General features: G+C 44.1%; 1 protein-coding gene across 1 annotated transcript; it reads left to right on the forward strand.

Moving 5' to 3' along the window:
- The first annotated feature begins 1,952 nt into the window (after positions 1–1,952).
- Egf (epidermal growth factor) lies at positions 1,953–81,338 on the forward strand. Its single transcript, XM_075981353.1, has 24 exons — positions 1,953–2,511; positions 15,929–16,128; positions 18,438–18,619; positions 18,984–19,211; positions 19,907–20,109; positions 29,445–29,570; positions 32,158–32,280; positions 35,233–35,355; positions 36,299–36,424; positions 37,428–37,564; positions 40,723–40,871; positions 44,177–44,281; positions 46,484–46,707; positions 51,540–51,707; positions 52,887–53,018; positions 55,436–55,555; positions 59,738–59,854; positions 60,791–60,916; positions 65,095–65,217; positions 66,771–66,915; positions 72,312–72,479; positions 75,669–75,786; positions 78,006–78,111; positions 80,295–81,338. The coding sequence occupies exons 1-24, from the start codon at positions 2,388–2,390 to the stop codon at positions 80,531–80,533; spliced, it is 3,612 nt and encodes a 1,203-aa protein (XP_075837468.1). The 5' UTR covers positions 1,953–2,387; the 3' UTR covers positions 80,534–81,338.
- Positions 81,339–103,926: the final 22,588 nt, after the last annotated feature.

Consider the following 103,926-nt stretch of genomic DNA (forward strand, 5'->3'; position numbering starts at 1 on the left):
GAAGTATCTACTCTATCCCTATTGGTTCCTTATCTCCTAAGGTGATGTCATTGTGTTCAGCATCAATGACATTCGCTCAGGTGACACGGAACGAAGGAAACAAACACCCAAATCTTTTGTTTGTTTGTTTGTTTTTGTTTTTTCAAGACAGGGTTTCTCTGTCGCTTTGGAGCCTATCCTAGAGCTAGCTCTTTTAGAGCAGGCTGGCCTCGAACTCATAGGGATCCGCCTGCCTCTGCCTCCCGAGTGCTGGGATTAAAGGTGTGTGCCACCACCGACTGGCCACTTAAATCTTTTAAATTATGATTACTTGTTGTGTGTATTCATGGGTGCGGGTGAGGTGCTGTTTATAAGTGGAGGTCGGAGGGCAGCTTGCAGGAATCGGTCCTCTCCTTCCATGTGGGTTCCAGTCATCAAACTCAGCTCAATGGGCTTGGCAGCATTTACTTTTACCTGCTGAGCTACCTCCCCACTCCAAAAGCAAATGTTTTCTAACCAAAGATGACACGACTATTTCCAAACCCAAACAGAATGGAATTGTGGGTTATGTCCTGTTTGTGTTTCTATTAATGAGGTAATTCGGCTTCATGCTGTACTGTGTTCCAAATCCCTTTGCTCACCATTGTCGTTAATGCTGGCAACTATGTTTTGCTGAAGGGGAAGCTCACCGGCAAGGTTAGCAATGAATACTCAGGGCAGGTTATTTGTGGGACATTTATTCTTAGTCTTGAGTCTCCGTGGGTCTAGAAAGCAATGAAATATTCTATACACCCATTCACATGACTTCTTTGGCCCCTTCAGGGTCTGTTTCTCCTTATACAGGGTCAGAGCTGCCTGGAATAGGGCGGGTGGATTTCGAGAAACATGATTTAACCTTTCGACTTTGAGAAATAGAGCCCAATTAAACACGGGCCCAGGGCTTGGAGCCGGTCCTTTTTCTGTGACCGGTATACCCCAAAGCGTCTGCTGCTTTAATTGCCTTAGCTCTATTTTGACTTGAATTTGGAACCGTCCTCAGAACAACTTAAAGTCCATCCCCAGGATGAAGTCAACAGGCTCAAGTCACCATTGTTCAACAAGGCTGACGTGAAGGGCTGGCCGGAGCTGGGTGTTTTGGGGTGCTGAGTATATTCCTGAAGGAGCAATGGTTTGGTCCAAGTGGAGAGTGCAGGAGACCACTAGTGGAGAGTCAAACTATTGTTTTCTGTCACGGAGATGTGGAAAGACACCTGACTTACCTGAGGAGGAGGCACACTCGGCTCTGCGCGCTTCCAGGGTTCCCCAGCTTTTACATGGTTCCTTTGCCTTTTCTTTTCCTAACACAGCTCAGTCATAACAAGCCGCTCCTTCCCCTGCACTCCGGGTCCCTGGGGATGTTTTATTAAATCGCACGGAGAGAAAAAGTGTCTGTGTATCTCCTCACTTGGCTGCAGGGATTTCCCTTCGATATGGAAAGAGTAATCTTAGACATTCCACTCTAAAACAGACATGAAAAAAATAAGATTAAGTTGCAGGAATATGAGCGGCCGTTGACACATCCTTCAAATAATGAGCCGAAGGTGAGCTGCCCTTGGCGTGACTCACGTCAGTGATCAATTATGATAAATCTGAAATGTCAGCGGGGCTATTCACCTTTGGCTTAAAATGCGTTGCTTAAGTTTGTCTCCATCCGTCAAGATACTCAGACATAAACGGCACTCAGCAGGTCCCTCGGACCATTAGCGGCTCGCACCCCCTAATTGCTCTTTTCCCTGCCCTGCCCGGCCCTGAATATTTTTAGTGAGCAGAATATCTCCTCTCTGGCACCCTGCCCTACCTTCCTGCTTGGCAGAATTGCCCGCATTGGTGTTTGTGAAGAGGCTCCTCCGCTGGCTGGAGAGACACTAAAGGAGAGGGGTGGGGCCAGAAGTGATTTAAAAGCGGGAGGGGAGTTTCTCCGGGTTCCAAAAAGAGAAGCGCATCCCGGGAGGAATCCTATCTGCACATTTCTTTAGACTCATCCCTCGTCCCGGTGGGGCTTGGAACTTTTCACCAATTCTTTTCTTTCTCTCTGAGCCTTTGCCTGACTGTGCCTGTCACTGTGAGAAATAGAGCTCTCAGGCTCTGCAAAATTTGTCCTAAGGGTGTCAGGTATTTCTTATTGCTGTCCAAGATTTAAAAAAAAAGGGAGATAAGGAACTCTCTCCTGGAGCATTTCAGGCTGCACCCAGCGACTCTTAAGAGGTGGAGAAGGACCTGGAAGGCAGCACTGTTTAGCCAAATGAAAGATGCCCTGGGGCCGAAGGCCGACCTGGCTGGAAGTTCTGGGGGTCAGAAGCGCGAACTCTGCCTGCTCTAAGTTCTAGCAACTTAAGTCACTGCCTGTTGACCTTAGAACCACGGAGAGCATGCTGCTGTCGCTCGCCTTCCTGCCCGTAGTTTTAAAGATTAGCGTCGCCAGCGTCACAGCTCAACAGCACGGGAACTGTCAGCCAGGTCCTCCCGAGAGAAGCGAAACTTTCACTTGTGCAGGTAAGTAAACCAAGAACTGGAGCCCACCCCCTCGGGGACGGCGCCTGAGGCTTCTGTTTAGTCTACCTTGTACGTCTGTGCTTTTCCCCCCTCGGCTGTCTTTGGGTGTGTACGCTTGCTTTAGTTGTGTATTCTGAAGTGTGTGTGCGCGTGCCTCCTGGTTCAGTTTGATGCTGCCAATTATAAAATGTGATTCTCCACTGCTCTGCGCATGACTGAGTATGCCTCAGTTCAAAACCAGCTGGATATTTCTTATGATGTAAACCGCAGTCCTTATTCTAGGGAGATAGCAACGCCTAGCTGATCAGCTCTGCATTAGAAATCAGGGAAACATATGGTGGCAGTTGGTCTTGTTGGTTTGAAAAGCCTTCTTTCGGATAACTTTGTGGCAGAAAATGCCATACGCCAATTAAAGTTTTGTTTTGTTTAAAAAAAAATACAGTCTCAAGTTCAGGAGTTCAGGCTCTCGTCCTCCACCCTCCTGGCCTCTGAAGCTCTGTCACAGTTCCCAGGTTCTTAGTAACAGGTGCACTGTGACTCTGCAAAGTGCTGAGACATGACAGGGAGGAAAGGAGCCAGCCTTTTCTCGGAGAGGACACAGGGAGTTTTCTGATTGCACATTACAGCACCTAACAGTCCAGCTGAAAACATTTTCTCGCTATTTATTCTTTACTTCGAAGGTGAGTGCCTGCTGTATAGGGAGGGAGCTATTTCATTTATCCCAGTGTCCACATTGTCCTGGAAATTCTTCCCTGTCATCTCTTTTTTTTCATTTGTGTTTTGGAGCCAGTGTCTCTCTGTGTGGCTCAGACTGGCTGGGAACTCACTATGCTTCCCAAGTCTGGGATTACAGGTGTGCACCACCACGTTTGACTTATTTATTATTATCGTCTTGCCCTCTTAAGACAGGCTCTGGCTTTTAAAAACAAAGAGCGGAGCGAAGAAAACATGTTATGTTTTCAGAAAAGAGACCTCTGGAAGATAGATAACAGAGAATTATGGGAATGAAGGAGACCAGAACTGGCCCAAATTGCCAGAGTTCAGCTGCTGCTGCTTTGCTGATCTCCAAAACCTGTATCACTCAGAGAAATCACACAGAAGGAAATCAGGTGTCCCTGCTCACAGACCCAGAAGGTCACCAGGAAGCATTCCCTGCCATTGCAGTGCGGGTCTCTGGGGTTCTGAAGGCGGGAATGGTTGCTAATGACCTCTGCAGCCCCGGGACCTGGGCCGCTTCCACTGTGCATATTCTCAGGAAGTTTTTGCTTAATGAAAGAATTGCTCCTCTTAACTACCGGAGACAGAAGAGACAACTCTTGGCCACAGTTGTGTTGCATGGACTGGAATGTCACTGGGGTAGCGGGAAAATGACCAGAGTCAGGTGCCTCTACCTGCACACTTAGGGGCAGGGGTAATGGCAGGAGGTGCTCATGCAGCTAGTAGCTAGAAGAGATGAGCCCATGGGAGGCACTTAAAGCGAGGAAGAAATTGAAGAAGCAGTTCTCGGCGTGGCTCTGGATCTTCTGGAATAGTGTGTGACTCCTATGCCTTGTTCTCCTGCCCACTCCTGCCGGTGGCTCAAGAGTGCTTTGCTGAGATACTTTGCACCAAATTGACAGGATTCCCGGACAGAAACAATGACTCAGGGAGACTGTTGCACACAAGGAGAAATAGATTTTAGAAGCACACAAACTCGATATCAGGTTTGCATCACCTTTTTAATAGTTGGGTCATCTTACAAGATGGGATGTCTGTCTCTCGGGATCATTCATTGTAGGGATGGTACGGGGTAACTGGTGAAATACCCCTCCCCCAACGGCTGACCCAGTGAATGTCCTCTTGGGTTCCATGCCATGACCAGAGTGGTCAGGCCATTCCATGCTCTGGCCTATTTTGAACACTGCAGGGGCTTGGCACTGACGCCATAGAGTGTGGTCCTCTGCTTCTTTGTCCCCCATTGCTTGCAGGCCACTGTTTTAAACTCTCTGCTTCACCCTGAATCCTAGGTTAGCTGAAAACTAACTAGGTCATACCCCGTCACCCGTACATCCCAGAGGGATAGTGTTTCTTTCCCCTCTGGAAATAGATAATGGTGACATCGTCTATTTTTCCCCCCACTTAAATTCTACTTGCACTTCTTGCCTTTGGCATTGAGACTGTTCACCTACATGGGCAGCCTGACCTAGCAAGAAGAAGGCTTTGTGATCTAGCACGATCCAGGTAAAATGTCTTGAGGCTGCTGCTCACGTGAATGCCAGTCAGTGAAGCCAATAGATAGTACTACGGAACTGGGTTTGCTTTCCGTTCGCCAGGATAGAAATCAAATGTTTTCTTGGCTTTTATTTAAGCAAAAGCGGATGAAGACAGCAGCAAAAAACAACAGGGAGCAAGTGGTTTCTGAACTTTTAAATCTCTTTGCCTGGGAGGACAAATGTCAGCTGGACAGGCAATTGTTCCGGCCTGGCATCTAAACCTGTGTTATTTGTTCTTGGTAAATGGCGGTCACGGAAGAAGTTCAGAGAACTGACTTAAAGGCAGTTCACTGGGCAGTCTGCTGTGAGTGGTAGACAGTGACGTCACCGATTTCAGAGAGGGCTGAAGTTTGGTTGATTTCCCAGTCAGGTGCAAAGCAGAGCAGTTTTCAGGTCCAGATTTTGTCTGTTCCCAGCCAGCTGCAGAAACGTTTCTTCTGGCGTCTAATCAGAGAATCTGCAGCAGGCTGTTTGCGCATGCTCTGTCTGTCTTTATACACTGGAGACAGACAAGCCACCCTGCTTAGACGTCAGGCCTGCCACGTGTGAAAGGTGTGTCTCGTTTTCTTCACGGTAAAAGAAAAACTGGATGTTCCCTCTTCCTGGGATTGTTGTCAGCACTGTGTTAACGTGGCCGCGATCAGTGCTGGCTCTGTCTCAGAGGCACCCACACTGTGCTTCCTTTCAGGGAGCTCAAAGGATTACAAGAAACTTCCCAGTCTGTGAAGAAGCCTAGGGCTTGCTTTAGCTTTAGTTACTGCTTCCACCCTGAACAATTCTAAAGCTAGAGAATGCGATGGTAGGCTTGTTTAATGCTGCATTTTCTGTTACTAGAAACGGGAGCGAAAACAACAGGAACAGCACTTATGGTAATAACCTTGGTGACGTTCCTTGGGATGAGCCATCTTTGTGGTCCGTTCTCCACACCCCCCACACCCACCCCCGCCAGCCCCGGCCCACAGACTCACACTGCCATCCTGAACGTGCGTACTACTCACGTGACAGAAGCATTACTTGCGCTTAGGTGCACTAAGAACGCAGATTTCTTTGGCAGATGATATCCGGAACTGAGGTAGCTTTTCACACTGCCAAGTCCCTGTCTTCTCCAGTAGTCCCACTCGCCGCATTGGGATAAAGAGATTACTCCTAGGGAGGCCGATGAAGACAAGAGCCATTTTTGCCAGGTGTGGAAGAAGGATTTTTTAAAATAAGGAAACAAAAGGGAACTTTCCATTTCCTGACAAGCCTCGGGCTCTCTGAAAAATGCATTCTCTTATATGTCCGTGCTACTAGCTTCCCAGGGCAATTATGGGATGGTGCACGCAAACCTGTTTCCTTTAGTAGGTTTGCTCCTTAGTGTTGTTGTCTTTCAGAGCTTCCTCTCAGGAGTGAAGGTTAGGGAATGATGTGGGATTCCCCTCTGTATGCTGTGAACATTTTATTACCATTGGTTATTAAAGAAGCTTTGGTCTAGGGCAGGGCAGAATATAGCAAGGTGGGAAATCTATGCAGAGATAGAGGAGGAAAGAAGGTGGAATCAGGCAGATGTCAGGTAGCCACCCAAGAAGGAAGTAAGAGGTAGCAAACCCCGAGCCTCATGGTAAAGTATAAGATAATAGAAATGGGTTAATTCAAGATGCAAGAGTTAGTTAATAAGAAGTTTGAGCTAATATGCCAAGGAGTATGTAATCAATATTAAGCCTTAGAATGGTTATTTCATAAGTGTCTGCAGGAACTAGTGAGTGAGACCGGTGGGTGGAGAAAAATCTGTCTGGGGGACCAGTGGAACAGGGGAGCAATTGCTTTCTCGTAGCCCCACACAGACCAGACCCTTCTATTCTCATCCCGTTTTGACCCTTCCCAGCTTGGACTTTGGATTTGCAGGTCTATTTTCACTTCTGACCTTGACTTTCTGATTCTCCTAAGCAAGCAGGCCAAAGCATGCTCATGCCAGTCAGGGTTTGGGTTTCCCAAATATTTCCTAGGATGCTTCGTGTCCTGGAATTGTGTGAATATGCGGGAATTTCGGACCCAGCTTGCTCCTGCGGCAGAGATTTATAATAACCAATGATTTACTTGCAAAGCCTCAATGGTAGACAAGAGCAGGCCTTTCATGGGAAAGCACCGATTCCTAGACTCTCAACAGCCGTCTGTCTCCCTTCTCTGCGCAGGCTCTGTGGGTTGGTGCGTTCATTCCGAAGGTAGCTCTTCCTGCGGGTAGACGGTTGCTAGGATACAGAAAATCAGAAGAGCGCTGCGGCAGCTACACTGATGTTCCATGTGGTACATCAGTTGAGATGTAGTGTGTTTCATCTCCTCCACATATCAGAAGCATCTTCGTGCTGTGTTATTCTAATAAGACACACAGGAGAAGCCGCAGTCAGTTCCCTGGGAAGAGCGAATCTAGGATGTTGTCATTTTTAACATCCTTAACAGCAAAGTGTTTTTATAAATCCCTATTCTTACTGTGATCATATTAGCTGTCAACATTTCAAGTAAAATGCTTACTTAAACTATTTTTCTGTATGTTTTCAGAGCTTTGTGTACAGTCGCGGCCCAGAACTCAGTAGCCAAACTGGGACAGAGAACAATGAAATTGGAGTTGAGGAATAGGCTTGACATCTTGGAATATTTTTCTTCTTCTGTTTTGGAAATATTTTGGTCTGGGTCACGCATGGTTGCATACGCCTTTAATCTCAGTGCTCCAGAGGCAGAGGCAGGTGTATCTCTGTGAGTTCAAGACCAGTTTGGTCTACATAGTAAGACTGTCTCAAAAAACAAACAAACAAACAAACAAAAACCAGACAAATCTTTTGGTCTAAGGACACTCGTGACAAGTATCTAGATATTGGCAAGTATTTATATGTTTAGCCTTGCAATTTGAGGAACATTATTTAAAAGTAACAAAAAAGAAAAGCAATTGTATTAGTTATAAAGAAAATCCACGTCAAATTTTATATCAAAAATTTTAAAAGATTTTAAGAAATTGATTAATTTCTAGATCTTCGTTGGGATAGTGAACATTAAATGCTACTGGTGGAAGTTGTTTATTTTAGGTTATTTTAAAATCTTTTCTCTAACAGAGATTATTTTTGTTTTGTTCTTGTCCTTCCTTCCCTCCTCTCTCTCTCTCTCTCTCTCTCTCTCTCTCTCTCTCTCTCTCTCTCTCTCTCTCTCTCTCTCTCTCTCTATTTCTCCTTTATCCACAAGATTAGAGTTTCTCTGTGTAGCCCTGGCTGTCCTGGAACTGGCTCCATAGAGCCTCAGCCTCCTAGTGCTGTTAACAGAGGTCTTAATGAAATCACATTCATTTCACTATTTGAAGACCAAAGAAGCAAATGGAAGGACATATTTCATGCAGTGTAGCGGTTGAGAGTGACGATATTTATCCAGGAATTTAGCCCAAGCTTGAGCTTCTTTCCAAAACTACCTCAAGCACGGAAGCCACTGGTTTTTACAGGGCAGACATTGCAGGCAGCTAGAAATCGAAGTGATGAATGTCAAGGTCACAAGACCTTCAAAGGTCACGCAGCTGACCTCTCCTACTGCAGGCAGAGGCTGAAGTCCACACAGAGCAGCTCATGAGGGTCCTCTAATACAGTTCTGGACCCTAGGTTCATGTCCTGCAAAGTCATAACCTACATTGATAAAACATACTGTTAAAAGTCCACCCATGTAATGATTTTATTGGTTCTCCTTGCCAAAAAGTATTCTTAATTCTAATTGGATTAAGAAGAGTTTCTTGGGGGTTGGAGAGATGGCCCAGTGGTTATGAACACTGGCTGTTTCTCCAGAGGACCTGGCTTCAATTCCCAACAATCACATATCAGCTCACAACCATCTATAATAAGATCTGATGCCCTCTTCTGTCATGCAGGCATACTTGCAAATAGAGACTCAAATACATAAAATACATAAATAAATAAGTCATTTTTAGAAAGTTTCTTGGGGCTTGGGAGATGATGGCTCAGAGGGTAAAATGTGTGGCTAAAGCATCCGGAAACTGTCTTTGTATACATGTATGTGAGGGAATTATATGCATGTGTGTGTGTGTGGGCACACATGTGACATGGAACTCATGTCAAAGGATATGCTAGGATGTTGGATCTCACTTTCCACCTTGTTTCAGACACGGTCTCTTTGAAGTTCATGGCCATATATGCCAGGCTACCTAGCCTTATTGCCATTTCTCATTTCCCTATAGGAGGACAGGAAATCCAAAAGTGTACTGCTGCATCTGACTGTGTGGGGTCTGGGGACTTGAACTTGGGTCTTCCTGCTTGCCGGCAAGCACTTTACCCACTGCGTTACCTTTCTAGGCCTGGAAAAACTTTTCTAATTCTTTATGTTGATGAATCCATTTGAGTATAGTTATCATGGTCTTTAAATTAAGTTGAGCATAATTTATATTGAAAAGCAGAGAGGTTTTTTTTTTTTTTAAACTATTCACTTAAAATGAAATTTTCCTTATGGCACAGAACATTACAATAGAATCCACTGTTTCTCAAAACTGCATTTTTGGAAGAGTTTTTTCCTAGTTATCTTGATTGTGGAACTGGCCAAGAGACAGGCACGTGACTTAATGGAACAGACAGTAAAACCCAGATATGGGTTCACAGAGTCATTTGATCTTTCACCAAGGCACAAAAGCAAGTTTACGGAAAATGAATCTTTTTACTAAATTGTGCAGTGCCATTTAGACATCTAGATGTCCCCCTGCTTGGGTATCTGTAAACAACATGTTGAACCTGGATCCTAAGTGTGCGGTCTACACAAAAGTAGACTCAAAATGCATTAGAGATCTGAATTCAAGATGCAAAGCTACAAGACCTTTAGAAGGAGACACCTTGGTCCCAGGGTTAAGCAAAGACTTCTGGGAAATGATACTAAGGACAGAATTTATCGAAGAAAAATTGGTGACTTGTACTGTATCAGAATTTAAGATTCCGCTCCGCAGAAGGTGCTGACAAAACAATGGAAACGAAGTCCTGCTGAAGAAAATGCCTGCAACTGCCTATCTCAGAAGGCATCGCAAAAGTATTTTTACATAGCTCAGTGTATTCTGGTAGTAAACATACAGGAACAGCAACAAAGACAGCCAACACTAACACTGTGTATGCATGTGGGACAACTCAGATAGAACAGCATAAGGAATGGATGCAATCTACTGTATGATAAAACCTCTACAAACACCATGTAGCTGCCATCGAGAAGAAATATACGTCCTTTTTAGAAATCCAAATGTCCAGAAAATTTTAACATGTTTATTTATAATTGTTCTAAAGTCGGACTGTTGAAATGTGTTCACGGAAACATTGTGCTTGCATTAATGTTTCACATCTTGTGTTTATATTAAAAATTCACACACAAACAAAAATGGAAAAACTTCCAATACATGATTTCTGTCATCTATTTTTTCAATCACAGTCATATACTTAGGTACCTGTGACTCCAGGGAGAAAATATGTAGCATTCAGAACCACTGAAAACAAAAAATACTGAAAACAGGAAGAAGAGGGAAAATTATTATTTTGAGAATGGAATTATTATTATCATTTTGAGAATGGAATTATTATTATTTTGAGAATGGAATATTCCCCTTACTAGAGGAGTCTTTTTTAAAAATATTTATTTATTTATTATGTATACAGTGTTCTGTCTGCATGTATGCCTGTGGGCCAGAAGAGGGCACCAGATCTCATTACAGGTGGTTGTGAGCCACCATGTGGTTGCTGGGAATTGAACTAAGAACCTCTAGGAAGAACAGTCAGTGCTCTTAACCTCTGAGCTATCTCTCCAGCCCCCACTAATGGAGTCTTAAAGCACGTGCTCTGCGTTGCTAGCTGGAAATCTTTTAGCATAATTGTTACAAGTTTGCATGCATAGCGCACAGGTTGGTATCTTCAAAAAGGCCAAAAGACAGACCTCACTTGCCTCTTGTAAACCATCAATAGCTGCACTCCAGAAGTGCAGATCTGTTTTGAAGTCCTGAGCAATTTCTCACACTAGGCACTGGAAGTCCAGTGGCCTTCTGATAGCGTCTGGTTTCTGGTGCCTCAGTCCCAGGCCTGTAAGAATGGGTTTCTCCACCCCTCCAGTAGAGGGCGCACTCTTAGAGTCTCTTTTGTAGCCATTTGTTTCCTGAGTGCTTTATCGGGTTTGTGGGCAGTCTGCTTTGTAATAACTCATTCTTACTTATCCCCTTGTCCTTCAGCTGCAGCTTGGCAAATGAGATCAAAATGTATTTTTTAAAAAACTTCAATAATAACAATTTAAGAATAGGCAAAAGATTTAGACACTTAACAGAAAAGAAGCAAGGGTGGTCTGTTACCCAGGAAAAGATGATCAATGCCAGGTCAAAAAAGGAAAATTATGCAGTCAGTCCCCATTCACCTGAATAAAATGAGGACTCCCACTGGGTGGTGGTAGGAGGGTGGGTTTGTAGGACAGGATTAAGGAAGCGGGAATAAACAGCTGAGCAGCATTGCTTTACATCGTATTAAGATTTTTGTTTGATTTGGTTTGGTTTTTGAGACGGGGTTTCTCTGTGTAACAGCCCTAGCTATCCTGGAACTAGCTCTGTAGACCAGGCTGGCCTCAAACTCACAGAGATCCTCCTGCCTCTGCCTCCTGAGTGCTGGGATCAAAGGTGTGTGCCACCACTGCCTGGCTTCATTAAGACTTTTTCTTTAAGCTTTAAAATTGTGTGTGTGTGTGTGTGTGTGTGTGAGAGAGAGAGAGAGAGAGAGAGAGAGAGAGAGAGAGAGAGAGAGAGAGAGATACCTGCACAGGTGAGTGCAGGTACGCACAGGCCAGAGACAGAGTCCTCTGGAGCTGGCATTGCAAGCAGTTATAAGCCCCTAATTCTGGTGCTGGTAATCAAGTCATTAAAATAACTGGCCTATGTTGATCCATACTTGTACGAATTTAGTCTCTTTGTCTCCTGGGAAAATTCCAGAAAATAAATAAAACACAATTATTTCTTGATTTTTAAAAAATTATTTTATTTTATGTGTAAGTGTTGTGTGCATGTATATCTGTGCAACACATGTATATGATGTCCACAGAGGCCAGAAGAGGGCACTGGATCCCCAGGACTGAAGTTACAGACAGTCGTGAACTGCCATGTAGGTACTTGGGATTAAACCCAGTGACACGGGATGTCCTTCTGTGTATATGTTGCTTGTATTGATTGATGAATAAAGCTGTTTCGGCCAGTGGCTTAGCAGAGTAAAGCCAGGAGGAAAATCTGAACAGAGATATAGAAATAGAGTAGGCAGAGTCAAGGAGAAGCCCTGTAGCTGCCGGAGGAGAAAGACCTTACCAGTAAGCCACAACCACATAGCGAGACACAGATTAATAGAAATGAGTTCATTCAAGATGTAAGAGCTAGCTAAAAAATACAACTGAGACATCGACCAAACAGTGCTATAATTCATATGATTTCTGTGTGATGATTCAAGTCTGGGTGGCCGGGAAATGAACACTCGGTCTCCTCCGGGAGAGCAGTCAGTGCTGTTTACCACTGAGCTGTTTCTCCAGCCCCTATTTCCTCATTAATCCATCAATTAGCTCAAAGACTGTTTTGAATGCCTGTTATGTGCAAAGAATCAGACCATAATCTGGGACGAGGGATATTTAAATGGTGAGAATGCCCCCCTTCCAACCTGTAAACTATTTATGGAGCAACACAAATAAATGCAACCTTTTACTGATCGCATCAACAGATCAATGCATTAACAATTAGTCTGACGTGTTTGATAAATTGTTATTTCTAGAAAAGGCATGCTATGTGTCCCTGGGAAGACCGTTGGCAATAGATCTGCAGGCCTGTGTCCCATTGTGGTCCACAAGTTCGCAGCTCTAAGCTCAGGCTGCCTTTCCTCTGTGAGACGAGATGTGCCAACATTCTAGTTCTTGGTTTCCCATTAAAACAGTGGCACAAATCTACGTAGTAAAGCATGGGCTGTGCAAATGTACGACAGAAAGTTCCTGACGTGTAGACTGGAATCATTAACCAAGTGTTTTCTCATGTGTGGTTTTATTCTCCTTTCTCTAAGAACCCCGTAGGCAGGAGAAATTCCGTGAGATGTTCTGAGAGCTTTGCCAGCAAGCGTGAGAAGATGGGTGTGTGAGTGAGGCTTTTGTGCAGCTATGTCCAGAGTGCCTGCTCAGGAGAAAGATTTATTTGGGTCAGAGGCTCAGAGTTTCCCATCTGTGCTTGTTCGCGGTGTGTTTTAGGATCCACTGTGAGGCAGAGCGCCATGATAGCGGGAACATACGACAGGAGCTGCTCTCCTCCTCGCAGCTGGCAGGAAGCAGAAATGGCAGCAGAGGAAGAGGCCAGGGCTTCATAACACAACGGCGCAGCCCTACTGTCCCCCTTTCTACGGTCACTGCCCCCTAATAATGAGTTGTCCACCGAGAGTCTAACGCATTGGATCAGCTAGAGGAGGATGACCTCACTGGCTCAAGAACTGGGCTTGCAGAACTCAGCCAGGAGTATGCTTCACTTACCTCCGATGTATATTTTAACCCAAACAAGATGACAACAAAACTCATCATTACACAAAGCCGCTTGTCTTTCAGTCAGTGCCCTTTCCATGTCTTTGATGGTGTCTTGGGGATTTTATGGCTTCAGTGGTAACCAAGCATGGACCATTCCTCTCTGTGCCGAGGGCTAGTATTGACATAAAGATATCAGAAACGGCTTTGAGTTCCTTCTCTTAGACATCTATAGAGACATCAATTCAGATTCTCCTGACCTGATACTCCCTTGTTCCTCCTGCATCTCTCTTGTGTTGTATCCACTGAAATGAAGATAACGCTTTCTAGTTGAGTTAGAGCCTGCTAACCCATCATGCTCAATCCTTAGGAAAATGAAGTCACTTAATAAATTCCGTTACAGTATGAAGGCTTAACGGAATAGAACAAGGACAGCAATAAAGGTCGCAAGAATGTTGGAATTGTCCTCTTATTGTCCCCTTGCCTCAAGAGTTCCATCATTTTCTAAATGCAGGGTGATAGCATTTAGAAATGGTCAAGAAAGACTAGGAACCAGCCTCAGTCCAGGAAATGAGACCGCCATTTGATTCATTTCATAACATAAAAGACAAACCCATCCAGTAATTCACGCTGTGGTTTCCAAAGAAGGCACTGGGTTCCCACACAGATGCTGAGAGCTGGCAAGTCAAAGTGCCAGGTGGCCTTGATCTAAATAGGGAAGGACTCCAGGCACAGTGGTTAAGGCCCAGAGCAAGGTACTGCTGGGACCAGGGAGGTCTACCGCAAAGATCGTGTAAATAGAAACGCAAGGGTCCCACTGAAATTAATCCCGGATAAATAGAGACTAACTTTTGAGAGTAGATGTAGCATTTGGGTTGGTCTTACATTCAAAGGTGACTTGGGGGGCAGAAATGTTTTAGATTCTTTTGGATTTTTGGAATATTTGCACATACATACTGAGATCTGTTGGGAGCAGCATCCAAATCTCCAGGCGGACATCACTTACACATGAAGCCTGAAGGTGACATTATACAAAATTCTTCGTCTTCCTGTGTGATCAGGTATCAAGTTTTCCACTTATGATGTCATGCTGATGACCATCAGAGTTTGCAATTTTAGGGGCATTTGGAATGTTAGAATTTTAGATTAGAGAATTTCCATCTGTATTTTATGGCTACTGTAGCCTGTCTGTAACAGGGATATCAACATTTGTCTAGGGGAATGAACAAAGAATTGAATGACAGGGAAAGACAGAAGACCCTGAGAAAGGGCATAGAACAGCTTTAGACACTTGGGACAGGAGAAGCCCAAGGCTGGAGCTTCATTTAACAGACATTGTCTTGGGTGGTTTTTTTCTTTATTATTATTATTATTATTGTTACAAATTTTCACCTCCTCCCATTTCCCTCCCTTTACCCCACAGCTACCCCTCCCCCCCCTCCAGTCCAAAGAGCAGTCAGGGTTCTCTGCCCTGTGGGAAGTCCAAGGTCCTCCCTCCTCCATCCAGGTCTAGGAAGGTGAGGATCCAAACAGGCTAGGTTCCCACAAGGGCCCCGGGTCCTCCTCTTTCCTCTATTGGCCCTGTCTGGATACCCACCCCTATGCCTGCCTGCTTGCTGTTTCTCTTCACAGAGTCTCTGGCAACAAGAAGCCAATCACCTCAGGACTCCTCCCTCATTTCTCCAGAATACTCTAATTCTTCCTCACCCTCGCGATATTTCCTGACAGTTGGAAGCTAGCGTTCCAACATCTCTGCTTCCTCTTAGGAGTTCCCTCTGCTCTCCACCATATTCTAACTCATTCATTACTTGACGGAAGAAAGAACATCTATTTCCACAACAGTGTTTAGAATTGTTACGGTGTGAGTCTGAAATGTTCCCTGTAAGTTCATGCTTCGAGCGGTTGGTCTTCAAGGTCTGTAGTATTTTGGGGGGGGGGGGAGGCTGAGGAACCTTTAGAAGGCATGGCCTGGCCGGCTGCAGTAGGTAGCCAGGCTTAAGTCAGTCCCTTGTTCCTGTCATGGTCTCCGTCTTCTGGTCACTATGATATGAACATCCTCCTCCACACACTCTTGCTGCCGTGAACTGAGATGCCCTAGCCTTTCCTCCCCACCACAATTGTTCCGAGTGCTCTGAAACTGTGACCCAAAGCAAACCTATCAGGCATGTTGGTGACAGCAACACAAAGTAACAATACAATAATTTTATTCCCAGCTTATATGACTAAATTCAATATTCACACACTTTCTTTCTATGATAGAAAGCCTTACCTTGTTTCTTTTTTGTGCATAATAAGTGTACATTAGTTGAACATATATTTCTCTTTAAATAATTCATTTTTTTTCATAATTTGGCAATGCACATTTCTTATAATCCCCTTATAAAGAAGATGGCTTATAGAAATCTACAAGGACCCCTTATTCTGTATAGAGTAGTTTTTATTTAAAATACAAGACTACAAATTTAAGTTATATGCAGAATTAACTGCATACATAGTATATGTAATTAATATATGACATATAACACAATATACATAACATAATACAACATAAATAATATATGTAGGATTAACTACATAGATGAATTGTCATGGGAAGTATTTTATATGGATCAGATCAAATATCACTGAGAATCTGCAAGTTGACTTCTTTCTCCCCTTAGGTCCTGCACCCCTCCTAATTTTCTCACATGGAAGCAGTATCTCCCGGATTGACCCAGAAGGAACAAATCACCAGCAATTGGTGGTGGATGCTGGCATCCCGGCGATCATGGATTTTCATTACAAGGAGGAAAGACTCTATTGGGTGGACTTAGAGAAACAACTTTTGCAAAGAGTTTTTTTTAATGGGTCAAGACAAGAGGTAAAGTCCCATGATCACGAACAGTATGTCAGGAGTTTACACAAAAGCTGGCAAATGTGACAGACTGCATGTTTAATGTTTAGATAATTTATCTAAGGCTATACCACTCTGAGTACACCTGATCTCATGAGCTAAACAGTACTCAGAGGACAGGCTCCAAAACCACAGAGAAACCCTGTCTCGAAAAAGCAAAAAACAAAAAAACAAAAACAAAAAAACAGTACTCAGAACTTGGATGGGAAGATAAATGAAAACGCATTATGGTTCAAATGTGTGTGTTAAATAGAGGCATTTAATCTGCCCCTGTGGTTCTAAACTATTGATTAAACTGACAAATTGATGTTTGGAAGCCTCTAAAGAAGAACACGAGGAAATAAATGTAACTTTGAACACATCTGATTTTGTTCAGTCTGTCATTGTGAAGATGTTATTTGCATATTGATTTTGTACCTCAGACAGTCCCTCTATGAATATCTGACCAGAGTCTTTTTGGTTGTCACACATGAGTAAGCCAGGAGGATAAAGATGCTGCAGGCATCTGGTGGGCCCGGGGCATGGCTGTCACTCAACGTCCTCACTCTGTGGGACGGCCACACAGTGAAGCCCTGTCTAACTTCACGCCTCAATAGTGCTCAGGTCAAGATCATCTGTTTTATCTGCATGCATTTTTTCTTGTGTAGGGAAAAAAAAATTGCCTGACATTTAGGAAGAAAAAAAATGCCTTTATATTCTCAAAGTATTTGTCCTCTGGGGTAAAAAATGAAGCCAAGGACAGATAAAAAAGTGTTGTATTTCAAGTACATACAAAAGACCCTTAATCTTTTTCTTCAACTGGTAGAACCCGGCAGTGAGTCCCTGGAGGAATGCGCACTGGGGATGGATTACTGAGAGCAGGTGATTACAATAAATGCGGAACCTCCAGCATTTATTCCCAACACAAAGGGCTCATTGTTGGGAGTTTTCCTTTTTTCTTTCAAAACAAACCTCTGTCCTTTCAATTATTCCTAAGCTTCAATTAGGGGCAAATCTATTTTAGGACATCTCTAATACTGGCTAGTCTCACTTTAACAAGTTTGGCTGTTCGTATTCTCTGGCCATCTGCTAGAACAGCGTGGAAATCTGAGAATTTGGAGGCTCCCAGTCATCAAACTGGGGAAAAAACATAAGCAGTTGTGGATTTATGTCAAATCCTTAGGAAGGATTGACCTGATGCCTAAGAACTCACCGTTATCCCGGCTCCTGTGTTTAAAACAATATGAAAAAAGGAACACGTGCTGAATGCAAAAACAATTGAAATGGAGGAACTAATGTGAGCTCGCAGCAGTTGGTGAAGGGCTTGGCTGGCCAGTTCTGAGATCCAGCACGGCTTTGAGACTGTGCTGCCTCTACCGAGCCTCACACTCGGCCATGTCCTACATCACTGCACCTACTGCAAGGGTAGGGTTATGACACATCAGAACCTGTGGGCTGAAAAGCCAAGGCTTCTTTCAGCCTTCCAAGCCCCGGGAGAACTAGTTTGACTGGCCCAGGCTGGACTCACAGATGCAGACTCTTTTGTTTGGTTCTTTCAAGAAGTAAGGGAGAGCCCAAAGAGGACCCCTGCTTCTCTGGTGCCACTGAGATCTACAAGATGAATGGGAGAAGGGTGAGGCAGAAGAAAATGGGATCCCATAGCAAAGCTGCTTCTAGAGACTGTGGCTGCAGCTCAGCTGCCTGGCCTCACAGAAAACCCGGGGTGTGAGGCCCAGATGAGCATAAACTAGGTCAGGGGGGCAGACCTGTAATCCCAGCACTCAAGAAACAGAGGCAGGAGGGTCTGGAGTTCAAGGTCATCCTCCAGTACGGAAAGGGTTCCAGACTGAGCTACAGGAGATCCTGTTTCTGAAGTGGGTAGGGAATCCACTCCATGACTCTGCTCAAAGCCAATGGTAAGCTCTGCTTACCCAGAGCTTGGAAAGACCTAAAGCTGAATTTAGGTTAGGATCCCACTACCAAGTACAATCGAATAAACTGCCTGTAAGCATAAAAAAAGAATCTGTGAAGTTATTAATATATTGCAGCTGATCGGCTAATTTCAGTAGTATATAGGATAATTCATGATCCCAAAGCTGTAATACAAATGGCCTACTCACAAGGAGAGGGGTACCGTTGCTGAATCAAAACAAAAACTCGGTGGTTATTTTATCATGTAAGAGATGTGGGGAACACATTCAACGGCATACACTAAAATGACAGACTTCACATGTGCAACCATAGAGCAATTTGTTGTGAGTTATAAATATTAATAATTTTGTATTTTGGTTTTACAGACAGTGTGCCGTGTAGAGAAGAGTGTTTCTGGCATGGCCATAAACTGGATAGATGAGGAGATTCTCTGGGCAGATCAGCGGGAAGGAACCATCACCGTGACAGATATGGAAAGCAACAGTTCCCATGTTCTTCTGAGTTTCTTAAAACAGCCAGCCAGTGTAGCAGTGGATCCGATAGAGAGGTGAGAATCTGTTGTTGTTGTCATTGTTTTTAAGGAAATTGAAGTGAACTGAAATGAACTTCAAACCTCAACAAGATTCCCAAATCATAATACCGGAAAGGCAAACAGACTTCTGGACAATACAGAGATGCCATTTTCTCCAAAAAAGTGGCTGGGTTGGGACTCTGTAGACACCCTCCCTGTTTGGTGTTTTGTAAGAGCTTAGTTTTCTTTCACACTTGAAATCACAATAGGAAATGCACACACATTCTTGAACTCTCATTCAAAATGATCAACCTCTCCCTGGGCAGGCACCAGCGGCGGGAGCCCCCACTTTAGAGACTGTTCCTTCACTTATGGCTGTGCATGCTGTGTGCATCCCCAGGTTGATATTTTGGTCTTCAGAGGTGCCCGGCAGCCTTCACAGAGCAGCTCTCAGTGGGGTGGATGTGAAAACCCTGCTGGAGACACCGGAGAGGATTGCCGCGCTGACCCTGGACGGAGTTGACAAGCGGCTCTTTTGGGCTCAGGACAGCGGAGAAGGAAGACAGGCTTACATTCGTTCCTGTGATTATGATGGTGGTTCCATCCATGTTATCAAACATCAAACACAGTAGGTTTTGCTTTTGAGAGGCAGCCAAACAGTTGCCATTGGAAGCTGGTGTGATGAGTTAATTTTCCTCTTGTCAGCTACAGAGGGGTACTAGTTTGGACCAGAGTCACTAACAGGTCACTACTGAGTGACTCTGGGCAAGTTACTTAATGTCTCCGGTAGTCAGTTTTCTTTCACTGGATAGGTAATAGTACCTGTTTGTTGGTGTTATTGTGAAGATCAAGTAAATATATGCCGATAATAATTAGCAGCGTGTGTAGCATATGGTCTGCTCCCACAGTCGCTCATACGTGTCCTTCTCCGTCATTTTGCCATTTATTTGGGAAGCATTGTTTCTCGTGAAACTGGCTCTGGAGCCAGTGCAGGGAAGAAGCAAAACTTCCCCTGGTGTGGAGCTGTCAAGGCCAGCTCTCTCTTCCCTCCTTACTCCTGGTTTCTTCTCCATTTTCATCACACTTGTGTGCGACAGGAGAGGGAGTTGAAGCTAGAGATTGTATTCTCTTAGTTCTAAGAATGATGACGTAAACCAAATTTTAAACCTAAGATGTGTTTATCTAAACCAAAGTAAGAAAAGAAAGGTGATTAAAATGCAAACAAACAAACAAAAAGTTTCCAGATGGGGGGATTCAGCCTTCAAAATCTAATGAATGTGTGTTCTGCCATTAATGTCCCCTCCCCTTTCTGAATGTTTTTAGGCACAGTTTCTTTACAATGGCCCTTTATGGTGACCGTATCTTCTATTCAACATCGAAAACGAAGGCAATTTGGATAGCCAACAAATACACCGGGAAGGACGTGGTTAGAATGAACCTCAATCCATCCATTGTGCCACCTGGACAACTGAAAGTAGTGCACCCACATGTACAGCCCGGGGTAGAGGACGGTGCCCAGGGCTCTGGTGAGTCGCCAGTTATCCCAGAAGAACCTAGCATGTATTTACTTCTTACCTTCCGGTTCAAGCTAGACGCTTAGGAATTACGGTGTGATGGGGAGATAAATTTTTACTCAGCCTTCATCATTTCTCGGTTAAAACATAGTCCGGAAACAAAAGGCAAATTAAAAAAAGGAAAACACGTAGACATTAATTAGCATTCATTTCCATATATATGAAGAAGGACATACAGGGTTCCTAAGGAAATCAAGCATGGGGGTGGCTTGAATAGTTGAGTCAGTAATGTTCATTTACTTGGCTAACGTTTACTGCTTAAGATTGACTTATTTATGAACAACCATTGGATGCATGGTAGTTAAAAACCCAGACAATAAAACAAAATAAAATGGTCTGAATTGAAGCACTTGCTTGCTATGTATTAACAAAGGGGAGACAGAAGAAAGAGGAAAGCAAGGCAGGATACAATTATACCTTGCAGTGAGCTCAATGGAGGGTATGCTGAGAGGCAAGCAGGGGTGTGACGGTGCCATTTGATTGGCTGATCAAAAACAAACAAACAAATAAATAAATAGTTTATTTGAGCATGTGGCCACTTAGAGAATGTCTACAAGAAAGAACAGTAAATTTACAGAGAAGACATGACAGAAAAATACTTTAAGTCCCTACTAGTGGCCTCTGGGAGGGGGGGTGGCTAAGAAACTCAATGGCAGATGGAGGTGGGTTGGAGCTGTTAGTGTAGCCATAGGCAAAGGTGAGGGGTCAGAGAGCTTGCCTGGGCCTGTGGAGGTTTATGCCTTCAGTCCAACTATCTTAGCATTTGCGGAAAGGCGGGTGGTAGTCTGGTGGTCTCTGTTTCTCCCACCAAACTCCTTCCGTTCTACCTTGTAAGTATGTCTCAAATGTACAGTCCTCTTTGTCCCGCTCCACGTTCATCGACAGTCAGTCTGTCCTGCCTAGCCCCAAATTGTGGTCGGTCACTCGGGATCTATTTCCGTCGTCGTCGTCCATTCAAATAGCAATTCTGATTCATTCACACCCTGCTTGGAGTCTTAAAGGCTATCCTTGGTATTCAGGCTGGAACTCACCATGGATGGGCCCTGTGACATCTGTCTAAACAACTTGGGTTAGTGTCCTTGGCCTTCCTTCAGGTCCTCAGACAGCAGTGGGTAAGCAGGGCTTTAGGCTTTAACTCCGCTGGTCGTGCCCCGGGAGCATGAGTGCCAGGCACTCAGGTTGCCGTCTGACTGTTCCTTCATCTCCTGCATTTCTTTCATTCCCCACTTCACTGAATTTATGCATTCATGCATTATGAGTTTACGCATTAGCTCGCTTTCTTGTCCAGTTGCTTTCCGACTTGTTTCTGTGTGACATGCAGGTACTTCTAGCCAAATCATATCTGTCTCATTGCTGTGTATTTTTGACTACTATAAATGCGATGAATAGTCAAACATTTTTAAATAATGTAGCCAAATGAATGAATAGTTGGCTAATCAAGTCGCAGTCTCAAATTTCCGCTTCTAAGTGTAGTCTGGATTTGAATGTTTTTGCATCTCATTGCTGGAGTTTTGCTTTTTCAAAGTAAGTGTGTGTGTGTGTGTGTGTGTGTGTGTGTGTGTGTGTGTGTGTGATTATTGGACAATTCAATGTGGAATCTGCCACATAAAAGATAACCGGCACTCATAGTCAAGTAGAAGTTTTGTTTCTTATATTTATTAGCACAGATTAGCGTGTTTCATTGTGACATCTTCAGACAGGAACTTTGATCATTCTCACCTCTGTTGCCTTTTCCGGTGTAGCAGAAGAAAAGAGAGAAGAGAGAGATGGGCAGTGAGCAGGGCCCTTTTAAAGGGGAACGTAGTGAATGTGCACAGGAGGTGCTCTTAGTGGCTACAGCTGAGGACAGGGCAAGTCAAGCCAGTACAGATGCCTGAATACTAATGCATGCAGGTTCCAAAGTGCTTCATGTATGTTGTCGTACTGGTCCATTGAGCAGCACTGTGAGACAGGACAGGTGGGAAAATTGTATTATTTCATGATTCATGAACTAACGCACAGCTAGCTAGAGGCTATAGGACTGGGCTTAGTTCTTAGCTCGTGAGACATGGATTTGGGGGGAACTCCTGTCCAATACTTGAGATCATGTTCTCCCTCCCGTGAACACAGTCTCTCTCTCTCTCTAGAATCCCTCACTGTTGGCCGAGGCTTCAAGAGGGATTCAAGTAAGATCATTGAAAACATCAATTTCAGAGAAAAATCTAGGATTTACTGCAGAGCGGTCGCACACATGGCGACAAATAGAACTTGGTGGGGAAGCCAAAGCCAGTGCAGGACCAGGAAAGCCTGGTATCTGGATGCAGTTGCCCTGGGAACTGGCTGCAGCCACTGACCTAAGTGTGACCGTTATGCATACTCCACAGGCAAGTCACCCCCTTGGATTTCGAGAGCATCGCGGCACTGGTCATTATTAACTAGGTTTAAATTGTTTTTAATGCATTAGAGAACAGGGATTCTTCACCTGGGACTTGGAGGGTCCAGTGCCCTTTTTGATTTTACATGAAATATATGAAATGTGTCATCATGTCCCCCAGGGGACAAATAATCAAGGAACTCTTATCAGGTCCTCAATGTGCCAGAGCCTTTCCATTTCTCTGGAGGCTGCTGGGCTCCTTCTTCAGGTTTGCCTAATATTAGAGTTCCCCTGGGAGTTGCTCAGCACCACTGGAGTTTAGGGGACATTTAGTAGCGAAGCTACTTCAGGGAAAATTCGAGAAAATTCTTGTAACCCAGCCGGCATCATTTTTGTGTGAAACACAAGTACTTAAGGCAAATTAGAGAACCCGTGAACTTATTTCTTCTTATCAAATGACTAAGTCGTTGCCTACTAGAGCTGTGCTATAAAATTCTATTTCTTTGGAATCTAATGGGCTATTCGTGTGTGTGCTCTGGAGGGAACCTTCCAAGGTTACATGACTTTGAGATGCTAGGCTCAACAAGTTGTTTCAGTGGGCTGGTTTTCCTTAAGTGGGGAATCACATATGGTTAGATACACTGCTTCTCGCTAAGAACCATTTAGCCAGTGGCTTTTTTCCATTTAATTTCTTATGTAGCAGTCCATGACTTAAAGCTATTCTTTCTGGTGTAGACCCAATTTTGAGCTCTAGACAAATAAAAACAAAACAAAAAGACTGCTAAGCTGCACAGAGATTTTGCAGGGCAACGCTGTAGGGAAGGTTGATTTAAAACCTTTGGGATGTATACATAATACCCCGAAGGGAGCAACCCTGTGAAGACCTGTCTGAGCCCAGCAGAGATGCCCTTCAGGGAAGGAAAGCCTTTAACCTCTTCAAGGGAAATGGATGAGCTGCTGTGTGTACATTCTTTGTTCCCTCACAAAGACAGGCAACTTTAGCTATAGGGGCTTCACCCCAGGTGGGAGGAGGAAAGCGACAGCTTCTGATGACCTGGCCATCTCATGGAGAGTTTCTGAGCTCTTCCCTCGGGCTGCACTCCCTTGTTCTGTACATCCTACTAGGTCAGGGTTGTGCAACATGGAGAGCAGATGAAGAACACCTTCACCAAAGTCTTTGCTTCTGCCTTCCGAGCACTTCTACCTGGATGTCCTCGCTCCAGTCTCAAAGCAAATGACTGACCGGAGAACTCTGCCCACCTGGCTGTCCCCAGAATCGGCACTTCAGTCCCTGGAGCTTGATAAGAGGCAACATTGTTTCCAGAATATTGCATGACTGTGTCTGTAGGTGGCACTGCACGCCTCCTGTTGTACCAGTATCTGGGCATGCAGGGCCCAGCTCCCATTCTGTTCCTCGCTAACCAGCAGGTCAGAAGTGGCCAGCTTGTCCATCATCTGTAAAGTTTCCCTTCAGCCCTTTGCACGATGGCTTCAGAAGCTGTAGATAAGTGCCTATTTCCCCAGAGCCATGTTTTTAAGCTAAGAGTTCAGAGTGACATCATTCTCACTCCAATGCTCCTTACCATGTAACAGTTAGAATACTTCTGCAGAGAGGAATGTTTCCATGTCAAATATATTATTGCTCTGAAGAGAAATTATAGGAAAGGCAAATTCAAAGCTTGGTACTATCCTGTAGCATACATGCTTTCAGAATAAAAAGTTAATTTCCCAGGAGATTTCCCAAAGCATATTCATAAACTTCAGGGTTTTTTTTTTTACATTATTTTATGTGCATTGTTGTTTTGCCTGCGTGTATGTCTTGTGAAGGTGTTAAATCTCCTGGAACTGGAGCTGCAGACAATTGTGAGTGCTAGGAATTGGACCTGGGAACTCTGGAAGAGCAGTCAGTGCTCTTAGCTGCTGAGCCATCTCTCCAGCCTTTGATGTTGGTGTGTTCCTATTGGCTGTTGTTATTCTCTGGATACTCACACTGCAGAGGAGCGCATCTGAGGCTTGTCTGTGTGGGAAGCATGAGTACCAGGCTCCTCTCCCTGGGCTGATGATGCTGGTGCTGGGGGTCAGGAATGCAAGGCTGAGGCTGGCTTTAGCGAGACCACTGTGCCACGGGGGGACACAGGCAAAATGCGGTGGGAACAGTGAGAGTAGAGCCATGCACACCTTTTATTCCCCATCTTCATCCCATGGGCTGGCCAGGCATGTCATAAATGGGCAGAAAATAAGAAAGGAAGGGGCATTATAAGAGTAAGATGCTAGGTTCCCCCATAATACTGGGATTGAACATAAGAACAAGTGCATGCCAGGCAAATGCTTGACCACTGGCTACGCCCCCGGCCCCACGGCACTTCTTTCTCAACTGCTTCAAAGCCATTGGATGGTTTGCATTCTAACTCTTACAGGAATCCAGAAGGATAAAAATAGCAAGTAGCCAAATCCTGTTCTGGTGGGGAAAACAAACAAACAGAAAACACCATTTAAATTTCCAGTAGTGCAAAATGGCAATTCTTGTATTTCTTTCTTTGTGTGTCTGTTTACAGATACCCCCCCCCACTAAAAAAAAAACTATACTAGGTACTTTGGGAAGTCTTTGAAGAAGTTCAGGCAATTATTTATGAGACCTCATCAATAAGAAGGGTAATGAGTGAATCAAAACTGTAACCATAGGTTTTACAGAGATTTACACACATTGTAACATTTTAAGTACGTATGTATACACACTCCATATATACAAGATAAAAAGCATAGCCTACATTCAGAAGGCCTGAGGCTGAGTCAGTTCTCCCCTTATTTGATCTTTGACAAAATTTTTTATCTGTAAAGTGGGAAATATTATTTGTTGTAAATATTCCAATGGTTTGCTCCGAAAATTAAGTTTCATAATTTACTTTATAAAATGATAGTCTAATTTTCATTGACATGTGCTGAGAATGCCAAGTATTTAGTTATAAGAGTCATTAGGGTAAATGGCCTGAATGAAAAAGACTAGAAAAGATTTGTTGATGAGGTCAATGTTACCCAGAATTAAAACAGGGGAAAAATGTGAAGGATGGAGGGAGCAGGCAAGGGAATCCCATGGTCACTGCTTTAGAACTGGATCAGGAACAACTGTGCTTTACTGGACTGGAGGACAGTCATGGTGGCCTGAGGACTCATTGGGTAGCTACTGAAGTCACGGTGGGCTGTGGATATCGAAAGCCACCATTAGGAGCTTGCATTGACATCAAGGGTGGTTAAACCCTTTGCTGGGCTCTTCAATGGGGTGTCATCTGAAGACAGCAGCCGCATTTTGAGTGTGAACACTGGCCTATTTTGAAGCTCAAGAACAGCAGGTTAAGAAGATTAAACAAAAATATAACTCTCAATCCTGAGTTTTGCAACTTCCTGACATGACCTCTCAAATGTTTAGCATCTGAATTCAGGCCATGCAGTCAGCATCGCCATACCACAGTGATCACTTTCCCACCCATGTTCAGCACTGGGGCATGGCATATATTAATACTGAATGTCGTTTGAAGCCATCAGCAGCAGGCAGAGTAGAGCAGTCTGCCAGAGTCTCAGTTCTATCTCTAAGGTCGACTGGGAATTCAAGGGCAAACCAAACAGGGTGGCAGGTGCCATGGCCAGGTGCTAGACACACACAATATATATGACGTACTCTCAGTAAGTTATCAATTAAAAACATGGAACTAGGATACATATGCATAACTAGAATGATGGTGATGATGGTCCAGATGAATAACAGAATGGAAACACAAGGTGAGATAGACAATAGTGGGTTAAGTATAGAATTCAACATACCACCTCCAAGCTAGACAGCAATGTTCTCTTCATCATTCAGTTTGACTTTTCTATTACCATACAAGTTTGAAGTCTTTGCGGTATAAATTAGAGGAATTACTATAAACAATTAATTCTGTTTAGAATCATACAGCTGTTTCTAAAAGGAGAGAGAGAGCTGGGTGTTGGGGCTCATACCTATCATGCCAGCACTCAGGAGACTGAGTAGGAGGATGAAAAATTTGAAGTCCGGCTGGACTACACAGCAAGACCCTGTTCGGGATGGGGAAAAAAATGCCCTGGGAATGTAGGTCAGTGGTAGAGCACCTGCCTAGTGTGTACCAAGCCCTGAGTCTGATCCTTAGCACTGAAAAAATAATTTAAAATAAAAAGAGAGAGGTATTGAAGAGCATCTGTTTCAGCACTTCTTTTTTTTAATTTTTTTAAAAATATTTATTTATTACATATACAATACTCTATCTGTGTGTATGCCTGCAGGCCAGAAGAGGGCACCAGACCTTGTTACAGATGGTTGTGAGCCACCATGTGGTTGCTGGGAATTGAACTCAAGACCTTTGGAAGAGCAGACAATGCTCTTAACCTCTGAACCATCTCTCCAGCCCCTGTTTCAGCACTTCTATTTCGTGGGTCAGGAAAGGAAGGCCAGAGAGGTAAAGTGATTTTGTAGAAGACAGAACAGAGCTTGGGTCTCACGGTTCTTACCCCCTAATTAGCGCCCCTCTGAAGTCGGGAAAGTGTTGATAGGGGTATTGATGGGAAGCAGAACCCCATTTATTCTATCTTAGGGAAGTGGTGGCTTTTTCGTGTCATTAAGTCGAAGTCTCCTGTAAACGCTTCCGGGTGGCTGATGCTGTTCACTTGAAAAGTTAACAAAAGTTAAACATGCTTTATGCTTTAATTTTTTTTAAATTGAAATGATTGTGTGTTGTTTCCAATACTAAACATTTCTAGTCATATTATGTGGGGCATTTTATTTTTAACTTTGCTTTAACTCTTAATTCTCTCCTCTTCCTCCTCCTCCCCTTTCTTTTGTTCAAGGGTGAGTAGACCAGACTGGCTTTGACATTGCTATGGAGCTGAGGATGACATGCAGCTTCTGCTCCTCCCGCCTCCACCTCTTAGTGCTGAGATACAGGCGTGCGCCACTCACCTGGCTTACGCTGTGCTGGAAATCAAACCCAAGGCTTCGGACATGGCAGGCAAGCACACCGCCAACTGAACTACATCCCCAGCCCCTAACACTGCTTAAATTTTTGATAGCATAAGCAAAGCACAGAAATATGAACAATATATGTGCGTTAACTGATATAAAACCACAGAAAATAGACAAAATTTTGGGATTAATCTCCAAAAGATGAGCCAGTGCAGTTTGACATACCCAGGAGACAGGGTTGGATTTGCATTTATACTTGGCAAGACTGTGCATTTAATTCTGTCAAGACATTTGAAAAAAATAAATTAGAAATATTTAAGAAAATAAGACAGATTTCTCTGAGTTCAAGGCCAGTCTGGTCTATAGCGAGAGTTCCAGGATGGCCACGGGTTACACAGAGAAACACCACTTCAGGGGTGGGGATGGGGAGACAGATTAGCTAAAAGTAGTTAGGTACCTGCGAATAACGTAAAGTACGGTAGGTGAGAGTTTCTATACGTGTGTTTTGAATACTCTGGCATCAGAATCACTCTGGATTCTGTAATATGTAGATTCCCGGGTAGCTTTTTGTATGTCTGTCACTGATGCTGAAAAAATATGCATGGGAGGTGACCGACTTGGACTGAGATCCTGCACCAGGTCCTGAACAGACCCAACCATAATGATGTCCCACATCACCTGAGAAATCAGGAGCATGACGAATCCCCCAAGTTCAGTTTCCCCTGTAGGACACCCAGAAAGGGGAGTAACGGAAGCCAACCAACCAATCTGTTCTTTGTATTATGCCATATCCCCCTTCCTGTTCAGGCCAGCTTTTCTGTCGCACACAGCACGGCACCTCTCCATACTTAGATGAAATGCTGCTAGATATACGGATTCCAAATAAAAACCAAAGAAGTCATTTAACTAAATTCATTCAGATTTTATCTTTTGACAGTGACTAGATTTTTATTTTTTAAGATAAGGTCTTACTAGACGTGCTCTTGCCTGTCTCCGGAGATCCCATCTCCGATCTTCTTTCTTGACCTTCACCTTTTCCCACGTGTCTGTCTCCGTCTCTCTACTATTCTGGAAATTTGTACTTATGATTACTTCTGAATTTCTAAAGCACAAAAGGCATACGATTAAAATTGGTAAAATGTACGAGGGGGGCATACTGAACAAAGTTCTGAACTCTTTGAAAAGGGATACATGCTACCGGCGTTACTTCTTGACATTGGGTCCGAAACGTAAAAGTACCATGCTAGCCACCTATATTCATCATCGTGAATTTAACCTAAGCATCAATTTATGGTTAATGACCACATAACGCCAGTACTCCAGTTATTTACAACTCAAGCCAACTCTAGCTAACTCATCCCAAGCATCCGTTTCACTAAGCAGACTTTACTGTTTCCTCTGGGATATTTCATAGCACACGGAAGCTAGCGGCAGTAAAATGGAAATATTCAGGGGTAAGCCATACGCCAGTGGAAAATATTAAGTATAAAACCCTCGTCTTTAAATAATGACCATAAAACCAGCCCAGGATTAAACAGACTTGAGGTATATTTCAGCCAAGAAACGCATTCTGAAGTTTGAAGCTTTTTAAATTCTTCAAGATAAAAAGAGGCAAAGCACAGTGAAAGTGCTGAGACGGTCTCCAGCTAATTAGGACACCCTGCTGCGTCCCCAGGGACTGCTTGGGCGTGTGTGTGTGCGTGTGTGTGTGTCTGTGTGTGTGCGTGCGTGCGTGTGTGTTGTGTGTGTGCGTGCGTGCGTGTGTGTTGTGTGTGTGTGTATGTGTGTGCGTGCGTGCGTGCGTGCGTGCGTGCGTGCGTGTGTGTGTGTGTGTGTGTGTGTGTGACGCTGTCTGCCGGCTGATTGGCACCTCCGTGACGTCACTGCGAGATTAGCCCCGCCCCACGGGCCCTCTGTGAAAAAAGCACGTCCACTTGCTCTGATAGAAAGCATCTTCTGTTTTAGACTCGGAACTTTGCAAACAGAGGAGGGGACAGTGCCACTACGGCCCGTGCGAGCGAAACGGCAAGTCCCACTCGTGCGCATGCGCTGAGGGCTACACGTTAAGCCGAGACCGGAAGTACTGCGAAGGTAAAGTACGCGTGCGCCGAAGCTATGCTGTGGACAGGTGCACGGCGATCTGCCCATGAAGTCGGTGTGACTGTGACTTGCGTTAGTGGGACGGGGGTTGGGGGACTGTTTAGGTCCCCAAGGGAAACAAACTTCAGCCTTCCCTTCCTTCCTGTCTTCCTGTCTTCCTGTCTTCCTCCTTCCCTTCCTCCCTCTGTCCCTCCTTCCCTCCCTCCTTCCCTTTTTTCCTTTCCCGGAAGAGAACTTTTTCTTCTGTTTTAATAGACTTTTTAAAAATAGACTTCTGTTGCTAGATGCAGCCCGCTAGGAAGCTGCTGCTGAGGGGCTGGTAAAAGGCCAGGGTTTTCTTTTTCTAAAGATTTATTATTTTTATTCTGTGTGTGCGTGCCTGCGTGTACTTATGTGCACCCCGTTCATGCCTGGTGCCTGTGGGCGCTAGAGAGGGTGTGGGATCCTCTGGAACTAGGGCTAAGGATATGAGCCACTATGTGGGTCCTGGGAACTGAACCCAGATCTTCTGTTAGGGCAGCAAGGACTCTTAACCTCGGAGCCAACTTTTTGGTTTTAAGGCCAGAGCTTTCTGAGTGCAGTCAGTACATCTTTTGTTCGACTTTGTGCAAAGTATCAGGAAGAGCAATTTCTTTCCTAACTTTTATATATTTTCAGGAGTGATTCCATAGCTACCATCAGATTGAGAGTGCCCCTCACAATCTTCCCCACAGGGTACCCCTCACAATCTTCCCCACAGAATGCCCCTCACAATCTTCCTCACAGAGTGCCCCTCACAATCTTCCCCACAGAATGCCCCTCACAATCTTCCTCACAGAGCGCTCCTCACACATCTTCCTCACGGAGTGCTCCTCACACATCTTCCCCACAGAGTGCCCCTCACAATCTTCCCCACAGAGTACCCCTCACAATCTTCCTCACAGAGCGCTCCTCACACTTCTTCCCCAGAGTGCTCCTCACACATCTTCCTCACAGAGTGCTCCTCACACTTCTTCCCCACAGAGCGCTCCTCACACATCTTCCTCATGGAGTGCTCCTCACACTTCTTCCCCCACGGAGTGCTCCTCACACTTCTTCCCCCACGGAGTGCTCCTCACACTTCTTCCCCACGGAGTGCTCCTCACACTTCTTCCCCACGGAGTGCCCCTCACACTTCTTCCCCACGGAGTGCTCCTCACACTTCTTCCCCCACGGAGTGCTCCTCACACTTCTTCCCCCACGGAGTGCCCCTCACACTTCTTCTCCTACAGAGTGCTCCTCACACATCTTCTCCTACAGAGTGCTCCTCACACATCTTCCCCACGGAGTGCCCCTCACACTTCTTCCCCACGGAGTGCCCCTCACACTTCTTCCCCACGGAGTGCTCCTCACACTTCTTCCCCACGGAGTGCTCCTCACAATCTTCCTCACAGAGTGCTCCTCACACATCTTCCCCACGGAGTGCCCCTCACACTTCTTCCCCCACGGAGTGCTCCTCACACTTCTTCCTCACAGAGTGCTCCTCACACATCTTCCTCACAGAGTGCTCCTCACACATCTTCTCCTACAGAGTGCCCCTCACACTTCTTCTCCACGGAGTGCTCCTTACACATCTTCCTCACAGCGTGTTCCCTACACAGTGCTCCTCACATAGCTTTCCCACAAAGTGTTCCTCACACGTTCCTCACAGAGTGTTCCTTACACAGCTTCCCCAGAGTGCTCCTTACCTCTCTTCTCTGTACAAGATTCAGAGAGAATCCTGGGAGGCGGAATCTAGCTGGTTCCTTCTCTAAGCCTCCTGTTTGGGAATTCTTGATCCAACATAATGAACCATGGAGAAATAACTCTTGTCTTTTAAAAGGTGCTGTGAGCACACATTCAGAAAAATTAAATGGTTTTAGGCACATCTAGCCTATGACTGTTACAGTTCTGTGCTTATGCCAGAACTGTAGTATCCCAGAAGCAGAGGGCGACAGCTTGCACTTCAGTGAGACAGGGCTGTTGGAGAAGTGTCCCTCGTGAGGCCTGGGAAAAGACCAAAAACAGAACAGGAAGTATCCTAAACTGGCTAAGATGTTCTAATCCCAGCTTCGCAGGAGGCTGCAGCAGGATCGAAGTTCAGGACCAGCCTGGCCTTCTCAGTGTTTTCAAGGAGACCTGAGGTGGATGTTGTGGCAAGCTTGAGACTGTGGAGGCTTAGGGAGACCCTATCTCTAACTAAAAAGGAAGGCGGTGGACACGTAGTGGCTACTCAGTGACAGAGTGCTAACTTAACACATGTAGTCCTCTGGGTTTAACCCTCAGAGTCCCAAAAAGGGGACCCAAGCTTTCAGAGGACTCTGTGTTACATTGTATTAATGGGTAATCCCAGTCTAACACTCTGAGAAAGCACTCTCGAGGTCACTCTGGCACCACAGAGGTGACTTTCATGAGCTCTGAACTGACTTCTGTCAGCCTCCTGAGGATTGCAGAAGCAACTTTTTCGCAGTAAGTTGCAGTAGAAGCAAGCACGGGATGCCCTGCGCCTAGCTAATTAGGAATATCGCAGTTTCTTTTCAAGGATAACATCTGACTGTGTGTTGCTGTTGTTGTTGTGCAGATGTCAACGAATGTGCCTCTCACAACCATGGCTGCACTCTTGGGTGTGAAAACACCCCGGGATCCTACTACTGCACATGCCCTGCAGGGTTTGTTCTGCTTCCTGATGGGAAACGATGTCACGGTAAGCTACAGCAAGTCTCTATTGCAGTATTTTATCTCAGTAATGTCCCTCAGCTGGCTGTGATCTGAGTTGGTGTTCTTCAGTTAGCAGTCTGCATCGAAATGACCTGGGCACTTCATTTCATTTTGCTTTATAAAACATGGGTAGCTGAAGCTGGACATGGTGGTACACATTTGTAATCCTGGCCCTCTGAAGGCTGAGATGGGAGAATCACAAGTTCAAGACCAGCCTGAGATACACAGAAGGAGTTTGTCTTAAAAACCAACAACCACATGTATAACTAGGCTCTAATACAGGCCTATTAAAAATATAAACCAAAAAACCCTTTAGGGTCAGGGAAATAAAACTATATAAATAAACAAACATTTTATCTATACTATCGAATATTTACTGTGTCTCTAAAAGAGAGGCATGTCATAAACAGTCAGGATACATTCTTACACCTAAAGACTGACAATCGTCCCTGTCTTAGTTAGGGTTTCTGTTGCTGTGAAGAGACCGTGACTACAGCGACTAGAATAAAGGGAAACATTTAACTGGGGCTGGCTTACAGTTTTATGGTTTAGTCCATTATCATCATGGCGGGACATGGCAGCACGCAGACAGACACGGTGCTGGAGACGAGCTGAGAGTTCGACATCTTGATCCGCAGGCAGCAGAAGCAACTGCACCACTCTGAGTGTAGCTTGAGCACAGGAGACCTCAAAGTCCACTGCACAGTAGCACTCTTCTTCCAAAAAGTCCACCGCACAGTAGCACTCTTCTTCCAAAAAGTCCACTGCACAGTAGCACTCTTCTTCCAAAAAGTCCACTGCACAGTAGCACTCTTCTTCCAAAAAGTCCACTGCACAGTAGCACTCTTCTTCCAAAAAGTCCACTGCACAGTAGCACTCTTCTTCCAAAAAGTCCACTGCACAGTAGCACTCTTCTTCCAAAAAGTCCACTGCACAGTAGCACTCTTCTTCCAAAAAGTCCACCGCACAGTAGCACTCTTCTTCCAAAAAGTCCACTGCACAGTAGCACTCTTCTTCCAAAAAGTCCACTGCACAGTAGCACTCTTCTTCCAAAAAGTCCACTGCACAGTAGCACTCTTCTTCCAAAAAGTCCACTGCACAGTAGCACTCTTCTTCCAAAAAGGCCACACCTATTCTAACAAGGCCACACTTCCTAATAGTGTCTGTCACTTCTTATGGGGGCCATTTTCTTTCAAACCATCACAATCCCCTAGTATCTGTCAGTTTCTAGATACAATCACAATACTGCTGTCATATCCTTAAAAATTGACAATAATTCTTTATAGCACCAAATATCATTTTTCTATTACCTTCTCTTATGAGATTGTATTAAAAACTAATAAAAACAAAACTTTCAAATCCACATAAGCTTGTGCTATAAAGTAGTTAATTTAAATTATCTTTTAAAAGTCTTGTACATAATGGATTTATTTAAATAAGTGTTCCAATAAAGACCGTGTGTTAACTTGATGCACCTGTCTCTTACAGATACTTATTATTCCTTGTATAGTATTCACTAAATTAACTATTTTTATTTACTCCAGGGCTTTTGCTTTGTGGCTTTTGTTAATTATATTTTTACAAAGTAGCTGAAATATTCTGCAACCTTGTAGCTATATCTATAGATTGCATTAGATTCAGCATGGACATTTCTTGGCCAGAATACATTTAAATATAATTGTGCTTCCACCAACATACAGATAATGAAATGCCCTGTTGTTTCTTTGTGTCATGAGATTGGTCAGTGATATTCGTCTGTTCTAAAGCCCCCAGTCACCTTTGAATAATTATTTCCTAGATCTATTATTTTACCGAGTTTCTAAGTAATAGTCTAGTCTTGTCATTTCTTTTTAATTATTAATTAGAATGCTTTTATAAAGAGAACTTTCGTTAACTACTTGCTTACCCAAGACAGTGTAGTCCTGCCTTCTAATCTACTCTGTTGGCTGACTAATCAACAGACGCGTGTTTGAAAAATCATGTTTCCCAGATGATGGAGAATAGGTGTGTCTGTGTTCCTCTGTGTTTATGAAACAAGACTTGTTGAAATCGATGGATAATAAATAATGAACCACTTGGAAATTACCTATGATCTTTGTATGTCTGATACTTGTTTTTGAACTATTAGCAAATATCCTGAAATATTGGCTGTAAATGGATTGTCTGTAGAGCCCCCATATGCCAATGATAGAATATACAGTTTTACTTCATTCTCAAAGTGTCTAGAAATTTTATGGTACACATTTTCAATTTACATTTTAAATGTACTGAAATAATCTTGGTGCAAGGTATAGAGTAGAGCGTGTTTGCTCAAATCACTCTGCAGTTTTTCTTTTCGGTCGTTTACATGCGCACACCTCTTTAATACTTTCTACAGCACAAATGTATATGACCTTGAAGGTTTTATTTTTATTAATTTCTTTGGTACAGTCTCATTAGAGTAGTGTAGGTTATCCTGGATCCCGGGGTTCTCCTGCCTCAGCTTCTCTGACTGGGATTACAGGATACATCATTCCCAGCTGAAGCATTTTCTGAGTCTGGTCTATCCTGTCCAGTTCTAATGCGCTGTGCCTTCCCATTCCCTTTTCCAGTGTTCTGAAGTTGCATGCTAGCCCACATAAATCCCAGCACACTCCAGACACTTACCTTCCACTTTGGTGATTGTTAAGAGCCTCTCGTTTCTCTTCCTACATTTAATTACACACAACACAGCTCTACCTTTCTACCACGTGTAATTAGTTTTATTTTCCTCAAATCCTAGCTCTTTAATTTTTTTTAGATTGATATTTTGTTTCTTGTTTTTATATTTTCAGTACTATAGCATCTCATAAATGTTAGATATTTTATCCAACTTCCTCCTTTCAGAGTGGCAACTGATTATAACAAATTCTCACACCCAATTTGAACATTAATTTTTACTTTGTCCTTTCCTAACTAGAACTTACTCCTTGCCCAAGCAACGCATCTGAATGCAGCCACGGCTGTGTTCTGACATCAGATGGTCCCCTGTGTATCTGTCCTGAAGGTTCAGTGCTTGAGACAGATGGGAAAACGTGCAGTGGTGAGTTTTTTTGCCTTTTGTTGACTTGACGATATGAATCTTCTAAAAGACACCAAATTTAACCTTATCCCCAAAGCGGACTATAATTTTCAATTGTCACATACTGAAAGACATGGATGCAGCAGATGAATATGTAAATTTGAGAGGTTTTTGAGATGGCAGCGTTGGCTTGTTTCTAGAATGTTCTTTGACATTGTTAGTCCCGGAATAGCATCCCCAGCTCCTAGCAGTGTGATGTAAACTGCCCATGTGGTCTCAGTGCTGCCAGGCTGGTGCAGAGTGCTCAGAACATTGTTGGCAACTCATCACTAACCCTCTGCTTTTTTCTTCCTAGAGGCCTAAGCACATAGAAGTCTGGGTGGAACTCCAGATTAGCAGGAGAGTTTTAAAAGTAGTTTTTTTTTTTTGTTTTTTGTTTTGGTTTTTTTTGAGACAGGGTTTCTCTGTGGTAGTTTTTAATTGTTTAAATAAAATATGCCAAAAATGAAAAAAAATATTATGTGAAATTTAGTATTATCCAAAAATAGAATTGGAAATAAAGCAAATTAAGATAGTTGAGAAGTAAAACAAAGAAACAAAAATGCAAAAGTCAAGAGGCCAAAAACATATGAGATAGAAAAATTGTATTACTCTGCAGGAAGAGTTAGGACAAATTCAAAATGCTTTTCTTTGTCTAGCCGACTGCCAGCGCATGCGTTCTTGAACTCAGTGGTGGCACACAAGGACGAGGCCCACTGGAATGTGAAGGGTTAACATCAAAATGCTGGGTTCTGGGGAAGCGGATGCTGTGACATTTTCCTCTAAACTCTGACAATTAAGTAGATGGCAGCAGCATGGATGAATAAGAAAATGGGTTTAAAGGGAAACACAGTTGTTTCTTTGGAGTACTTTCATGAAACATTGTTTTATCTTGTGTGATATAATATCACACTGGATTCTGTAGGTTGTTCATCGCCTGATAATGGTGGATGCAGTCAGATCTGTCTTCCTCGCAGCCCAGTGTCCTGGGAATGTGGTTGCTTTCCTGGGTATGACCTACAATCGGACCAAAAGACCTGTGCAGCGTCAGGTTAGTGTCGTGGTTGTTCAAAAGCCTCCCGTGAAAAAGGTCACATAAAAATAGTGTTACATTAGAAATATACAAAGTCAAATTGCTTTTGATTCTTGGTAGAAAATATGATTTAAAAAAATGTTGGAAGTGGGAAATAAATCCTGTGACTATGAATAATGTAAATAGTAATAACATAAATAAGTTTTGAAGAATATTTATGCCACTTTAACTAAGTGGGCATCCAGCCACTTAAAGAAGGGAAGGTATCTTTAGTAGATGAGGAGGCCATCATGGACATAGTCTTAAAGGGTTTTATAATTAAGAGATGTTTATAAATGTTTATAGATTGACTTGATTTTGATCTTTCTGGCAAATGTAATAAATAATTGCAACATTCAATAAGTTCTATCTTTTTCCTTTAACTTTAATGTGAAGTTTATGCTTCAACTGTTTCTTTTCACCTTCCGATATTCCATCTTTTCTGACTTTCACCACCCTTGGAAATCTTAGATTTATGCAAAATTGGTTTTGTCTGTTGTAGTTGTTTATGTTGATAATCTGAGATACTATAATTCTGATTCTGTGAAGCTTGCCCAAGTCCTACCCAATAGTCTTAATTCCACACGGTCTTGGTTAATAAAACCTAACACATCTGGAGAATGATTAGAAAGCATTATAAATTCAAGGAATTATGATCCCCTTTGAGAAGAGCACCCAGCAAGGGAAAATTAATGGACGGATTCAACATGTGTGGGTGAAAGAGTTGACAGCCAGAAGACTCGAGTTATTCGTCTATGGTTCTGGTTATTTGATCTTGCTCTTTTGGGATGAAGCCTTGGCAGTGACACCTCGTAAGAGATGGGGGTCTTTGCCTGCATCTGTTACATCACAGTGTTGGGGAAGTGAGCAAGCTAGTACTGCAGGGATTAAAGAAGAGGGCGCAGTGAAAAGCAGGAGTCAGAAGTGCTGTGGGGCTTAAAGCATGTTTCAATTTCAGCCGTATATGAAATTTGGTTAACAGGACCACAGCCATTTTTACTGTTCGCAAATTCTCAAGACATCCGACACATTCATTTCGACGGAACAGACTACAGAACTCTGCTCAGTCGGCAAATGGGAACCGTCCTTGCCCTAGATTATGATCCGGTGGAAAACAAGGTACACTTTTCTTTTTCGTGGACAGATATGAAGGTCTGTTAAATGACTGGAGGATTTTAGCTTCACTGATGACCTGGGCTTCTTGAAAAATCCTCTGCCATGCTCACAATAATCAGACCCAGAACAGGTTAAATATATACATTTAAGAAGCATCAAGGACTCTCTCTGCTATGATATCCCTGCCCTGTTCCTTTTTAGCCGTTTTACTGGGGAGATTGTGTAGCGTACTATGTCAGTTTCCTCTCCGGAGATGCAGGTGGGAGACTAGCATGATGCTTTGCCCATAGCTGTTGCCCGGTGAGCAGGCTTTTGATTTTTTTGCTAGTAGCGGGAGGAGGGTGGGTTGGGACTGGGGCATATGAAGTATGAGTTAATAATTGGCATTTGGTATATATCACTGGGAGATGGGACTTAATGACTTCTGAACTTTGAGGAAACAAGCTTCATGCTTATGTGGAAATGGCAGCTTAACATACAACATTGTTTACAGAGCTGAGAATGAACTTTAAGTCAGGTGGCCATCTGCCAGTCTTTGATTGTGGTCTCGTTTCCTTGCTACTCAAACTGTGGTTTCTGGCCCATCTGGAGCTTATTAGAACCGTAGAGTTCTAGGCTCCCCCCAACCACTGGACTAGAACCTGACTTTAACAAGACCTTCAGGTGATTTGTATGAGGAGAGTGTCACTTCTGTTGACACATGGTCAGAAGCAGAGTGATCTGTTCCATAGCCTGCACAGTGTACCTAGGAAGCCCTTTGTACCTGTGGAATTGGGCAAGATGAATGACTCAAGAGGAAATGCGCTTTAGCTAGCGTCTGACCTAATGTCCTCATTTCTGTAGTCTGGAAAATTGAGGCAGTTCCGCAAGTCAGAGGTAAAATTGGCAGAACATCCATGTTTTCTGAATTGACCTGAAGTGGCGTGCTGGGGGCTGAACCAATGCAGATACAATTCAGCTGGTGTCCCTCATTCAGATGTAAATCCCTGCTTTCTGTCCAGCAGAAGGAACTTCTGGGGGTTGAGTACAAATGCTATAACACTGACCAGTATCAAAAATAGCTAAATTACCACAGTGGTGTGTGTGTGTGTGTGTGTGTGTGTGTGTGTGTGTGAGAGAGAGAGAGAGAGAGAGAGAGAGAGAGAGAGAGAGAGAAAGACAGACAGACAGACAGAGAGACAGAGAGACAGAGAGATACAGAGAGACAGAGACAGCCTGTCTTAGGGTTTCTATTGCTGTGAAGAGACACCATGACCACAGCAACTCTTTTTTTTTTTTTTTTTTTTTTGGTTTTCTTTTTTTTTTTTTTTTTTTTTTTTTAAACATTTTTTATTGATAAAAGAAGAATAAAGAAAAAAAAAAAACAAATTTCCACCTCCTCCCAGCCTCCCCTTTCCCTCCCCCTCCTCCCACTCTTCTCCCTCTCCTCCCACTCTTCTCCCCCTCCTCCCACCCCTCTCCCCTTCCCCCCACTCCTCTCCCCCTCTCTCTCCAGTCCAAAGAGCAGTCAGGGTTCCCTGCCCTGTGGTAAGTCCTAGGTCCTCCCCCCTCCGTCCATATCTAGGAAGGTGAACATCCAAACTGGCTAGGCTCCCACCAAGCCAGCAGATTGCGTCGGATCAAAACTGCGTGCCATTGTCCTTGGCGTCTCATCAGCCCTCATTGTTCGACATGATCAGAGAGTTCAGTTTTATCCCATGCTTTTTTTGGTAATAGTCCAGCTGGCCTTGGTGAGCTCCCAGTAGATCAGCTCCACTGTCTCAGTGGGTGGGTGCACCCCTCGTGGTCCCGACTTCTTTGCTGATGTTCTCCCTCCTTCTGCTCCTCATTGGGACCTTGGGAGCTCAGTCCAGTGCTCCAGTGTGGGTCTCTGTCTCTATCTCCATCCCTCGCCAGATGAAAGCTCTAAGATGATATGCAAGATATTCGTCAGTATTGCGCTAGGATGGGGTCATTTCAGGTTCCCTATCCTCAGCTGCCCAAGGAACTAACTGGGGACCTCAGCTTGGGCACCTGGGAGCCCCTCTAGGGTCAATTCTCCTGCCCACCCTAAAGTGGGTCCCTTAACTAAGGATTGTGGTTCCGTGCTCCCCTATCCAACCTTCCTTTATCCCGATCCTCCTATTTCCCCAAGTCCCCCCTCCTTCCCTTCTACCTTTTCTCACCCCATCTCCCCTTACCCCCTTCCCACCCCACCCCCAAGATCCCACTTTTCTCCCCGGCAATTTTGTCTACTTCCCTTATCCAAGAGGATAACGATATGTTTTTCCTTGTGTTCACCTTCTTACTTAGCTTCTTTAGGTTCGCCAATTGTAGATTCTGTGACCCCTATTTATGGCTAGAAACCAATTATGAGTGAGTACATCCCATGTTCTTCTTTTTGGGTCTGGGATACCTCACTCAGGATAGTGTTTTCTATTTCCATCCATTTGCATGCAAAATTCGAGAAGTCATTGTTTTTTACCGCAGCGTAGTACTCTAGTGTGTATATATTCCATACTTTCTTCATCCATTTCTGTCTGCCTGTATGCCTGCAGGCCAGAAGAGGGCACCAGACCTCATTCCAGATGGTTGTGAGCCACCATGTGGTTGCCAGGAATTGAACTCAGGACCTTTGGAAGAGCAGGCAATGCTCTTAACCACTGAGCCATCTCTCCAGCCCCCACAGCAACTCTTATAAAGGAAAACAACTGGGGCTGGCTTACAATTCAGAGGTTTAGTCCATTGTCATCATAGCAAGAAGCATGGAAGCAGACAGGGAGACATAGTGCTGGAGAGGTAGCTGACAGTTCTACATCTGGATTGGCAGGAAGCAGGAAGAGAGATATTAGGCCTGGCTTGAGCATATGAAACCTCAAAGTCCACTCCCAGTGACACACTGACTCCAACAAAGCCACCCCTCCTAATGTCACTCCTTGGTGACCAAGCATTCACAGCAATGAACCTATGGGGTCCATTCTTATTCAAACCACCACACAGTGATTAAATTGCTTAAGGTTATACATATTCGGGAGTATACAGTTGGGGCTTATTGTAGATAATGTCTGTCTGTCTCCAACTATAATTATACTGCATGACCTGAAGACATGCTAATCTCCTTTATGTATATTCTACGTTAATATTTAGAAAACAAATCAGAAATGCCTAGTTTTCTTTTGCAGATATATTTTGCACAGACAGCCCTGAAGTGGATAGAGAGAGCTAATATGGATGGCTCCCAGCGAGAAAGACTTATCAAGGAAGGAGTAGACACACCAGAAGGTCTCGCTGTGGACTGGATCGGCCGGAGGATCTACTGGACAGACAGTGGGTACGTTTCTTGCTTTAGTTTTATGTTGCAGGAGATAGAGATGGAGGTGAGGAAATAGGAGATACTACTGGCCTTATCCTCTACTGTGAACATAGAAGAATAGGGCTAGCCACGTGGGGAGGATGGGAGAAGGGTCCATTGTTCTCTGTACCCCCGACTCTTCCCCATCACCAAACAAGACATGGTCCACAGTGATGCAAGGATTTCAAGGAACAAGAAAGTGACATGTGCTTTTGTGGTTCAGGCCATTGTCACCAGGGCAGCCTGAAACCTGTGTAAGCACCACCAGGAAATGTTTGCACAAGGCCTCCTAATGGGCATCTTCCAGGAGACACGATAGAAGAGGAGATGAGAGCTGCCTTTTCAGTCAACCCTAAGGTTAACTGAGAAGAAAGGGCAAATTTTCCCATTAAAAACAATGAATGCAGATGCTTGGTGTAAATAGAAGTACCAGCCAGGCATAAACAGTTGCCACATGAAAGAAAGGTATACATGGCCACAGGGATCGGCTGGCCCAGCTCCTGCATTGTACAGGTGAAGGACTTAAGACTTAGAGAGGCTGAGGTTGTTCCAGGGTGTTTACGCAGCATGTGAGTGTCAAGTCTTGCGCTGGCTCCTGTTGAGCAGGCATGAAGGAGAGAGTGGAACCGTCCCTGACAGGAAGCCATGTTCTGAGGCTGGATAGGGTGGGCTCTTTCCTTCTATGGGAAACAAGAGAAGCAAAGATAGGATATTTCTCTCTCCTCTAGATACCCCTCAGTGCCTGTGGCATGTGTGAGTCTGAGAACAAACAGGACTAGGCAGGAGGAAGGCTGTGCTAAAGAGAGCCCACTTCCTTGCTTCTGAGAGAGAAGCATGAACCAGACTCCCTCACAAGATGACATGAGAGACGCCGTGTACTCTAGAGTGTTTTCTTCCGAGTAACTGAAAACCACGGTGTGAATGGTGACCATTCTGAGCATCTGCAACCTGTGCAGCCATGTTAAAGGAGAAGAAAATGGATTAGGGTTTCACACCTGGGAGAAAGGGAGCTCCAGCTCAGAGACCCAGGGAACAGGCTCATGGACTTGTGCTCCACTGTGCTGTGTGCAGAAAATCTCTGGTTATAGGAAGCAAACAGATTCTTTACAGTGAGCCAGATGTTCAGTGTGGTGTGCAGGTCCGGTGCAATGCTCTTTTTGTGTCCAGATTGAGCATGGCTCCTTATTTGCTTACTTAACTTTTTCTTCACTTTTCATTATTGTTTGTGTATCTGTCTATTAAATAACTGCAAGATTCCGGATGCTGTACTAAGAGCGTTCCATCCAGGACGCTATGAAGTCCCAGAGAAGTCTGCTTTCATATCTCTAAAGATCAAGAGAATTTCTAATCAGAGTGCTAAAATAACTTTCTCAAGATAAAACAGTAAACTCAAGGTTCCCCGAGTTATGACAGAAGCAAACTTGGGTGCTACTTGGAGTAGAGCATGCACTTTGGGTTTGAGCCCCAGTACCCCAAAACCTTCAGACAGGGACCCTGTCTCCCCCACTCAGCATCAGAATGGGTGATACCCAGAGTCATGCAACAAATTGAAATCAGCTCCGGCTGAAACAATTACAGCCATCATAATCACAGCCTTCTCCATGGTGAACCCACATAAAAGCATATTCTCCATGTCAGCTGTAGGCAATGACAGGGCTGGTATGTGGTTGTTTTCCAGAGTGTAAACATTTATCAGGATCACAGATGTCAACAGCCCTCTCTGCTCCACTGAGGTAGCCCCCTTCTCACTTCCCCGCATTCGGGAGGCACCTCTAATTTCACCAGTGTGTGATTAGTGCCTACTGCCCAGGTAGTGCCTCCAGGAGGCATCTGGGCACAGCTGGAGCCTGCAGAGCCAGACCTCAGGTTCTCCAGTACATTGACTTCAGCAAAAACAAACCCTTCTTAAGTCCTCTCCCCTCTAAAGACAGCTGCTTAAACAAAACCTTTAATTTGTCTGGAAATGAGAGGCTTGTAGTTTAAAAACCTTGATATTAACTAGAAATCTGACTTAAATAACTGAGACTTTAATCCTAGGTATTAGATTACATGACAACTCTAAGTCAATGAAAACCAAAGGGGAGGGGGTGGCTGTATTGGTTTAGAAAAAGACAGATTCGTGTGAGCATGGCACATAGATAATTCTGTACAATTATTAACTAATAGTAAGGGAGCCTGACTCCTAAAGTTAGTGGAACCATAAAGGTAAAGATACATGTGTGCTTGTTCTCTGGGGGACCGTGGAGGGGGACTCTTACCATCCAGTGGAGGATCACAACAAATGGAAGTCATCCCTGGGCCTCTGCTTTCTTATGACCGGCCCTGGAGTCTCAGCATGTGGGGAGCTCAGTTCTCATTACCCCGGGCAGTTGAAATCTCTAAGTGTTGTAACCCTGAGATCAGAGAGGATGATTTTATTACCCCATCACACCTTCAGGATCCCTTCCCTCCCTCCAGGGAAGAGTAGAAAATGGATACAAAGGATCCGAAACCATAGGAAGTGAAGTGATGGAGAAGGGCTGACTGGTACCCTCCATCTGCCCTGGAGCAATGAGGAAGAAAGTTGAAGCCCACTTACATCTCCCCTACTGTCCTAGCTTGTCCTCTCCTCCCCATGGCCTGTGACCCCTTATTCTGGCCTCCTAGTCTCTGGCTCCATGAGTGCAGCAGGAGGTGGAAGGGTGTGAAGCCAATGAGACTAAAGTATTTACACTTGGCTTTGTCTGTGTCAGGCTGCTGACACGTCCCCCTTTACCCTGTCCTGTGCCTGGGGTCCATATGGGGTGCTACTTAGATGGGGTTTTTGTTTGTTTTTGGCTTTTTGAGACAGAGTTTCTCTGTGTCAGTGTGACTGTCTGGAACTCTCTCTGTAGAGTTTTAGTTTTTAGTAAAGGATTTTTTAAAATATGTGTATATGAGTGTTTTGGCATGTCTATAATACATTTCATGCCTGGTACTTGTGGAGGCAAAGAAAGGTTATCAGATCCCCTGGAATTGAAGTTGGTCTCCAGCTCAGAAAGTGCCTTCCTCTGCCTCCCAAGTGCTAGGGTTAAAGTTATATACCACCGCTGCCCGACTGGATTTTAAATCAATAGAACCTTTGTGTGGAGGGCTTGCTGGTACTAACTTTATGAGCGTGTGTGTGTGTGTGTGTGTGTGTGTGTGAGAGAGAGAGAGAGAGAGAGAGAGAACATGTTTATGTATCAGTATGAGAAAATTAGTAGTTTTATTTGAAAAGTAATGTTGATATAACCCCTCCCCACTTACATTAAATACCTTTTTAGGAAGTCTCTCATTGAAGGGAGCAATTTGAGTGGAAAGTATCGTCAAATAATCATCAAGGAGAACATCTCAAAGCCACGAGGAATAGCTGTGCATCCAAAGGCCAAGTAGGTATTTATGAAAAGAAGGCACCAGCTGCTGAGTTTGTGCCCCTGTTCACATCCAAAATGCTGTGACCATGCTCGTCTAAGGTGCTCACGTCTAAGATGCTGTGACCATGCTCATGACTAAGGTGTTCACGTCTAAGATGCTGTGACCATGCTCATGTCTAAGGTGCTCACATCTAAGATACTGTGACCATGCTCATGACTAAGGTGCTCACGTCTAAGATGCTGTGACCATGCTCATGTCTAAGGTGCTCACGTCTAAGATGCTGTGACCATGCTCATGTCTAAGGTGCTCACGTCTAAGATGCTGTGACCATGCTCATGTCTAAGGTGCTCACGTCTAAGATGCTGTGACCATGCTCATGTCTAAGGTGCTCACGTCTAAGATGCTGTGACCATGCTCATGTCTAAGGTGCTCACATCTAAGATGCTGTGACCATGCTCATGTCTAAGGTGCTCACGTCTAAGATACTGTGACCATGCTCATGACTAAGGTGCTCACATCTAAGATACTGTGACCATGCTCATGACTAAGGTGCTCACATCTAAGATACTGTGACCATGCTCATGTCTAAGGTGCTCACGTCTAAGATACTGTGACCATGCTCATGACTAAGGTGCTCACATCTAAGATGCTGTGACCATGCTCATCTAAGGTGCTCACGTCTAAGATACTGTGACCATGCTCATCTAAGGTGCTCACATCTAAGATGCTGTGACCATGCTCATGACTAAGGTGCTCACGTCTAAGATACTGTGACCATGCTCATGTCTAAGGTGTTCACATCTAAGATGCTCAAGTTTGTGCTAAGACACAGGGGGTCAGTGTAATCAGAAACCAAGATCTGTGAATTTTGCTCAGATCACAACCAGCATGATTAACAACACCATCCCTTCCTCAGCTCTCAGTCCTCATTAACCTGTTAGACTTAAGCCCACGAGTCTACGTTCCTTAAAAATCTTATGTTGTTGGAACTGGAGGGATGACTCAGCGGTTAAGTGCACTGACTGCTCTTCCAGAGGACCCAGCTTTGTTTCCCAGCACCCACACAGCGGCTCACAGCCATCTGTAACTCCATCCAGGGGATCTGATAAACTTTCTTTGTCTCCACAGGTACCAGACATGAAATGTTATTATAGACATGCCAAAACACTCATATACACACATTTTAAAAAATCCTTTACTAAAAAAAGATTTAAAAATATGCATTGCTGTTTCTTGAGAAGAGAATGAAATTAGGTGTGTTGACTTATCAACTCTATTTAAAAAACCTTGGAAGACCTCAAATGATAGGTCATTCCTAGAACCAGATAAGCAAAGATGTGAATTATGAAAGAGTAGTAGATTCTATGCTACTAACAATGAATTAGCATCACATTCTGGTTTGAGGGTGGAGAGTTAAGGAGAATCAAGAGTTTCTTCAGAATTACTAAAAAGCAAAGAGAGAAATGGGAATTTTATAGTTGTTTCTGAACAATGTGCTAGTAGTAACTGATAATTAATCTGGAGCCAATCAAATAGTTAAAACAACAAGAACACATCTCTCTAGATATTAAGTGAGCCAACCAGATATTAAACCATATTAATATTTTTTAAGAAATGTGCCTAGTTCATGAAAGTTTAAATCATCTTAATAGGTACAGCACCTTGCATAAATCTAGGAAACAGGTAAACACACTATTCCTTTTATTGTCGTTTATTATGTGCATAATATAAGAAAGAGCTACCAAGCTGGGCAGTGGTGGCACACAGCTTCAATCCCAGCATTTGGAAGGCAGAGGCAGGTAGATCTCTAAGTCTGAGGCCAGCCTGGTCAACAGAGTGAGTTCCAGGACAACCAGGACTACACAGAGAAACACTGTCTTGAAAGAAAAAAAAAAGGAGCCATCAAATTGATTGCATTTTGCTGTTAATACTGTTCATTCAAGTACAAATTTGATTAATAATATTCTATAATATTAAATACCAATTCCTTTTCCATCTAGTGATCTGACCCCATTTTTTGTTCTAGATAAGGATTTTTACAGACAGTTGAGGGTGTTCTTCCTTTTTGCTTTTAATTGTCTAGCATGTTGTGCTCCGTTTTCTCCTTGTGTATTGCTTAGTGCACCACTCTTTACACCCTAAAATGATTTATATCGACATTTCAGTGCTGAAAGAATAGAAGAGCTTATTTGATTTGTGAGTTTTCTTGATTGAAGGAGACTGTTCTGGACGGACACAGGGATGTATCCGCGGATTGAAAGCTCTTCCCTTCAGGGTTCTGGCCGGCTGCTGATAGCCAGCTCTGATCTCTTGGAGCCCAGTGGAATCACAATTGACTACTTAACAGACACTTTGTATTGGTGCGACACCAAGCAGTCAGTGATTGAAATGGCCAATCTGGATGGTTCCAAACGCCGAAGACTTGCCCAGAACGATGTAGGTGAGACTTTGGGGTGGATGATTCTTTTTGTCTTTCTTTTTATCATTTCTATAGAATTTTTCATTCTATTTTTTTTAATTATGTGCACATATGTATGTGTTTGGGAATGTGTACATGAGTGTAGGTACCCACAAAGGCCGGAAGAGGGTATCAGGTTCCTTGGAGCTGGAGTTACAGGTGATTGTGAGCCAGTGGATATGGGAACTAGAAACCAAACACAGATTCTCAAGAACAGTACTTTCTCTTGACAGTTGGGCCATCTCTTCAGACTCTGACCTCTTCATCTTGATTAAGTGCTGATGAATGTTAAATCTAGAATATGCTTACATGTGTATATACATTTAGCCAGACTATAGAGATAGATTTCTTCAAGAATTATGAAATAGAAAGATTACCTGAGCACTGGAATAATGAAAAAATTAGTGTTGTATAATCCAAGATGTTTCCAAATAAAAGTGAAAGTCTTATTTTTTCTGAACATATTTAAGAATAAAAATTAATTTTTTCTGTCTTTTTTTGTACATTTGCACTATTAAAATTTATTTCAGTAGGATTCCCAAAGACGTTCCTTCAGAAAGGGCAGGATTGAATATTCATGGATCCTCTAACCTAAAATTTTCTTTAGAGCGGACCAAAAGGTTGTCTACTTTTTTTTTACTTTTATTTTATTTTTTTAATTTATTTTATTTTATTTTATTTATTTATTTATTAAAGATTTCTGCCTCCTCCCCGCCACCGCCTCCCATTTCCCTCCCCCTCCCCCAATCAAGTCCCCCTCCCTCATCAGCTTGAAGAGCAATCAGGGAAGTCCAAGGACCACCCACCTCCATCCAGGTCTAGTAAGGTGAGCATCCAAACTGCCTAGGCTCCCACAAAGCCAGTACGTGCAGTAGGATCAAAAACTCATTGCCATTGTTCTTGAGTTCTCAGTAGTCCTCATTTTCCGCTATGTTCAGCAAGTCCGGTTTTATCCCATGCTTTTTCAGACCCTGACCAGCTGGCCTTAATGGGTTCCCGATAGAACATCCCCATTGTCTCAGTGTGTGGGTGCACCCCTCGCGGTCCTGAGTTCCTTGCTTGTGCTCTTTCTCCTTCTGCTCCTGATTTGGACCTTGAGATTTCAGTCTGGTGCTCCAATGTGGGTCTCTGTCTCTGTCTCCTTTCATCGCCTGATGAAGGTTAATATTCAGGAGGATGCCTATATGTTTTTCTTTGGGTTCACCTTCTTATTTAGCTTCTCTAGGATCGCAAATTATAGGCTCAATGTCTTTTATTTATGGCTAGAAACCAAATATGAGTGAGTACATCCCATGTTCCTCTTTTTGGGTCTGGCTTACCTCACTCAGGATAGTGTTTTCTATTTCCATCCATTTGTATGCAAAATTCAAGAAGTCCTTGTTTTTTACTGCTGAGTAGTACTCTAATATGTATATATTCCATACTTTCTTCATCCATTTTTCCATTGAAGGGCATCTAGGTTTCTGTCTTTTTAACCTGACATTCCATAACTGTGATAATATCATTTTTAAGAATTAATGAAAATCAGTTGAAAATATGGGCAAAGATTAATCAAGGATGTTTTCTCTCCTATTGCATTTTCAGATTATTCATAGGAGAGCATACATTTTCATAAATATCTTTAAAATGTTAAGTCAGGGACTTGAGAGATGATTTTAGTGGTTAAGAGCACTTGCTGCCTTTCCAGAGGACCAGGGTTTGGTTCCCAGGAGCCATGTTGAACGGCTCACAACCACCTGTAACTCCAGCTCCAAGGATTTTGATACCCTCTTCTGGCCTCTGCAGGTACCCACATACATCCATACACAGAAATACAAAGAAACACACATGTGCACACTCTCTCTAGCCTGTCAAAGAGAAGTACAAATGCAGTGTGCATGGGAAATTCCTCTGGACTTGGGGAGTCCACATGGACCTTTGGAACTGGGCCATGTGGTAAACAGAGCTACCAGGATAAAGCGACTGAACCTAAACTTGGATTTTCTAAGGATACAGTAAATGTTCTTGAGCAAGAGGCATACGTGACAAGATTGGCGTTTCAGGGAAATCACCTAGATGACAGTGCCGTGGTCAGATTGAGGTCTAGAGAGAAGGACATCGCTGAACAAGTTACAAGGGATGTCCAGGCATCAGTTCACATGGTATTAAAAAGTGAAATAGAAGATTGCAGGATTAAACATTAGAAATAAAAATTAGGGAGGGTCTGATAGCAGGTTGGTATAAGGAAAGTGAAAACCTAGAAGTGTTGGAAGAATTTTAGGGCTTTAGACACTGCTTAAAAAGATCAAATATTAGTTTCTTGTAGGAAGGAATTAACAAAATAGTTATTTTGCCAAATCTATTTAGTTTAGAGACAGTAATTTTCTAGATAATATAGCATGAAATCAAGCAAAGAGAAATATTTAAATTGCATGTATTTCTACAATTGTTTAAAACAGCTATATTCTTCATAAATAATGGTAAGCTTGCATTTATAGTTCAGCCTTGACAGACATTCATTGATTTCTCATAGGGAATGAAGATGTGGAAGTGGCTGATTTGATTTTTTTTAAATACTACCCAATTAAATAAAACTAAATTGTCCATTTGAAGCATGTGTTAGAATTAGCTCTTATGTTTCAACAAACACATTGAACACAATCATCCTTACCTATGGCAAACAACCACAACTAATTGCACTTTAACTAAAGATGAATTCATTCAATCCTTTCATTAAAAATCCTGAACTGTTGGGGCTCAAAAGATGGCTCATTATAGAGGTAGATATATGAACATTCCTAACCAGGATGTAAAAGCCTCACATTCTGGATAAAAAAAATAGTATATAATACTTTATTTTATTTATTTTTGAGATAGAGTCTTATGTATCCCAGGCTGGATTTGAATTATGTAGTGGGAGATGACCTTGAGCTTCTGGCCCTCCTGCCTTCACCTCCAGAGTTCTGAGGTGATAGGCATGTTCCCATACCCAATTTAGGTGGTGCTGGAGATTAAACAGAGTTACAGGACAACAGGAATAGGTGAACTCTTCACCAGCTTCATAGCCTTTTAGTGTATATTTTATAATTTCAAGGGTTATTGCAATCTGAATAGTGTAATTTTCTCTTGAAGAGCAATTGCAAATAATGTGTTTGTCTACTCATTCCTACTCTAGAGCGCCACCTACTGCAGTACATGTGATGTCTTCTCAATTGACTGCTCAGGATTTTCTTTTTCTTTTAATTTTATGTGTATGGGTGTTTTGCCAGCATGTATGCCTCATGCCCATGGTGGGCCAGAAAAGGGCATTGTATCCTGCGGAGCTAGAGTTAAAGACAGTTTGAGGTGCCGTGTTGGTGCTGGGATTCTTATCTAAGTCCTTTGGAAGAGTAGCCAGTGCTTTTGACCACTGAGCCATCTTTTGAGCCCCAACAGTTCAGGATTTTTAATGAAAGGATTGAATGAATTCATCTTTAATTAAAGTGCAATTAGTTGTGGTTGTTTGCCATAGGTAAGGATGATTGTGTTCAATGTGTTTGTTGAAACATAAGAGCTAATTCTAACACATGCTTCAAATGGACAATCTTTAAGGACATTATACTATATGACTAAAAAGGCAAATAGCTGGACACTCCTGTTTGCTCGTAGTAATTCAGAGTAGGTAGCCTCATGCAAACATGAGGTAGAATAGGATTTCTCAGGGGCTAGGGGGAAGTTGGCACAGAATTTCAGATTTTCAAAATCCTGGATTTCTAGAGACTGGTTGCACATCAGTGTGTGCACACTTCCCCTGCTGAACAGTACACGGAGGCTAAGGCGGTAAAGGTTGTGCTGTGTGTCTTCTAGCCACAATGAAAGGAACATCAGTCATGTAAAAGAAACCCCCATGCTCTGCTGATGGTTTTGCTTTCGGACAAAGGACTAGAGACTGAAATGAATGCTAAGGATCCTGGCTGATAGTGGTAAAGTGGAGGACACTCTCTATGGCCATGACAAGTCATTTGAGTATTCCACCACAAGGGGGAGACATTTCTTTCACTTCTCCAAATTTGTTGACCTGGTGAACGTGAAGAGGCATGATGAAGGCCTCCAAGGCTTCTGAATGTGTATCTCCTGCACTCTGGTGTCTTGAGACACTGTGTGGCGTTGGCCTGTGCTCAAACCCCTCCTCGCAGCAGTTCCAGGGGCCTGCAGAGGTGGTTTTAGTTGAGGAGCGCTCAGAAGGCAGCCCGCTGGATGATCTATAGGAGCTGTGGAATTGGAGGCAACAAATAATAGGTGTTCAAAAAGCTCCTTTCAGAACAGCAGGGAAGAGACAGGCTAATGGGATAAGGGGAGGAGGCCATTGGTACAAAAGGTGGGATGCCAATACGCACGCTAAGCTTGGGGAGGAGGGTAAATATGAAGAGATGGGGTCATTCTTGGCAGTATAGGCCTGGGAGAAGTAAGAAAGGATGATGTGTGAGAATAGAGAGCAGCCAGGAGACACGAACTCAGGAATGCAGTGATGGAGATGAACTCGGGAATACAGCAATGGAGATGGCAGTTTCAAAAACCACTTGCTCGGTCATGTAAATTATTCTAGTGCTCATGACAGCCATTCACATGACAGGAACCTGGACTGAGGAGCAGCAGGTTTTGAAACATGCTCAAGTTCAGTCTGTGGCAGATGGGCACAAAACATTCCACACTGGCCTCCTCCTTGGTACTGTTAAGACCCTTGTAGGTCAGCAGCCACCTATGATGTAGTGACGTGGTTCTAAGCTTTGTCCCCTTATAAATGCCCCCTGTGAAGAGAACCTCTCTGTACTGAATGGCCTTTCAATTGCTTCCAGGTCACCCCTTTGCTGTAGCCGTGTTTGAGGATCACGTGTGGTTCTCGGATTGGGCTATCCCCTCGGTAATAAGGGTGAACAAGAGGACTGGCCAAAATAGGGTACGTCTCCGAGGCAGCATGCTGAAGCCCTCGTCACTGGTTGTGGTCCACCCATTGGCAAAACCAGGTACACCGGAGCAGTCCCACAGGCCCTCCTGCACCGGAGACTGTGGCCGCAATAACCAATGGTAGCAGGTGGTGGGGGTGGAGGGGATTTTGTGATCTTTCTTTCCATCTGTCTCTATAAATGTTAAATTTTTCTGCGATTTGTGCATTATTTGAATCAAAACCCAGACAAACTTGGTAGTTTGGTAGTTTGTGCTTCATCCCTGATACGGTGATTTTAGTCATCTAGGCTTTATCCCAGCAGCCACGCGCCGCACCTTGCTCCATTTTACCTACTTTCTACGTTGCAAATACTCTAGTTACAGTAATAAGGATGAGCAATTTAAGGGGGCTGGAGAGATGGCTCAGGGGTTAAGAGCACTGGCTGTTTTTTCAGAGGACCCAGGTTCAATTTCCAGCACCCACATGGCAGCTCACAACTGTCTTCATTTCACTTCCAAGGGGCCTGATACCCGCACACAGGTATACATGCAGGCAAAACACCAAAGCACACAAAAATAAATAATTTTTTTAAAAAGGATAAGCAATTTAGATCCTTTTCATAGTAGATAGATAGATAGATAGGTAGGTAGATAGGTAGATATAAATATAGGTAGATATAGATAGATAGATAGATACATAGATAGATATGATAATAAAAATATATTAGATAGATAGATAGATAGATAGATAGATAGATAGATAGATAGATAACCACAAAGTAAACACCCCAGTTGAAAGAAAGTCCCATTTGGAATGTGTAGTATCAAATAGAAATAATTGATATGTTAATAGTTATTGATTCAGGCAACTTAGATTTTTGCGGTGGAAACTTCTACCCATACGTGGGTTCCCCTCACCCTCACAGGGTGAGCAGCAGTGAGTAACAAGCCAAGGAAGAGTCATTCAGCTCTCTCCAGCAGCTCCTCTTCCTGAAGATCTGAGTTTGACTAGATCATGGGTCAGGAACTAGGAATCACACCTGACTAAGGAGCCTTACAAACTGAACTACTGACTATGCTCAGCAAATAATTGTAAAGTAGCAACATTCTGAGCTGTCTGCCCCCTGTGGGAACTCGTGTGAGAGCAGTCTGTGCACACCTTCCCTTTAGAATGGCCGAGTTCTCACCCAGAGATGTCCTTGATTTGCAACATCCTTGACTTCTCCAGACCCATCCACACTCTCTCTGTTCTCTGCTAGGGGCCGATCCCTGCATACACAAGAATGGTGGCTGTGACCATATCTGCCAAGAGAGCTTTGGAACTGCTCAGTGTTTGTGTCGTGAAGGTTTTGTGAAAGCCCAGGATGGGAAGATGTGTCTTGACCAGAAAGGTAGTTAGTTACTGGCTGGTAATGTAGCATACTGTGCAGCTGAATTATCCCCCCCGGGCTCCATACAGTGGGACATCCATGCCTCTGCTTTTGATGGTTGCAGTGTTTTGTATTATTAAGTGCTCCTTGTCTTCAGAAATGCTGAGTGTGTTTGGGTTTCTTCGTCCCTGCCCCAATGAGTTTTGTTGCTGTTATTCCTTATTATAGACTAAATTAGACTGACTTCTCATTGTAAAGGATTTAAATTCCATATTCTCCCCATTTGTAGTGGACTGTGCTGGGGCTTAGAAATAAATGTCCACATTGTTCCACCTCCCAGCGATGTTTAGAGCCAGTTTCTTTAGAAATGTTATGTTCTTAATTTTAAGGGCTGTGAAAGGCAGTCTCCTTCCCACACTATAGGTCCCAGTAGGAAAACTTGAGTCCTTTAGAGAAATGACTTTAAAGCAGCAAACAGGGACAGGAGGTGCGTACCGAGAAGCGGTAGCTGAGAGAGAGAGGCGAGGGAGTAAGCCCTGATGACGTACGACCTTTCTGCCTTCAGTGCGTGCCCAAACGAGGAATATCTGGAGACATCTTTTGGTGTCTTCCTCCCAAAAATGTGCCAAAGATAATTTATATTTTGTTAAGCCTTTTTAAAAGGTGCGTAATTATCTGGTACGTGTGTTATAAATATAAGTTAAGTGACAGGTTGATAACAGTGAGTGGATGGCTCTGTCTGTGGAGTGGAGGTGGATATTGGGTTTTCAGACATTTTTCCTCTATTAATTTGTTGCCTTAGGATAATAGTTTCATGCTTCTTAGATTCAGAACTCCTTTATGATCTTTAAAAGACTTCTTAAGATCCCCAAAGGGTTTTTATACACATGAATTATATTTATCAGTTCTTAGGATACTGGAAAAATGTAATCTTAATTCAAATGATATTAAGAGAACTCTAATGTTTCTCAGCATAGGGTAGTTCATGGCAATGACTAAATATGCATGTTTTCTGACAAAACAGGTAGTGAGAAAGGAGCCATTGTTTTCCCTGTCAGTCCTGAAGTCAGCGGCACAGACAGCAGCTGGACCCACGGCCACTTCTGTGTTGTCTTGGTTGACAGTTGTGAAGTACACGTGGCCTCTGGGAGACATGAAGTTGGAAAGACGGGGGCAGGGGGATCACTTAATAGCCTATTGAAAGGGGTGCTGTTTAACAGGTTTCAGGGGGAATATTGTTCTTTGGCTGTCAGAACTGCCCGGGCCCTAGTTTCTTAAAACTTACCTGCCATGAGGAGTCTGACACACGAAACAGATACTGCCGGCTGTTTCTTTGGGGGAGCGGCGGGCTTCATGCCATTTGTTTTTGAGGGAAGCCTTGCCGGTTACCCATAGTTTGCCTGTCCATCATCCTTTGAGTGGAGAAAGGGAGGATTTCTGCTCACATCTCAAAAAGGACTTGCATGCTTCTCCAGGCAACTATCATAAGGTCAACAGGACCCGGCTAGCCTTTCATGTGTGTGTTACTTATTTTATTATCCAGAGCAGGGAAATTCCAGAGTTAATGGCCAAGGGATCTGAACCTTAGCAATGCTCGCTGTGTCTCTTGTTTTCGCTGTGAGGTTACCGAGTGGGTAGTAGAGGCCTCAGCTCCTGGTGAGCATTGGTGTCCCCTTTGCTTGTGCTATGGCACCCCCTCTTCCCCACACCGCCTTGCTGTATTAATAACAATGTGAGCGTGGCGGAGAGGGTGGCTTTCTCCTGTGGCACAGAGAGTCCTGGTACTGCGGACTCTGTGCAGTGGGACCCAGGGTCCAAGGGGCACAGCTGAGCAAAGTGCTGCCTTGGGGACTCCATGTCCTCCTCCGCGGGAGCAGTGAGCTGTGTGTTACTATAGGCGTTTCATGCACGTTAACTTTAAAGTCTCAGTGAAATCTGGCTAGTGTAAATACGAAAGCAGAACAAAGGAAGGAGCTAACATTAAAGGCTTTTGGGAGCTGGGCGCTGGAAGCACATGCCTTTAATTCCAGCACTCAGAAGGTAGCAGGTCAGGTGGATCTCTGTGAGTTCAAGGCCTTCCTGATCTTCAAAGCAAGATCCAGGACAGACAGGGCTATTACACAAAGAAACCCTGTAGAAAAATCAAAAAACCAAAGAGAAAAGACAGGTCGGGGAGAGATGCTCTCCCAACTTTCTGTTATTGTGGTCTGCGATTCTGAGCTGGTTATATTCAGAAGGAGCTTGGTATGTGAACACTGTTCTTTATCCAAAAGAGCCCCATATTTCTCCCCATTGGCTCCACCAAACCCTGCCCACTTCCCTCAATCTTATTATTAAAATGAGTCTGAACTCGTTACCAGTGACTCGCTATCAATGTCAATTCAATCAAACTTTCCTTGAAATCGAAAGGCTTAACTATTGGAGCCTTCGTCCCACAGGTGACAACGCTGAGCTCAGTCACGAGACAACATCGTTGGACAACATCATTAGGACGGAAGCCCCAGAAGATAACAGTACAGAGTCCCAGCACACCTTAGTGGCCGAAATCATGGTGTCAGGTACGACCTGTGAGTGGTCCCAGACAGCTCTGGTTCTGACAGCTTCCACTCTCTCAATAAGAAGGTCTGTGCTCGCGCTCCCTAATACAGTATTGGCCAAGTCTGCTGCAGCCCAACCTTAGACTTGGCTCTTCCTCTTCTGAAAAGTGTGTGCAGCTCTGTTGGCTTAGAGTTGGACTGGACATGTTGACAGCCTCAAGGCTGCACTCTTTGAAGTATAATTGGAAACAGAGGTGACAGTTAGGAGAGAAGAGACAAGTCTTTCCCCGCCTATCTCCTATGGACAGTACTTGATCTATCTAGCCATTGTGAAAAGTTGAAGCAATTGATGAGCAGTATTAATTGATTACTTTAATTATTGCCAAAACCCCATGAACAGAAAATGTCAGAATTCCTTGTCTATAGTGCATATCTATCAGGAGAATGTCAATTTTTTTTTCAATGTGTAACAACTTTAGGGAACATGAGTCTATTACGTTCTGTGCTCACTCATAAGGCAAGTAGTTTTCGGATGAGCTCTAGAGCTCTACTGTAAACCCACCCTGTAAGACTAGACGTTAATGTCAGATGTCTTCTTTAGCACTTTCTGCTTCATATAGTCAGATAGGGTCTCCTGAACCCATAGCTTGTTCCAGGAAATCCCCTGTCTCCATTTGCCAAGGACTGGGATTATAGGGAGCCTGTCACACCCACCTGCTGTTTACCTGGATGTTGGAGGTCCCAGCTTTATCCACTGAACCATCTCCTCAGTCCCTTGAGTAATATTTTGTTTTAACACAACATCTGTAGCTTTTAAAAATGTTTGAAAACTCCTGGGTGATGGTGGCGCATGCCTTTAATCCCAACACTGGGGAGGCAGAGACAGGTGGGTCTCTGAGTTCTAGGCCAGCCTAGTCTATATTCTAAGACTGCCAAGGCTACACAGAAAAACCCCATCTCAAAAACCAAGCCTAAACAAAGTCTTTGAAAGCTCAGTGAGAGGACGTCTGATTTGGTCGTCTGTAGAGGAGGTGTGCAGGGCACTCCAGGGCTGCATGCTCCAGCAGTGGGGTTTCTGATGATAGGAAGACCTATATTTTTTAGTAACAAGGATAATTAATATGTGAAAACTAAGGCTGAGTTGTATTAATTGGTGACCTGACTAAAGATTCTGAAAATTAGGATGACAAAGGACTGGAGAGAGGACTTGGTTAGTAAAGTGCTTGCACAAGCGTGGGGGCCTGCGTTAGGATCCCGAGGACCCACACTAAACCAGGGCTTGGGAGCTGGCACTTGTCCCTAGTGCTGGGGACATGGATACAGGAAGACCCCTGAGGCCTGCCTGCCAGCCAGCCAGTTTGAATTAGCAAGCTCATGTAGTGAGAGACATTTGCTCAAAAAAAAAAAAGAAAAAAAAATCAGGTAGAAAATGATTGAGGAAGGAAGTCAGCGTCCTTCTGGCCTCTACACACCTATACATGTGAATATGAATACATGCAAACATATAAAAGCAAATATTTGAATTCTTAAAAAGTAAATATGATCAAATAACCAATTCATGTTGAAATAAGAAGAGTCAGAAAAATGTGTCACACTGGAAGTAGATTTATTTGGCTATTTTTCTGGTCATACACTGTACCAAGTGCTTCGGATACCAGGCCATGTGAAATAATCTCAACCTGCATGGCCACAGCTGAATGTGAGAATAAGCTGTCCAATCACATGAAGCATTATCAATCAATCAGTGAGCTAGAGACTCTGTCCAGACTCACCAGGGACCCATACATGCTCATAGAGCATATTCTAACATACTTGAGAAAGATTGCCCCATGACGATACATGGCAACGAGCACATTGAGGGCTGTGGGGGCCCAGGAATGGTGCTGCACTCAAACACTGTGAGGACTTAGGCCTGTGTTTGACTTTGCATTCGCTTAGTCTTCAGAGATAATGCAAGACAGCAGAGCTTGCGTTTGCATCAGAGATAATGCAAGACAGCAGAGCTTGTGTTTGCATCCTTGCATTACTGCATTTTTTCACTCAGCAGGACCTGGGTACACGTTAGGTACTTCTGAGTGAATCTGATTTTTACAGTTCAGCTCCCAGAGTTTCTGGCGTTGGGGGCTTTGTTCCTTAAGTGCTGGTGCTCACACTGGGCTACACCTTCAGCCCTAATTATTAAGCTATCACTAGGCCTTTTTAATTATTAAAATGTTTTAATTATTTGTGTGTACGACTGTATTTCCACATGTATGTCTGTGCACCACATGGGTGCCTGGTCCCGTCAGATTCTCTGAGACTACTGTTGCAGATGTCTGTGCACAGCCATATGGGTATGGCAATCAAACCGTGGTCCCCTGGAAGAGCAGCAAGTGTTCTTAGCCACTGAACCATGTCTGCAACCCTGACTATGCCCTTCCTTATCATCTTTATTTAGATATGTGTAGTAAATTTTAATTTGCAGAGAATTTTTGAAACAATCACTTTTTCCTTGGATTTGTACAACACGTATGGAAAGCAGCAACCATTGCAGAAATCCCTGCTCATAGTGTAGAGAGGACGGTTGAGCATTGCCACTGTGCCTACAGCTAGCCTGTCACAGAAAGAACTCTGGTTGTAGCCCGTGCCTCCTACTGTGTGTCTGTTGCTTTCCATCATGCAAAATGACTCAAGGTTTGCAGAAGTCCTGAGTTATGTTCTCGTTTCGGAGCTTTTCCAGTGGTTTCAAATGCCTGGTGTGATCTGGATCCTGCCCACTCCTGCTCTCAGCAGCCTTCTGATTTGGGAACTAACTATTTGAATGCACCCATCTTGAGTTGTGAGTGACAGGGAGTCACCAAGCAAGCATGAAAGGCATGTGTTCACACAAGACAAATGAGCAGCGAAGCATATGAAACACAAAAACACCATTACCCCCGTGTCTGCAGTCACATGGGACCCAAATCCAGCTTAGAACATTTAACCTTTGATTACCAAATGGGCTCAGAAGGCTTCATTTTATCTCCCTGTACACTGCGAACAAACTGACCAGTGACCAGAGAGGTGATGGTTCACAGACTGCTGTGGTATGTCAGCTACTCCAACTCCAAAAAGGAGGTGGTGGGTGGCATTTGGGGGAATGATTATACGCACAAGTGGTTAAAGCAGAAAGGGAAGAAACAAAGAAAAACTTGCTCATATCTGCGGCTTGACATGTACCTCTGTCCCCCCGGGGCATTTGCCTTGCAATGGGGTATGAAATGAAATGATCCCTGTACAGCATTTGACTTGTATGCTTCGTGACTTTGCGAAGTTGCCAGGAGGCTTACAAGTCAGTGCATAAATCTTGATAATAAGCACACTCTGAGACATATATCCTATTCGATATGAAACATGATATTAGTAAAATAATAATAAGTCTTTCTCTGAGTCAATCTCCTTGTCATAAACAGATCTGCTTGCTACATGCAAGTCTGTGTTTTGGGAGAAGAATAGGTGGGCCTTTCGGATGTCACAATGGTTGGGAATTTTTAAGTAAAATCTTCTTAAAATTGGAGTCTGTTTTAAGCACTGCTAGTAGTTTAAATGTACAGATGCTTTGACCTAATTATAAACAAGTCCACAGAGAGCTCTCCGAACACCAGATGACTTTTTTAAGACTGAGGTCTAGCTCAGCCTCTGGGAGAGGGAGGCAGGAGCATCTCATGTTAGGGCCAGTCTTGGCTATTTGCTATCACTGCTACCTGGTAGAAAAGGATGGCTCAGTGGTTACAGGCACTGGCTGCTCTTCCAAAGGTCCTGAGTTCAATTCCCAGCAGTCACATGGTGGCTCACAACCATCTGTAATGAGATCTGGTGCCCTCTTCTGGCCTTCAGGGATACATGGAGGCAGAACACTGTAAACATAATAAATAAAATCTTTAAAAAAAAAATTGAAAAAGCCAGAGCAGCAACCAAACCACAACCAACAAACCAAAGCAATGCAAAACTAGCAAGCACACAAAAAATACAGCTGAAGTTTGGGCTCCATGGAAGCAGTGAGATGTATCTTCCGCATCTAGTAAAACAGACATGGAGGGCAGGTCTAACCAGTTCTTTCTGTTTGGAGGCTAGCTCATACTTGAATTGCAGGAATGCGATGCGGGGATGTTCTGTCCAGCACGCTGAGGTCCACTTTCTTCTCTGAAGACTGGAAATAATTGCGTGGGGTTTTTGTGTTTGCAGATCAAGATGACTGTGGCCCTGGGGCATGTGACAGGCACGCTCGCTGTGTCTCAGAGGGAGAGACTGCTGCGTGTCAGTGTTTGGAAGGCTTTGCTGGGCCTGGAAACGTGTGTTCCGGTAAGAGCAAAGGCCGAATACCCAAATTTGAAAAATCATGAACCAGAAGCATTCTTTTTGCATTTACTGACTTAAAAGTCTCCAGGATTTAAGAAATCTGGAGGCTTAAATAAATTATTTGATGTTAGAAAAAAGTATTGTATGTACAGAAAATGAGCCTATTTACATATACCACTGCCTCATAGTATACTGATGCTATACTAAAAGTATGCAAAAAATGAAGTTGACATTAAGAGAAGCATGAATTTGAGCTCAAGTCAAGCTTACAAATTCACAAAATAGAACATTTTCCTTCATAAAAAGCTAGCATATATGTTTTGGCAAAACAAGTAGATTGTGATGGATAGATTTTGATTTTATATTGATAGCCTCAAATTGTAAGTTGGTTAATTCTGGGAAAATGTCAGTCCTTGTCATCGGAAACACTGGCAGAACATAATTTACTCAGAAGGACTTAGCTATTTGGACAGGTGAGAACTTCATAAGAATTAATTAGAAAATGAAATTCAAGTCTAAAATGTCGATTTATTCATTAACAGCGCCTGTTAGCAGCCAAGTGATTAACTGTACAAAGGCTTAGTCTTCCTTATAGTCCTGATGCTAATTTCCAAGATTGCCTACCCCAGTGCTTCTCACCCTTCCTAATGCTGTGAGCCTTGAATGCAGTTCTTCATGTTGTGGTGACCCCCAACCACAAAATTATTTCATTGCCACTTCATGGCTAATTTTGCTACTGCTATGAACCCTAATGTAAATATCCAATATGCAGGATATCTGAACCCTAATGTAAATATCCAATATACAGGATATCTTGAACCCTAATGTAAATATCCAATATGCAGGGTATCTGAAATGCAACGCTGTGGGGGTCATGACCCACGGGTTGAAAAACCATTGCTGGCCTAAACATTTTCCGTGTCCACAATCTGCCCACAGATATAGACGAGTGTGCGCTGGGCAGTGCGAGGTGTCCCACCGCTTCCTCCGAGTGCATCAACACGGAGGGCGGCTACGCCTGCAGGTGCTCAGAAGGCTACGAAGGAGATGGAATCAACTGTCTTGGTGAGAGCACGCAGGTGCCAGCGGGCAAGGCGGGAGAAGAGGCAAGCTAAGGAGAGTCATCAAAAGTTGTGGTTGCTGTGGGCCAAGACAAGGCGGGATGTGATTGGAGAGAGACGCATGTCAAGCGAGAAGAAACGAGAAGTCGTGTGACCTGTTCAGACAGATGGAGTTTAGGGCTCAGTCAACAGTCTCTTGGCCACAAGGCACAAGCCGCCGAGGAGATTGTCTACCTCTTTTCCTTTTTAGTTCCTTCCCTGGGGTTTGAGTGATGGCGGTTTATCAGGGCTCAGTGCTGTAAGCCTTCAGTGGGTAGCTGGGCAGCATCTCCTCGTGACTGAGTGTAGCAGCCGGACGGCGGTGATGTGCAGAGCTGGTGTGGGTGTGTTGGGAGGTGAAGGAAAGGACAGGCGGCTCCAAGGCGGGCGTAGGGTGTTCCTTGATCGTTCAAGAGACGAGAGCTTCCAGCACTGACATCTCACTGCAAGTACAGAATGATTGAAGGCCCTTTCATAAATCGCTCTTCCCTGCCAGGGCCTGGGTGGGGCCGTGGGCTGGGAGTTCACTCTCCGGATGGCTTCTGCTGCCCCAGGTGTCAGCGTCACGGTACAAGTGGAGGCCTGCCCTAGGCCACCCTCACCTAGTGCGGTGCTTAGCCACTTTCTCAGGGCTTCCTGGCTCCTCTTCTGGGCTTTTCTGTTCCTCCTGGAAACAAACCGTGAAGGGCAGATGCCCTGATAAGAAACCCCACTGACGGTGTTTTCTCTCACATGTGAAGGTCATGACTGTCCATTTGTGGATCTGGATGGCTTAAGCCAGACTTTATCAGATTAGCTCTGTGCAGTCCCCAGACATCTGAAAACCCACTTTTAAGCACACATTTGGCAGTCAGTCAGGAAAATGTCACTGCTCTAATTAAGCAGGCTCACAGATATTTTGGGCAAACAGACATCATATTTCATTTCTTTTGAAGAAAAAAGGAGGTATATTTTCACAGAGACTTAAACTCTAGATTCCCACTCTCACTAACCTGCCTCCTATCAAATATGCCAAAGGGTGTCATGGCCTTGCCTTGCCTGGCTCCATGGAGATCCTCAGGACCATGGAAGCCATGGGTATGTTTGTGTTTTCTACCATCGTACCTCGATATGTGTTTCTCTCTGTGTGCACGTGTGTGTGTGTGTGTATTTGATAAGTATGTGTCTTAATTAGGGTTATTATTGTTGTGATGAAACACCATGACAAAGCAACTTGGGAAGGAAAGGGTTGAGTTCAGTTTTCACTTCCAGATAAGTCCATCACTGAGGGAAGTCAGGGCAGGAACCCAAACAAGCAGGAATCTGGAGGCAGGAGCTGATGCAGAAGCCATGCAGGGGTGCTGTTTCCTGGCTTACTCCCCATGACTTGCCCAGGACCACCCTCTCACATCAATCAACTAAGAAAATGCTCCACGGGCTTGCCTACAGCCCAGTCTTAAGGAGGTATTTTCTCAGCTGGGGTTCCCTCCTCTCATGTGACTCTTGCCTGTGTCAAGTTGACATAAAGTGTCCAGCACAGCAGGTGACAGGCTTCAAGCCAGGTTTGGAACATACATTCTATAAAAAAATGTTGATGGGCAGCTATGATGGCTTGGTGGGTGTAGGTACTTGCTGCCAAGCCCAGCAGCCTGAGTTCAATCCCTGGGACCAACATAAAGATGGAAAAGAACCAACTGCCAGCTGTCCTTTGACCTCCACACAAATAAATAAATTTTGCACACACACAAATAAATAAATTTTTTTTAAAAAGAGTTTCAACAGTGCATGATTTTGCTTTGGGAAGAGTGAACTCTATCAAATTGAGAGAGGATTTCTAACTTGAGATTACAACAGGAATTCTGGTTTTGTTTGTTTGTTTACATCAATTTGAGGGCTGGAGGCATGGCTCAGTTACAGTGCTTGTATGGCATTCATGAGGCCAGATGTTCAATCTCATAACTTTCGGAGAAAGAGAGAATTCAAAACCACAGGAAACATAGAACAGAAGTTAGTCTGATCTATTCAGGATAGTAATTCCAAGTCGGTAGTCTCCATTACGCGCAAAGGCAATAGAACTATGAAGAACATCAAGACTGGGAAACCAGTTCTTACTTGCCAACAGACCATGATCTAAAAGAAACTCAGCTTTGATAAGAGACAAAGACAGATGCACAGTATAAGAGAAGCAGAAACACAATGAAGCTGGGAACTGGGAGGGCTATCTGCTTGAGGTCTCCGGCAAGATCTCCTGAAGGAAGTGTCCTCTTGGAGGGACTGTGGAGGAGGTGGGTATGAATTACGCAGAAGTGTGAAGGGGTGGGAAGTGTCCAGGTGTGAATGAACCATGTATCTGGGAAGTGGGAACTAGTGCTAAGTCTGGATTGGGTGTGCGAGTGTGAACAGTGGAGCAGCACAGGACACAGACACGTGTGGGGGGGTTCGGATCACGGACACTTGCTTCCCTGTGGCTGTAGAGGCAGCAGCCCCACATGCAGGGTCTGACTGGCGTAGCTGTGGCGGATGAGCCATTTCTGGCTTACAGAGCCACCTTCTCACTGTGGCCTCACGGTGCAGAAATCCCGGCGCTCCTCCTTCTGTGAAAGACCCCAGTCCAACAGGACACCCTCCTTCTGTTCTTGTTGAACCTTAGGTAGCTTCTTACAAACCCTGTCTTGGATGCAGTCACTGGGAGCTAGGTTGTCAGGGTATGACTATATGGAGAGGCGTTTCCGGTTCTATCAGCAGGCTCTGAGAGGCAGCTGGCATAGCTTTTACTTCCCTGCACAGCCCTTTCTTAAGCTTTCTAGCTGCTATTTTTAGGAAAATTAAAGGGAAGTGGGTGATATTAATTTTAATAGTGCATTTTATGTGCTCTACCATATCTAAAATATTAATATTTTACTATGCAATCAGTATTTTAGATGCTTGTACTTAAACTTGCATATGAAGACTTAAAACTATGTATTCTTTTGTTTTTCGAGACAGGGTTTCTCTGTGTAACAGTCCTAGCTGTCCTGGAACTAGCTCTTGTAGACCAGGCTGGCCTCGAACTCACAGAGATCCGCCTGCCTCCCGAGTGCTGGGATTAAAGGGCTGCGCCATCAGTGCCCGGCCCGTGTGTATTTTAAACTAACAGCACAGTGTGGACTAGAGGACCAGATGGATTTAGAGAGCCAGTACTCCCACAGGAAAGGTCTTGCTGTTCTGGGCAGCACCGCTGTAGTTGACAGAAAAGCCTCTGGCATGTCGCTAAAGTGGCACAGCTGTGAGCTCATTGCTGTGTGATCTAAGGAGCAGGTGAGGCTCTTGTGTTTGTGAGTGGCCTGGGGGAGAGATGGGATGCTGGAAGACACTGAGGCAGCTCTGTTGTAAAACAGCAGGAGCGGGACCAGCCATGCAGCGGGTGAGGGACAAACACACCGTGCAGGCAGAGCTTACTTGGGAGTTTTATTGAGATAAAGGGAGTGGGAGAAGAGAGAGAGAGATACAGAGAGGAAGAGGAAGAAGAGGCAAAGACCAGCCCGCCTCTTCAAAAGAGCAGTGGGAAAGAGAGATGGGGAGTGGGCCGAGTTTGTCTCTTAAAGGGACCTTTTGCATCTGCATACTTAAGTAGTGACATAGCAACCATAGGCCCCTGGGCTGGCCAGGGTACTGCCTGAGTGCGTCCTGCCAGGTGGCAAGGGCCAGCATAGTGCTTAAATCCTGACAAGTTCTTCTTAGAGTAATTTACTGCAGACATAGGGAGGCCTAGCTGAGAAGGCGGGCTGCAGGTCTAAAGGGGAGCTGATTCATACTTGTGCTTAGGAAAGCTTTGTATTTGATATGCCATTTATGCAGATAGATGAGCATATAGTTGCAAAAATGAAGTCTGAGTTTTAGGACATGACATGCTGTTTGCTGGAGATGCTCTACTGATTTCTGGCCTGGACAAGTCATTCCTTCTAAGAGGGACGGAAATTGTATCAGGAGCCTCGAATTCCTGAATAGGTGTGCAGCCGTGGGTACAGTGATATTTATTTCCAGCACTCATGCCCTAAAATGCATAGGGCCCTGGAATATGAGGCACCACACAGTGAAGAAACCCCTCCTAGACTCACTCTGTGGTTCCACAGCCCTGCTCCCTTCTCTGAATTCCCTTTCTCTTCTCCCTTATTCCTCCGGCAGATATTGATGAATGCCAGCAGGGGGCGCACAGCTGCGGCGAGGATGCCAAGTGCACCAACACCGAGGGAGGCTACAACTGCACTTGCATGGGCCGCCCATCTGCACCTGGACTGGCTTACCCTGGTAGGTGGATGGATGGTCCAGGTCAACCGGGAGGAACTTGGTCCAGGAAATCCTGATTGCCTTGGGGATTCTAGAACTCACTGTTTAATCAGGACTAGAGAGCCTGATTTCATCCAGTGTTTGGTGCTGGGACTCAGAACTTGAGATGGATGTTAACTTCATAGCATCTGTAATAAGCTTGTATTATTATTATTGTTATTATTATTATTATCATTATCATTATTATTCACAGTTCAGTAAAGATAGTTCTCCTTAACTCTGTGGCTACTCTCCCATTGGTTGGTTGTTTTCAGGGACCGTGGGAAAAACTTTGCAGGACTAGGCAAGTCAAAACTAGATCTGGGCTTGTAATAGTATATTTTGTTTATTTCGGTACATACAAATGTTAGGACTTTCAGAGCTAACCTGTATAAAATTTTACATCTACTTGAATTTTGGTACTAAGTCTTAAAAGTCTGGTATGTGTTTTATACACACAGCACGCCTCAGTATGGACTAAGAGCTGTGGCACCATGTGTTGCCCAGCATAGGGCAACTTTTCAGTGGTGGGGCAGTAACCGGAGAAGAGTCACTTTCAAGGATTTTTGTTTCTTTATTCTTTGTTTCTCAAGACAGGGCTTTTCTGTATAACAGCCCAGGCTGTCCCAGAACTCACTTTGTAGACCAGGCTGGTCTCGAACTCAAAGAGCTCCACGTGCCTCTGCCTCCCCAGTGCAGGATTAAAAGCATGCACCAAGGATTTTTCAAGGATTACTTTCAAGAATTGCTTTTTAAAGCCAGTATCTCTTTTTTTTTTTTTTAAAGCCAGTATCTCTTGATGTGAATTAGCAACCCAACCAGCTTTTGTTTCTTTAAAATGGTCACCACTATTCCATTTCATAAACCATGCCATCTGCGTCCCACAAAGAAGCTGGTTCCCCAAGGCTCTGGCAGCCAGGTCAGGGCTCTTGCCCCCTCAGCTCTGCATAGAAGTTATTACTTGCCTGGGTTCTGGATTTTATAGTGACTTGGTTTTTTCTCAAATTATTTCCTCCATTGAAAGGGTATTGAAGGTAGGTATTGACTGGTGCCTGCAGTCCCAGTAGTTGGGAGGCTGAGGCAGGGGGATTGCCAAGAGTTTGAGAATAACCTGAGTTACTGAGAGACTCTGCCCCACTCAAAAAAAAAAAAGACAAAGATGAAAAGAAAATATACTGAAAAACTTCTTGGTTGTACACCCAACGTCTTCCCTTTAAGAAGTAGGAAGCAATTCAAAACCAGGAGGCTTTTCCTCTTAGTCTTTCCTCTGTTACTATAGCATTTCCTTCCCATCAATTGCTACAGTCTCTGTCTGACAGGGGCCCCAGATCATTTCAGACTGAGGATTGCCCCTCCTTTCTTTGTCTCTAGTATACTTTGTATCTGATGGCCCAAATCCAGAGAAAGAGGGGCTTAGCTTCTCAATTGCTGACACAAGGCTTGGTAAGGAAAGGTGGGGCTTATGATTCTTGATATTTTCATCATAAGCTGTTCACAGAAACTCAAAATAAAAGTCATGTTTTTGACTGTTCCAGGCTCTACCTCACCCCCTATCCTTGGGGAAGATGACCGCCATTTGGTCAGAAATAGCAACCCAGAATGCCCACCATCACATGACGGGTTCTGCCTGCATGGCGGTGTGTGCATGTATGTTGAAGCAGTGGACAGCTACGCGTGCAAGTAAGTCAAGAGTCTTCAGTGGCACAAGAGAATTTTGTCATCTATGACATTCAGGAAGTCTGTAAAATGTGTACAGTGGAGACCTTTTTGTTGGAGGTGGTGGCTTTCTTTTACTCAAGTAACTAGATGGTGTAGTGTGGAGACAGCAGGGTCCCTGGTGGTTGCTGGATCAGTGAATTCCAGGTTCACTGAGAGACCATGTCTCTAAACATAAGGTGGAAGGTCTGGACAGGCTCATTGGGTAAATACTCTTCCCACCAAACCCAGACCTGAGTTCAGTCCCCGAGAACCACATAGTGGAAGGAGAGGACCATGCTCATGCAGGCTGTCCTCTGACTTGCACACATGCTCTGTGTGGCATCTCTGCAGCCATACACACACAGACACATACACACATATACACAGACACACACAGACACATACACACATATACACAGACACACACAGACACATACACACATATACACACCTACGTATACGTACACACACATATACACAGACACACACAGACACATACACACATATACACAGACACACACAGACACATACACACATATACACAGACACACACAGACACATACACACATATACACAGACACACACAGACACATACACACATATACACTCCTACGTATACATACACACATATACACAGACACACAGACATACACACACAGACACATACACACATATACACACCTACATATACATACACACACATATACACAGACACACACAGACATGCGCACATAGACACATACACACATATACACTCCTACGTATACATACACACACATATACACAGACACACAGACATGCACACACAGACACATACACACATATACACACATACGTATACATACACACACATATACACAGACACACAGGCATACACACACAGACACATACACACATATACACTCCTACGTATACATACACACATATATACACAGACACACAGACATGCCCACCCATACACATACACACATATACACACATACGTATACACACACACACATATACACAGACACACAGACATACACACACAGACACATACACACATATACACTCCTACGTATACATACACACATATATACACGGACACACAGACATGCGCACACAGATACATACACACATATACACACATACGTATACATACACACATATACACAGACACACAGACATGCGCACACAGACACATACACACATATACACACATACGTATACATACACACATATACACAGACACACAGACATGCGCACACAAACACATACACACATATACACACATACGTATACATACACACACATATACACACCTGACACACACAGACATGCACACATAGACACATACACACATATATACCCATGCACCCAGACACACATACACACAAACATACACCCATGTACCTATACACACATACACCCATCATATACACTCACACATACATTCATCACAATACACACACACACAGATAATAATTTTTAAGAAGTGGAGAGCAAAGGGGGAAGACACTTGTGTCTATTTTTGGTCTCCATGTGCATCTGCATGCCCACCTACATACACATATCCACACATACAGAAATCCAAATATGCAGTACCTAATTCAGGACTGAATTTAACTTTTAATGAATTTTACATGTTCAAAGCAATGTGAGGGAATGATTATATATGTAAAATACATAGTCTCTCATGGTGGTATCCTCCTGTGATCCTCCTGAGTAGATATTATGGGATTAAACAATTCTGTATTTTTTGTTAATAATAATGGAAAAAGTCTAAATTATTGGGAAAAAGAAGACTTATATGCTTTGACTGAGTGTATTTATTTTATTTTATTTTTTATTGAAAAAAATTTCCGCCTCCTCCCAGCCTCCAATTTCCTCCCCCTCCTCCCGCCCCTCTCCCCCTTCCCCCACTCCTCTCCCCCTCCCTCTCTTGTCCAAAGAGCAGTCAGGGTTCCCTGCCCTGTGGAAAGTCCAAGGTCCTCCCCGCTCCATCCTGGTCTAGGAAGGTGAACATCCAAACTGGCTAGGCTTCCACAAAGCCAGAACATGAAGTAGGATCAAAACCCAGTGCCATTGTCCTTGGCTTCTCATCAGCCCTCATTGTCCGCCATGTTCATGTTTTATCCCATGCTTTTTCAGTCACAGTCCAGCTGGCCTTGGTGAGCTCCCAATAGATCAGCCCCACCGTCTCAGTGGGTGGGTGCACCCCTCGTGGTCCTGACTTCCTTGCTCATGTTCTCCTTCCTTCTGTTCCTCATTGGGACATTGGGAGCTCAGTCCGGTGCTTCAGTGTGGGTCTCTGTCTCTATCTCCATCCATCGCCAGATGAAGGTTGACTGAGTGTATTTATATACCAGTGAGTGAGTGTGTGTGTGTGTGTGTGTGTGTGTGTGTGTGTGTGTGTGTGTGTGTGTTTGTGGTCTTACACTAGGAACAAGTCAGCTTGACGAAAGCTGTGGAATGTTTGGAAAATGGAAAATGACTCAGTTCCAGTAGAGTTCTGCTTCCAGGTTCATATTTGCATACTGTGATTTTCTAACTCAAGATACTTTTTTTTTTCCAAGACAGAGTTTCTCAGTAGTTTTGGAGCCTGTCCTGGAACTCTGTAATCCAGGCTGGCCTTGAACTCACAAAGATCTGCCTGCCTCTGCCTCCTGAGTGCTGGGATTAAAGGGGTGTGCCACCACCGCATGGCACTCAAGATTCTTTTAAGTATAACTTATAAAATCTAATTAATAGTCTTTAATGTTAGCAATCAAATGTTTTTATCTACACACTTTATCCTATTCTACCAAATACAAAATTATAAAACCGAATGTCCAGTTGATTGTCAATTTTTTATTTACTCCATGGTAGTTAACTTTAGGTCCCTAAACCACTATTGCAATATGAAGGATGCCAGAGGACTATAGAGGATTGTAATAATGCAGTTTTTATTTCAATCTGATTCTGAGGATGCATCAACACCCCTCTCTTTTCATCATTAAGTCCCTATAAAAAGATCTTCTCTCTCTGGTTATGTTTTAAACACAAATTCCTACAAAATGACAGCTAAGCCAGGGCTGGGCTAAGGCATAGGAGCACACCTGTAACCCCAGCCCTTGGGAAATAGGAGGAGGAGGAGGAGAATCAGGAGTTCTAGGCCCTTCTTGGCTACATAGTTAATTGAAGGCCAGCCTGGGTCACTGGAGACCCTGTTTTAAATAAACAAACAAAGATGACACAGTTAAGGACCATTAACCAAAAGTAATATTTAAAAGCACTGGCGTTCATGGTCACTGGACCATAGCTTTATTTTGAATTGATTTAATAAAAATGTGGTTTAGCAAGTTCTCAGCACTTGCCTCCGTTTGTCCTGTCAAGCTACCTTACATCGTATTAATTCTGCAGTAACAGACCTCAGGGAGTGCCTGTCACTGCGGCTTGATCAGGAGCTCATCACTATCTCTCTGCACAGAGCAGCTTCTAAGGGCTCTTCGTTCTTTGCTGGGAGCAAGATGAGGAGCCCAAGGCCCCGTGGTTTACGGGGGAGTGAGGACTGACGCATCCAGTGCACTGGCTCCTATAACTTTGCTGGTCTGGTTGTTCAGGACTTTCCAAACCCTTGAGCCTGTAGGAGGCCTTGTTCTTTCTGATTTGGCTTTGGCCAGACACCATTCTAACTCATCGTTTTCAAAGCTGGGCCCCATAGCAGGGCTGTTTGAGAATGCTCTGCCATTCCTCATGGATTCACGACAACTAAAACTTTTAAGGTTGCTTTACCCTTACTTGGTGTACAGTGACTTCATATTGTTTGATCATGGAAACTCAAACTTATTTGGCCCAGGAATTTTATTTCCTTTCTTCCTTCCTTCCTTCTTTCCTTCCTTCCTTCCTTCCTTCCTTCCTTCCTTCCTTCCTTCCTTGTTTAGCCAAACTAATTAATAATTTAAATAATCCAAAAGACTCATGGCTGTGTCCCACCCCCTTGTCAGTTGCTGGCTGTGCTAGGCTTTGAGAGGCTCCTCTATCAGCCTACTTGGCTCTGCAGGACACTGGCCTTTTGACACACTCCTCAAGACCCCAGATCACCTTGATTCACAAATGGAGCCCATTAGCATCAAGCAGTTTTAAAAGAGATGGCTGCTAGGGATTGTCAATAAGTAGCTGTAGCCAAAGTTAGCTAGAATTAAAATAGACCCCAGAAAGCCTGACTAACCTTTAAGCCTCCACCTCAGCTCCTGCTGTCTTTTGCGTAGTCAGTTCTAGAACATTTTCTTTCAGAGGTGAACAGAACAGTGTTAAGTGTGCTAGGGATCTCGGTTTTGACACCTGAGAGCTATGTGAGTCAGAGCTGACAATCAGCTGTGTGGCCTCGTGCAGATGATTTAGTGCTGAACCTGTTTCCTTACCTGTAAAATAGGAGACATCTACAAAAAAAAAATACTGAGTTAAGAAAATAGTGATTGAAAACAGTCATAGGTGATTAGTAATTGTTGTTCCTTTTCTTTCCCCTCAGGAAGTGACTCCCCACTTTCTTTTGGTGGTAGAACTAGGGGCCAGACTCCAGACCTTCTGGAGATTTCAACAGTGCCTTTCCACGTGTGTCTTCCCAGCACAGCTGCTGGAATCATTTCTGGGTGTTCTTTCCTTCAGCCGTTTAGAAAAAAACGGGGCCGTCGAGGGGTTGATGGTCGATCCAGGGCTACAAGGAGACATTTTTTTTGTTTTGTTTTGTTTTTTTAAAGTTAATTCTGCTGTGAAGAAAATGCAGTTGCTTCTCTGAGCTCTGGTTCCAGAAACAAGCATTTCCAGTAGATGGCAGCCTTGCTTCACTTACCTTATAATTACAATGATCCATTGCGCAGTAAGGTGTTTATAGGCAAATGACCCCTTGCCCTCTTGTGTCGCTGGTGTTTTGTTTTTTGTTTTTTTCACATTTTCTCTTGGGCTAGTGGTGAGCTTTACAAACAGCAGCAGTTTCTCCATAGCCTAAACTCTGCTTCCTGTCCAGAGCCTGGTGTTCAACAAGGTTCCCTGCCTTCCACTTCTTTCCTTTGACCTACAACCATTGCGGTCCTGTCAGACTTCTGTTTCCAGGTCTCCCCTGGCTCTTAGGGCAGAATCACTCTGTGCTGGTTTAGAAAGGGTGTCTCCTGAGAGTTTACCTTCCATCAGCGATCTGTGATGCCGTATGGAGGCAGTACACAGGTAACTCCCCATTACCTGAAGACAGGCAGAGAAGAGGTGAAAGTCTCTGGCGCGTGAATCACAGCGCTTTTAGCTCACATCACGGGCTCCCAAAGCTGAATCCAGAAAGGTGAAGGAAGAGAGACGCCGCATATCGGGTTTGTAAGTATCAGGTGCCAGAGGTCCCTGGTTGACTTGTGTTTCTGCACCATCCACAGCTGTGTCGTTGGCTATGTTGGGGAACGATGTCAGCACCGAGACTTGCGATGGTGGGAACTGCGCCACGCCGGCCAAGGGCAGGAGCGCGACATCACTGTGGTGACTGTCTGTGTGGTCGCACTAGTCCTGCTGCTCTTCTTGGGGATCTGGGGGCTTTACTACTACAGGTAATCCTTTCTTTTCTGAGCCCGTCCCAGGGAATGCCTGCTTCCTTGGGATGTACTTGAGCAAAATACCGCATTTAAAGGCAGGAACAACAGTAGAAAAGAGGGAGGAAATATTATATGAGCAAGGGAGGGGGGTCAAGCTCATGATGGGGGTCAAGCTCATGATGGGAAAACCCACAGAGACAGTGGACCCAATCTCATGAGAGCTGACAGACTCTAGACAGATAGGTGGGGAGCCTGCTTGAGACCGAACTAGGCCCTCTGCCTGTGGGTGACAGTTGTGTAGCTTGGTCTGTTTGTGGGAACCCTGGCAATGGAACCAGGATCTATCCATGATGCATTACCTGGCTTTTTGGATCTCATTCCCTATGGTGGGATGCCATTCTCAGCTTTAATGTAGGGGGGAGGGGCTTGGTCCTGCCTCGGATTAATGTGCCAGGCTTTGTTGACTCCTCATGGAAGGTCTTATCCTTTCTGAGGAGTGGATTGGGTGGGTTGAGGTGGGGGGTGATGGGAGGCAGGAGGAGGGTAAGGAGGGGGAACTGTGGTTGATATGTAAAATGAATAAAGCAAAATAATTTTAAAAAAAAGGCAGGAACAAGCTTTTTTATTAAAAAAAAAAAGCCTGACGCCATTCTACTAATACATCAGTGCCCCTCCTTTCCTCCCCAGTCATTGCATAAGATTTGTGGGCCTTCATTTTGGTGACGGTGAGGCTCGAACCCAGAACCTCACACTAGTTAGATTGAGCTACACCCTCAGACCTTATTTCCCACAATGCATCGCTGCAGTCCAGTTATTTTTCTTTCCGTATCACGTGCCTACATAGGCCTGCATAACTGTAATTTCTCGTGACTGCCTGCTGGTAATTACCCACAACAACTACTTGGTGTTAGAGAAAAACCATTGTCTCCCCTAACTTGGGAAGGGATCTGGTCATTGGGGTTTGCTTTCAATAATTTAAAATTAACACTTTAAAACCGAAACAGTAAGATGCAGTTCATCTCAAAACACCACCTTAGAGTCAAGGAGCAGGCCCCTCACTGCTTGCGTCCGTTTCCTCTAAGAGGGTTCTGTCGCACTGCCAGCAGCTGAGACAGCTTAGGAAGCGGTATAGTTTGTGTTGGTGATCACAAGGCCTGGCTGCAGGGGCTTAATAAAAACCATCCGTTTGAGTGCATCGTCTATGGCTATGGTCCGCTTACCTGCCCGGTGTCAGCTTTCTGGTGAGATGTAGAGCACCTTCTGCTATCAGGAGATAAATATCCAACCACATTTACCAAAGCTGAATAAGCACACCAGCTGCAACTGTTTCGTATTCTGGAAAATTCAGTATGTTCAACCAAGGCGCTTCCACCAAAGACCCTGCCATGCACACTGTAACAGTAGATAGCGTAGAATCTGCCTGAGATGCACATTTCAAATCCACGTTAGTACCTGGAGCCCCTCAGGCAGGCTTCCTCATTGGCGTGCATTAGTTTTCCTCGATATATAAGGTATGGGGAAATAGGACTTATTTCAAGAGTTCTTGTGAGCTTGAGTTAGTCTGAGTTAAGAGTTTACTGTAGACCTGGTGTTTTTGGTATGGTTTTTACTACCTGAAGTTATTATAGTTTTGTATGAACAGTAATCTTTCCAATAAGAGGCATATACTTGAAAACCTTTTCCATCATCTCCTGAGAGATAAGATTCTCAGGGACAAACTTGAACTTTTAATTTGGTGACCCATGAGTATAACTGCACTTTTTAAGCCTATTATTTGTATTTTGTATATTTGTAGAAAGAATATTGAGTCATCAATGGCTGGAAAGAATGTCAATCAAAAGATAAATGCTTGGCCAATAGATAGATGTTGGCCAATAAATAGATGTTTGGCCAATGAAGTTTAAAAAAAGAAAAGAAAAACTTTGCCAGATGTAGTGGCACACACCTATAATCCCAGTAAACTTTGCCAGATGTAGTGGCACACACCTATAATCCCAGATGCAGAGGCAGGTTAATCTCTGTGAGTTCAAGGCCAGCCTAGTCTGCATAGTGAGTTTCAGGACAGCCAGGGCTACATAGTAAGACCCTGTCTCAAAAACAAACAAACAAACAAAACAAAATAAAACAAAAAATTAAGTTTATTTATGCCATAATTATTTTTGTTTGTTTTATGTGTTAACACATGTGGCAATATTTTTCAGAAATCTAAATTTTTTTTAAGACAAAGTCTTGCAGTGTAGCCTGGGCTAGCCTCACACTCATGAACCTCTTCCCTTGGCCTCCCAAGTGTTGTGATTTAAAGTATGCTTCAACAAGCCTGCCTGGCCAGCGCTTGTGTGGCTTGAAAACCAGGGGCGAGGTGACGGTGGCCTTTCAGCTTCTGACTCCATATTCCTAATAACAAAGACGATGGAGGCCCTAGGGGAGAACCCGGTCAGTAAAGCGTTTGCCATGCGAGCCTGAGGACCTGAGGTAAATCTTCAGCAGCTATGCTTTAAAATATAAGATAAAATAAAGCAGGGTGCCACTGTGCACCTGCAATCCAAGCACTGGAGAGAGAGAAACAGGATCCCTGGGCTTGATGAGCAGCCAGCCTAGCTGACAAACTTCAGGCTCACTGGAGACCCTCGTTTCAAATAAGACGCACAGCAACTGAGAAAGATGTCCAATGTCTACTTCTGACCTCCACGCGAGGGCGCACTTCCACACAGGTGCAGACACGCAAACTTCTGACCTCCACGCGAGGGCGCACTTCCATACAGGTGCAGACACGCAAACTTCTGACCTCCACGCGAGGGTGCACTTCCACACAGGTGCAGACACGCAAACTTCTGACCTCCACGCGAGGGCGCACTTCCATACAGGTGCAGACACGCAAACCTGTATACACACACACACACACACACACACACACACACACACACACACACACACACACACGATAAGAACTATTTCTTGACTAAGATTGCTCCAACTTTTTCTTGAGATTACAATACACCAGAATTGTCTCTATGAACACGTCTGTGGCCATTTGCTTAGCAGTGCTGCCCCCAGGAGCTGCTCGCTGGCCTCGGGTTCTCAGCGCCAGGCTCAGCTACATATGCACCATCTATAGATCTAATCTGACAAAGTAGCTGCTCCGGCGAGTGGGATGGGTTTTTGTTTTCCTTTTGAGATTGTCTCAGTTCGTTGGCTTCCTCTCAGGACTCAGAAGCCGCTCTCGGAAACCCCAAAGAACCCCTATGAAGAGTCGAGCAGAAGCGCGAGTAGTGATGGACCTGACCGCAGCCGGGCTGGGATGTCTTCTTGCCCCCAACCTTGGGTAATGTTCTCAAACTACACGAAGCTAAGAATTGGCTTGATGAGAATCACTGTTCTCCCGGGTGGTCTTGGCACATTCCTTTGGTCCTAGCATTCAAGAGGCAGAGGTAGGTAGATCGAGTTCGAGGCCAGCCTGGTCTGTAGAGTTCCAGGAGATCCAGGACTGTTTCACAGAGAAGCACTGTCTTGAAAAACAAAACAAAACCCAAGCAAACAAAAATCACTTCCCATTTTCCTCTTTCTTCATGCCTTTCAGAGAAACTGAAACCTGTTCTCAAAATGTGTCCTTTAGCCTTAGCATCCAGCCAATTTTAAGCAAATACTTTAATCTCAGGACCCCTGTTCTTAATCAATATAGCTTTCTGAAGATGCTAAGATCCATCTTCATAAATGCCGTGAGCATGAGTCTTAGGCCCTTTCCCTAAGCAGAGTTCAGTGATTTGAGGCTCATGACTTGGTGGACTGCTAAACTACCTGCTCTGCAACTTCACAGGCTGTCGAGGTATAGACTGCAGTGTAATTAACCTCATCTAAGTCCTAGGAAAGAAGGAGACGTGGTTCCTGCATGTGTCCCTTTTAAGTATTTATATATAAAAAAGATCAAAACTCCACGCTGTGGTGGCGAGCAGCTTGTTGGCTCCGAGCTCCATTCGGAAGCCCAGGCTGCTGAGCTGTGTCCTCCCAGCTGTCATAACTGCTGGCCCCACCAAATGCTGCTGCACACGTCAGAGGGAGCTAGGGAGAGAGAGCTGAGTCCCCAAACCGGGAGGAGAAGCAGCAGCGGAAACAAATCTGTTCCCATCAGCTGCCTTCCATGGTAGCCAGCATCCTGGAGCCTGTATCATTCTGGCACAGAGTCAGGCAAACGGTTGAAAATTTGCAGTGCACGTCTTGACTGGGGCCAGAAATAATGAGCCCGTGCCCTTGCACAGCAGGGCCATTGTATTGACGCTGCAATATGTCACTGTAGAGAGCGTTCATGAGGAGGCAACAAAGGGGGACGGGTGTAGTGGGAAGCAGAGAGAGAAACCAGAGCAGGGCTCCTACGAGTCAGCTTCATCACCAGCCTATCTGCCCCTGTACCTCATTGGCGCCACTCGTTAAACCTCCCCACACTTCTCTTGATGAGAAAGACAGGTGCAGAGTTCTGCCTTCTGCCTTTAACTCTGAATTCTAGGTCCTACCTGTGGAGGGCTCCTTTCTGAACCACACAGTCAGCCCAAACCTTGGAGCAGTCCTCCTACCTGGTTACCTATTGACAAGGAAGGACTTCACCAGCCTGCATCCTGTATCCCAGGGCAGGACTTACTTCTATTCCTCCTCTTTCTGTTTGATTTCTTTTAATACCTAACCTGCCTGGCCTGAATGCAGGCCAGTCGGCTCTGCTCAGTCTGCATTGCAAGTGCTCAGTCAGTTGGACAGTGCAAACAATGACAAAATGATTGTTGAGGAGCAAAGAGAAATGCCGTTGCGGTCATCCGGCCTCCCTTGTAGCACTCTGGCTCCTACGCTGCTCAAGCACGAAGAAGTAGCTGATGAATCCCAGCAAAATAATAGTGGTGCTGTTGGTTATTAGTACTCACTGGTGACCCACATCACTTGGGACTTGTGCTTACATGAATTATATATCACTATAGTCTATACATACAACACATGGCATTGTCTGGCCAATGGGCAGTACTTAGGAAACCTGTCGATGCTTGTACTGTTTGCAGCAAAACAGTAGCTCCTAGGGGTCCAAGACTCTTAACCCAAGATTCCAGAATCAGAGCAGGTTCTTCAGTAAAGATAGTTGTGCACCCTAAAAGAAGTGAGTGGAAGGTTTCCAGTTAATACTGGAATCTCTCAGGGCTGGAGAGAGAGCTCAGCAGTTAGGATCACTGGCTTCTCTCGCAGAGGTCTGTGATCTGATTCCCAGCACTCATGGTGTCTCATAGCCATCTGTAACTCCAGTCCCAGAGGATCCAGGGCCTCTTCTGGCGCCTTGAGCATCCGACATGCACCTAATGCACAGATATCAGTGTAGTCAAAACACCTGTACACGCAATAAAATATTAAAGGGAAATTTAAAAACAGACTCCTTGGCCAAGATAAGTTGGCAAGGCCTTTCTTCCCACATTCACCTTCTCCTGAGTGCCTGTGATAAGCCACAGTTTAATACTTATCACGGTGACTTGTGAATTACAGCGGTATCCCCCTTTTCCCTTGTCTTTTCTGCAGTTTGTGGTCCTAGAGGAGCACCAAGACCCCAAGAATGGGAGTCTGCCTGTAGCTGACCCGAATGGGCCCACAGTGGATGCTGGCCTGTCTTCCAGCCTGCAGCCTGGTGAGCGGTTATCTTTACCTTGATCTTGAGTGCTTTTCAAAGGGAAGTGTCATTTACACACAAAGACCATTAGCGTAGTCTAAGCTGAGTGAGCACTGGGGGTTTCTGACATGCCATGTTGTTTAGAGAAATGCATCTAACTGCATTTCCCTCTTATATCAAGATCCTGTCTACTCCAACCCCAGGCACACTGCAGTCTGCCAGGTCATTCTGAGTGAGCACACAGGACTCAGCCCCTGCCTGTGAGCTGAGTAGGACTGTAGCCGTACCATAGCTCCCCGGAGGTGGAAACGACTCTTGAAAAACAGGTTCCATGTGCTGACGGGAGTGTTCGTATTAACGTAAGCTGACCCGGACATTGTCCTGGGGATTTCATAATATTCTGGTCTTGTCAGGGGCTAGCCCTCAACCAGACTCTTGGCTGTCTGAGAGTCCAGCCAGGCCACTAAAGGACCATGAAATCAAGCCAAGTTCTCAAGCTCTCCTGGAACTCAATCTGCTTCGGGTAGAATAGAGTTGCACATCCTTTGATGTGATCCTTTTGCCAGGACGTGTATTATGATATGTCTCTTGGGTTTGGGTCTCAGATATCATTGTCCTCTTTACAACCCAGAGGGCAGTACTGAACATGCTTTTGTGTCAAAAGCCTTTGGGAAGGCAAAGGGAATCTTGGAGCCAACAAAAACAGCTCCTCTGCTAATGGCAGGAGCCAGTTAAATGTCATTGCTGCTTCTATTTCTAATATTTCCTGTTGTGCATATCACCACACCTTCCTCTTCCGATTTTCCATAGAAAGAACATAGGGTCTTATTATGGAAAACTCATTCTAAATTTCCATTTCATTTTGAATGTGCTCTGCTCTGTACCCCAGAACACTGAATTCAGTAAAAATTTTATTGCCTAGTTTGAGCAAGATGGGTATATTAAAGCACATATAGGAATTGAATATAAACTGTAATAGATGTTTTATTATGGTAACTGTTGCCTGTTGAAAATTCAGTATTTTCAATAGTTGCCTAGGTGTTATTGTTGCCAGCACTATTAGGAGACAAAAAAAAGCTGCCTTGTAGTTACTTTTCCTTGAACAACTTAAAGTACATCGCTCCTTTGGGAGATAATCTGCTTAGGAGGAACATGTGGTATGATGTTGTAACTTAATCCAAAACTCAGAGATTTAACAGAAATGTGGTTATACCAGAAAAGAATGAAGGATTTGTATAGCTAGGGCAATACTCCAAGATGGGTTAAAAGTGTGGTTCACAACCTGTGGGTCGTGACCTCTGGAGGGTCAAACAACCTTTCCATAGGGCTCACCTAAGACCATCTGCATATCAGATGTTTGCATTATGATTCATAACAGCAGAAAAAGTACAGGTATGAAGTAGCCATAAAAATAATTTTATGGTTGGGGTCACCACAACATGAGAAACTATGTTAAATGGTTGGTGCTTTAGGAAGGCTGGAAGCTCCTGTATTAGGACATTGTCATTTGTATCCGGTCTACAGCAAATGCACTGATCCTTTTTTTTTTTTTTGAGCCACTCATTTGTTTCCCATGTGTGTGGTCCAATCCCTCATCCTGTGTCTGCCGTTCATAGATATTTGCCATGAAAGTGTGTGCAGGGTTGGGTGGGGAGGGAGAGTAGGGAAGGAGTTGGAGGTTAGTTTTGGCTCTGAACCAGTGTGTCCTCTGTTCCTAGAAAGCATAGTCCTAGTGGGTGACCACAGAGCCATCTTCATTGACCTCAGCCAGTGCCCGTGGGCAAGGGTTAAATGAGGAGCACTGAGCTGAGGGAAAGAGGGCCATGATGGGGGGAAGGAAATGTGTTTCAAACCGGAACTGTGTTCTAAGGCATTAATGGTCTAGATGTGGAGATAGGAGGAAAAGAGAGAAGGCAGAGGACCCTGTCAGCTCTCTCCGTCATCTCAGCCAACCAAGACTATGTTAATTGTAAAAAATGAGTCCCAAATAGGTTGAGGATGTGTTCCTTCATTTCTCATGTTCTAAGTCTATGATCCTAAGACTACTGTAAGGATCTCTTTTGCTAGATAATGTAAACAATGAAATCTCCTTCTCTCCCTCATCTCTCATCCTGTCCTCTTCTCCCTCCATGTTCTCCATCTCTTCTTCATTTATCCCTCCTCTTTCTTCTCCTCTTCCCCCTTCCATCTCCTTTGAATAGGGTCAGTGCATCTGACTTCATGGAGACAGAAGCCCCACATATATGGAATGGGCACAGGGCAAAGCTGCTGGATCCCACCACCAAGTGACCAAGGTCCCCAGGAAATGGAGGGAAACTCCCATTTACCCTCCTATAAGGAATGGCCTCTAGCCGCGGGGGTTGAGAAGCTTCATTCTCTCCAGTCAGCTAACGGATCATGTCAACAAAGGGCCCCAGATCTACCACACCAAACAGAGTGAGTTCAGTGGAAACTGGACGTGGACAGAAGATGAAAGAACAAACCAGGCTGGTGGACGGGATGTTTTCTTTTAAAAAGTAGAGTACGACGTGTAGGTATGGTACTCCAATTTCTATGGCTAATCACCACTCAGTGTCCTGAATATAGATGCATAGTTACATAACTGATTTTTGCTGCATCCTCCAAGGAGTCCCGACTGAAGACTTTCAAAAGGAGAATCAAAAAAATTATTAGAAACCAAAGTCAAGACATTCACATGTTGTAAGCTGTGTCTTCTTCAATAGATTTTTTTTGTTCCTTTCCTTATTGCCTCAGAAGAAATAGTTAGAGCAGGTGATTACATGTTTTGTCAATTGCAAAAAAGCTTATATGATCTACACAAAGCCTTAGCTCATGAAATGGTTGGAACATTGTGACTATTGATGCGATACACTATACGCATTTAGTTCACTACTGGAGTGGCCTATCCTCATCATTTTGCCTTCTGGATTGTGATAAATTAGTGAAAATAATTGAAACCTAGAATATGATTTATTCAGAATTAAATCGTTTATTTTTTGTACTTTAAAACCTGTGAATGAAAATACTTCATTTCAAAAACATTTCCTAAGAGGCATTAGTGTTTCTTAGTCATTAATGTCTTTTCCTTTTAGCAATCTTTCCTAGGGAAAATGATAAATTCTGGTGTTTGCATAGAATTTTTGACTTGTTTTAAGATGTGAGATTGTAAGCAGATTGCTTGATTTATTTCCATCAATGTCCTCCAGCTAAATAAAATCACCCCGAAAACATCAGCATCTTCGTATCTGTTTGATGGCATTGCTGTAGTTTGAGCTGAACCAGTGATTCGCTAGACTTGCCGTAAAGAAAATTAAACTAACCCTAAACCAGAAAGGGAAGGTGCATGCGGATTCTAATGTTGCGTCTTCCTCTAGCCAAAGTGTTGCTAATGCAGAGGATGCAAGGGTCCGTACTGTGGCGTGGATGGTTGAGGCTCGGGTTAGCCATGATGTAGAAATATGTGTAAAGGTTTGAGGATGTGATGACTTGAGGTTTGAGGATCTTAGTTAATTCTTCGGTGTGGCACTTTCATCTGGCCAATTTAGGTTTGTTCTGAATTCAGTTTTGCTTCTGTTGGCCATGGGTAGCCTGGACTTTCATAAGACCTATCTATTAGTTCTGATAAGTGAACTGACCTCAGAATAATAACAGACATAACCTCTCCACGTGTTTTTTTCTATCCTCCCCAAGTTAACATGTTGGCAGCCTTAATGAATTGGATTCCTCTTGTGTATTTGGCCACACCTGCTTCAGAGTCTCAAGATAGCCAGTGGAATATGAGACCACAGTTCCCCCAGAATATATCAGGATGTTTGAATCAGAAAATCCCCACTTCTTTGAGCTTTGCACTGATGAGGAAACCTTAGACATTGGGACACTGTGAGTGTTTACGCAGGCCACCCCAGCAGCCTCCGGTCAGGTTAAAGCAGAAGCATGCTGTATGTTCTTCAGTTAGTCCATCACCATCACCCTGGATCTGCCTCTCTTCTTCTAGCTTCCCGACTTCAGGGGACGTGTTTGCATTTGTTTGAAAATGCGTATTCCAAAAGCATTCTCATCCTACATAGTCAATTTGTATCTTTTCAAGATTACATTTTATTTCTTAACCCCGATGGTCTTGATGTACACGGTACCTGATGGGCATTCTCTGCTGTCACCTTCTACACGTGAAAGGAACTTTCTGCCCCCTGCAGTGCCTCAGAAAGGCTGAATACGCTGTGCTCTGGTAAATCCGTGTGTTTCAGTTCTACCCACTGACCGGTTCTATAGCGCCCTTTTCACATGTGCTCACTGTGTGATTGTTGGGAATGTAGCACACGTGGTAGGAAATACGAATCCTCTACACACATCCCCCAAAATCAGTAAGCAAGATGGCCGGGAGAATTAACAACTATCCTGACATGGAACTAGCAAGATTTTGTGCCTTGCTGTGTTTCCTTCTCTTTTCCCTGTCTTTACACCAGAAATCCCCTCTCTGCACTTCCGAGCTCACTCGTCCAAACATGGACTGCTCTTCCTGTTGGGACGCTCATGGGGTTTCTATGACCGCAGGCCCTATGCTGGCAGCAGGAAAAGCACCGTGCTTGCTACTCCAGTAGTGTGGTCCGGGGTCATGTGGGGAGGCTCTCATCCTGTACGGTTCTGTCCACAGCGGGACACTGAGACACGCACAGGTGCCGGCTGCTCCTCCTCATAGTGACTGCTGCCATGCTAGAGATCACCCTCATGTCCTTCACTTGGTATTTAGCTCTTCTATCAGTCCTATTGAGAACAAGTGAGCCCAGGCCTGCCACCACCCCCAGATGCATCGGCCTCCCGAAAACCTCCCACCAACTCTACTACATGCCCCCACTGGGTTGGGAGGTGGGGTTCAGGAGGACCCGGTCCTGTGGTTTTCTCTACAGCCCTAACTTGCTCATGTTTCCCATTGCCTCACATGTCCTGATGGATGACTATGCTCTGATCTTCAAATCCTCCTTCTAGACCTGACTTCTCTAACTCCCCTCGCATTTATGTAAGATTTAATTTCTATAATAAATTACCTATTACATAAGACCGTGTGATTGGCTTCCTGTACGAACCCTGGCTGATACAACAAGTATACGCAGCCAGGTATTTAAGAGGCACAAACCTTATATCATGCAAATTATTCTATGCAATAGGGAAGGGGAAAACTCCATACCTCATTTTAACCTTTTTGTCTTAAGTGAACTAGTACAGCACAGAAAAAAGTGACTAAAAGCCAAACTCAATTATAAATATAGACGCAAGAGGTTTACGCAAAAGATTAGTAATGAATTTGGCGGTGAGTTTTGAAAGCATTTCATGACCAAATGTTAATTATGTAATAAACGAAACAGTTGAGTATTCCAAGCTAATATGTAAATTATTAAATTACATTTCAGTGCAAAAGAAAGCATGGCGCAGTATAGACATAAGATGTTTTCAGTAGTATACACCATGCATTCATGACAAAGCATCTTTGTAAAATAGGAAAAGTGAATTTCTCTACTGTGAGGAAGAATAGCTACCAGAACTTACAGCAACATAATACTGAAATACTGAAGGCATTCCCCTTAGATCAGGACCAAGGCAAAGATGTCCATTTACTTACTTTTTCTTTCTCTTTTTTTTTTAATTGAAAAAAAAATTTCTGCCTCCTCCCAGCCTCCCATTTCCCTCCCCCTCCTCCCACCCCTCTCCCCCTTCCCCTACTCCTCTCCCCCTCTCTCTCCAGTCTGAAGAGCAGTCAGGGTTCCCTGTCCTGTGGAAAGTCCAAGGTCCTCCCCCCTCCATCCAGGTCTAGGAAGGTGAACATCCAAACTGGCTAGGCTCCCACAAAGCCAGAACATGAAGTAGGATCAAAACCCAGTGCCATTGTCCTTGGCTTCTCATCAGCTCTCATTGTTCGCCATGTTCAGAGAGTCCGGTTTTAACCCATGCTTTTTCAGTCACAGTCCAGCTGGCCTTGGTGAGCTCCCAATAGATCAGTCCCACTGTCTCAGTGAGTGGGTGCACCCCTCGTGGTCCCGACTTCCTTGTTCATGTTCTCCCTCCTTCTGCTCCTCATTTGGACCTTGGGAGCTCAGTCCAGTGCTCCAGTGTGGGTTTTACTTACTTTTTCATTTAATGTGTATGTACTATATTTGCATAATTTCTTCATTCCTTCTCTTCCTTCCCAACACCCTAGGCCTCCTATCCCACTCAAATACTTGACCTCTTTTCCTTTAATTATTGCTGTTATACACACATATCAAATAGAGAACTAAAACCTGCCGAGTCCATAAGGACTTGGTGTTGGTCTTGCATATATGTTCTTAGGACTGACCACTTGAGGCTGAATAACCAGTAAGGGGACTCATCTCTGGGGAAGGCTGATTCTCCCTTTATCAGCAGACATTAGTTGCCTATAGCTCTTCATCTAGAGGTGGGGCCTTGCTTGCACGATTTCCCTATATATGTTGACATGCCAACTGATGTTATCACTAAGATCGTGTTTAGGCAACCACACTGTTGTGATTTCATGGCTGTGGCTTCACAGAAGACATCTTGGTCTTTTTGCCCCTTCTTGTCCACTATCAATTCTATTCAAATATTGTATTAAGTGCCTTAAATAGTATTCTGACAGCACAGTAATACCCTAAATCAGTAAGATTAGATGTCTGAAATGCATCAAGTTTCAAGATAAAATTATCTCCAGGTGATATAGTTGTCTGTGAAACAGAAAAGTATGAAGTAATTGGAAAACAGTAACACAAAGTCAATAAATCTCACCACCAGCCATCGTGGCTCAGCTGGTAAAATCTGGTTTACAGGATTTCTTCCCAACCTCTGTTGTCAAGATGGACCCAGAGCTGGATTCCCGGCACCCACACAGTCAAATAAGAGAACTGACTTTCTAGAGTCTTCCTCTGCCTTCATATATGTGCTGTGGCACATGTATTTGCTTGCTCTCTCACTTGCTCCTTCTCGCTCATACACATAAAATAATAAAAATTGAAAGTAGAGTAGTATATTTAAGATACTGAATTCCTTATTCATCAAAGTATTGCTCAAAAGTAAAGGTAAAACAAAGACTATGTAGAAAAATCCAAGGAATGGAAACAAGAACACCTTCACTAATGAAATATTAAAGAGAAATTTTTAGCTAGAAGGTTGTTTCAGGCAGAATAATAAAAGTATAGCAAAAACTAAATAACTGACAAGGTTAACGTGTGGGTAATTGTAAATAAATGTGTACCTGATATAAAAATGTGGGAGTTTGTGTGTGTGTGTGTGTGTGAGAAAGAACTCAGTAGGAAATATCAGATGTCATAAATTATTATAGAGCAGTGCTGTAGGAGACCGCTTGTTTGTTCCTGGAAGCTCAGCCCCCCAAAAAACTACACAGAAACTGAATTCATTAAATCACTGTTTGGCCAATAGCTTAAGCATATTGCTAGCTAGCTCTTACATCTAGATTTAATCCCTTTTCATTATTTTATGTTTTACCATGAGGCTCATAGCCTACTGGCAAGATTTGGCTGGTAACCTGTGTCTGTCTCCAGTGGTGGTTCCACTGGACTCTCCTCGACTCCGCCTTCTTTCTCCCAGCATTCAGTTTAGTTTTCTCTACCTAGCTTTACTCTGCACTATCAGAGGCCAAGGCAGATTCTTTATTCATTAACCAATAAAAGCAACACATAGACAGAAGGACCTCCCACATCAGGGCAGTAGTAACTAAGTGTGGTATTATTTCAGAAGAAATAGATCAGTAGAAAGTCGGGCACATAAACAAGCGAAAGATGAGCGAATGGGCAATGTACATGAGTAGGGTGAGAGTGGACTCTTCGTTATTAAATACCACCAAAAAGACTGATTATCCAAGAAGAAAATTAAAAAAAAGGTATCCTTGTCTTCTACTCTGTACAGATACCCACCTAAGGTAGAGGGTACACTTAAGTTTGCAAGGCAAAATTATAAAACAAGAAGAGTTTATTGAAGTACATTTCCATAACCTTGGATGTCTTTTTTTAATCCACTGAATGTAATTATGCTTTCATGAGCATGACTTATCTACTGGAAAGTGCAACCCATTGGCAGCTACACCACTGAAGATGATGGCATTTATCCCCATAACTTCCCCACTCTCTGAGTGAGGCATGGGGCCGTTCTTGTGCAGGTAACCACCGCTATGGTGAGATTCCATGAGTGCATTGGTTGTACCATGTCCAGAAGACACCGTCGCACATATTTCCCCAACCTCTGGTTCTTACGCTCTTTATGGGCCTCTTCTGGATGCTCCCCAAGCTTTCCAGGAGGTAGAATTGCCCCATTTTTGCACTCTGCAGTCATTTGTTCTCTACACTTTGACCAGTTATGGAGCAAAAAGAAGCTTTTCTGATGAATGCAGAGGACAGCACTAACTTATGGGTATAAGTATTTAGAAGACAGCTGGACCTGGTGTTCTGTTTAAAAAAAAACAGTCTTTTTGTATAACCCTAACTGGTCTGAAACTCACCATATAGCTCAGGTTAGCCTAATTTTGTGATCTTCTTGCCTCTGCCCCATTTGTGTTGGGATTCTAGGTACATGCCACCATACTTGGCTCAAAAAATGGTTTCTTAAGACTCAGAAGAGCAATATATGTCATTAAAGTTAGTAATTGCTGCCAGGCAGTGGTGGCACATGCTTTTAATCCCAGCACTTGGGAGGCAGAGGCAGGTGGACCTCTGTGAGTTCAAGGCCAGCCTCGTCTACAAGAGCTAGTTCCAGGACAGGGTCCAAAGCTACAGAGAAGCCCTGTTTTGAAAAACAAAACAAAACAAAAAACCAAAAAATTAAATAAAGTTAGTAATTTCATCTAAGAAATGACATAAGGATATAAAATATAAGATGCAGGCTTTTAAATAAAATTTCAATATAGCTAGCCAACAGTAGAGGCAACACATCTAGAATAAGTAAGCACTACCTATAGCCAAGAGAAAAGAAACAGTGTAGAAGAAAGATGCATGGGAGAGGGACACACACACACACACACACACACACACACACACACACACAGAATCTGTCATGCCAGCAGTCAGTGCAAAAGAAGAGCCACGAGAAGATCCTCTTTCCCAGCCAGCCATTGGCAGACGATTTTGTGAGACAAATCTAAGTTAAATCAAGAATGTAGAATGCTGTATGCTCTCACACACTGCTAATGGGAGTGTTAATTGCTACAACCATTTTGGTATGATCTAGTATAGCTAGACATGCCGAGAGTCTGCAACTTGGAAATTCTAATCGAAGAGATATATTGAAAAAGAAATTCATTCAGTCTATATTTCTCAGGGTGTTAAAGAGAGCGTTCTTAATGGCAAAAGACTGGAACCCACACAAATACCAACTGTCACAGGAATTTTAAATTGTGAGGTAGTTTTATTATAGAATACCACAACAGCAATGAAAATAGGTTAGTTATAGCTCTCTATATGAAAATGGATTAATATGAGAAGAGTTTATTTTGAATTGTGTTAGTCATTTTTATACTGCTGTGATAAAACACCATGACCCAGGCAACTTACGGAAGGAGGTGTTTAAAATATGGGGCTCACAGTTTCAGGGTGTTAGAGCTCATGTCCATCATGGCAAGGAGCATGGTTCTGGGGCAGTAGCTGAGAGCTCACATCTTGAGATGACAACCACAAGGCAGGAAAGCTAACTGGGAATGGTGAGGGCTTCTGTAACCTTCCAAGTGACACACCTCCTCCAACAAGGCCACACCTCCTAATCCATCCCAAACAGTTTCATTTGATGTGGGAGTGTCATATATCAATCTGTTGATTTCATTGGTTAAGGAATAAAGAAACTGCCTAGGCCCCTTGATAGGCCAACCCTTAGGTGGGTGGAGTAAACAGAACAGAATGCTGAGAGAAAGAAGCTGAATCAGAGAGTTGCCATGATTCTCCCACTCCAGACAGATGCAGGTTAAGATCTTCTCTGGTAAGCCAGCTCGTGGGTTACAGCAGATTATTAGAAATGGGCTAGTCCAGGTGCGAGAGCTAGCCTAGAAGAGGCTAGATAGAAATGGGCCAAGCAGTGTTTAAAAGAATACAGTTTCCGTGTAATTATTTCGGGGCATAAGCTAGAGCTAGCCATGTGGGCGGCCAGGTGCCGGGGACGCAGCTCCGCCACCCCTATTTCAACATTCACTAACTGGAGACCAAGTACTAAAATACATGAGCCTATGGGGCCATCCTTTTCAAGACATTACATAGGTAATTGGGGGAAAAAAGGAATGGATCAAAGTCTACATATAACTTCTGCATATGCATGTTTTTCCCTGCGTCTCCAGTTCATGATGTTCGTATACTTATGGGTGTGGGGTCATGCACTGGAGTGTAGTTGACTTGCCAGGAGCCATAAGCTGTCAACTGGCTTGATCTCATGTAGGGTTTGCACAGGCAACCGCGGGGAGTGGGGGAGAAACTGTGAAGTGAGGGCGGTCGAAAAATGGGAGTTTATCTGGGAGAAGTTAAGGGAAGGAGTTGAGGGTGGATATGATCCAGCAACAATACTTTCATACAATGTATCTTATACAAAGTACACTGGGTCAGCTGGCCTTCCACTTGACCAGTTCAGAACAGTGAGACACCCTGGTTTGAAGCAATAATGGATGGCACCTGAGGGAGGACACCTGAGGGTCAGCTCCAGTCCCCTCCCCCAGACACACCCACACGCTATGTATACACATACACCAGTAAGCATAGAAAAATGTACAATCCAAACAAAGTAAATAAGTAAATAGTATATAATTATATGTGTGTGTGTGTGTGTGTGTGTGTGTGTGTGTGTGTGTGTGTAGTTTTTGGATGCAGTTGAAAGTGGTAAAATTATAATGAAAAGGAAGAGGGATATTGATAAGGTAGCTTTATAGTAAGAGAGGTACCTATGGGATGGGGACTGAGGTCTTCTGAGGTCTCAGAAGGTGGCCATGTGGTCATCTTATTTCTATACAGAGAAAATTGGATGTTTACTATCTTCTTTTTTCCAATTTCAAAAGGAACACAAAGGAAATTGTGTTTGAATTCTGTTGAGTTTATCAGGACTCCCAAGCAGAATTGCTCACATTCCTTACATTCTCTGGGGCTGGGTTTGTTGAGCCATTGCCCCCAGCTGTGGAGCACACAAGACTGGGTTATTATAACCGGCTTCTGAGCAGGAATTTCCCCTGCAGTTAGCAGTGTGTCTTGAGCCAGGCCTGAAATACGGTTCACCGCGCCTCTGACCATTTCTGTTAAAGACAGGGATAGAAAAGCTAGTGAGGTCATGAGAGGTCTTTGGAAAAGGCACCAAGAAGGGTGCAGGAGACAACGGGGCAGTGTTCAGATCAGGCCTTGGGACTCTCATAAGAAAGTTTGTCCTTGTGGAAGAGAAGACGAGTTCAGAAGAACGAGAAGGAGCTTTCACACTCTAGCACTTTGGCTCGCTCCCGAGGCTCTTGTGTTTGCTTGTTGTTTTCTTTATTCATTGAAGTGGACCACCAACGGCCATCATTTCCATCTGGGCGCTGCTTTTCAAATCCTTGGGTAGGCTGCTCTGTTGTTCATCTCTTTGTCCCAAGCTGGAAATAATAACAAGAACTGTCTGTACGTCTACATTCATGACATAACAGACAATTTTTTTTATTTTAATTTTTTAAATTTCATTTTACATTCCATCCACAGTTCACTCCACCTACCTCCCACCCCAACACCTCCCTCCCAGCCCTCCACCCCCACCCACTCCTCCAAGTGGGTAATGGCTCCCATGGGAAGTCAACAAAGTCTGGGACATTAAGTTAGAGCAAGACCAAGCCCCTCCCCCTGCATTAAGACAGAGCATGGCATCCCACCATAGGGCTCCAATAGGCTAGCTCATGCACCAGGGATAGATGCTGGTCCTACTGCCAGGTGTGTCACAGATAGTCCAAGCTTCACCACTGTCGTCCACAGATGGAGGACCTTGTTCTGTCCCATGGAGGCACCACAGCTGTTGGTCTAGAGTTCAGGAGTTTCCACGACCTTGGTTCTCCATCGTGATCTCGACCTCCCTTGCTCATCCATTCCCTCCCACCTCTCTTTGATTGGACTTCTGGAGCTCGGCCTGGTGCTTGGTTGTGGATCTCTGTATCTGGTTCTGTCAGTTGCTGGATGAAGGCTCTCTGGTGATAGCTGGGGTATTCGCCAATCAGATTACAAGGGAAGGCCAGTTCGGGCACCCTGTTACTAGGAGTCTTAGCTGGGAGCATTGCTGTGGATTTGGGGGAGTTTCCTTAGCACCAGGTTTCTCCCTGACCCCATAGTGTCTCTCTCTATTAAGATCTCTCTTGCATTACTCTCCCACTCGGTCCCTCTCCCCCTTCAGCCATCCCCTTCCCTCATGGTCTCATCTCCTATCCCCTTTCCTTTACTTCCCCCCACACACCCCCAGTTTACCCAGGAGATCTTATCTAAGTCCCCTCCCCTGGCTCATCCATGTGTCCCTCTTAGGGTCCTCCTTGTTACCTAGCTTCTCTGGGGCTGTGGATTGTAGTCTGGTTATCCTTTGTTTTATATCTAATATCCACTTATGAGTGAGTACATACAGTGTTTGTCTTTCTGGGTTTCCTTACTCAGGATGTTTCTTTTTCTCATTCTGTCCATCTGCCTGCAAATTTCATGATGTCATTATTTTTTTTACAGTTGAGTAAATAATCTATTGTGTAAATGTACCACATTTTCTTTATCCATTCTTCAGTTGAGGGGCATCTAGGTTGTTTCCAGGTTCTGGCTATTACATAAATCCAGATACACTGAACCTGAAAGAATAGAATGTGGGAAGCAGCCTTGAATGAATTGGCACAGGAGACCACTTCCTAAATATACCACTAGAAGCACAGACACTGAAGGCAACTATCGATAAATGTGACCTCCTGAAACTGAGAAGCTTCTGTAAGGCAAAGGACAAGGTAAATAAGACAAAACGACAGCCTATGGAATGGGAAAAGATCTTCACCATCCCCACATTTGACAGAAGGCTGATCTCCAAAATATATAAAGAACTCAAAAAACTAGACATCAAAATACAAAATAATCCAATTAAAAATGGGGTGCAGAGCTAAACAGAGAACTCTCATCCGAAGAATCTCAAATGACCAAAAGCCATTTAAGAAATTGCTTAATATTCTTAGTCATCAGGGAAATGCAAATCAAAACGACTCTGAGATACCATCTTACATCTGTCAGAATGACTAAAGTCAAGTACTGAAGGCAGCTTATGTTGGACAGGCTGTGGTGTCAGGGGATCACTCCTCCACTGCGGGTGGGAGTGCAAACTTGCACAGCCACTTGGGAAATCAGTATGTCAGTTTCTCAAAAAAGTAGGAATCAATCTGTCTCATGATCCAGCAATACCACTCCTGGGCATGTACCCAAAGAATACTCAGTCACACCACCATGGCGCTTGCTCAACCATGTTCATAGCAGCATTATTCTTAATAACCAGAACCTGGAAACAACCCAGGGATAAATTTTTAAGGAGTTAACAACTTTAAAATAATGAAAATCACAAAGGGTAGGAAGCAGGTACCCGAACCATCTTAACATCATCTACCAGACTAGAATCCCGAGGACCGGCTTTGTTTCTTCTTCATCGCTAAGTGTAAGTTCTTTTACTGTATCTTGGAGCCCTCACAGGTCATTTTATTTTCATAAAGGTCTTCCCATTTTTCTTAAACAAAAACTGTCATAAAATTTGGCATGGCTCTTGGGGAAGTAAGGTGACCACAAAGATATGGCCTTCAGAAGAGAGAAGCCTCAAGATTTTGCCCTTGAAACTGGTGCATCGGAGAGAAGCAGCCTATGCCAACGGCCATCTAGTTCCACGCCTTAGAATGCACCCTACTTGCACCTTTAAGGAGAATCCTTGGGCTTTTCCTTCTAACTTACTCAGAACAGATACATGAAATGTGGTATTTTTTTAATTAAATTGTTTGATTTTTTTTTCATTAAAACTTTTCATACATTTTGATCCTGTTTTTCGCCACACCCAACTCCTCCCAGATCGCTCTCCTCCCTCGACACCCAATGTCATGTTCTTTCTCTATCTCTCTAAAAAAGAAAAAAGAAAGAAAATCAAAACAAACTGAAAAATACAGCAAACAAAAACCACAACAAAAAACAACTAGCCAAACAAACAAAAATAAATAAATAATAAGGCAAAAACCAAACCAAAATAAAAATCACACACACATGGAGTCTGCTTTGTGTTGCCCAACTACTCCTGGCCATGGATCCTGCCTCAGAGTGTGGCTGATACTGGAGAAAATTGATTTAAAGAGTGTGGTGGATTGAAGGCACCTGGGAAGCAGTTGCAATTGTTAGGTTTTTTTTTTCTTTTTTTCTTTTTCCCTCACAGAGGGCCTTAGCAACCATCTGTGGCATTGTTCTAATCTCCAGGGTCATCGAATATCTCGTGCTTCAAGACCTGTCAGAATCCCTTTCTGAAGGTGCCCTTACTGATGTGTTCTTGGACCCTTTAGACTGTGTCAGGCTAGGCTAGCGGCTGTCCTGGAGGCCCTAACCTAGGATAGAAACATCCCTAAAGTGAGATGACCAAGCTGAGTGCTAAACTCCAAAGACGGCCCAAATCCTAGACAAGGAAATGTATTCCACCTTCACATTAAAATAGAGAGTAGCAGCCAGTTGCATGCCTTTAACCCCAGCACTTGGGAGGCAGAGGCTGGCAGATCTCTGTGAGTTCAAGCCCAGCCTGGTCTACAAAGTGAGTTCCAGAACAGTCAGGGCTGTTACACAGAGAAACTCTGTCTTGAAAAGAGAGAGAAGAGAGAGAGAGAGAGAGAGAGAGAGAGAGAGAGAGAGAGAGAGAGAGAGAGAGACAGAGAGAGAGAGAGAGACAGAGAGAGAGAGAGAGACAGAGAGAGAGAGAGAGAGAGAGAGAGAGGAAGACAACAACAAAACCCCCAGATCTAGCTGTCCCAAAGAAGCAGATTGTAAATTGTCAAAGTTCCCTGTGCATCTATCCAAGAGGTAAACTGAAATACGCCAGCCTATGGAACGTGAGGGAGGAGCCCAGTGCACAGGCTCTGTTCCCTCAGACTCTGTTCTGTTCTTCAGTTCTGCTCTGATGTCCCTCAGCTCTTAGACAACGTCCATGAATTTATGCCTTCTTCTGCCCCTGGCTTGCCTATGTTTAGTGTGCCTTGAAACCAACCTAGCAACACCCGTCGTTCCAAATTCCACTCCTACACCACTCATTCATCACCCACCCCGAACTTCAATGCCCAGCATCACCTGGGGATCATTTCAGACATTCTAGCCACTGTTATTCAGAATGGAGCCACTGAGTTCTGAGCCTGGGAGACTGGATCAACATTTCCGCTATCTCCCCGCTACCACAGATGCCATCTCTCCACAGATCCCATGTCACGTAGGAAATGTACTCAATATAACTGTTCACGTTTCCTAAATTCCCAGTTCCCAGTTCCTAGGAAGAGAGTTTTATCTCCTTGGTCAAGTTCTGTTCACCCTGGTTCACATGTTTATCCTGATCCAATTAGCTTTTGGCAGGGGAACAGACAGCTATAAGTCATACAGACTGGGCCACCTTGGTAGGCTCTTTCAGTAAGCGTCATGGGTAGACCGGGTAGCTGAAAATACCAAAACATGTCTCCAGCAGCAGTCACCGAAACTTCCACATGACCTGTATAGAAATGACTTGTTAAACCAAAATTTCATGCAACGTCCTGCCATTTTACCCTGATGGCTTGCTTCTGTCTCTCATTAAAACATGACGACATGTGAAGTTAATCTTGTTTCTAATGCGTGTGCGAGCCCAGTACGATAAGAACTTACCTGCCTGAAAGAGGTTTTCATAGTTTATATTCTGTTTTTCTGCCCTTTCAATGAGGCCATGGATGACAGACACACTCACACATAGCCGGCCTAAAATTGGAACATTATACTGCATCTTAAAAGTATTTATGCCCTATGGTCAATACAAACTAACTTTTATTTCTGTGAAATTTGCAGTTGGCCAAATTGTCTGTCCATTCAGTACTCTGGGTGGCCTAGGACATTGTTAAGTCCTGTGAGTGTGGTGCCCAAGTGGAGACTGAAGTCAATGAGAGAGCTTTGTCATTCAGCACTAAACCCTCCTCTCTCTCCGGCCTTCCCTGGCATTCCAGGTAGGATGCCTGCCTCCTCAGTATAAAGGCACTGGCAGTGTTTTAATTTTACTTCCTCATCTCAGTGCCCTCTCTTTCCTATTGGCGCCAGTGTTCCCTTACTTTCAAGTACATAGGCAGTTTCTGAGGATGGAAGCCCTTGAAGGAGTGAGCAACACAGAGGAGATGACAGGGACAGATGAGGCCAGATAGTGAGAACGTTCTCTGGCATGTGTCTGGGGGGAAGTAAAGAAATGATTCTAATTTGGAGGGCTTAGAAGAAATCCCGTCATAATTTATTTCAGCCTTGGATTGTTGGAGTGGGGCCTACTGGGCATTGATTGTTTAAAATCTTTAGTCCTAGGAAAACCATATGAAATATTTGAGGTTTGCAAGAGGTCTCCCATGATTCAGAGTTCTAGTCCATTCATTAAATCAGAAACTTAACGGGTTTCCATGTCTTCATTTTGCCAATTAAGAGGGAGAACCACAACTGATAGGCATCTGGAAGCAGAGTAAAGCAGAGTCCTCCCAGAGACTTGCTGGGCCAGAGATGCTCACATAGGACCACTTTAGAACTCAGCTTTCAAAGCCCATGAAAAATAAGTGGAAGTGTGTTCAGGAGCCGCGAACATCCGGAGGGCTGAACTGTGTGGGACCCAAGCCACGCTTGCGGTGGGCCTATTCATCACACTGCATAGCGAGGACTTCCCAGTTTTGCCAGTGATACGTAACAAAGCCCAGCAATTTCCTTACTCTAATTTTCTTGGCAGTACCTCTCCGTACTCGCCCCCCCCCCATCTTCTTCTTTTTAGCTATCTGCAATTCATCTTCGGAATAACCACGGAGATTTGCTCTAGTTCCTTAGGGTATAACTTTAAAAGCATTATGATATTCCCCTAGTTTTAACATTAGCTTGATAATTTTTCATTTTGTATTGCTGTCATTTCAACAACAACAAAAATACCTCAGATAAACTCATCACCAGTCTCTCTAAAAGCCAATCCCTAGGTAGTTAATAAACATCCGTTACAACTCTGATGTTGATGTTACTTAAAAAAGAGAAGAAAATCCAAGATGTGACCCCTACTCTCTATTAGCTTATATGTAGCAGCAGATATAAAACAAGCAGTATTGTGGGGCACAGAATACATGTGTGCTTGTGGTAGGAGTGGATAGTGTATGCACACACACGTGTGTGCGTTTGTGCAATGGCTAGATAAAGACATTGGGTATCTTTCTCATTGACTTCCCTTTTCCTTTGAGAAAAGGTCTTTCACTGAACTGGAGCTAGACTGATGGCCAGCAAGCCTTAGGGGTCCCCCAAGCCCCAACCCACACAAACTCACACACTCCTGCTGCTTCCTTCCTCCCAACACCAGCGCGGGGTGACAGGTTTATGTGACCATACTTGACTCTTTACATGGGTTCTGGGACTTGAACTCAGGTCCTCTTGCTTGTATAACAAGTGCTCTTACCCACTGAGCCATCTCCTCAGCCTGTGTTTTCAAATAGCAGTTAAATCATTTTAATGCCGTCGCTTATGGAAGGGTGCTTGCACACAATGGAACATTCTAGTAAACAGTCATTCTGTCTGCCTAATTAGGATTGTTGTATTCTCAGGCCCTGAAACTTTTGATGCCACAGGAAGGACCGAGCCATGTGCCATTTCCCCTTTTCTCCCGCAGACTCCATTGATGTGAACAGCTATTCAGAGCCTTCCTAACTGCTGAGTTTTGTCTTTAGGAGGACACTTTGTTTTCTTGGCCAAGATAGTAATAGCCACTGCTATTTTATTTTTCCATTTTGTTTATTTGGTCCATGCTCCAATGTTTATTTGGTCTCCTACTCTAATTTGTTTTTCCATTGCTTGCTTTGCTGTTTTTAGATTTCTGTTTGTTCTCGTTATGAATTGTTTAAATTTTGTGAACGGCAGTCATTGATTTGTCGGAAAAAAATATTTTTTGTCCAAATTACTATTGATTTGAATTATCATTAGAGGCAAATACTGCAAACTCTAGTTGAACCATTCTTGCCGGATTTGATGAGCGTCTCTGGCGATGTTTAACACAGCGGTACCCACAGGACTCCCAGACTGATCAGCTCTCATTCTTTCCCATCCTGCCTGTAAGCTGGAGACATATTTGTGCAGCGACCGAAACTCCTAAGAATGGCTTTCCCAAAGCAGCGAGCTCATTCACAAATCCCACTCTTTCTTCATTTCAGAACACTCTGAAGTTAGAATAAAAGTATACTTTTTGACATGAAAAGTTGAGAGACAAATGTGAATCTAAACCATAAATTTTCCTTTTAGCTTTTACAGCCTGAAAGAGCTGGATCGGACTCCCTTGCAAGTCTAGACTTCTAGAGGAGTTCTTGTAGGTGTTCTGGCGAAAGCTTTGCCCCAGTCCCTGGCATCCATATAACCAGAGCCTGGAATGTTCAGGTGGAAGCTCCATCCCAAGTCCCCTCTCCTATCTCTTTCCAAACCTTGCTGCATCTCAGAAAGCCCGCCAAATGATGACCACACCCCTAGGGATGCTCAAGACCACTCCCACAGGGTACTTAAACTGCCTCCCCCCCCCCCCCCCGCCCCCAAAGATGCATGGTTTCCCAGTCCTCCTTTCCCATCTCCTCTCTGGAGGGCTGGAAAATCATCCGGGAGCGTTGTATCCATTAAAGCCGGACTCTTTTTAATTGGGTTTGATTTGGTCTGATTTGGATTGCTGTGTTGGTGGAGAGGCTTATCAGGGTGTAGAAACTTTCCAGTAGGTGGTGAGTCTGTGTTAGTGCAGGGATGGAGTGTATGTTTGCTTTCTCTTTGTTTGAAAGATCGCATTTATGTGCACCAGACAAGCCTCCGCAGCGGCGTCTTCCTCCCTCGGCTGCTAGGATTAGAGGCGTGTGCCGACATACCTGTGTCCTCCTTCCATTCTGTAGCTGTGGTCAGCCACTCTGACCACAGTGGAGGAAAGGGTTTATCTGCCTTACAATTCCAAGTCACATCCTCTCCTTGAGGGACCTCAAGACGGGAGCTCAAGGTGAGTACCAGGGGGCAGGCCGGCCAGCTTTTCCATGTTGCAGTGCCTCCAGCCACAGGCCTCACCTCACAGCCAAAGAAGCGTGCCAGGTTCCAGGCGGATGCTCCTGGCTGGCTGGCAGGCAGAGTCCGGCTTGACCAGCTTTCTTCTGTATGTGGCTGGGGATCACTAGGTGGGGAACAATGCCTCCCACAATGAACCAGGCCCTTCCACACCAACTGATATTCGAGACAATCCTCCACAGATATGCCCACAGACCAACCTGACAAGGACAATGACTCAATTGAGGCTCTGTTTCTAGGTGACTCTAGGTTGGGACAAGTTGACATTTAAAACTCACTGTCCCCTTCTGGATAGGAACAGCTTATTTAAATGATCCGGTGCTTTTTCTTAGTCAATATTTTTCCATGAAAAAAATTTTCAAGAATAGCTAAGTAGAAAATTTTTTACAGGGAACACCCATAAAACTACTTAGAATCTATCATTAATATTGTATTATATGTGCTTGTTACTTCTCTAACCTCTGTCAGTCCTTTGATTCAGATACCAATAATCTTAGTTTTAATGGATTTCATGTTAAGTTGGAGACAGTGGTATGTTTCCAACCAATGTTTTAGCTCTACATTGTTAGTAAGAGAGTTTAATGCTTCATTTGTTTTTCCAACATAAACCCACTGTGTTTGATAAAATGGATATGTACACCCGTTGCAACCTAAACTCCTATTAAAATGTAGAATATTATCATCGACTCAGAAAGTTCTTTGGCCGCCCTCCTAGCCCCTGCCCTACCTGTCCACTCTTCTGATTTCCCCCTGTCTTAGCTAGATTTTCTAGTGTTATGAAGACACACCACGACCACAGCAACTCTTATAAAGGAAAACATTTCACGCGGCCTGCCTTACAGGTTCAGAGGTTTAGTCCTATCATCGTGGCAGGAAGCATGGCAATGCAGACATGGTGCTGGAGAAGAAGCTGAGAGTTCTACATCCTGGTTGGCAGGCAGCAGGAAGAGAGAGTAACATTGGGCCTGACTTGAGTGTTTGACACCTCAAAGCCCACCCCCAGTGACACACTTCCTCAAACAAGACCACACCCCCTAATAGTGCCATTCCCTATGAGCCTATTGGGACCACATCTGCACCACACCCACCACAAATGAATTGTCTACTATACAACTTCTAGTAAATAGGATCTTACACTGTGTACTCCAATGGGGGTTTCATTCAGGTGACCTTGTCCTATACACCAGCGATTCGTCCCATTTTGTGACTGGATGACACCTATTGTGTCACCAGAGCATGGTTTTCATAACCTGTCTTTTAATCTTTTCCAAGTTTCCGTGGCTGTTGTGAATGAAATGACCATAAACATTCTCATCTAAATCCTCTCATTAAAAAAATTCACACTTTGAGCAGAATTGCAATTGTGAGTTCATAGAATGGATGTATTTTAAATTTTTAAAGGCTCTTACAGAATCGTTCTTCTCATGGCTGCATCGGTTTTAACCCTGCCAAGAACGAGGGTGATTGAATGGTTCTATAGTCTGTCTTTTTAGCCTTACATGCTCAGCAAAGAACTCATAGTCCACAGTGGTTTGTTTGCATTTCCCAAGTGGTTTTGTGTGTTTACAGACAGGGCTTTGAACTCATTTTGTAGTGCTGGATGACTCTGGAGTCCCGATCCTTTGCCTCTACCACCAAGGTACAAGGAGTACAGATACAAACCACTACACCTGGCTGCTAGGTGTCCTGTTTTTAATGTTGCCTGGGAACAACATCAATAGAACATCAGATCTAAGTTGAATCAAGTAAATATAAAATTAAATGATAACACTGGGGAAATAGGTGTAGCTCAGTGATAGAGCGAATGCTTACCATGGCTACCTAGAGGCTAATCCTGGATCCAAATAAAAGCAAAAGACCAGATAATAACAACTGGGGTAGAACATAGATGTGACAGCATCTGTGGACGTGCCCTATGAATATACTGAGAAATGCTTTTACCAAGAAGGTCATTTTTCAGACATCTCCCATTTCCACATCCCCTCCTACTGTGTATATATATGTGTGTGTGTGTACACATGTGTTTATATGTAATGTGTGTGTGCCCGGAGATCAATTTTGGATATCTTTTTCTATTGCTCTCTACCCAATTTTCCTAAACAAGGAAAATTTACCTGGATGCATGGAATTTGAACCCAGTCTTCATGTTTACATAGGAAGCACCTTACCAACAACCATCTTCCCACTTCTCCATGGCATTTTTTTTATCAAGTTTTTAAACAAATAGCATCAGTATTTCAGAAATTCTAGTCACTATTTTTTCAGAATGGAGTCATTGAGCTTTGAGGCTAGGTAGGATTCTGTGTGTTAAAAGAAAAAGTTCACTAGCGGATTAGTGTCAAATAGAGTTGCTACAAATTAAGAAAAACAAAACAAAGTCAAATGAAAATGACCCATGAGTTGGGGAGCTTCCAGAAGCAGAGGAGGTGCTGAAAAACTCAAAAACACCACCAACTGCCAGTATTTACAGAAAGCAGAAGTAATTGCTGCGGGCTGATTGGCTATTGAGTCTCTTGTAATTGGCTAACGCTCTGCCGCTGGCTTTACCCTCTTGGGCTCTTGGGTACACTAACCTAGCCCAAGTCAGTGGCCTCTAACAAGTTCTACTTAACATTTGTAAACCAGGGGGAATTTTTTCTCTCAGTCACCGCTGGTACTTTTGAGGCCTGTTTTAAACTGTCTAGTAGTATAAACCCAAAACAAAAAGCAATGAATGATACTAAAAGCAAAATAGCTAGAAAGTGGTTCATGTGCATTTTGGGGTTAGCCTAGTGTGCTGCAGAATATTTATTTACATTGTGGGAAGATGTGCCCTTGTGATTGGTCTAATAAAGACCTGAATGGCTAGGCAGGAGAGAAGAGGTGGGATTTCTGGGGAGAGAAAGAACTGTGAGAGGAAGAGAGGCAGAGAGATGCCAGAGAGACTTAGACCAAGTCAGACATATGGTAGAGAAGAGAGGTAACTGAGCCACGTGGAAGAACATAGATTAAAAATGTGGGTTAACTAAGCTATAAGAGCTAGTTGGGGACAAGCCTATGCTAAAGGCCAAACTTTCATTATTAATAAGAAGTCAACGTGTTTTATTTGGGGGCTAGTGATCCAAAGATAGTCCGACAAGAAAATCAAGCAACACTACCGGGTTTGGGTCTTGTGTCCACCATTTACTAGTTATGTGAGCTTGCAAGTTGCTTTCCATGGCTTCAGTTTCTTTACCTATGAAGTTGATTGTAATATCAACTACATATAGAGTTCCGAGGGCCACTGACCAAAATACATAGACAGCACATAGTAATCACCATCTAAGGGCTGGGTTGATGGGGGAGAGTCTTCTGTTTTGTGTTAATTTTATTGGTTAAATAAAGAGACTGCCCTGACCCTTTAATAGGACAAAAATTAGGTAGGTGGAGTAAACAGAACAGAATGCTGGGAGAAAGAAGCTGAGTCAGAGAGTCGCCATGATTCTCCCACTCCAGACAGACGCAGGTTAAGATCTTCCCTGGTAAGCCACCTCGTGGGCTACACAGATTATTAAATATGGGTTAGATCTATATGTAAGAGCTAGCCAATAAGAGGCTGGAACTAATGGGCCAGACAGTGTTTAAAAGAATACAGTTTCCGTGTAATTATTTTGGGTAAAGCTAGCCGTGTGGGCGGCCGCGTGCCAGGAACGTAGCCCACTGCTCCTATTACAACACTGGGTTACTATTACTGTCCTTCTATGGTAACAAATTAGCACCAGCATATCACCTGAGGTGTAACGCAGAGGACTAAACATCACCAGAAAGCAGAGACTGGCAGATTCTGGACTAGCAAGTTTTGTTGGGATTCACTCCCCATTCTTGTAGCACAGTAACCAACTTTTCTTTTGGATTCTAGCACTTCCTAATGCTCATTGTGGGGCCAGCCCTGTTTCTTGGCTCTGTGATCTAGGTTTGGACAGTTAATATTTCCCATCGTTTCATTAGCAGGATTAGTTCAGAGAATGGCACCCAGTCTCAGCCAGATCAGTAATGCTCAATCCTGGGATTTCTGCTGGTGCTAATGAGAAGCAGGGGCTCCTGCCTGCTACAGTTGCTAAGCTGATAAGGCAGAATGGATCTGTTTCTATCCTGCAGAGAGAGCCCGCCTGAGACTGAATCCCCCAGAAAGAACTGCAGAGAAAGCAGAAAGATGTCTACTACTGACCTTGCCTTAGGATTTTTATTGCAGTGAAGAGACACTATGACTGCAGCAACTCTTAGAAAACATTTAATTGAGGCTGGCTTACGGTTCAGAGGTTTAGTCCATTATCATCATGGCAGGAAACAGGATGGTGTGCATGCAAACATGGTACTAGAGAAGTAGCCGAGAGTTCGGCATACAGATCTGAAGGTAGCAGGAAGAGATAGTAACACTGGGACTGGCTTGAACATGTGAAGCCTCAAAGCCCTGTGACATGCGTCCTCCAATAAGGCCACACCCACTCCAATAGAGCCACACTTTCTAACAGTGCCGCTCCTCCCTATGGGCCTGAAGGGTCCATTTTTATTCAAACCACCACAGACCTCATTTGTTAACTGGCTCCAGCTGTATTGATTTGACCTTCCTGGTTCTGGACTAATTTATCTCCCCGTTAACACTCCTCCACTTAACCTGTCATTTATAGCTGCAACTCCAGATAAATACTTTAATCCGATATAAATTCAAGGCCCTCCAAATTGAGTGGGAAACTCGATTGAAGAATTGCCTCCATCAGACTGGCCTGTGAGTACATTCGGAATGTAGGAGGACCGGCCTACTGTGGACAGGGCGACCTGGGCTGCCTATGCCAAAGCAGCTGAACCAACATTGGGGAGCCAATCAGGAAGCAGCATTCCTCCATGGTTTCTGCTCTGCTTCCTGCCTGGGCTTCCCTCGCTAACGGACTGTTACCTACACGTATAAGGTGATAGAAGCCTTTCTGCCTCCAGCTGCATTTGGCCATGGTGTTTATCATGCAGAAAGCAAACAAAGATGGGCACTGCTATCAGTCAATGCTTATCCTTGCTGAAACTTCTGTGGGTGGCTCGTATTGGCTGTAGGGAGACACAGCCGGGATCAGACATTTTAGATAACCTAGCAGAGAAGGAGATGGGTTCGGAGAAAAACAGTGCCTGTCAGTTTATTGGGAGGCATCATGGGGACTGGATTCTGTGGTGAGATGGAACCGAGTGGGCTGGGGGAGTGGCTACAGTAGATTCTTTCCCAGCTGTTGTCCTGGCACCACAAATACAGATGCGGCAATCTTGGGTTTATTTCCAGCCGAGCCAGATGATTGAAAGGTGCCCTTTCTTAGGCAAATAGGCTGGGGGAGGTAAGAGAGGTGCTGCTTTCCCTTCCGTGCACCCTCTTAGTTGTTCTGGAATCTCCAGGACCTCTGCCTCCAGGTTTGAATACTCTTTGGTAAAGCCCTTCATGAAGATCCGACTTACACCTGTGCCTGGACCCCTGTAAATTTGATGGAATCATCTGACTTCTCTCTGCCTGGCCTTCTAGAAAAGGTGCCTTGCAGTCATGTGGCTGTGCTGGAACGAAGCCCAAGATTACCACATCTGTATTTAGTGATTTCCTAATCAGAGTATCGATAAATTTGCCTTCCTATTACAAAGCCAGGGAATTGCATCTATTCCTATGAACGTCTCATGTGTGACAAAGAGCCATTCATTACTCCTAATGAGCAAGTTGAGGCTCAAAGGATTGGGATGTTATTGAATGATGAATGGGTTGTGCCTGAGGGCTGTCTCTGGGGTTAATCCCTGGGGCTTTGCGCCCATGCCTTAAGCACCGCTAAGCAGGGACCCAAGGGCTCTTCCATGGTGACTGTCTTTCTAACTCTACTAAGGTGGACACTATGGAGCTCAAATTAGCAGTAAAACAACAGCGGACTGCTAAGGAATGAGTAGGCCCAGTGGAGATGGGGACACAGAGAGAGGATACAGGTGTGTAGTCATGTATAGAAGACAATTGTATCAACCTGCGCTGGCTGATCAAGGCATCCTGGGTGTTAAACTGTAAATCTAAAGTGCTCTGACAGGCTGCTTATTTCTAGTTGCTATCCTAGTTGGGGAGGAAGTGTTGGGGCTGCGGCCCTAACTGGAGGAGGAAGGTCAGCGGGAGTGAACACTGAAGGTATACTCAACCCCAGGATCCTGCTTCTTGCTGTGTCCTGCGGGCAGTCTTCATCCTAAACTTACATGACCATGAGCTAAGTTGCCATGCCACGGCTTCCTCTCCATGATGAATGAACCTTCCGAAACCATAGGCTAAACGACCTCTTCTCCATTAAGTTGCCTCTGTCAGGGACTTTGATCACAGTGATGTAAAAAGTGACTAGCACACTCAGGGTCCACAACGGATGAGCCCATTGCTATTTCTCTGCCTGCTCAGCCCTTCTCAGCTCCGCGAGTGCTCGTTAGCAAGGAGGGGCTTCCAGCTCAGTTCTAGGTTGGCCTCTCTTCAGCAAGGGTCTTAACATTGAGTTCTGGTCTGTTGTAATTCGTACAAGGGTTGCCCAGTTGATGAATGAATTTGCCCCATATTGCT

Source organism: Microtus pennsylvanicus, chromosome 7 (assembly GCF_037038515.1).
Source record: "Microtus pennsylvanicus isolate mMicPen1 chromosome 7, mMicPen1.hap1, whole genome shotgun sequence".
In the NCBI taxonomy this organism is placed as follows: Eukaryota; Metazoa; Chordata; class Mammalia; order Rodentia; family Cricetidae; genus Microtus; species Microtus pennsylvanicus.

Bases quoted from the DNA above. Each gene is read 5' to 3' on its own strand.
- Egf (XM_075981353.1), top strand. From the start codon at position 2,388: ATGCTGCTGTCGCTCGCCTTCCTGCCCGTAGTTTTAAAGATTAGCGTC. The intron at 51,708-52,886 runs GTACACCGGAGC...GTTCTCTGCTAG, and splicing joins CCACCCATTGGCAAAACCAG to GGGCCGATCCCTGCATACAC. The intron at 75,787-78,005 runs GTAATGTTCTCA...TCTTTTCTGCAG, and splicing joins CTTCTTGCCCCCAACCTTGG to TTTGTGGTCCTAGAGGAGCA.